Consider the following 142,180-nt stretch of genomic DNA (forward strand, 5'->3'; position numbering starts at 1 on the left):
GCCTTTTACACAAGTGATCAAAGGCGCTTTGACTCAGCTGGGAGGAGATTTGAAATACAAGTAAATATATCAGCTTCAGCAAACATACATTGGGGAATTTTTGAACAAATATGTCTTTAATGAGGAACGGAAAGAAGAAAGTGAATCACAGGATTTCACCGAGAGAGGAAGACTGTTTCGAATTCGGGGATCTGAACTCGTAAAGGCACGATCACCAAAAGTTTTTAGTCTGGTTCTTGGTAAAAATAAGTAAAAGGCCTCAGTAGGCCGTGGCGCATAAGGTGAGCAAAGACGACGCAGAAGACTCGACAGATATACAGGACCAGAGCCATTTAAACTGTGATAAGTCAACATTGCAATTTTAAACACAATACGAGATTCAATAGGTAGCCAGTGAAGAGACTTAAGGACTGCCGTAATAAAATCAACATCCTTTACACCATACACAAGACGAGCAGCAGAATTCTGGACTCGCTGAAGTTTCAAAAGCCGTTTAGCCGGAAGTCAAACCAGAAGAGACCATAGTCTAGAGTTTACGTTACAAAGGCGTGGACTAGCTGCGCAGCAGAAGACCGAGAGAGATATTTCCGTATGCCAGCAATACGACTGATATGGAAGTAGGATTTCCGATAAACATACATGATCTGATCGTTCATCGTCAGCTGAGAGTCCAAGATAACGCCCAGGTTCTTCACAGATTGAGACGGAGTAATTGCCACGGTACCAGCAATCAGCGGGAGATCAAGTGGCTTGCATTTTCCAGCATCACTATGCACCACCAACGCATCAGTCTTCTCATCGTTTCCTTTGAGACGATTCGACGTCATCCAGAGTATAGATCCGCCAATGCGATTTGAGAGTGAAGCGTACGCCAATCGCTGGTGCTGACCATCCTCAGTTGGTTTGAAAGACTTCACGTACTGAGTGTCATCCGCGTAGTAGTGGTCATTAATATCATGAAGAGTAGCGATGTCGTGCAGTGGGCTATTTTAGAGGTTGAACATGATCGGACCTAAAACTGAGTCAGAAGAGCATCCTTGAGGTCAAGCTTAACAAACCAATCCCCTTTCCTAACGAGAAACCAGACGGTCTCAAAGCTCTCCATATTAAAATGTTCGTACCTAATAAAATGGTTGATGGGCTTTAGATTGACGATGGGCCGAAATCCCCTCGTCTTCTTTGGGATACAGAAAAAATTACAAATGAATCCTACCGAATCTTTCTCAACTGCCGTCATTTCCTTCCTGGGTACAAGGTTTGCCACCTCGAAATCACAAACAGCCTGCATTTCTTCCGACATGACAACATCACGTGGGAACATACGCTGAATTGGTTGAGAAATGAAACTAATCTTAAGGCCATTGGTTACCGTATCTAGCACCCATGGATTGCTGGTGAGTGACCCCCACCGTTCAGAGAAAAGACTCAGTCTAGCACCTATCTCTCCGTTAGAAAAAATTAGGGAAGCAGGGAAAAAACTGAAGCAAGAGAAATTGATGTTCCATACCTTCCTCTGAAGACGCTACGCCCGTGGCCTCTGCCTCTGCCATGGGCTCTCGGTTGAAAATAGTCCTCATAATCACGAGGAGTGGAACTGAATTCTTAAAGAACAGTCCTTCAAAATCAGATATTACGAGTTTAATTTCGTTATTTGGACACACATTTATTTATTTACTTGTAAGTTTAAAGATGAACATGGCAAGCATATCGGGCAAACTGTTGATTCAACAACAAAGGAGACCATAAAAGGGAAGAGATGTAGTGTTGCTGAGAACTCATCAGGTTTCTAATTTAAAAGTTTTTATATTTAACATTGAAAGTAATTTTTTGTGATTATAGATGAAGTCTGTTTACCTAAAAAAAGATCTGTGACTGCCGCTGGGATGGAAATGAGTGCAATGAAAAGTGATACTATAATTCATTCTCATTGTCAGTTTACCATTAAAAGATTTTATTCTTTTAGATCCTATGGTAAGGATTCATCAATCCTTGAACAGTGATGCCAGAGACTAGGATAATGATCAACGTGACAGCCACGATGGGAGCAATGAAAAGGACAAAAAAAGTACTATGGCAGTTCTAGCAACGAAGAATCAACCGAAGAATCGAGAAAAATTAACGACTCAGAAGATGAAGAACTAGCCAAGGAGAAAAAGGCAAGCAAGAAAAAGAATTTGATAAGAATAAAAAATTTAAAAACATGGCAAAGGGAAATCAAAATTCTAAAAGGTGCTCATCTTCAACCGCTGCTCATTTCAAAGTTACCTTGAAACACAAGAAAACAAGATCAGATTTGCGACGATCTACCGTGCTACGCGTCGGTGCTTACGACCTGTATCAGTCTCTCATGTCAAATCATTTTAAAGTCGTAGAAGAAATATAATCTCTCTCTAAGAAGAATAAGAAGCTGAGCCTTAAACTAAAAAAAAATGTGATTGCCTTCAAGCAGCAACAGCTTAGTAATCCTTTTAGCGAACATGAAGAATCCGAAGTGGATACTCCTTCCCTTCTGAAGCGAATGATGAATCAAGCAATCTCGGAAACTTCTAAAAATAAAAAAAAAGGCCACCGTTACAACGAAAGCGTGCTTCTTGATTTCTCACTCAGCATTTGCAACCTCGGTGGACGACACACTTACGAAATCCTATATGATAATATGCTGGGTGTTTTCCCTTCCTCCACTCGCATTCAAGAAACCTGGGGAAATATAATCCATCATGTGTTCCAGGTATGCGTGTTCAAGCGGACATTTAATTTGGAATTTTATTAATTAATCTACTGTCCCCAATTTCTCATTTAGGCGTTATGTGTCTTCAAAAGTTATTAGATATCATGAAAGAAAACAATTACCCCAAGAAGGTGCTCGTTTCTGATGCCACAGAAATAATCCTTAAAAGAGAATACCATCCACGGTACAATTTCATCCTCGGGGAAGCTTACCAGTGAGAGAAACGGGTTTACCAGATCCTGCTGGGAGCGTCGTTAATTCGGCAATAGATATAATCCAATACTTTAAGCTCCATCCAGCTGCGCCAGTTCAATTTGTCATCATGGCACCCCCGGTTAGGATTGGAACTTTTGCGAGCAATAACAAGATGATAATGATAACATCCATCAATCTTCCTGCTTTCGCGAACAATTGCCGAACCAGTAAACATCTGGCATCATAGACTTGGTCACGTCCATAATGCTGCAATAAAAAATGATGGAAGGCTCAGGTGTGGTGGATGGTCTCAAACTCATCAAATCTTCAGACAATAACTTCTGCGAAGGCTCGGATATGGCAAGCATAATCGCCATCCATTCCCTACTATTGCATGGGGACGAGGCAAGCGGGTTGGAGACATCATTCATTCAGATTTAGTCTTCCCAATGATCCAATGATGCACGTCCAACAAATGCAACTAATGCATCTGATGCAACTTGCCTAGCTGAGTTTGGAAAACTTGTGTTGCCTGTGACTTAATATTGAGATAATACATTGTCTTGTTGGCCTTTTCTCCTGTAAGCACAAGTTGATTGTTGCTGTAGAAGAAGCATTTGTTGTCTGTGAAGAGTTCCCTTTTGCCGTAGTGGCACCAATCGAAAATAAGATGACCTCTTTTCTTCCACGTTCAAAACACCAGAAATAAGAAAATCTTGTTCTTTTCCATCGATCTGAGTAATTACAGGTACGTCTCCAACGCCGAGAACCAACATCAGAGACAATCACAAGGATTACGTCAGATAAAGAATATACCGTTATAATTATCTACGTCGACGACGGACTGGCAACAGGCTCCATGTCCTTTTGCCTTTACACTTTCATAGCGGTGTCGACTTTTGGGGCAGCAAACGGCAACAATCCACTGTGAGATGAATTGGGAATCCGATTTTGGAACAATCACCATAAACTGCGAGAACGCAAGTGCAACAAGTATAATCGAAGATCATGAAAAACATCAAAGAAGTAAACACATAGCCGTCCACTATTTTTTCGTTCGCGATCAACATCATTCATTTCTCAAACTCTATCCCGTCAAATTCCAAAATGTTCATTTGTTTCCTTGTGAGTAACTCTGATAGCTTTTGTGAATTGTACTGAAAAAAAAAAAAACGAGCAAATAAAATTAGACGAAAATCAATATACCTATGTTGTCCAGGCACTACAATTGTTCCTACTCAAATATCTCACTGGATTGAATTGAACCATGATATGTGTTCTTTGTTTTCCATCTAAAGCTCCGAATGCCGTCTCAGTCTATATTTTATACAATTAAACTATATGTTCTATAAGAGTCTGTTTTTTGGATTTGAACCATGCATAAAGTTTTAAGATTCAGATTCAGGATTCACGGCTCAAAATTCTAACACCGAAGCTACTAACGTCCAGGAAAATTATGATTCAACTATTTTTTGCTATTGCCACTGAAACAGTATAATAATAAAATAGTCAACAGTTGTTAACTGTCAGTAATGCATTACACTCATTGCCTTCGAAAGAGAAATTGTCCAGATATCGCCAGCTCCCGGTGAATTTGTCGTACACTTGCTGGAAAATGTTTCAACCGATGATATTATGGTTTGCTTGATCGATTTGATTTCTTGAGATATGTGGTTCTAGTATTGTTTCATAAAAAATACATAAAAAAATTGCCAAATGTTTGCCTGTTAAATTAAATTTGTGAATTTTTGTTTCTTTAGCAATTTTTTACTTAAATACGTTTTTATATTTTGCAATTCTCATTCTGTAGAGTATCAAATTTGTGGCAAAATCTCAAAGTTGCCATTTAATTCCATTCCAAGATTAAGTTCCATTCTTTTGGCTTACTTCCAACTTTCCTATAGCAGCATTTTTAAGTACTTCCAAAAAGCCAATAGATCTAGTACGTAGCCTGCAACATATTTAATAACTTTGTTTTTATGGGACTGGTGTAGTGGTTACCATTTTGGCTTTAAAAAATATTTTAGCATAATAAACATTTTATATTTTTTATGTCATTCCATTGTGTAGCGCGAGTTGACAACTGGAGGGAGCTAACCTGATGCGTATTTGTTTATCACATGAAAACCTTTACCGCCTGAACCACTGGATATAATACTAGTTGCTGTTCGACGGCTTATGTTCGAATTTTTATTTTGTTTTAAACTGTTCTAAAGTGTATATAAAAGTCTGCTAATGCCCCCCCCCCCCAAAAAAAAGCCCCCAAAAACAGCCGTTCTATGATAGAAGCGAATTGTTTAAAAATTAGGGATTATCTATAATAATATAAAAATATCTATACATATATAATAATCTATAACTCTGTGGGTCCAAAGATTCACATGATGAAGACATTTCTTTTTCATCTTCTACAGATAAATCCAAAACGTTTTTTAAATTTTCTTACTTGGTAGGGGATGCATTTGATTCTATTTCCTGTTCTCTCCAAGGTGAATAAATTGGTGAGCAGAAATCGTTATTGTGACTTATCCATGCTTAAGAAAATCTTTCGGTTTTTTTTGCACATATTTAGTTCTACATTTTGATTTCATAATTCAATGGAATGTAATATAATATGGAATTTTTGAAAAACTGATCCGCTAATCAATTTAAAAAATTCGATTCAATTTTCATTGTTGAATTGAAATGTTTGGTTGAATGTGACGTCAAGGACGACAAAGTAAAGCTGGTAAAATTCTCACCGAAGATTTATCTTCTACGGCGATACATAATGTGAGGCTTCTTTTTCTGAACTATCTCAGGTGAAAAAGGCAATATATCTACTTATGGAGCATTGCATTTTATAAAAGGGGAGAGGAAAAAATTTAAGCTCAACTTCTGGGCAAAAATGACAAACTATGCCTTCAATAACGGCCATAGTGTGTAAGGCTGCACTTTAAGTGACTACAACTTAAACTTAAGTTAACGAAAATATTACAAAACATGACCGCACATTTATATTACAGTTTGGGATATTTTATGTGTTAAAAAATTTACATTGTACACATACTTGTCTGATGAAAAGATTTCATCATGTCGTTCACGTCGGTGCAATTGCTGGCTTGCAATGCTGCGTCTAGGTGATCATTACTACCAATCAATAGGTGATGACTTTTTCTTCATTTTTCCTCTAGCTTCTTATTGCTTTTTTGTAAAGAAACTCATTTTTTGTTAGCAAATTAAATGTTGAGTAGCACGAGTAGTAGCACGAGACGTAGTAGCACGAGACGCCGATTGACCGTTGACAAGACCGTTGGTCTGCTGTCTGTCTGTCTGTCAGCCCCCCCCCCCCCCCCAACGCCCCCATCGACCTCCCATTGATTCGCTCCTTTCGCCGCCATTTTGTTTTGGTGTGAAAAGTAGGGGTAACGCCGTGATCTTCCACGTTTGGTTTAGGAAAAATTTATTTAGATCTTGTTTTAGACAAAAGATAACCATTTCTATAATATACTAGTTATTACTTATCAAATAGAAACTTCTTTTTGATAAGTAATAACTAGTATATTATAGAATGAGAAAACTGGCACTGTTGAAAAGAGGAAGGAAAACAGTTATAATTCTGTTACATCAGATTTGCGGCAACAGCCGCAAATGGAACTGGGCCAAACCCGAAAAGAATTAGGCTCCACCCACTTTCAAGGGTAAGGTATGGGGAAACCGGTAAAAAGCCGGAAAACGGTTTGCGTTTGATGAATTATTAGAGCAGAACAACAAAAAACACAATTTAAAAAAAAATTAGCTAACAGTTCTAAAAACGGTTTGTTTAAAAAAAAATGATAAAAATCAGTTAGCAGCTTTAATTACAATTAATTTTTAAAGTGGGCAAACATTTGAACTCTTTTTTTCACATAACTCCTCTACTTGTGAAAATATTTTAAAAATTCAAAACGCATTCGAAAGAGAATCAAATTTTCTATCGAATAGTTGTATTGCCAAATGTTTAATTAATAAGGGGACGAGGCAGAATGAAACTTAAAAAAAAACGTATTCAAAAGTGGCCCACGGGAAAGTGTCAAAAATCAAAACTAAAAGACCCGTAACTTTTTAACGGCTGCATATTTTTAAAAATCCTTTGGGGGTTGTTATGCTGTAGTTCTTGACCAACTCTGCAAATTTGAAGAAAATCGGAGGTTTCATCGAGCCACCGATTTGTGGAGTTGGCGCGGATTTACCCACCTATCGCTTTTCCAAATTTTGGCAATCATTTAATGACCCAAACGGCATCACCCACAACTATAATCTACAGGCACACATTATTCATTTTGGTGAAACGGTAGACTCTGGTAACGACGATTTCAAAATTTTTATTCTTAATTAAAATGAATTAGTTTTGAAATGCTAGAATTTCCCCAACAAAATTTGCCCTCAAACGACAACAACGTTGGTGGTCTCGTTGGCGTATTCCTCTGTCAGGTTATTGTTCACTGTCGTAAGTTTACCCTTTCATGTTATCCCTAAAAGAAGATGGAGATTATACCTTTACTGTCTTTATGCACCGTGTTTTTTGAACTCACGCCGTTAATTCTAACGTTGGACACTGCAGTTTACACAGACTACATTTTTTTCCAAACATGTCTCAAGAACATTCCGAGGCCGAGAGCGTACTCAACCCTATCTCTTCGGATCTTTCGTACTCGTCGTTGCCGTCGTTGAAGATAGAGACGAAAACGCCAACGGTTACGGAGCTGTCGATCGGCTTGTTAACCGTTTCACCTTTATGTGTCGTTTTAACGTTAAGCATCAGCCGTTGAAGCAAACTTCTACCTACGAAATCACTTCTCATCGCTCTACAAGTGCTTTGGGGTCCGTAAACTGGTTTCGACTAACTGTCTGTGCTCCAACGAACAATATAGCTGCCACTCCCAATCGCTTTCCACGTTTTGTGAACTTGAACGACGGTGACGCTAAAATGTTGGAAGTGTCACCTACGAGCGGTACATTCACGAATTGGGGAACAACTTTTAGAGCTGCAAAGAAAAACAGTATGCTTGTGGTTCACTTAAAGTTCCATGTGATACCTTTTGTTAATTTGTATCGTTTTTGGAGAGACAAGAACTTTGCGACGTGAAGTTTAAATTTCCCTGCGGCCGCTTGAACAAGGCCCACAAGGTCGTTTTGTGTCAAATTGCCAGTACTTCCAAGATTTGCTTCGCAGCAACTATAGGGAGTCGTTGAAGTCTCCGTTGTCGACATCCCCTACCAACTCTTGGTGGACGTGGTTGGCTTCCTTTACACGGAAATGATTCCCGCAAGCTATTGCACGACAAGTGGTTTTGAGTCCCTCTGTTTAATGTGCGAGATTGCCAACCATTATTCCAGTGAGAACCTGCTAACATACTGCGAGCGACTCATCATTGCTAGACTAGATTTGTGCAACGCCATGTCTTTGTAGGTTTGGTCGAAATCTGTCAATCTACCGAATTTGAAGAAAGCGTCGATGACGTTTATGACCAACAATTGGGGGCAACATGTGCAAAATGCAGGAGATGGTAGACTTTCTACGCAAAAACTGGATTAGCATTATAAGCGATTATTAGCAACATTATTAAAACATTAAAACATAAAAAAACTGATTGGTTCTTATAAAGTGAAGGAAATAGTATGTGACACCTGATAAATGTGCAACATTTTAAGACATATTACTGTACAAGAAATTAATATGCTGTATTATTTGGTTACATTTGAGATATGAATATCCCCCCTTATGACAAAAAAATTCTTCCCTATATTTTATGGGACCCATCTATTTAATCGTTAGTATTGAATATTTTATTATTTCTTCATATTTAACTTTCAACAGAACTATCTACTGCCGACGCTGTAGCCTCATGAGCTGGCGTAAAATAGTACAGCGATGCCATCGCAAAATATGAATATCAAAACATATCAGTTATATTCTCAATCGGCAACGTTGCCTTTTAAACTATAGACATTTTTAAACTTGCAGCGGTTCCCCAGAGCCAAAAGTCGTATGACATCTCCACTAATGCTCATTTGTAGCGGGGTTGTATTTTGCTTCACATTTTGCTTCATCATGGATGGATTGGTCCACACTCCAAAAGACTCAAACTAGCTCGGCAAATCAAAACTATTATATATTCATCATATAAAAAGTTGATGAACTGTATCAAATTAGAAAAGGTCTATACTGAGCGGGCTTGAATCACAATCGGTAGTTCGAACCAACCAACCTCCAGAGGTTGACCTAAAATGAAACCGTCCGATAGATGGCGCTCTTTTCTCATAGTGATTATACAGTCATCCATGAAAGTTTCTTTAGCAGGCAAATGGCTGTCTCTGCTTTAAGTTAAATTTGACGGAAGGGATACTACGGTGCCTACCGAACCCCCGGTATTTTACGCCCTTTTCTCTTTTTCTTTCTTTTCTTCTCTTCTTTTACCTACGAAAGAAAAAGAGAAAAAGGTGTAAAATACCAAGGGTAACGTGCACTGTAGTATGCCTTCCGTCAAATTTAACTTAAAGCAGAGAGAGCCATTTGCCTGCTAAAGAAACTTTCACGGATGACTGTATATATACATAGCCTACTCGATGGATTAATTTAAGCCTGGAGTATCAGACTCCCAAAGTGCCCTCGGGCGATACCCTAGTAGAACAGGATAACTTCTAGATCTTATTAAACCATGAAAGATTTAAAGAACTCCATTGAGAGTTTGTCAATATCCACGAAAATGAGGTTATATTGCCACGACAGATGTGATTTGTAAAACGTATATAATAATATTAGTTGTAATAAGATTAACGAGCAGAACATTTTTGTTTGAATTTCGTTGATCTCCGTTTTCAGAATTCAGATATTCTAAGTGCTAAGCTTCATTATTTCTAGGCGAGTTTCTTTACGCGAAAATCAATAAAAAATTTAAACCGCGAAATTTGATTTTTGAAATGTAAAAAGCATAAAGTCGAAATATCTCCTGGCAAAGATAAACGTATGATTTATTATCATTCTTGCCACAATCGTGATTGTAAAATAATCGCGATTATAATTTCGATCAAATATTAGATCGAAAAACGAACCTTTTTTAAATTATCTTAATCACGAATATAAAAAATATCATTTCTATGACATTTTTGTTTTCGATCACTTTGTGTCCCGTTTCACTTCAAAAATGAAAATTTGTTTTCCTTTCTTTTGTATTTTAGAATTTTGCAAAAATTTTCTGAAAGAATATTGCGGTATTGCCAAATCTTGCCTAGAACCCTTCTATACCTAATTAAACACAAACAAACTTTTTGATTTTTCTTATAGATGTCGTTAAATAATTGACAAAAAAATTATCTAAGTTAATCGAAAATCCAATCTTTTCTACCAAAATTTTAATTTTGATCATTTCTTTACCGATGATCAGAAATTATCGAAAGATAAATTATCGCGTAGCAAGACTGTTGTTATTGTCAAACAATTATCTGACTAACTTTTAAGGTATTCGATTGAGATAAATAATGATTGGTAGCTACATAGGTAGCGCACACGCCCCTGACGCAAAAACATAGTATACGAACCCACTCACGGGATATCTTATTATTCAAAGAAAGCCTCAAAATTTGGTCGTGCAAAAAAGTAAAAGTTGCTTGTTAGCTATCAGTTTTGGTTGTACTGGGTGTGGCGGAAAATTCAAAATAAGCGACACGCTTTATTTTTTTTCGCCATCACTGCGCTGATCTCCATTTGATCTTAAAAAAAGAGAGAGGTAGGGATTGCGTCAAAACGAAAGCACTGGTGAGATAGTGATAATGGATGGCGTGATGTGATGGATGGGAAGCTCAAGGAAAGGGGAAATGGAAGAGTCGCTTCTGGGTCAATCCACGCCAACTTTAAAGACCGAGGGCGCACTCATCTCACCGATTTAATTCAAATTTAGAGGGTAGGTTTCCCCTATTTTATGCCCTATAGAATTTTGTTTCCATTAAACAAAGGGCAAGGGATTACAGAAGATTTAGAAAAATCTCAATCGAGTGTTAAAAAACTCCCCATGGAGTTAACCTTGCCTTTTTGGTGCAAACTGTGACTGAATCCATATTCATTACGGGAAAAAGAAACAAAGACGGAACAAAGTGTCTCGTTTTCATACTGATGGGATACCAGACTACATAAATCATAAATGACAAAGACGAAGCCGTTATTTTAAACGATATGTGAGTACTTTGTTTGCATATCAATTTTTTTTTCTATTAGAATAACCATATTTTCAGTTAACTTTGGTTTTAACCATCGATTATAATTTCATAAGATAATTTCTACCGAAGTTCTCAGGAACAGTATTGATACAAATGAACGTAGGGTAGACAGATGGAACGACGAAAACGTTATAATGTATATTGAGTTAAAACATTGTGTAGTTAAAGAGTAAACCAAAAAAAGGAAACGTGAGAAATGCCGGTAAGAGAGAAAAAGTGAGGAAAACAGATTATGTTGAAACAGGAGGCCTCTTACAGAGATAGGAAAACTTAACAAAATGTTACAACATCGTTTTTCTTACTGAGAAGTGCTGGAAAAAACACGAACGAGTGTTACCACCATTTCTTCAAGATTAAATTACTTAAACTATACAAAAACAATTCAAGGTGAAAAAAATGTTTTATAATTAGGCCTATTATTTTTGTGTAAAAGAGCGGATCATATTAAAGCAAAGAAGATTTCTGACGCTGGAGCAAAGACGCTTTTTTGGTGGAAAATCAGAAAAAATTTATGTAGTTAACCTTCTTTAAGATAACTTCTTTTAAAACTAGCTACAAGTAATTTAAAAAATCTTATTCCTGTTACAAAAAGGAACACTCCTCACTTAACAAAATGTTACAACATCGTTTTTCTTACTGAGAAGTGCTGGAAAAAACACGAACAGTGTTACCACCATTTCTTCAAGATTAAATTACTTAAACTATACAAAAACAACTCAAGGAGAAAAAAATGTTTTATAATTAGGCCTACTATTTTTGTGTAAAAGAGCGGATCATATTAAAGCAAAGAAGATTTCTGTCATGGCTTACCTGCCTCCCCAGGAGTTTCTCAGGGTCCCCTTATCGATGTGTCAGAGAGAAGGAAGATATTCAACACTCGAATTTCCTCTGCCTTAAAATGGTGACATTTTGAATCATTTCCCATCGACAAGTGTTCTATCTGAGAGCAAAAACAAGAAAAAAATAATAACGTATCCCTTATTTTGATTTTAATATCAATGAAATAGATATGTAATTGTTGTTGCATGGATATTACAAAGAAAATAAGAAATTATTTCAATGGAAGACAAGATATATGAATAAGAATGAAGAATGAGCGAATTCTTAGAGTGAAAAATAATTATGACAAAGATCAAACTAGCAAAAAAGAAATCAATCAAATGACCTCCTCATTACTCAAAGACCTCAAAATGGAATACTGTGTTTCTGAATACGTCAGTAACATCATGACTGCTGTGTATCCTTTAATTTTTTTCAAAAGACCAACTGGGCGCAAAAAATGTCAAACGAGAAGTACACGAAGGAAGGACAACGAAAAAATAAGGAATATTAGTTGCTGACAAAGACGCTTTTTTGGTGGAAAATCAGAAAAAAAAATTATGTAGTTAACCTTCTTTAAGATAACTTCTTTTAAAACTAGCTACAAGTAATTTTAAAAATCTTATTCCTGTTACAAAAAGGAACACTCCACGACTGGATTTTCGGTGGTATTAATCAAGTATTTAATAGCAAAATTTTCCAGTAAAACACACTGAAACGCAGGAGGAATATTAAGTTGTACAACGATTTAATCATTTAACAATATTTTTTTTTTTTCAAATTGGAAATTTTCTCTGGAATTTTATTTTCCATTAGTACAGACAGTTATAAATTAAGCACGACCCTTTAAAGTACTGTTGCTTAATTTTTATTAGTTAAAATTTCTTTAGTTTTTCATGTGAAATACCAGAAATCACTCCATAACTTCTGTGTCACTGTCTGTGTGAGTTAAAGTCGCTGGCCTCTACCTTGCTGATTATGAATCAAATTGGGCGAAACACTGTGTGGGTAATAATCTCGATTTCAAGTACTTTTATTTTACGAGAAACGACTCATATCAAACCAAAAATATTAATATTTGAAACAATATAACAACAACTCAAGTCCAAGGCTCAAAGGGATATCAAGCCAGAGCATTTTTTAAATTTTATTTCCATGCCAAATACAGATCTTACAGAGCTCTTTTTTATGACTATTTTCTCGTCCTACTCCAATAATACCAAAAATAGAGGATTGTAGAGTAGAGATAGTATTCCCTACAGTCCCTCTTGGCCTTACCTATACTTAGGCTTCTGGTAGGTGCTGCAGGTTTTATCATGGATGCATCCATGATTTATTTTAGACGCCGTGAAAAAGTTTTCATTCTGAACGAAGAATATGGTCATGAGATTCGTAATAGATATGATGACGAATGATTATGATGAATGATGTTGCTGATTTGAATTCTCGAAGTCGAATATACCGTCCGCAAGGAAGACGAACCAAGAATTTGGTTATAGTGGATATGGTATTATTTTATGCATGAAATAAATCCTAAAGTAAAAAAAGATGTAGTCAGATGTTTCCTTTGTACCAAGAAGGTCATCTCTAAAGTGAGAATTTCTTTAATATCATGTGCAATTATTAATTACATTGCTTGGGATCTGCATCCCTTGAATTTGGTTTAAGGCACTGGATTTAAATCCCTAATGAAATTATTTCAACCTCTGTATACTAACGGCTAAAAATTCAAATCCTTCTGCTTTTCTATAAATTATTCAATGGGGAAAAAACATCTACTAATTTCACCGAAGCTTTCTTAGTTCAAGAATGGGAACTATAAAACGGAAACAAATTTTGTGTTGTGGTGCAAACATTAAAAAGGCAGTTTGATTCAAAAAAGGTTTGGATTCAAATTGTTTTTGCCGATACTTATTTTGCTGCATTGCGAAATACGGATTCTTAAACATTCCTGCCTTCATAAGCATAAATCAGAAATTCAGTGCCACCACCTTTTTTCCGTTTTCAAGGATAAAAAATTATCTCAAAAAAGAAAAAATTGGCAAAATCAAAAAATTTTATGACAAAATAATTGAAACAGACTCCTGTCAACTCAAGCTTGTAACCGATGACGACTATGTTAAACATTAAGACCTAAAAAGAACATTCAACACAATGGAATTTCACATGAACTAGTATTGAATCTGATTTTTCTGGTTTCGCCGGCAGTTCCAGTTTTGTTAACCTAATACAAAATTTAAGGTCTTGGCGAGTCTTCTAGTCTTTCGTTCACCCTCTGACATCTCTTAGACTCATCGACTCAACTGAAGAGTTGAAGATGTTAAAACTGCTGCGTTTTCTTTCTGACTGGTGCGTAACTGTTACGTCTCGAGACGTTTTAAACTCGGTATTAGGAAATGGACTAAGATATGTTATTTTATTTAAAAAATCGTGGCAGAAAAAAAAATTCAGGGAGCCCGGAAAATCTATGATCCCAACTTTACAATTTTTGAAACACCAAATTATTGCCGATATACGCTGGTTTCTTCCTATCAATTGCTTTAGTGTTAATATTTTTTTCTATGAGACTTAAAGGCAGTCTTATCTTTTTGTCGCTTGACATCTTGAATACGATATTTTAAAATTTGTTCTACCTTTTTTTAGCTTACTTTCATTACCTGAGGTGATTGAGCACGACTTTCAAGAATCCGAGAGCATAAAGGAGTAGGGATTTGGAAACGAAGGGCACGGAAAAAATTAGAGAAAAACGACAATTGACTCACGAGGTTCCTCTTAACCGCAGTACCTCACTTTTGTATCTCCAAGAGTACCTCACTTGTCGGTTCTCAGACTCCCATTTTTCTTTTAGTCTGCTTTACTACGTTTTTCTTTTTCAGAGTTACTAAGGAGTTAAATAATGGTAAGTGCCCTAGAATTAGTTAAATACTAAAAAATTAAACTTCAAACCTTTTTTTTCCTTTTAGGCTGAAGTATTTATCTCAATCATGCTAATCCCGCAGTTATTATAAACTGTATTTTGTTTGTTTGTAGTATTGCTTTATGCTGTTTCGAGAAGCTTCACGAAACACTAACAAGAAGCTATGTGTTGACCACAACAGTGTTTGACTTTGACTAACTGACGACTGACTTTTTGTTCGACTTTGACATCGTCTGTCGTACTGATAAACACTCAAATATTGCTGACATTTCAGACTTTTCCAAATATATTTTCCAAATACAATAAATTGAGTTGGAAAGTTTGAAGGTAATCTATCACCAGTAATCTTGTTACATTTTGACGTAGTGAATGCTTTGTTCTTCATTGCAGGTTGATCTTGATGGTTTTCTTGAAGAGTTGGCTAGTGGAAAAAGTTTGACAGAAGATCAGCAACGTGCCACCGAGCACTATAATAAGGTTGTTGCCAACTTGCAAGATATTTGACAAGACACTTCTTGAAAACTTTTGATCAACAGAAAGTACAGGTCCGCACAAAACTGCAGTCGAAGTAACAACCGATATGAAATATTGAGTCTTTATTAAATAAAACTTTCAGAACCCTAATTATTTTGGTCTTATTTTGCATGTCAACAACAAAGAAGGATCCTAAAGCAACTTTACCCACTATCCCCCATCCGCCCCCATCTGATATTGTGACTGAGCAAAAAGCCGAAATTCAACTGAATAAGCTGCAAGAGGAAGCTGTAAAAAAGGAGGAAGACTACCAAAACAATCCCAAGTGAAATAATTCGTCAATTAATTTGGTGAATGTTTCGAAAATTATAGATATAATGAGGACTTTAATTCCAGTAAACAAAGACTACAAGAACAATTTGATTATACTTGCTCATCTTCTAAATCTATCAATTTTGCTCTTATCCGCGGTTTCTGTCGCTCTGGTTATAATCTTGTTGTTTCTTCATTATCACTCACCTGAATCGCGTCCATGTGTAAAAAAATTTTCAATTGTTATGTTAATCTTAGCTGTTATAACTAATTAGTTCTATTACTTCAGAACCGAAGTTATGTAACACAACTAAGTTAACTAGTGTGGCCTTTAATAAACAAACAATTCCATAACTTTTCAAAGATTTTAATATGATTAACTTTCACAGACAGTCAAAATGTTAGCAAAAATTATAAAATGGTTTATTAGCAATTATAAACAATAACTACACAATAGGCACAGGGGAGATGAAGTGCGATCATAGAAACAAAAAAAATTATTTGCAAGAATGGTAAACTTTTCTCAAGGGTGAAAGACTTTCAAATGAAAAGTCAATGCATTTGGAATAAACAAATACAAAGGAATTTTACAAATATTGCCATATTTAAGCGTTGTCTATTTCATTTGCGTTAAGAGTACGTTGCAATTTTTATTTAGAAACAAGTTTGAACTTTCTGTTGCTTTTCTGTTTAAGGCTACCCTGGTCGAGGTTGTTTCTTGAGACGATAACCTCATTCTCCTTTTTTGGGAGTTCCCCCTTCTGTCCTGGCTCGGCCAAGGTTGTTACTTGAGGATAACCTCATCATCTGTCATTTTACCAACCCCATATTTATTCTCCCGTTTTTGGCTGTTCTGAGGGACGTCTATGCCCTTGGGCTGTGAATTGCAAAATTGCATTGCAAAGTTTTTTAACAAGTAATATTCCGTATAATTTCTAAATTTCTCAATTATGAAAGACAAAATTAAAGAATTTTTAGGTCGAAAGCTTGAGAATATGTTTGTGTTTTGCAGCTTTTTTACGTTATTAAGGAACTGTGAATCACAGTCTGTGATTTCCAATAATACTTGTTGGAATGCGGGGTTGACACAATTAAACATGTACACAATTTTTACGCAGACATTTCCATTATTTATAAAGTAATAAATCATCTGGAAGTTTGTTGTGAATTTTTGTAAATACCACTTCTCACTTCTGAAACATACTTGTTCATATCTTAAAATAGTCAGTAATGACTCCAGTTTCTTATACTACATACGACTTGTCTGGTTATTGGAGAAGAAAAAAACCCGGACATGAGGAATTGGCAATATCGTAAATCACATATAAGTGGTTTAAGTCATGTTAAAACGCGCGTGACAAAATTTCCCCAAATTTTTCTTCATATTAACGCTTGTGAAGAACGCGATCATAACCAGTCACAGTTTTTTCTCAAAAGCTGATTGAGCAACACATAAATTTGGGGTCAGATTAAAGCTCTTTAAAAATTTAGTTCTTCGCAAGTATAGATTCTAGAGAGCGGTGTTTCATTGGTTTCATGGAAATGGCAATATTCCATTATCTATAGAGCTCTTCGGAGTTTTCTTTTCATTTACCGATTACTTGGAAACGCAGCCTGCTGAGAGAGCCAAGACGAGAGGAGTAGGGGATTTGGAAACGGAGGCCAGGCCACGGCCAAAAATTGAGAGAAAACAACAATCGACTCATGAAATTCCGCTGAACCTCAGTACCCACTTGTGTCTATAAAGTCTATAGTCTTACTCACTTGTTTCCAAGTCCTGAATCTCAGTTATTGGTCCTCTCTTTTTTAAAACAATGGTAAGTACCCTAAAATTAGTTGAATACTAAAAAAATTCAACTTTTAACTTTTTTCCCTTTAGGCTGAACAAATTTTGCATAACTTACCAGTCACAGTTGCGGCGACAGCCACATTGCGCAATCGTTTGTTGCGCTCATGAAGGTCATTCATGACTATGTTGCTTCTGATCTATCCCGCAAAGCCTACCAGTTGACCATTTCTTACATCACGCTCTTGGGGATGGAAATTTTTCTCTGTGCAATAATCGTTTGTATAAATATTGAAAACAACAATAATGCCCCCCATTTCCGTCATCTTAAATTTTTACTCTGATTTGATTGAAATGTGCTGTGCCACTGTATAAGGGGTGATGGACATCATGGATGCTAATGGGCAATTTGATGGAATCCAGAATCGCAACAACACCTCCATCATTATCCGGATTATATGGATGAATGGATATTAATGGTGACTTGTCAGACGACGATTTTCAAAATACCAGTATCAGTGGTGGGCGTGGAAAAGAACGCAAATTTGAAAACTAAATATAAATTTTTTACGTAATTTATTTTGTTTAGTTTGAAACATTGACTGGCTTTTATTCTAGACATTATTAGCGATTAAAAAATCTGATTGGTTCTTATAAGGTGAAGGAAATAGTCTGTGATTTTGAGCGTGCTGTATGGAATTCCTTCAGACAAGTATTTCAACGATTAATGTGGCTGCGCTTTACATTGGACACAGGCAATCTTCTGTTGCCTGCGTTTAATTGGCCTGTCCACCATTTATCATTCTAATCCTACATTTCAACTTCTTGTTCGTAAACTTATGTGTCTCCAACTTTTACCCCAAACTAAAATTAAGCCTTCTTTTAAGTTAGTGGCCAAGGAACTGAAAGCCCTAGATATCCCCCTAGTCAATGCTCGGGTTGTCGACTTGAACAAATTTTTGTACACCCCAATTATACCTAACATGTGTTTTGTGAAGCAAATTTTGTATGTATGTTTTTTTTTTCATTTCTTTGTTCTTCATTGCAGATAAAACTTGGTGGATTTTATATTAGATTGATCCAATCATGTCAGAAGACTCAACCTACGATGGAACTGGCAAAGAGTCTATTGAGCTTCATAATATTGGCCAATCAACCTCAATCAATATCGGCCAATCAACCTTAGCAGGTAGCACTTATAAAGAGATAAAAAGACCTAGTTTACGGACTAATTGATGTTAAGACTGTTGACATTATGTATTGATCAGTACTCTTGACAATGGCAGCAGTATAACTTACACGTGAGAAGAGACAAGTAATGAACAAAGACAATATTCTTAGAGGTGTACAGAATCTATTCAGACGTGGTGTCAGAGTAAGAGACACGTACCAGGGCTCTGCAAACGAATATATATGGCTAGATGTCAAGGGTAAAAGAAGATGGGATGGACAAGAAAGATGGATTTGGGTTCAGCAACTGGAATCTCGGGGTTGATTATTAAAATCAACAAAGGCTCCTCCAGAAGTTGAGCCTTAACAAGATGTGGCTATGGTAAACCAATAGTTTTTAATAGTTTTTTCGTGTTCTGTTTTAATTCCCAGGGTTATATTAGATTGATCCATCAGTAGACTCTTTTCAGCTACGCAAAATTGGCTAATCAACAGCAGCGAACACAACGGTAGACATCAGGTATTGAATCTTGATTGAATAATTTTTTTATGATTATTTTTGTCTTTTTTGACAGGAATCTCGATAACATCGAAGCACAAGAAGGAACTGACGATGGGGCAATTATAATCCATGTAAGTTGAAGACTGTTATGTCAGCATTATTCTTAGAAAATTGCGAACAAAGCTATCACCCACTTTCAACACCTAATGGACGGGTGTAAAACAGAAGCAGCAGGTTCCACATATAAAGAGATTCAATTCCTGTGAATGCAGTAACAACAGAGCCGTGTGTTGATGCTGTACGACTCCGCTTTGATGATTGGGTGGAGGGACAACTGAGTAATGCATCTGATCAATCTGGGAATGAAGCCAAGTGACGATAACCTGGAGGATCCTTTTAGAGTATATATTTAGAGTAGAAACCATAGAGAAATTTGCCTGCTCAAAAAATAAACAAGCGTGACTGTATATAGAGAGGGTAAGAGAAACCGGCCAGTGAGAAAAGGTCAAAAGCTGGCAGAGAAAGGGTGACTTAAAATGCAGGACAGTCAAGATGAATTATTAGCGGATTAATTATTAAATGAAAGATTTATTTGTATGCGATGCGATGTCAAGATTTACAGAAGCTTTATCACTATATGTCGTTATTGCCCGTCTTGCCTCGATTTGATCTTCAGCTGCAAATAGTGCTGTCGGAGAATGCGTCACTAACCGGAATGGTAATGGTGCTGTTTCAGGAGGTCAGCTGTTGGCGTTTTCCTCCACGTCCGTCACGCCAAAACCGAAAATATCATGTCAAATCGAGAAGGAGTTAAACGCCGTCTTATTTGGCCTGATTTAAACAACATGTCTATGGAAACCAAGTTACGGATGAGTCGTGCATGTGCCGTTTATTGGACTGATTGACAAGAAAATCATCGAGTGTTCTCCGAGCTTCCAGTGCGTGAGGCTGCTGGAAATTTTCCGACAAGAAAACGCGTTCTCTTCTATTTAACGTCAAATACTTGCAAGGAAATGTTGAATAATGTCAATAGGGATAACGCCCTAACTTGAACCCACAAGCAGCTAGAATAGTGACAACAGCCGCTGATGTCAACGCGTCAAGGACTGTTCGTACTAAGCAACCTTACGTTTCAACCAACGCGATACGAGTCCAAACAGAACGTGTGAGGTGGAAGAGGCGGGTGAAGTAGAAGAAATGGTCTTATCCATGACCAGCTCTCGATTGCTTGGCTTCAAGTGAAAAGTAATTCTCCTGTAACAATACGGAGGCCGCTGCTTCTGACCGCTTCTAACGCCAGTCAGCAAAGCATTGGAGTTCTAATTACAATTAATTGTAATTAGACCTCCAATTACCTCTTAAGAGGTAATTCTAAATGGTTGCTTTGAAATGGATTTTTTCTACAGGATGTTTGATATACTTAAGAAAATAAAACTTTTATTAGCAGACTTGGAAGTATATGTGACTCGATATAATACCCCTCCTCATAGCCAAGGTGAGATCATTTTCATCAGACTTCTAGTAGTGAGCTTTCATTAATGTTTTTCAAATCAATATTGGACACTTAATATTTGTATTATTGAAACTTAAAAGGGATGACTCCAGATTCACAGGAGTCATCTGTGGGTTTGAATTGCCCCGGGGATGTATAGTACGCTTCAGCGATTCTCAGAATCTTGGTAATCAGCAACGTTTGAGTGAAGGTAAGCCTGTAATTGAATCAAAGCCATTGTTATGCAGGGCAGCAATTTCAGGCCATATTTAATGCTCATAGGAGAGTTTAATACAAAAATAATGTAAATTTTGTGAAGTCGAGTCGCAGCATTTTGTATATGCCATAATCGAGATATTTTGTTTGTAATACTTTGTTCACTTCAATAAACTTACTGGCTCAAATCACTTTATTCTTCGTCAGGGTCGATTGATAACATATTTTTGTCTGTCATTTACTGCAGTTAGGACAAACTATTTTGTTCATTTCTAGTAAAGTGTTGAAAAGCGGGTAATGGTAAGTGTTGCATTTGTTTTTGTTTGAAGAATTCGTCAATTTGTGGCAAACTGCAATAAATGACAGATAGACAAAACAAGTAAACAACTTCACGTACCATATATGCAATCTGGCTAAGCCATTCCTTCGATTTAATCAAATCCCATTTAAGCCCTCTTCGCGGTTTGCATTAATCTCGGTTACTTTCCTAAATGCTGGAAAACCACCTCTATCGTCATCCTTAAAAAAACTATAAACCGAACTACCTTCATCCAAACTTTTTTAGACCAATCAGCATACTCAACAGTCTCTCTAAACTGTTTGAGAAAATCATTCTTGCTTAACTCAAGGCTTTGGTTGCTACGCACTCTTGGTTCAGCCCCAGTCAGCATGGTTTCAGGGCAGGTCTATCCACAGAAACAGCCTCCCTCTCTCTTATTAAGTTAATCGAAGGCAACAAATGTCCGCTGTATAACATGAGGTCGTTCGTTCAAACTAACTTTCAACTGCTTAAATCCGTCTTCATGGTCTTCTCCTCTAAACGAACCCTGCCGTCATTGTCCTTGAAGGTTGACAACGAATGTGTTGCTCGTTCCCACTCATGCCTGTACCTTGGTCTAACCATCGATGACAAACTCAGCTGGAACACCCACATATCTAACAAATGCGCTGCGGTAAAAAAAAACTTTTGTTCCTCATTCTAAAATGCTGTCGGTTGTCTTGGGGCCTCTCGCGTAATGCGATCTCTCTTCTATATAAAACAACTGTAATTCCCACTATACTTTACAACTGTTCTGTTTGGGCTTCGGCCATCCCCAGGAAGCGAGTAATTGCAGCCCTGAAATCCGCCCAACGCCCTTTTGCGCTGACCATTGGCCGACTGTTCAAGTCCACGTCTACTGACGCGGCTCTCATTCTCGCCAACATCCTCCCTCTGCACCTCAAAATCATCGAAACGGTTCTAAAGAGATCCATCTCTGCCCTTGTTGTTCTTCTTCCACCCTCGTCGTTACAAGTTGATGGCGATACTTCTGCCAAAATTCTGGCGTCTGAAGCTCCAGCAGGAATACCCCTTGATCTGCACAGAAAAAGAGTGTTGCGCTCGGAAATGTTTTTCCTTTGGAACGCAGCCTGGCAAAACGCAAACACGGGTGACCAGACCCGCTTGTTCTTTCCCTCAGTGGAATCCGCCTTGATTTTGTCTTCCTCTAAACTACCGTTCTTTCTCTGCAGCTTTCTCTCGGGCCTCTAAACAATTTTCTTTTTAAAATCAAAAGGTCCCCGTCAACGCTTTGTCCCTGCCTGTCAGGGGAAGTGGAAGACGCAGCTCACATTTCGTTTATCTGTGTAAGCCACGTCGCACACCGAGTCAGCCTTATTGATTCTGTGGCTGAGTTAAAGCTATCTTTGCCAGTCTCACTGGACGCCTTCTCCCAATCGAAAACTCTGTGGTCTGCGTTTGTCAAATTCCTTTGTTCCATCAAAAGACTATAACCATCATTACCTTTCCCATTTATTTATATTTTGTCTCTTCTCTTAGTTGCGATTTGGCCGCTCCTTTAATTTTGCATGAGTCCCTCGTGCCCAAATTTCTGGCGCACTTGACCCTGCTGTCATCCTCTGGCTCTAGCGGGCGCCTTAACCGGACCGTGGCCGTAAGAGTCGTCCGCTTGCTTCGCGGTGCTGGTGTCATCCAAATCAGCATCTCGTCGCTCCGGACCATCCGGGGGGTCGACAGCAGTAGTTTTTTACTCAGTCTGACAGCCGGAATGCTCTCCTCTGCCTAATAATATCGCGTGCCGCTCCGCTCCACTCCTTCCAGAACGCCAGTTCTCCTATCGATCTCTCACTCCCTCTGCCTAATTTGTTCTTCTTGGTTCTCTCTCTCTTCTTCCTTCCTTCTTGCTTATCCTTATTTTATCTCTCCTTCATAATAATTTGACTTTTGTATTTTACCTTGCCACGACAATAAATTGGTAACATTCGCCATCGGCGAATATACACCTCATTTTAAAAATATATATATATGCAATCTAGTCAAGTCTGCAGCATGTTTCGGCTATCCCCCGCCACAGTGCGCAATAGTCGACTAGCCGCACGACTTTTGCAGCACGAAGCAATTGAAAATAGGTCTATACTGTTTTTTAAATTACCCATTTCCCCATAAACTCTGTGTTAAAAACGGAAACACTTTTTCGAGAGAAAAAAAAAAACAAAAGATCTGCTACATTTTTATATTTTTAAATAATTTATTTGCACAATAGAAGAGTATTTGTTAGTACAAGGTTTTAAATAACATTCAAATTGTTAAATGTCGATTTTTATATGTTTTTACGATTGTTTTTCACAAAGATTTCATATTATAAGTTCATTGCAGAGGTATATAGAAACAATGCTCATGGAAAAAAATCTACTACTATCTCAATAATTTGCTTGGGGTAAAATGGCTAAATTGTCTATATACTACATAGTAAATGGCTCTGCCGCTCTGCTTAATTTTTTTCTTTTTTTGGATAACTATAATGGCCGCTTGGTGTCTCTGCCCTCTGTACTATTATTTTGTTAAAGGGAAGTTTCTAGGTTAAATATATAGCAATCTTATGATAAAGTAGAGACAGTTAAGACTAGTAGAGTCATATACCATGGTAGAGTCTAGACTTGAGAAGTGTTGACTAGAGAAAGAGATATTATTCATATTCTAGGCATAAAGTTCTCTCTTTAATAATGGAAAGGAAAATCAAACTACGTTCTTTGAATAGCCACATAATCTGCAAAATTTGTGGTGGTTATCTCATCGATGCAACCACCGTCACCGAATGTCTACATACCTGTATTACGTGTTACCGGTTCATTCAGACGAGCCTTTTAATTCCAACTCATTTTTATTCTATTGCAGTTTGTAAAAGTTGCTTGGTTAAGCACCTTGAAGAAAACAATACATGCCCTTCCTGCAATATCATGATTCATCAGTCCCATCCACTTCAATACATCAGTTTTGATCGGACCATGCAAGACATCGTTTACAAACTTGTCCCTGATCTACAAGATAGTAATTCCTTATGTTCAAATGTGTGTTTTATTCTATTATAATCCTTTGTGTAATAGATGAAACCAAAAGAGAGAAAGACTTCTACTTCAACTGTGGAATCATTTGTCCAAAGGACATGCTGACAAATAATGAACATGTTGGTACCAACAAAGTCACAGAGGATGATGTGAATGATGCAGACTTGCACCGTCTTGATGAACAGGTATGATGGATCAAAGCAATGGATACTTTTTATGTAGTAAGTTATTTTCTCTTAGGTGAGCATATGTTTGGAATGTGGAGCACAACAGTTGTCACAATTACAACGAAGGTTTCTAAGATGCTCATCACAGGCCACTGTTACACACTTAAAGAAATTTATTGCCTTGAAACTTCTTGATAGTATTGATGCTTATCGAGATGTTGATATTCTTTGTAATGATGAGTTGCTGGGAAAGGACCACACTTTGAAATTTGTGATTTTGACAAGATGGAGATTTAAAGAAGCTCCACTCAAGCTAGTGTACAGACCACGTGTGGATTTGATGTAAAATTGAATTGATTCATTTGTAATAACTGATCTCACCTGAGAATCAAATGACTGCTTTTGTTTCATCAACTCCTTACCCTTGTATTCTTATAAATGATACTGTTGATTGGAGTTTACAGTGACATCAGTGTTACAGAATCTATTTTGTAATTTCAAAATGTTTTTCAGTGTCTTGGTTGAATCTTGAATGTTCATTTTTTTTTTTTTTCATTTCTTGGTGAAAAATTGTAAGTATGTACGTACATATAAATGTGGTGAATGTGAGGTTCAGGCTCAATAAAGAAATTATCTCAGTTCTAGATTTTTTATTTTTAAAATAGAAATGTATTAATTGTTTTCTGTGATTTTATATTTTTTCACATTCCATTCGTACCGACACACAGTAGTTAATCAAGAAGGTAGGTGGGTTATTAAGAAGAAACCATGAATCCGATGGCGACTAGATAAAAATACAACCAAGAAGCCACTGTTTTTTATTATTATTATTATTGTGGTTTTTTACTATAGATATTAAACCGCCATTATGATTTATGAAGGCTATGATGGGAGGGGGGGGGGGGGGGGGGGCGAACGCGTTCAACTAAGGGGTGACTTTGAATGTTAAATGCGTCTTGGTATTCCTCCCCGTTATAGCCCCTAAAAACTCTTCGTAGAACTTCGCAGGGAGTTTGGAATTATCGATTGAAATGAAAACTTAGTTAAGATTGATAACCCCCGTAGAAGCTAGGGGGGGGGGGGGGGTGCGAGTAGATTTTACATTTTTGTAAATTTGCCGTTCTCAAATTTCAACTGTTTCATTTTCAGTTATAATAATTTTTTATTCATTTTTCTCTAAGATTTTGAATCGATGATTGATATGCTTGCAGATCATACACAGTAACACAACATCTCTCAATTAGTGTAATAACAGTTCTTCAATAAAATTTATGCCCTTATTTCCAAAATCATGTTGACAGGTCCGTTACTCATAGGGAAAAGAATACAATTATATGCACTCACTGTAAGATTTCATTTCATAAAAATTCGATAACCAAAGCCAATACGAAGGGAAACTATGTAAACCAGCAAACCAATTCTCGGGAAGAAAATTTTGCTTTAAAGTTACAATGAACCAAGTATTGCGATTTTATAATAGCGTAAGGGGGATGGTAAATGGGGTGAATTGGACAGCTTGCTCCATACACAGCGCAGCTAGTTCAAGTAACCATTCTTCTGCAAAATGATTTAAAATAAGATATTTTCACTGAAATGTGTTTCATAAATAAAGTAATCATTTACCAAGTAGAACGGCGCACATAGCAACGTGGTTCCCAATAGGATCACTATTTTCTGAATTCTCGGACCGGAAAGACTGGCTGCAAAAAGAGTAAAACAAAGGTTTACTAATAATCGAGTCAAGCAAAATTTTTAATTTACCGGTGATTATTACTGCCAAGATGATAACGTTCAGAATCTTCTTCTTTAATTGAATCCGTCACATCTTTACGAACAAAAGAATTGAAAATTCCGGCGAATTTTGAAGGTTTGTGCTTCCTTTCTAAAATTTAACGAATACTTCAGAAGTTTTGTAAAGGTAGTTACCGGTCTGAATTATTATTGTAATTCTATCACCTTTGCTGATGGGATCTCTCGTAACCTGTAGCGCAGCACGTGACAAGCGAGCCTGTAAGGCCAACCTAGCCTCCTCCATCAGTTTTTCTTGATTTTCATGAACCTTCAGAGCACTATCGATACGCTGTTTTAATGTGGCAATACAAACAGCAAGACTTGGAATGCTAGGTTGTAAGATGAGGTACGGGTTCAGTATGAGAGATCTCAACAGCGGATGAGAATAAGTAGCAAGACGGGACAAAATAGAACACAATGCAATGTTCACTTCAATGCTATTACTAAGCCATCCGTCGATGGATTTGACTAAATTTTCCAAGAATGGCCCGATGGATGGTAAGTTTGGCTGGTATATAAATGTTTGGTCCAAACGGACCACCTAATTAACAAAAAAATATTTTAAGTTTGAACAATTAATTATACTTATTAAGTACATACAGGGGTAACAATCGGTGTAGAATCGAAATCGTCGTCCCGCATTAAAGACCAAAATTCCAGATCATCTTGGACTTCTTTGGAGAAAAAGGTGGTCTCTTCTTTCAACAAGTCATTTGGTTGCAAGTTGCAATTAATACTGTAGTATCCACTGCTTTGTCCAGGTGAAGCCGAATTCGACTTCATTTCACTCAAGCACGTTGTCAACTGTTCCATACAGTACATGTAAATGTCGGCGGGATCAACTAACGGGTACTCAGAAGAAGGGGAAGAAGCCTTTTGATCAGCTTGTTTCTCTGGCAGGTTTAGCACTTGAGAGCTTGCACCCGTACACCTAATGGGTTCTTCAAGCTCTGACGAGTTATAAAGCATGCCAATGGCTTCTTTAATCGGTGGACTTGAACCGTTGTACCGATACGTCCAACATCGAACTGCGTCTACACATGGACCAATCTGATTGAACTGATCTTTAAGATATCTTTGAAAACGGGTAAAATCCAAATCAGAGGACACGCAATCATTCGAAATGATTTGCTCACTGAGTGCTAGTTTTTTCTCACTTGTTGTAAATGATAGATGACCATAACTCCTTTCACCTATAAAGATTTTTATCAACCAATGGCAATTATAATAAATGAGATGCATAAATACGAACCCGTATCATTGTTCGTTCTTGACCAGCTACGTAATCGAGAAAGAGGTTCAGATTCATGGGAATTCCGCTCAAGGTCTGCGACTCTCTTTCTGTCTAAGGCAGGAGCATTACACGCGATTGGCACTAGGGAAAGAAATTTGGCCGCCCACAAGCAGTTTGTATCACTTTCCTACGAAGGAATATCAAATTGGTCTTAATCTCAAAGAAAAATTATTTATTAGACTTTTTACCTGTAAGATATCACCCCTCTGTGACAACATGACATGTGTACACGGTAAAAGATGTCGCATAGCTAAAACTAACATAACATCTTCGCAATTCAATTCGACTAAGGCATAGAAGAGGTTTAAGGTTGCCAGCCGAAGTTCTGTTTCTGCTGACATTCGTTTGATGAGATAGTCTATAATGGGCTGTTCTTCGTGAGTGTTAACAAAAAGAAAGCGAATGAAGATGCCGATCAGACCCCGATTACGAATCCTACGAATCATGAGAGTCAGGTAGCATGTCGCGGCAAATATTTCCTTCATGGTGTTCTAAGTTTAAATTTAAAAAATATGTATATGATTAGTTTCGTTTCAACCTAAAATGCAAAACAAGAACGACCAGTCTCCGCAAAATCATGCTCTTCACTAACTACACAAGCCAATGACCAAACTTAAGACACCCATACATTGTTAATTATTAGAAGCAACTAAATTAAAATAGTACTCATAAATCATAACATGTACGCAAAAAAAGAAAAAAAGGAGAGGATTAGTCAAGTAATTAGGGGTTTTAACTAAATTAAACGGTTTGTTAATGTTTCCAGATTCCAGCCGACTATTAAATTTTGCAAGTATAAAAGTCATGGGCTAGCATGCCGAGCTAGCAGATAAATGCTGTCTACAATATACACGTTGTTCATGTTGTTCTTGGTTCTTAGTTGTACTAACCACATTTAAAGGCGAGTCGAGTAACTTAACGCTGAGTCCTGTCGAATCCTATAAAATCGCACATGTTCATATTTACAATTATTGATAGGGTACGGTAACAAGTAATGTGCTTCTACTGGATAAGAGGGTGAATTTTAGTTATAGATTTCAACAATTTTAATATAAACTTTCTCCTTATTTGGTGAAACGAGGCCGACAAAATGTTTTAGGCATTTGATATAAATTTGGTACCTGAAAAAGTGCAGGACCAAGAACAGGAACAAGGAAGCCTTTATAGCACATGTCCAGTAATCTATTGACAATAAGCCAAGATGATGTTTCCAGGACCTGTTGAAAATATTTTAGTGAAAATGGCTGATAAATCTCTATAATAAAATTTACCGAGTCGCAAAATTCTAAAGATGTTACAAAATTTTCCACTTCTTTCAACGATTCAATATCCATGGCTGACAGCATTCCCGCTTTTTCTATGTGGCCAGGTAATGGACGGGGTAAATCAGAGAATACCGCACTTAACCCAGTTGCAACAATAGGGCATAAATCTGAATGTAAAGCTATAAATTGGGCTAACAACTGGTGTTCTTTTGCAAGTGCCATCAACAACTTTAAATTATCTCGAGAGGTTTGGCCTTGGGCTCCACATTTGTGCAAATTGCAGATTAATAAGGTCATCAAGGGAAACTTTGGCTCAACTGCAATGGTAGCAATATCATAAAACAAATCCAAGTATGATGGTTCCCTCACAATAAAGACACAGACATAGTAGGATATTGAGACAAGTAAGGCTTCAATTTTGGCAGAAACACATTTGCCAGACACTTTTTCAACTTCATATCTTTTAAATAATTGGCTGATTGGTAGATGAAAACTTGGATTTCTCAATAGTTCCAAATCTTTATCAACTTTCTTGGCTGCAGCTAATATTGCATCAATTGCCCCTGCTATAGCAATTAACAGGCCATCATGATCATTTTCAAGGCTCCAATTACAAACCTGTAAAAAGCAAACACATTTATCATCATTTTAGATTATACTGGTCAAGTTGTCAACTAACTGTTGAAATGATGTTTTTGCTGAGAAAATGATCTAGGCAAGCAGAAGGTCCTGAAATAGATCTTCTCGTTTCAACATCTTTGCCTACTAAATTCACCAAGTGTTCTAAATGACTAATAATGATGAGTTCAAAGTCATCAGCGGGGACCATTCTTCTCTGAAGAAACAATAATTTGAAACAAAAAATTGTTATAATATACATATCAAAGCCTATAACTTACATTATAGCTAGAGATAGTTTCTTCCAATTGTGTACAATGGTGCCGGTACGTTTCAAAACAAGCATCGCTATCATCTCCACGATTGATTTGAGAACTGTCTCGGTTTTCAATTACATTTTCTTGTCTTCTTCTAAAACTTCCAGTGAAATTGTTCCGAATGAAATTCATCTTCAACTCGAAACCCCGCTATCCCATTCACAGTATGTATTTATCGTGTCTACTCCTGATAAGGTTTTTTTTTATCTTTTTTTATCCACAAGTAGAAATTGACTTGACGCCATTCTGTAAACATAAAACTAATAAATATGTAAAAACATATTCGCCACCTAGTGATGAGGAATTCTATTACATTCTCTAACATTCTGGTTTATCAGAGTGACCCAGAGCCCAGACCATTGTCCTTAATTGAAATTGCTGTGCTCCCTGGATAGTTGGTAAAGATACGAACAAAGTTAATTTTGATTTTTATGTTATTTATGTTTTATTCAAATGTTATTCATGTTTGAAGTTCTGATTTCATCATTTTCATTAACCCGCTACCGCTAGAGCATAGGCATGGTGGAAGAATAAAATGGGCGTACCCTAAACGCGTAACCGTATCGCGGCATCAAATGCTGGGGGCATCCTATGATTTTTTTAAATCATTGCGCAATTTTGAAATATGCTGCTTTTTGTCAAAAGTAAAGCCTACACATTGTATTTTTGCGAACTAGAGAAACGGTGAACTGTAGAAAACAAATACAAATGATCACATTGACTAAATGCAATTTGAATCACAACAAGATTATTAATTATCTTTAAAAATCCAATGTCTTAATTAATTTAACTTGACGTACGCATTAAGGGTAAGGTATAAGCTTGTCTGTAAATTGCCAAGGTGAATTATGCTTATGCAATATGCATAGTGGTGCGCTTAGACCTTTTTTTTTACCCGTCGCTTAAGTAAATGACCGCTTCAATATGCCCTTCTAGCACTTCAGGTTTTATAAAAATATTTTTGTTTCTTTCAGTGTTTTTTTTTTTTTTTTTTTGTTTGTTTGTTTGTTTGTTTGCTTTTTTTTAGAAAATTCCGTCCTCCAGTCCAGGTCCAGGGTGTAATATGCGAAAAATGTTCGTTTCGCGCTGTGATAGCTGATACCGTTTAGGGTTTTACGCTCCAAGTTTCCACTTCCGCTTTTTAGGGACATCCGAATTAAAGAATAAAAAAAAAACATAAACCTGCTGAGCTTTGCTAGCTAAGCCTCATCTTTGAATTTACATTCGAACGATTTACCAGTCGAATTTTAAATGTCACGACACGGTCATTGACCATTTCTAATCCATTTGCGATCGAAGGCATTTATTATTGTTTTCATCAGTGTAATTTTACAATTGATTTCCAACAACTGACTGAGAAAAGTTCTAGGCACTTCGTGTATAAAATGGCATCGTATGAAGATTTTGATTCTGACACTGATGATGAATTTCTGAAAGATGTTGTTGCTGTTTCTTTACCTGGGAACCAAGAATTACCTCTGAGTATTGATAAGAACATGTGTCTGAGTATTGACTCAGTTGGGCTGGATAAGCCAGATGAGAAAACTGAAGTGATTTATGGACAAAATCACATTGGTGCTGTGAAAAATTTTAGAGATGTATCTTTCAGTTCTGATAACTTTCTCACTGATCCGTGTAGAGGACATCAATGTTCAATGATTCAAGAAGCATGGATTTCTGGTGTGTTGTGGTTACTTAATTAACAAATTAATTTGATTCTTATCAGTTGATTTTTTTATTGAAACAGGTGGAATGGGAGGTCAACAGGTGAAGCAACTTACTCACAAACTCTTCAGTTCTAGCCAAAATCCTCATCTTTCAGCTGTTTATCTTATGTATCACAGCTATGATTTCTTTAAGAATAAAACAAATTCCTTGGCTGCATTTGGTAATTTATATTATATATTATTCGCATGTATGGTAGTATGGATAAATAATTTTTGTATGTTTCTTGTTTACTTACAGTTGTGGACCAGTTTGAAGTTTGGTTGGAAGAGTTTCTTAAAGCAAACGGATACTACCCTGCAGTAGATCAGCAAACAACAAGAGAAGCTATGGTGGCAGTTTCTAGGCAGAGAAATGGAAAAATCTTAAAGAAGATTGTCACTCTGTACCATGGGGTTCATTACAAAGCACATTTAATTGAAGTTGTAAATGAATTGATTGGTTATCAAGAGTTTGCATCAGCATGTAGATTGGCTGTTGCACTTGAACTGTTCAGCCAGTTTGAAAAAGAGGATTTTGTGCTTCCTTTGATTGTCCAAGATAAACTGCCTTTAGCCGAAGAATATTTGAGAAAAAATCGTTCTATGCAACAAGATGTGGTGTCATTCTTAGACAAACATATAAAACAACCATGTGAAATGCTTCGTTTGATTTCGTAAGTTCTTCTGTTAAAAACCATACTTCCGGAGAAATTGTAACATGCGTCATATTTATTTTTTTTTTTTTTTTTTTTTTTTTTGTAGTGAAAGGAAGTCGATTCCAGATGTGAACTACGAAAAAATGAACTCCAAAAACGTTGCTAATATGGTCACTCGTTTGGCAAAACGTTTTGAATTAGACGAGGAGACACATCCAGAAACCATCCTGAGACAGAAAGTAGGATCCCTTCGCTACTTGATCCATAAAAAATACAATGAAAGATCAATCGGTAACACGTTAATTTATGTTTTACTTTATATATCGGCTTGTCTGAACGCACTAATAGAGTTCGAGAAAAATTTACATGTTCTGTTGATTACCATCACATAGATAACGAAAACTGGGAAGAACTTGTTGAAGTTGCAGTGGCAAACTCTTTGGATCTCCAAGTAGAACTGGTAGCCTGCATTTATTCCCAATTAATTAATTTTTTCTATGTAATGTTATTCTTTGTTCAGATTCAGCAGCTTCACTGTATTGACGAAGAAGCTGCTTCGAAATATGCTGAAATCTATGCTATTCCAGAAGAAAGACTTCCATACAACTTTTCTCCTTATGTTAAGTCAGATAGCAGCAGTCAAGCAGAGTAAAAAAGGAAACATTTAATATTTTAATCAAAACTGGTTTTAAGATTACATTTAATTTTTCTTAGAACTGAACCATCGAATGAAATCGCGTGTGATATTCAAGACAAAATCAACGCGGAATTCTACTCTCTAACTATGCCATTTGAAAATATTCATTGGATCTGCTCTTGGGAAGGTGTACACGAATTCCTCGGCATTGTTTCAAAAGTAAATGAATTTTGTATAAAGTTACACAGTATCGTGTTTTAAGAGATCCGTTTCTTTGTTTTTCTTAGTCAACTGTGGTCGGTGTCGATATTGAGTGGCCACCATTTGGAACTCTCGCAAAAGCAACGGTTCTTCAAATCGCTACAAACGATAAAATTTTTCTTTTGGACATTTTCTCTTTGCGAGAAGATAAAAGTTGTTCAGTAATTAACAGTCAACAATTAATTGGTGATTTATTCGGCAATCGACACATCCTAAAACTAGGATATGGCCTGAAAGAAGATCTTCACGTTCTTTCTCGATCTTTGCCTGGGATAGGTGATGTATCTAAATCTATCGTTAATTGGATAGATATTAAAAATTTGTGGTCAAACATTGAAACGAAATATCCATCATTCCTCCCTCCTGCTGGTGAGAACTATAATTTTTTAGTTTATTTTTGTGTTACTTGGTATTATCGCTAATTTTGGCATTTATACTCATCGAGTCGACGAATATGTTAAAGAATATCGATAATATTTACTCTTCTTTTTCACCATTATGAGTTGTCAAATCCATCAGGATACATTATTTTAGATTCACATAGTCTATAAAAAAATACTCTTTTAAGTGAGTACCTATTAACTATTCATTTTGATACATTTCATGATTTATTTGTAGTATTGAATGATGAAGGAGATACCTGCTGCAGTCAAGAAACTCATAAAGGATTAAGTGGATTAGTCAAGCTGTTACTAGGACTTCCGTTGGATAAAAAGGAGCAGTTTTCGGATTGGCAAAAAAGGCCTCTTCGAACGTCACAACTTATTTATGCTGGTATACTAAGTTACGATTTAAACATGCTTTCTTTTAAACAATATTTTTAATTATTTAACTTAATAGCTCTTGATGCCTTCTGCTTATTGGAAGTATACGATTATCTTCAAAAACGCTCACAATTTCTTGAAATTGACTGGAGGAGTGTACTGGAAAAGCTTGGTACTGTTCATCATTCATTTGAATTAAAACAAACTCATAACGTTTAACACATGTAACGAGTTTCACTTCATTGAAATGTACTAGTCTTAATTGTTTCTTCCACACACGTACACAATAAAAATGTATTTTCATAATTGTCGTTTAACTCCGTGCAAAATTCCTTTTTAACTAGATTAGCGTAACTGAAAGGATTCAACTTGTGTTTTAAATGCTGTATTTTGTCATTGCTAGCGTACGTCATATGCAATTGATTCCCTTAAATTATTTTTAAGTACAAAAGGTGATCCAAACAATTTAGGCCCATCATCTCGTGATAACACAAGTTACAATGATGATATTCTTTTTTTTTTCTTTTTTTTTCTTCAATTGATGATCTGTGATGTTGTATCCAAATCTTTGACGGAATAGTGTAATCATTGGAAAATTTGGATTGATACAAGATTAATATTATTTATAGTTGCTTCTTTTGATATTTTTCTTTCATTCGATGTGCAAAAAATGACTTGGAAATTTGGAGTTACATGATTTCAACGCAGTTCAAATAAAGAATAATTTTTTGAATACAAATTTCTTTTTGCAAGATCACCGTTATTTTTTTCAGGATCGATTTAAAAGAAGACGGATCCTATCTGTAGTCTGCAGTGATCGAGTTGCTGCATGGTGTTTATTGATTTCGAAGAGCCCAACAGCCGCAACAACAATGATTGCAGGAAAGGAATTGGATGCTGTCAAGTGCCATCCGTACACGGTCAATAGTCAATACGTTCGGATTGAACCTGACGTTCCATCCACACGGATTTCAAAGCTTTCACTGTGTCCTCGGTTCTAAAGTTCTTGAACCAGATAGTTCGATATTTTAGGTAAATCGAAAAATTCATACATAATGATTAATGAATTTGGCTCCGTTCTCCGAACATGTATTTTGTCAAATTTTCGACATGCGAAAATCTAGCGAAAACATAGTGCACGTTAAAAAAAATGATTAGGCCTAGAACGTATTGTAATAAATTTTAAAACAAATAAAGAAACTCGACGAATTAGCATCAAATGGCTTGTATTTTGTGTACCGGATTGCTCTGTTAACAACATAAAGTGCCCTACCATTATGCACAGAACATTATAGCAATCTGGTAATAGTAAATAATAGATAAAACAGTGGCTACGTTCTCTCATAACAGCTTGGGCAAGGACTCCACATCTAAGGTCTTATATTATTGTGATGCATCTATTTCTCCTTTGAATTATTCACCGTCGTATTACTTCCTCTTCTTGAATTTTCTCTCGCGGTGAATCATGGGGTGTCTGGTCGATAATCAATACACTCTCGCTACATTTGCAGCAGACATGATTTTCATCTGTGTTAAGTTTGCAGACAAAACTAAGATATCTAAACAATTTTTTTCGGTTTACAAACTATATGGTGGAAAAGATGAGAGTAAATGAAAGGAAGATGGATGAAAAATTTAATCCCAAATGGGATTCACTTTGAAACATTCACCCACAGTCGAAACCGAAACAGACTAACAGAGTTGCTCTTCAATCCCACGTATATAAAGATATACACGTCGTAAAAGGTAAAACCAAGGCAAAGTTAAAAAACTTGTCAATCAGTAAAACGAACCATTTTTCTTGGAGTTCAAGCAATCGGCAATTTATCAGTTAAATTATCTAACGAACAGTATATCGGTGCGAGAAAGAATAAAGGCTGCTATATTTATTGTACATTTCACTAGGAATAAAAAAGATACAAGGGGGAGGGAAACTATTGGCTATTGGGATATTCACGGACCAGTCAAATTTTAAAGTCCCTATGAATTGCTTGATCCACCTCTCGTCCGTCGCTATTGATTTCGTTGTCGCCGTAAAAATCACGACGTGCAAAACCATTGCTTTTTCAACAATGAACAAAATGAAGCTCGCTTCAGATCAAACAAAGTTAATCACCTTACCAACTTTTGCGCAATACTGTCGTACATAGAGATATTGTTGAAACCAAACGATTCAAATTTTTCGTAAACTGAACAAAATCGCCAAAGCTTAATTCAACAACGCTCAACTGTCTGTATGTAGCTCTTCGCAGTTTACATACCAGATGCGTCCTTGAAAAAGCATTTTTTAAATTGTGTTTTTTTTTGTGTGGAAATAGTAGCAAAACAGTGCTCTGAACAACAACGAGATTAATTCAACACAGAAACTTGTGTTTTTTTCTTGGAATTTGAGGATCTGGCCATTCGGTAAAAATCTAAAGATTTAGATGAACTATAGAATTTTGAACGAAATGAAGCAACTAAGATGTAAGAATGGATGAATATTCTACTTCGTTCGACAGTCTTTGAAAGTTGGCAAGTTTTCATTCCTCAAAGGAAAAAAAAACGGAATTCAAATAAGATAATTTAGTGAGATGGGAAAGACGAAAAAAAAAGAAATTGTTTGGGCTGTCAAGAATTGTCATTCCTTATCGCGAACCAAACATATATTTGACATTTTTATCGTAACTTTGCGCGATGACTAATATCACGGAGATTCTCCGTGTGAAATAGTAGTTTTTTTGTTATAAATAATTTCAGTCGTGCAATGTGCGCGACTGAGGTTAACTGCAATATTTAACGTTCATAAAATCACCAACGAGAGGGAGTGGGCGACGTGAAACATTTTGGTGTTGAATTTGAAAGAAGTAAAGAGAGAGAGAGAGAGAGAGACTTGAACACAGATTTTTTTTTTTTTTACACGAAACACACTCATTTGATAGTCTATGTGAAATACTGGATAACCGACGGAAGAATGGCGAAAGGAAGCACTAATGTTCGCCACTGCCATCCAAAATGCAAATGATTCGTCCACCCACTACTAGACAGTCGACCAGTCAAAGGTGGATCTTTGTCCGAGAATGGAGTGCATTGGTCATCACTGACGTCCAAGTCGCCCAGCAATTCTGAATCCGCGACGATTCCGCCAACCGAAGCTGTATCATTCTTATATGTTTGTTGACAGTCTTCCCTGTCGGTGGTAACATCAGCGTCTTCTTCAACGAAGCCGGATATGTCACCCAAGCTGGCCACACAGAGTGACGGGTCGATGTCTGGCTCTAGATTGTACTCCAGAGTGCATGGCCGGTAACAAGACCGTTCACTGTAAGCTGAATTTGTCGACTGATTGGTGGTTTCCCGTACGTCAGGATCTGTGTAAGACCAACCAAAAACAAGAAAAGACTGATAAGAAACTCAACAACATTCCGTTGTAACTAGGACAGTTGCAATAAAAGGACCGTGTTGGCGTTAGTGCCTATTTCATTTTCATGTTTTAGGAATTAAACTTATACAAACAATTTAAATATTAACGTTCAAACATATTTACAATTAGTTTTTTTTTTACAAAAATGCAAAAGAATTTTTCTCTTTAAATTTTTTTATATGTTTCATAAATGGATCGAATTACGCAATATAGAATTCAAATTAAAAATATGTTGTATAGCACAATTTACCGATGCAAAGAAACGAAGGCTCTCCAGCATACTGACTACCGGGTCCCGATTTTTCAGCCGGCAAGAAATATGGGCACAAGCGCTCTACTTCGTGACAAAAGGTCCGACACGGCTTGATGCGATCTCCGTCTAGCCACATTGGCAAAACCATGGAACACACCCATTGGCGATAAGCAATCTAATAAAGAAAAAGAACAAATAATATGTTAATCGCAATTCTGTTATACGACTTGTGTAATTGTCTATGGTACCGTACATCATAAAGAAACAGTACGTATATTAGGCCTTAATGACTAACGTGGAAAAACAGAAGTCATAAGAATAGCTTATTTTGTTAGTTTTTGTTATTATCTAAATAGAATAAAATCGAATGTTTTATTCTCTTTTTTATGCGTTGATGTGACGGCCTAGACTTTTAAAACGTACTAGATAGTCCTTTTTAGATCCATCTTTCTATTTTCTTTAACAAATAAAGTAAAAAAAAATCAAAATCAAAGCAATTGCAAATTGAGGTCCGAACAGTCAGACTGGACATTACGATTATTGATTTTATCCTCTAGGTTTATGCTACTAAATTCGATCTCTCACAGTGGAACAATAAAATACCGTCTATGTTCAACTGATTCAGTTTAAATGTAATTTACACTTCATTTGAAAAATAATATAGCCTATAGAAGAATGATGCGATAAGTTGCTAGGGCAATAGACAACGGGGGTATTTAGAACGTACTGACACGTTTACCTTTTTGCGTTTTGCTAACGAACTTATCTGAAACGGGAACAGGTTGTACAGTGTTTTAAGACTTAGAAGCCGTATCGGTAAGTAAGCTCCCTTAGGTATTTTTCTTTTGAAATTTTTGCAGAGGCGTTTATCATATTCGATAGTTGTCTCTTATTTATAAAATTCAAAGGAGAATTCAACAAAAGCTAATGGCAGAAAGAGAGAGGCTAGGATACAATATTGGTCATGTATTCTCCCTTAGTAATTATTGAATTGAAACTAATAAGCGCTAAAAAGGTCGATAGATTCGGGGCCGAATCCGGCTTAATCGAAACCAATTGAACCAGGAAACATTATATACACTATTATATTATATCCCCATTTCGTGGATTGAGCCAAAGTCAAAGGACAAAAAAATGTTGGAAAACAACAATAAAAACGTTAAATAAAATATTGAAAGCTGAATCATGGTCGCCCAATTTTAGAACAAATTCGGAAGAGAACCAACTTGCAGACCAATATGTTGTTCTGCTTGCTGAATGTAAATGTCTTTGCCATGTATGCATAAAGTAGCGACGCATCCGTATTTCAAAATTAGTTGACGCCATTAAATCTTCGATATGGACATAAAATAGTATCACAAAAAACCTTGCAAAAAACGCAGCTGTTGGTCCTCGATCTACGAAATAAATCTCTACATGGATATCTCAAAATCTGTCTACGTTATATGTAAGATAAAACAAGAATCAAGAAGGCAGGATCATCTAGGCTATAACTCTCGAAGTCCTGAAAATATATGTGACATATTGTGGTCACGTTACGATTTTATTACCTTCTCTTCATATCTTTTTCTTGTCTGATAGTACGTCATCACTTTATAACATAAAGATTTTAAAGATTTCAATTACCGTTAGCAATCTCTTGTCCTTAAACGATCTTATATCTTATACAAATAGACAACAGTACTATATTTTTCTGGACTAAAATAAAAAAACAAACAAAAATCGGTACTTTATCGTTTTATTGTAGACCAGATCAAATAATGTCCCTACCAGTACGTACTGCATTTTAGAAAATTGATGTAGAACTGCGGAGAATAAATGCGCGTGCATTGTTCCACACGTTTACCCAATTAGTGTTTTACACTAAACTGCCTGCTTTATGTTTCTTTTTTTCTTCTTTTTAAATTTAACCGCTGCTGCTGCTGGCCTGGTGACCCGCGACTATTGGCTTATTACCTAATTTTCTGTTGCCCTTTGTTTGCCTTGTTTTTAATTTCGTTCATTTATTTGATTTCATGCTTGTTTGTTTGCGTTTGTTTGTCAATAGACGTGTTATTTACTTGATTTGATTTTTTCCATCGTTCATTCATTTCTGTAGGCCTTTAATCCACACCCCACACGATGTGAATGAGTGATTGCTTGTTTATTATAATTTTTCACAAAGGGATGCGTACAGACGCACAGAACTTCTCACCGTCATGTGAGTAAAACGTGGTAGACTCTTGGACTGGCAGGAATCAGCACATTATAATGCAAGATTGTGAGTGACTTACGATAAAACATGCTAGAAACAATTCCTATTCAATCAGCGTTTTAAGCATTAATTATTATCGAACATTTTAGTTTGATCGATCAAAGTGATCAAGAAAATCGAACGTCTAACAATGCTTCATTTGTCCCGGAACACTTGCGACGTGATCTTATATTTTTATAGGGAGCGCTTGTCAAGTCTAAAATTTTGATTTACATCCTGACTATTTCCGAAAATAATAAAGAATATCGATTGTTGGTGTGATGAGGGGCGGGATGTGTTGATGCTGGGCGGGATAGCAAGAGAAGATTTCTTTGTATTTCGCACGGCGCAGCAGCGACGGCGAGGCACGTGACTCGAGCTAATCGATACAAGTCAAGTGGTACGGCTACCTCTTTATGGTGGGTAGTCGTCAGCTCTGCTAACGGCTCCGTGGTCCATCTATTCATTTCCCTCATCTACTGAGTTCTCAGCTCATCTCTGACTTTAATAGCTCTTGTTTCTACACACTTTTTTAGACCCTTTTTTTCAAATTTGTTTCCATTTCTTTCCTAAATCCCCCCTCCTCCTCCTTCACGATAGGTATCTTTTTCTTTTGTTGCTGTAGCTCTTGTCTTCCTCTTTTCACAAAATTCTAAAGCAAAAAAGGTACTATACTGGATGATGAAAAAGATAGGCTATATAACAAAGACTATCTACGCAGAATTGCTGGTGCAGCCGAGAGATCGACATCCTACTATAAGCTGCAAACACCAGAAGACAACAGAAGAAAAGTCCCCTCCCCCCCCCCCCCCAAAAAAAAAAAAAAAAAAAGAAAAGAAAAAATATTGATCTGCTTTTTCCTGTTGTATCAAACTGTCTTATTAATTTCCTTGTGGAATGGTGACAATTCTTTTTGTATAGAAACTAATACAAAACGAGTTATTTTGACAACTAAAAACGCGTAATAAGTTGATAAACTTCATTAAAATGCCATCCCAGTTTGTTTGTTTTCATTCGCAAACGATGGCACCCAAAACTTGTTGATGAAAAAAATTCACGCGTGCAAAACATTTTTTTATGATCAATATACTCATCTTGCCTATTAGGATTGCTGATTAAACCAACATTGTCTACTTGAGAAACCAAGAAAAACGTTTGTATTAGAAATGATATCATTAATTCCATGTGTGTTACAACTGGTTGTGGTTTCTGCTGTTCCTTTGAAAAATAAAAGTTTGCGGAACAGCCAAATTGAATTTTACCCTAAGAAGGCACGCGGTTTCATGCAAAACATGAGAGTAACATGTTGATTTGTAAAAAAAAAAAGCCTTACTGACTACCAAATAAACCAGTTTAGTTGCCCCATATAGTAATGACATTTTCGAATTTTTAATTAAGATGGAGCGAAACGGCTTTTGCTTCTTTGCCTCTCAGTGCAGCTTTTTTCCGAAGTTAAAAAGAATGAAAGCCCCAGCGGTAGCAGTTTCATCCGACATTTTTGTATTTTTATTTTCTCTGTGTGTGTATTTATCTAATGAATGGAGTACAAAAGCTTTCCGTTTCCTTCCGATGTGCCATTCTTCCATCCTATTGTTGCAAATAAAGAGACTGAACAATCTTCACTATAGTCACGCTCAAGTCTAGCCTACCTTCTTTGCCGGACTTGTACAAAAGCTCAAAGCTTATTATGGAAGCAGAGCTTTGCTTCATTCGGGGAAAAAAAGAGCCAGGCCAGAGAAATTCATGTATTTACTATACACGAAACTATACGGCCGTCACATAAATCATCAGATTAAAATGGAACGAGTGACGAAAAGAGGAAGAACAGAAAAATATATGTCGAGAGAAATAAGGGTAACGAAACACGGCAGTTCGATCACTACTCGGCTGTTAACGGAATTTGTCACCTCCCATTTGGGCTGCTGGATCAGCTGGAACATGACAAGAAAATCCATAACATACATGCGGGATGTAACCGCGTAATAATAAGAAAACAAAGGGAATGGTCCGTGACTTGCGACTAGAGAGAGAGAGAAAATACAAACTTTAAATGAGTTTCAAGCCGCCTAATTCGATTACGCCCAACCACTAATGAAATTTTGACCGCGTACGCAGAAGTAGTATGGGGTACAGTCTGAGTAAAAAACATCGATTGGAAAAAACAAACTAAGTTGAAAAACAGACTCTAGCGATCACTAGCGATTCTTCGACGTACGGTCTTGCTGCTTATAGTTATTTGTCTCAATTTCTACTTGTAGCCTCAAAGAACCGGAAAAGGTAGGCGGTTGTCTATGCCCCCTCCCAAAAAGTCAGTCTCCGTTTTTTCTGTCGGCTGAACCTGGTTCTTCATCATATCACTGAATTGATTAAGGTGCTGCTGCATGTTATCTACTCCGTGCGGGGCATGTTATAGACCACCTACACAGCACGCGCTGCTGCGGCGTGACAAGGAGTATTCTTATTCGCCCAGATAGCGCAGGCTGCTGGGCATCTGTCCCAAATTCCTTGCTATTGTGTCTATGTATCGGTGGAAGTTGTGCGCGGGCGCAGGGCGGATAGGAGCCTGCTCATATAGGACTCTGTGTGTGTGTGTGTGTCGAAACCTTAAGTTTGTTCTTCGGATCTCGTTCTCTCTCTCTCTCTCTCTCTCTCACTCTCTTTTGGTCGGACACTTTATTGATCGAGTTCTACCGAAAATGGGAGGTGGAAGAGAAGAAGAAGAAGAAGAAGAAGAAGGAGGAGGAGAAGGAGGAGAAGGAGAAGAAGAAAGAGATAAGGAGGGCGAAAGAGAAACGAAGATGAGAGGGACCGAAAAGGGAACGATGAGAGAGAAAGAAATAGATGGGCAGAAGAAGTATGAAGTTATCCGCGAAAAAAGGCGACGGCCATCCTCTTCAAAGTCAAACTGGGTAAAAGTAAAAAGAAAAAGAAAAAGAAAAAGAAAAAAGAAATACCTATCGAAAAGAAATAAAATAAATGCCCAAGATTCTACAATCCTCTGTGCATTCGATGTCACAATCTCAATTTTTCTCCGTTTTGCAATCATCATCCCGTTTTCTCGCTGCTGGCTTGCAATCATTGGCATACAGCACGTACTTTTCAATATCGGACACCAATACGTGGATATAGTTGCCAATGCTTTGAAATGCTTATTCCTAGCCAGACAATGTCCAATTTCATTCATTAATGGCAGAAATTAGCAATTGACTGCCATTTCAAATTTCAATTTCGAACTTGTTTGGAGGGGTTCGCAGTTCGTACTGTGCCGTCGAGCGGTTGCTGTTGTGCTTATACAAGGTCGTGGTTACCTGCATCAGCGCCGTACTTAAAAAAAAAAACAAGAAAAAATTTCATCTAGCCTATAAGATGTTAGCTTAAAGTCAGCTTAAAGTTGATTTGGATTCACCGACTTACGGAGATGAGCATCTATAAATAATAATACAAAATAAAAATACTTTGCATCTCGTCAATTACAACTGCTTATTACGATTTCGGGATTCACGTTGGATTGAAAAAATAAGGTACAGCCTCAGCCCCAACCTCTCAGCAGCCAGCAGTCAACAGAGTTATAGGCTATGTTTGACATGTTGTGATTTCTCTGAGCTTGAAGAAAAAGACCAGTCAACTACACCCAAGGAAATATAGCGAAGGGAGTGGGGGAGGCTTTCGGCTTTCAGATGTTGGTGAGTGTGATGGCGTCCCGAGTGAACTCAAACAAACATGAACAACCAGCATGACCCATAAAGGAGCTACTGTTGGCTATCACCCGCCGGCAATCTCCTTTAACCCGAGCAGCTAACGCACCTAGCCTAAAATGTCCCAGTTAAAATTATAGGCTATGTCTGTTATGCACGTAGCCAGAAAGAAAAAAAGTTGCTAAACCCCCCTTGACAACCCAAATAAAGCTCGTCAAAAGCTGACGATGACGACAGAACGCGCTAATGTCTCTGTGGTCGTCGTGTGGATGTATCGAACCAGACACGATGCTGGACGGCATTGTATGAACATCACCAAAGACAATATGTTTCCACTTGATAGGCCTACTGAGATTTGGTAACAATTGGGGATGATTTGTTGTGATGACTGCCGATGGATGGGAAAGAAAAAGATCGAAAAGGGAAGTCTTGTAACATGTTTTTGAATGCGAGAAAACGCTTGATGAACGGCTGAGGCATGATAATAATCGGAGAAAAATATAGTACGAAAGTCATTTGTATGGCGCTTTTGCGCTCACGACGGCGATCATGAAGCGGATAGCGAATTGACGGAAGAGCGAGAATAGGAGTTGGATGACGAAATGAGGAGATGAGTTTTAGTCTGGCCCTACTGCCCTGCGGATAGCATACCCGCATATGCACCCGACGGAGCTCTTTACTCTCTCCATATGCGAGCAAAGTATCGATTTCCAGTCGCCTTTTTGTGTACTTCTCCATCTTTTTCATTGGCTCTCTCCTCTCTCTCTCCACCCGTATACCCGCCGTATGATTCTCTCGCACGTTTTTTTTTTTCATTTCTCTTTCGGCCTCCTCACCAGCACCACACGGTCAATTATTTGATTTTTAACTTTCCCACAGTTCATGCGAATAAATTTTGTTCTTTCTATTTCTATCAATTTTCTAATAATAAAATTGATTTCAGCTAGGTTGAAAAAGTTTTTATATAGAGAGTAAATTTTTAAATCTTCGGTAAGTTAGTGAATCACCTTGTGCCTGTGTATAAAAAAAATAAATTTACGTTGGTGTCTACATCAAATTCCGGTTAATTCTATGAAATGCTGTTCATGCAGGCACGTTCTCACTCGGTGCGTTCTTGTGTATTGGCGTTTTTACTTGCGTTTTGTTTCTCTATCAGTTAACAATTGTTTTTTACAAGGTTATTTACTGAATTGTGCAACGAATTCTGTGTGGATATTCAGCGGGAATCAGTTGATTCGTTATCAAACGCATTTTCGCATTTTTCTGAAATATCAAATATCAGCACAGCATCTAGATTTCAAGGAAATAAAATGGTTGCACCGCTTAATGACGCAGCAGTAGCTGATCATTTCATTACTCAATTAGGAGTTATATTTTTTGGCGCAATTTTTGAGTGGTACATAAACATCACTAGCTCGAAACAGGTACAATTCCGCATTTAGGATTCCGCCAGAAAGATTAAGAAAAGAAAATCAATAAAGCTGGTATGTAATTCTGGAAACATTGTACAAAGTGACGTGATAATCCTAATGCTAAATTAGTATTGAGTAAACCCAATATAAATTATCAGTTCAAAAGTTTATCGATAAGATTTTGCATGTTCAACTATTTATAAGTAACCATAAATACCTATTACCTAATATGAGTAAATAATATCATATAAATTTAAGGTATAGGCTATTGAGCAATTGTTTTATAGGCAAATGGACGATTTTATTTACAATGTTCATTTTTTCTATCGAAACACAGCTTTTGTGACATGTTGTTTGAGAAAACTTTTGAATCAACAAAGAAACCCCTGTCATGACAAACAATTGCACAAAAGAGCGCGAATTCCGTCGGACAGAATAATAAAAAAAGGAAAAAAAAAAGAAAAAAAAAAGAATTTAATGAATTTCCAATACAAGTTCGTTGCGGTTACGAAACATGCTGGTGGTATACAAAGGCGGAGTTGTATAGTTTCTACTGTGGGCGCGTCGCACGTTCGTTATTTTGGCTTCGTCTGATTCATCAGTGCGACGCGTGCATAAGACAATGCTTCATCCCTCTACCACTCGATGATCCTATACGAGAGAGAAGGACGACGAGGAGCGAGAGTACAAGCCAGCAATCGCCGGCAACCTGCATATCGACTAACCTTTGACTGTTCTTCACATCACGTCCGTGCTCACAACTCCGCATTTAGTACTTAAGTACGAAGCCTAAATATACTGTGCTCTTTTGCGAGGGGTCGTGACTTTCACACTGATGTTTATACTCTCTCGGCCCCAAATTAATTTCCAGTTCCTTACCACAGGCTTTGTTGGGTCATGTTTTATCTTCCAAGAAAACTATAATCTTTGGCTACTGATTGCGACGAGCCCTACTACTGCTGATTGATTTGATCATTACGTCATGTATGAAGTAGCCTTATGTCTGGACCAGTCTGAATTCGGAGAATTTTTATAATACATTTAACATAACAGTATAGCATACCGGTATCTAGTAATTCACTATATAACGTGTTGTTCGATCGGGAAACAAATGAATAATTTTTACCGTTCTGAAATCAGGTAAGTATATGGAATAGTTTCGTTATCTTGGTTTACTTGGTTCTGAGTTTATAACTATATCAGGCTGATATTCATTACGTATAGTTAATATATGTTTTCTGTCGTTCAATCGTTTCATCGACTAATCTAAACATGAAAGAGACACGCAGCAATAATATAATGCTAGTGTTCAATTCATTTGTCGATGAATTACCTGATGTAAAGCTATTTCGTGTTGACTAATATAATATTGCATCACGTAAGTAAGATTTCTGGACTTTTCTTCCAAAGGTATACGCACTACATTTCCGTTTTCCCCGTTGATCGAAAGAATAACGGAGAAAGAGAGGGGAAGCTTCACCCATTCAATAGATGGCGTGCGAAAATTTTCCGCCGCAGTGACCGGCTAGTGATATGTAAGACTTGTCTACTATAGTATGTCTTAATGTCCGATTAAGGTGAAATGCATTCTAACATATGATGAATATTCCTTTCAGAAAATTAACTAAGCAAAGTACGTACTGGAAGTTATACTATAGTGTTGATTGTCATTTCGTTGCGTCCTCGGCATGTCTAGGGATTTCTTATCAGAATCAAACCAGACCCCCCTCCCCCCTAAAAGGAGGAAAAAAAATCAATACTACCGGTACTCTTCTACTCTGTAATGGTACGTATACAAGTTATATAAGGAATGAAAAAAACTTTGTAGCCTAGTTTTATTTTCTCATGAAAGCGTTCGTAGTTATCAAAAAAAATTTTAAAAGTGCCTATCACTGTATGACCGTAACGAAAAATGTTTAAAAAATCCGCGGGCGAAATGCCACAGGACAAACTTCAATCATGATTTTTTTAAAACGAACAAACAAAAAAAAACAAAACAAAAAAACAAAAAAACAAAAAACAAAAAAAAATAATCAAATGACGAGCGAGAAGTATTTTGCGAATAGAATCATTACAGCCATCTGTTTTTGCGAATGAATAAATTATGAAATCAAGATGATAATTCCCGCAGTGAATGACGCCCAACTTTACCTCGACTGTACGCCGCGACTGCTATTTTTTTTCTCCGTAAAAGTGTACTCAATACTACTTCAAAGATATAATAAAACCACCGCGGTCGAAGATTGAGACGAGTTTAAGTTTGTAAATATGAAATTAACGTGGACCAAGATGTCTTCTGAATCAAATAAGTTATAATGCTACTCCCTTCGTCGTCGTCAGCGTCAGCGTCATCTTTCCTTCAGATCAGCCTATAGAGAACGAAATCGAAATGAAATTGACAAGTCATGAAATTGACAAAATTTCATTTCGTTTTTTCTCAACTGCTGTACATCGTAAATGAAAGGCAAGTAGGGAAATGGCATGAACAAAGCGAAACTCCCAGCAAGTCCTAATCACACTTTGATCAATAGAACTGCATTGTCAGCAACAGCAGCAAACCAGCCATCGCGTGGTTCTGCCGACATGCATATTCTGTTTTTCTCTTTGATTTCCCATCGAACGGAAGTAGTATGAGGCATCGGGGAAAATAGCATCACAAAAAAGCGTACCCTAAGGCACATTGCAGCCGCTTTTGACACTGCGCTATTCACTAATCACCAGGTCTCCAAAGACGTCTTCTCTTTTGGCTTGTATCACGGTAAATAGGTCCTTGTTAAGCTAATTTACTGAATAAGATTAGACCCGAAGAAAAAAAAGGAAAAAAATGATGAGAAATCACAAAATTCGATCGTGAAAAATTGTAATCTTCTGCCGCAATGGCAAATCGATGACGAATAATGGATATTACGGGTGGGAATTCCCATCGAAAACTTTTTTTCCTATGTACTGCGTTCATACAAAAGCGATCTTCTATTATAAATACGTAATAGTTATCACAATTGAAATAGTACAATTGAAATTGTAAAATTTTGTCATTTACCATACGTCAACTACATTTCCCTTATTGGCCATGTGTGATAAAGGGATTCTCGATACGAATCCAAAATTAAATTTTGAAAACTATTGTGAAAATGTACAGTCGCGTCAAGCCGTCAACAACAAGTATAAAAGTAATACCGCAAAAACACGGCAACTTATTTTGTTTCGATTGCGCTGTTTGTTTTCTAAGTGACCAATCTAAAAAACGTGTTTTGAGTTGCGACTATGGATGAAAACAAGCGAGGTCACGCTTGTTATACGCTTTACACACGGTGAATTAGTTACCTGATCCGGCAGAGGTAACCCTAAGCTCTCCCCGACTCTTCCGAATTCATTGTACTTTTTCCATTTCCATTAGTGTTCCTGTCCATCGGTTCTGTAACCACCAAGAGGGAGGGGGGGGGGGGGACTATCTGTTCAGGTGACACTTATGGTCAACAGTGACGTGCCAGTGGACGGCCTCACGTCTCCTATGCGCTAACGATTCGGCAAATAGGTTCAGTCTCTTTTACGCTAATGGATGCAGGAACGTAGAAGATGAAATCTAAATAATGAGCCATGATGGTGCACTTATGTTATTATCAACAACGGGAACAAACGAGTGTCCCGATAGTATACTATACTATGGCGGCGGCGGAATCAAGATAGAAGCAGCACAGTAGGGGAGATATAAGCGGGTAGGACACAACGATTTTTTTAAACAAGCGCACGCAGGCATTCATCATACTGTACAGAATCAAGGAAGTTAGAATTTACATTGTTAAGCAATTAACTTCGTCTAACTACTCCACCCTACGAAAGTTGAATGCTGTTCCGACAATTCGTGGTAGTTCAACGCATTTATATAGAAGCTAGCAGCAAGAAAGATCTATATAATGCTTCATTCCGATGGTTGAGTCAATATATGTATACTGTAGCCCACTGCAGTCTAGAGGATTTCAAAATAAATTTCCTCAGACTTTTCGTATAACAATACAGAAAGTAACGAATAGCCAAAAAAAAGCTCACAATTGCTGGAGGGAAAAAAAAAGAAAACGAAAAAACAGTGACAACACCCAGAGTTGGTTTATTAGTCCATGAAACCCAAGGTAGCAATAGTGCATATAGGAGAGGCAGGAGGAGGATGTGTGTGAAGAGGGAACGACGGAAGGTGTCATCGGAGAATGGTAGGAAGCCGGGAAGCTGCTGCTGTGCGCGTTCATATATAATTATATATGGAGCAGGACGGAAAGACAGGATATACACAGCAAAGTGAAAAAGGAAATCGGTAAGAATGTGGGGGAAATGAGTGAAAGAGAAAAGGCAGGCGAAAGAGAGAGGGGCAAATCCCTTTCCTTTGACACCGCATATAAGATCCTCGACAAACTTAGCGCGTTGTGATGAAGTGGCCTCGGCGGCAAGCGCTCGCTTGACGACAATCAAGGAGCCTTAAGAGTTTCGAGGCAAAAGTCTAGGCAGCAGGCAGCAGGCAGCAGGCTGCAAAAGGGGAAGACACTGTCGAGACAATGGGCCAAGAAACTATAGTGGGAGGAAGAACGATGGAAACATGCGAGTCTGGAAGAGTCCAAGGTGAAGATTGTGAGGGCGGTTAGTAAGAGAAAAAAAGGGAGAAAGAAGCTATAGATGCACCCAACGGCAGCCGAAGGAAAAATGAGTAGGCTAGAAAAAATAGGGTGGACGCGTACACACGAGCAAACTGCACGATATAGTGTGTAGGAGAGAGCTATTGACACGTCAGCAGCCGGCAATCAAACAAGAACATCCTTCTCCCTGGGTTCTGTTCCTATTTTCGTATAGACTTATTCTCTCTGCTCTGCTCTGCTCTGCTCTCTCGGTTTTTATATGTCGATCTCTTATAGGCCCAGCTACTATCTCTCTCCTTTTGTCTTGCTGCGTCAATGCACTACCTCTTTGCCTTTCTTTCTTTTTCTTCCTTTTCTTCCTTTTCGTCCTTTTCTTTCTTTCTTTCTTTCTTATTTTCTTTCTTTTCTTTTTCTCTCTCGTTTGTTTCTCCGTCACAGGACTAACAGGAGAATAAGCAGAAGCAATTCGGCCATTTGTCTATTTTCCAAGTCTACCAACTCAGCAGTCAGCATCCATTGTTTCTACGGAATCCGCCACTCCGCACCATTCGACGGATGGCTCCTTTCGGCTCCCGCCCCGCTAGTCATCTCGTCCACCGTCGTCTCTAACCCGCTGCCCATTGGCAGAATACAAAGTGTGTGTGTCTGCGTCTAGAGGTGGACCAGCTAGGGCTCGAAAAAAAAAAAAAAAGAGAGAAAAGGTTGGAAAAAGAATAAGAAAACGTATAAAGGATAAAAGAAAATAGATAAGAAGACCGGGGCGGAAGTGTCGCCAACAATGACGTTCTCTCTACCCTCTATCGGCGAGATCTGATTTTCAAGTAGGAATCCGCAGCTAGCGGAGAGGGATGTATAGAAGCCAGAAGGATCGGCCTGTATCTGCCTGCCTGCTGGTTGCCTGCAGCAGCAGCAGCTAGGGGTGCGGGAATATACTATATAAGGCTCTTTCATCCCGCTGTACACAAAGCCACACAAATGAATCGAATCGTCTTGCATGGCATCGACTCGACTCGTCGAACCACGTCGAATATACACCGACCATGCGCTTATATTAATAGATCGATAGAGCACGTCCATCTCTGGCTCTCAAACAGTCGAGTTCTTCAACTTTCCCAGATTTTCACTGCGGGTCAAGAATCGAAGAGATTCGTCCGATGGGGTGGTGGGTTGGTGGGGGGGGGGGGCATATTCAAGAGTGTTTTTGACTATAAGGGATAATATAATGTGGTCTGTGCGCTGTGTAGGATATCTGACATGCGGCGGCCGTCCCTATTTCCATTGCTGGATTCTCGGCTCCCCCCACCCCTTTAGAGTCGCATGACAATCTAAACAAAGGCGGGCCAACACAAAAAAAAAGAAGAGTCTTCAACTTTTTTTTCGGTGAGCCCCTCGTCTCGGGTCAGGGGCCCTGACAGTCGCGGGACTCGCGGGCGCGTATTTAGTCAATACCGGCAAGCCAGTCAGTCGGATTTTTTTTTCTTCTTTTTTTTTTCTTTTCGTTTGAAACTTGAAACTTTTATCTCTCTTGTTTCATCCGCCCCTGCTGTTCTCTGAGCCGAACATTGGAGAGAAAGACTGTTGAAAGGAGGGATATATAGACTGAAAGGAAACAAGCAGCAGAGGAAAAAGAGAAAAAAGGAACGCGTGAGCGAAAGCAATGGAGGAAAGAGAGGAGACGAGATGAGAGAACGAATCTGCTCCGTTGATATGAGCGGGACACGGACACTCTATCTTTTCCCCTAGTTTCTCTTCTTCTTCTTCTTCTTCTTCTTCTTCTTCTTCTTCTTCTTCTTCTTCCATTTCTTCTTTCTCCCTTTTCTTATTCGTTGCTTCGCTCTCTCTTTCATCTTTCCTTTCGGTCTCCCTCCCTCCCTCCCCCCTACCCCCCGCTTTTCCATCCATCCATCCGCCCTCTCTCTCGTCTACTCTTTCGAGTTTCGACTCTCTTCCGTCGTCTCCTTCCATCGCCTTTTGAGCCAGTCAAGGGAAAGATGTTGAGATTGCTGGCGGGAATCAATAAAGTTGCAGCCGAATACAGGTTCGGCTAGAACCGTGTCTGCAACCTACTTACTAACCTTCTCTCCCTCTCTGTCCCTCTTTCTCTGCCTGTATCTCTATGTTCATGCGTTCGTGTGTTTCGACCGTGGTCCTTATCCTTCCCCATAACTCACAGGCTTCATTGAACACATTCATCAACAACTGCCACACAACTCAAGAGTGTCGTCTACAAGGGTGAAACATTGAGCAAGGAGAGCCAAACCCATTGATGACGATGGAAGTTTGGATTGAGAATAGATCACACGGGGAGGGCGTTTGTGGCAAAAGCGGATGCAGAGGTGATAATATGCAAAGGCAGAATACATTGGCTAGACGGACATGACATCACTTTCGATCGAATTGGGGTATCTGAAAGAATCCTGCTGAGACTGTACGTTGCATAAGAGAAGCAACGATACTCGTCACAATCAAGTTGTTCATTTCATTTCATTCGTTTTTTTCCCTTCTCATTTCAAATGAACTAAGGAATGCAAATTTCCCGTTAACTAATTGGCTTGATTAATGACATGCATCAAAGGCGTGTAATTTGTTTGGCATTTGATTGATTATATAACTACCAAAGTCACAACAAGCAACGCCAACATCGCCAAAATGTCAACTTGTAACTTGAAAGCCAGAAAAACAGAAATCTGCAAATGAAATGAGACCGAAAAAGTTTGTTTCGCAGGAACGAGAAAAGGTGGAGCGTCAGTATAGGATTATCGATCGGATCAACCGAATAATGCCGGGACCCGTAGAATCGCAATAAATAACAAACTTATAGCCAATAAGCCTATGGCATAGGTAGCTCGCACGCTTCGGCATTTATGTTGTGGTATAATGCCCCTCATGGAGCAAACTATGGCTACTAGACCTGATTTGTTTTAATGCAGCTTTACGATACACCCTAAAACGCAAGTTAAACACAGGCATCTAGGCCAAAACTCCAGCACGGAAAAATTCAATATCGTAACCGTGAAAAAACATTAGCTTATATATGAACAATTAGTCGATAAACTCAGCTAATCGATCACAGTACTATAATCTATCATTTCAAATTTTAGAAAAAAAAAAAAAAAAAAATCCATCGTAGTAGCCCATCAAAGAAGTCAAGTCAAGTGACACACTGACCTTGCATTTCTGGCACGACGACTTGCTGGAGAAAGTCTGGCCACAATCGTAACGTCGAATGATATCCTCAAATTGGCACACAAAGTGGGCGGCAAGGTTGTCCAGTCGCTCGACGGCCTCAAGGTAAGCATAGCACTGCGACCGGCTGATGGCGATGCCCTCTCGCATGGTGTCGCTGAGGACGTGCCACAAGCTGTAGTGGTAGCAGTGGTGCAGGTGGTACTTGCGCAAGGTGTCGACCCGTTTGGCGCCGTCGGCATGGCCGCAGATGCACTCGGCTGACGACGGTCCCTCATCTCGATCCCCATCGTTCGTCTCCTGGCTCCTACTGCTGGGCTTCAAGTAAGGAAGGCACTGACTAACTTTGGCTACGGCTGCGTCCGCGTTCCTCGAGCCGCCGTCGTCAGCCGTCACTCCGCGTCCGCTCCATCTCTCAACCTCTTCTTCGCCACCTTCTCTTCTTGCATTGTTGCCTTTGGCGGGGTCGAGCGAGGGCGGCCCGTTTTGGACGTCGTCTTTGCTGCCGCCGCTAGTATTGAGACTATTCGTCGGTAGACTGCTACTTCGATGGCCAAATGTGACTGGAAATGGACGCCCGTTGACGGCAAAGCTTCCCACCGTTTCGGGCAGACGGCAATAACGGTCGGACGGACAGGCCGGAATAGTCGGCTGAGGAGTGCATGACCCGGGATTGGGCCTAATCCAGTTGAGAGGCGAAGAATTTGGAGTGTTCCCGTTAGCCGCCCGCAGGATGAGCCCACCATCGGCAGCCAGCCATGGATTGAGGGAGTCGGTCATCGGCAAACGGTCGCCGGCCAGTGAGGATGACGGCGACTCCGGCACTGATTGAAATGCCGGCCCTGGCGTGCTAGACGAAACGGCAAAGGAACTGAAACTACTCAAAAGGAGCACTACCACCAGGCAACTCGAAGAAAGTGTCGACGAAGCTTTCCAAACTGATCTCCTTCGGCCGAGAGAAGTGAACAGCGGGTGCTCGATGGTGATGGTGAGCCGGCTCGTCTGCTCTTGATTCGCTACTAACATAGGGGGCGAAGCTGTCGGAAGACGTCGCCCCAACCGACGATTCACGAAACGATCGTTTGCAGTGCCGTTATCGGCACCGGTGCGGTTTGATCGCCGCTGCCACTGAGAAATTGCACAAATCCACTGAAGGCAACCTCGTCGGTCCGTCCGTCGACGGTGCGACTGAGCTAAAAGATCGGGCCGACCAAGACCGGGGCTTTCGTTCCGCGCTGGCCACAGCCAACTCCACCAGTCGCACCACGTCACGTGACACTTGTCGCCGTTGCGTCGGATGCGGTTGTGATCACGGTGAAGGAGGGAACGATGATTAGCGTTAATCCGGACGTTAATAATGTCCCGGCTTCCGGTGCGGTCACCATTGAATTGACCTTCACCACCGTCACCGACACATTTGGAAAAGGAATTCGATTTCGAACGGGCGTCACCGGCAAGGGAATTGGATCGGTGATCGAATTTGGATTTGGGTCGCCGCAACCAGACGGATGATGTCCGAATGAGCCGGCACAGGACGGCGCAGCAGAGCAGTGCGCTGTCCAGTATCCAAATCGAGATCAGTGTTCCATCGCTGGGTGAAGCCGACAGGAAGAGCGGGTGTAAGCACTGCAAACCGTAAGTTTCACTCTCATCCGGAGCCAGGGGGTGAGCTACCTGATCGCAAGGTGGGAGGGAGGAGAGAATCAAAGCGTCCACTGAAACCGGAGAGGGTGCGATCAAAGGGGCTGGCAACAAGGAAACCGGCGAAGATTCAACCAAATGGAAGACCAAGGCTAGAAGGACCAGGAGATCGGAAATAACGAAGACAAATGCAACTAACAAAGGAATGCTATTCGGCCAATACCAGGCTTCTCGAAGCGGATCAATTGTGGCAAATCGCTCGTCTGGGTTGGGCGAAAGCAAGGGCGGCGGCGACCAAGTCGACGGCCGGTGCTGGCGTGCGTTCCACTGGGACTGGTGCAGAATCAACCGAGCTGGTTGGACTGGGCAATGGGCCGGCGACCCGCAGCAGTCGAAACGCCGACTGCTGCTCCAGTGCTGGTGATGGGAGCCACGATTGGAAAGAGAGAGCAATCTCTTCGGTCGAATCGGCTGCATCGTTTCGGGTGGGAAACGTGTGGCCGGGCTCCACCAGCACCACCTGCAGGTTTTGCGACTCTTGTCCGGACTTCTTATCATCATCAACATGCTGTCGATTCGGGTTCGCCTCCTTCCTCTGGCTGGGCTCCTGCTGCTCATTGAGAGGTGACAGCAGCGGCGGTGGAAGTAGATTGACATGACCGAGGCCTATAAGGTCCGCATCCGCTACTGCTCCGCCCGGCCCAGGCATTGCAGTAGCTGGGCTGCAATCCAGTACCGGCGATCAAAGCAAGACGCAATCGCCGGCGGCTGGCCGGTGCCACGATGCTGTCTTCTCAGCAGCGACACGCTGCTGTCCTGAACCCTACAGGAGAGACGGCGCTGCCAGCTTGTTCCGTCAGCTCTACTGGATCTTCGAACCGCCACCGTGTATAAATGTTAGGGGAAATTTTCCAGAGGATCGACGGCACTTTTCTATGCCTCCCACTCACGCTTGGAGTTCCGAGTCAACCTCGCATTTACTGTGTGTTCTTAAATCTTAAGTGGAAGATACCATCGATCTACCGAAGACTGTTAGATTAAATGTTATTAAATGGTTTTATAAAAATAAAAAATGGGTAAACGACTGGGAAATAAAATAGAAAGTAGATAAATTATTGAAAAGGTGAAACTAAACACAATAAAAAAATGGCGTTAAATAGAAAAACGTATAACGGAGTTAATGCCAGCTTTGGTCAATTGAGATAAAGGAATTCCGATAGGGGGGGGGGGATCACTTGGACTTGTTAAAGATGTAACAGTTTGTTGGACTGAAATGAAGTATGAAAACGGAAGAGCGAGAACAAACGCGTTTGGTCTCAAATCGACGATAGATGGAGCAAACAACCTTCGATTCCTTTTACTTTGTGTGATCGGAGATTGAAGTTCTCACTGCACTGCACCACAAATCAAACGCTTTCTCTTTCTCATTCACACTAATTCACCCGCAGTAACTATTTACACCAAACAAGGTGAGTTTTTCTTTATGAAATAGTAAAACATTCTACCATAGCGGAAAAATGAGGAAGCCAACTCAACTTTCTAGTTTATCGCACCGCTCCTCCTGATACACTGTACTATTCTCAACGCGCCGCTCTTTGCTTCTGTTCCACTTCATTCTTCTCTTTCCCTCAACCCTGACGACTCTTCGCTCACGCCAGCGCAAAGCCGATGCGTTTGACCCACCATCTATGAAAAGACGTATTGACTAAAAGAGAAATAATCTACATACAAAAAGGTTTTTCGAAGTAACGTAACAAGAAACAGGAAAAGCATTGTATAAATAGAATACAAAAAAAAGACAGTTAGTTAATTAATTAAAAATTATGATAACAATAAATTATAAAATGGGCCTACTGTCCATGCTCGCGATTCCCAGCAAGAAAGTTCGAAGACCTTCATAAAGTTTTATCATTAATTTGGAAATCCCAAAGTTAAAAGTAATGATAAAACGAAGATCCCAAAAGATCCCAAATTGGGATCTTTTCTTCGTTTTTAATGAAAGGTTTTTAATAGGTTAGCTTGAATTTGCCTGTAGGTGTACGGAAAATTTTGCGTCACCACAAGTCGCATTTTTTTGTCGAAAATGACAATTATGGACTCCGTCTTATCCCTGAGGAATTTAGTTTACTAAATTACCGAAGGTTTAGGGGCCTTTAATGCAGCACAAGTTACAGTAGTCTGCTGAGAGAGGCACCCCGAAAGTCTTTATTGGGAATTTTCTCGACCAATCAGAATCGAGGAAATCCGAAAAACACGATTTAGGGTATTTTAAAGGTTTAGTTTTTAACTATAAGGCATGACGAAGTTAGGTATAGAGCTTATTAGATACTTCTAGCAGAAGAATTTCGTTCGTAGCGTGGTCGATTCTGTCTAGAAACGTCTAGAAACGTCTGCTACAGGAGACGAACAAAAAAACCAGTCACAAACAAAAATTAATTAAAAATTAACCAGATGGAATTGGGGACAGAAATAAAAATTAGGTAATAGAGAAATGAATAAAGTATTCACTGTTAGGAAGAAAAGGGGGGAAATCAAAGTTATAGGTAGGAAAACAACTTTTTTAACGGGAAGAAGTTGGTTTTCCCATAAGACGCTGTAGGTGACACACACCAGCTTGGACACAAATGAGATTTTCGCATTTGCGGAGAATGCGCAACGCAGGATGTGTAACTGCTCCATTGTAATGTACCTCCCATATTTTTTTTATAATTTTATAATTAACCATTTCCCCATAAAAGACCTTTAATGTTTACTCAGATTTATGGGAGGAGCCTATTTTTGGGGGTAAGTGAGGACACTGGGGTGGGTGGTAAGGGACGTCCTCCGTTTTCGCCTTAAAATTCATTAATAAAATTTAAAAAAATTTAAAAAGTGTTCCACTGCATAGACTCTTTGAGTTTATAAATGTTTCAATTTTATTATTTTGTTAATAAACCTTTTTTCTTATATAACAAAATTCCTTATGGAGCAGTAGGATATCCTGCGTAGCCAGGTCAGGAAATCAAGCCTCTTTAAAATGCTGTACGCTGATTGGCCCGTAACTGTCCCATTTTTGGCAAAAACAGCTGTCCCGATTTCCCGATTATGACTCTTTTTTTAAAAAGTTCATACTGTCTAAATGAATTGATCTAAAATTCTAATTTTTGTTTTAAACGATCAAGAAATGAATCAGCTTCATTTCCATATTAAATTTAGATGCCATTAGCGTTTATTTCTTTCTATAAACATAAAATGGCGGAGACGAAAATTTCAAAAAAAAAACCGTTTTTTTAGTTTTGTCAATAACTCATGCAGTTATTGACAAAAATCAACCAAATTTCATGCTAAAGTAGATTATACAGATTTACATAACATACTAAAAAATTTCAAAGTTTTATAAACATCTACTATTTTTCCCCCCACTGTCCCTTTTGACCCGGTGTCCCGTTTTACTCCAGTCTCCCCTACATCTAAAATTTAACTAACTCTAAATTCCGAAGGCGCCCAAGGGGCTTTATTAGTCTAAGCACATCAGGAGCTGACTTAAAATACCTGAAAGTAGTGTCGTATTTTAGTATATTCAACAGTCATTTCAATTCATGCGGTTTTTTATTTTAATAATTACCAAAAATGTGAGATAATTATCATAAAAAACTCCTTATTTAGGGACTGAGGAATATGGGTAACATTATGCAAATAAATGATTAAATGGATATCGAATTTACAGCGAATTTAAGCAGACTTGTTACGTTGCCCAAATTTAAATTTTTTAAAATAAAATTTACTAAATTGCAAGCCAAAACTTTGGATTTAAGAAACACAATATTTTTAATGAATATCACTTAGAGGAGTTTAAATTGGTGTTTGCAAGCCCACTTAAAGGAAATATTTCAACCTTTTAATTTTAAAATTATTATTTTTCAAATTTTAGCGTCCTTTTCACCTTCTCCTAATCTTCTTTAAAAAAAAGCCTAAAGTAATAAAAGTAATATCGCTATCGCGTTTTCTATCGCACGATGAAAATGCGATAAAAACGATCGAAACTTCAATTTTTCAACAGCGAATTCCGGACAGCGATCCGACTTATGGCGTTTGTGCGTAAACGCGAAACGCGAATTTCCGATTCTAATGATCAAAACTGATTCTAATGATATTTTTTTCAAAGGAATCCCTTGTTCATGCACCAACCCTATTCTGGACAGCAGACGAAAAAAAAATGACTAACTCTTCATTACCCTTTTATCCATCGTATCTATATCAACATAGCACATGTCATCATGCATATCAATATCAGCCTACCATGTGGAAGGACTGATGTTCGATACCAGCAAAGGGTAAATCTGCAGTTAAAAAATTAGCAAAATCTTATAGTCGAACATTCAATTAGAACTGCAAAGCAAGCAAAAGACATATTGAAAAAAAGGATACTTTTCCAAACTTATAAAGATCGATTACAGAGCGGACAGTGTAGTCTGTCCAGAATTCGCATCATAGCTCCTTATGGGAGCAAGACTGAAGTAACATATAAGTGATTTTGAAAAAGAAATAAAAATTAAAGAATTAACTGATAACTAAGGAATTTTGTAATCCAATTGGTAACGGAACTGACGAAAATTTCAATGGAAAAAATTGAAACTAAAATTGAAACGGGCGAAACTCTGTAAGCCGCCATGAAAAAACTGTTACTAATTCACTTCCAATTTTTTTTCACAATTTCAGTGAACTGGAAACTTCGGACGTTAGCCAAATCTATTCGTTGTTTTACCTAGTTTTAAAATCCAACGCGTATAATCACAAGACATAAAAAGAATTTTCGATGATGATTCGATCATTGATCATCGCAGCGATATTAAAAAGCCTGATACAGTACCAATCCTGTATTAATCTGAGCTTTTTAAACTATATTGCTGATGTTTTGTTTCACATAGTATGGTGATCCATTTAAACCTAGTAAACCCCTCTACAGTCCATGGAGAACATGCGACAAGCGAAAAGCAATGGCTCAATCTCGAAGAAAAAAATATGCATGTACCATGTCGGATTGATTGGATATCACGGATTGTACCTGAGCTCTTGAGAACTGATAAATATGCTACACAGTAATGAGTTTGTAGCCAACAGACGAAGATCGCTGGACAATCGCAAATGTGCAAAAATACTAGCTTAGTTGGGAATTGAAAATGTAAAGGTCCCTAGTTAGATTCCTGGTTTCGGCAAGTTCTTCGTTCAGATTCCCTTGCGTCTCTAAGCGAGAATCATACGAATGGACAAATGAGCCGTGTGCAAATAAGGAAAAAATGTATCAATTATTTGTATATGTCGAAATAGCTCAGTTGGGAGAGCGTTATATTGAAGAGTTAAACGTCCCTGATTCGATCCCGTGTTTCGGCAGAAATCTTTGTTCAAAATCCCATATCGTCTATATCGCCCAAGAGGCTCGGTGGACGTGTTTTCGCGAGATCCCCCGCATGGTGAATCTGCCTGCATCAGTTTATCATAGGAACTTTTCAAGTGAATCGTGCCTAGATTGCTTTATTATTACACTAGGAAGTGATTTAGTTCGTTTTAGAATTTATTGGTCTTATTAGTCAGCGACTTTATTGCCCCTCCTCTCCCTCCCGGCTTGAGGCGATGCTTCGCCATGAGGTATGAAGACACTTTTGAAATTGGGTTTGGTAACCCACAGCCCCGTCTCCAGTTGTGAACAGTGCACCGTTTTGTGACTGGTCTCGGCCTCCAAGAATCACAAATCTTGGCGATCGTTCCAGTCCTGTTGGTCGGTGATCAGGTCGTGCGAGTCACCCTTTTCAAGTCTGCAGACGTAACGGCGATTTTGGACAAACATGGCGGTCCTCAGCAACATGTCCTTGAAAGCCGGACGGTTCAAGTTCTCATCAAAGACCCCAACGTGGACGAGAAATTTGAGCGGATTTTGGACTACCCACCCAACGCCAATATGGAAGTCCTCAAAGTTGGACTACGGGAATTTGGTTCTGTGCTGGACCTGCGGGAAGATCGTTACGCAAGGGCCATAGCTGGCATGATTCCCTGCCTCACTGGCGAAATTACGGTTCGGATGCCCTTGAGTGCCACCATTCCCTCTTACCTTCAAGTTGGGGACTACAAAGTTTATAAGCGTTACTCCAAACAGCCAATAACGTGCGGGGAATGTAACCTGACTGGTCATATGGCAACGGCCTGCCCGCAGAAATTGATTAAGATCCCGCCGGCAGCGTCCAAACCTAGCTCCAGGAAGGGTCCTATGGCCCCCAAGGTGGTCACAAAAACTCTGGCGAGAGAAATTGTGCCGGTTCTATCTACCAAAATCCCCCCCCCCCCCGCTTTTGTCGTCAGAGACGGATCAATGGCGCCAGGTCACGGGCCGTAATAAATCCACAGCCGTGTTGGAGAGACTACTCTTTCCTGATTCAGGAGATCCCATCGTCTGAAGCGGAGCCGATTGTTGTAGATCTGACCACTAGAGGTCGTCCGGTCAAGGCAGACCCCTCAGATGGAGAGCACGAATACACTTAGTCTTCTACACACACTTGATGTTGTAACATGGTGTCAGAAGTTCTGACGTCTGCACAGTCCTGCACGTGGTTTTTCTAGACTGTGTACTGAACTCTCGTGTATCCAGCTTCATCTGGTGCATCCTGCTACTTCCTAATCTTAATTTAGGATGTCGTCATCTCTCAAGACCCCTGAACCTTTTTCGTTCGATGCCAGTGATTTGGTGTCACAGTGAAAACTTTGACGTCGACAATTCGAGTGGTACCTGATCGCCATTCACACTGATCCTGACGAAGATGTCGATGAAGAAAAACAGGTGGGCATGCTGATCACTCTTCTCGGTAGTGAGGGCCTCAAAATTTACGACACGTTCATATTCTCTCGAGCACTAGACGACGATGCCAAGAAGATACAGCCGGTGTTAGACAAATTTCAAGCACACTTTGAGCCCAGACGTAGTGAGGTATTTGAACGTTTCAAGTTTCTAAGACGCCATCAGCTTCCAGGAGAAACTTTGGACACGTGGTTAATTCAACTAAAAAGCCTGATACAGTCGTGTGGTTATCCAGCTGATGCCATTGAGTCGGTGTTACGTGATCAACTCATGCTAGGTGTGGCGGATTCTCTTGTGAGGGAAAAGCTTCTCTACGAAAACGATTTGAAACTGGCTAAAGGGTTGTGTTGTCTTACGCGCATGTGAAACGTCCAGGAATCAACTCACGATCATCAATACTCCGTCTGCAACTGAGTCAACACACGCGGATCGAAGCTTCGACCGGAGGCCCTCCAGTATGCCAGATTATTGCCCGTCTACAAGGCGGCAGCAGCCCACATCGACAAATCAAACCTTGCCGTCAACTCAACCTCATCCAGACAATCAGCAAGGGAGATGCAGTAAGTGTAATCGTTATCATAATAAAAATTAGTGTCGTGTGGGTAATGTGCGCTGTCATGGTTGCGGAGTGCTTGGACATGCCGTCAGTTGCTGTCCTAATCAGAATGATCAACACCAGAGGCCACCGCAGCAGCCAGCACGTCAAACGCCGCCAGCAACAACAGGCAGGGTGCATGCGTTGGAAGAAGAGTATCAGTGGATTGGCAACGTTGAACAAGGAGGTACCGCAATGTCTCTTCCGAGGTCTGTTGATGATGATTATTTTGTGAATCACATGTTGCGTTCGTCCAGTGGTGGGACCGAGTGGCACCAACAGCTGTCGCTAGATGGCGTCGACGTAAACTTCAAACTTGACTCTGGCGCCACCTGCAATTTTTTTCCTCATGAATTCTTTCTCGGTATGCCCCGTCAACATCTTCGTCCAGGGCCTATTGTTCGAAACTATGGCCCACAAAACGGTCTGTTAAAAGTTCTAGGCCGACACACCGCTCAAATAGTTCATCGTGGTACTAAAGTGGTGGTTGACTTTGTGGTTGTTGACGAGCCTGGGCAGCCACCTAACCAAGGCCTGCCATCTTGTGAAAAACTTAATCGCATTCGCCGAGTTGATGCCCTTCAGTCGATTCCCGTCACCCAACCTCATCCAATAGTGGTGAAGTACATGGATGTATTTACTGGTCTAGGTAAATTACCAGTAGAACACGATATAAAATTGTTATCTGGCACTAATTGTGTTGATCCAGTTATATGTGCGGCCAGCCGCCTGCCTTTTTGCCTCGAAGATCGTGTGAACTTGATGAAATGAAGGATGCGGGCATCACACCTGTTCACGAACCCATTGAGTGGGCCAGCCGGATTATGGTGGTGGGAAAGCCGGATGGTGACGTGCGTATTTGTCTGGACCCGTCGGAATTGAACAAAGCAGTCCAGCGACAACACTTCTCAGTACCTACCATCGAACAACTCTTTGCAAAAATCGGTAAGGCCCGATACTCCTGCAGCCTTCATGCCGCCTCAGGCTTTTACCAAATACCATTGTCTACTGCAGCGTCCTACCTCTGTACGATGGCGACACCTAGGGGCCGGTACCGGTACCTTCGCCTGCCGTTTGGACTGAAGTCAGCCCCGGAAGTCTACCTTCAAACCATGTTTGATCTATTTGGAGATCTGCCAGGTGTTCTCATTTACTTTGATGACTTCCTCATCACCGGAGAAACACAGGAGAAGCTGCACGCAAATCTCGAAAAAGTATTCCTATGTTGCCGTCTTCACAACTTCAAACTTCAGTTAAAGAAATGTCGGTTCTTCCTCCAGGAACTTCCGTGGCTTGGTCACGTCATAGGACAGGGGACTCTCACACTGGATCCCAACAAAGTCAGCGCAATGCTAGAAATGCCAGATCCCGACACTCCTGCTGACCTTGTACGTATTCTCGGAATGGTCACCTATCTGTAAAATTTTGTCGGGACCTAGTTGAACTCACCAGACCACTTCGTGACCTACTAAAAGCCGACGCCGCGTGGATCTGGGAGGAGCCTCAAAAGTTGGCATTCGCCACACTGAAAAATGCCCTAGCGTCTATACCTGTCTTACGTCTCTTTGATCATTCTCAGGATGTTGTCGTTTCGGTGGATGCGTCCCCCATTGGCATTAGAGCCGTGTTGCTGCAGAACGGTCAGCCCGTCGCATATTCATCAACATCACCCACGTAGACTCAAAAACGCTACTTTCAAATTGAAAAGGAGCTCTTGCGATTCAATTTGGTCTACTGCAATTTAAACAGTACGTGTACGGCCAGACAGTGGTGGCTGAAACGGACCACAAGCCGCTGGTTGGCCTCTTGGAAAAACTAATCGCATCTTTTTCGCCCAGAATCCAGCGGATGCGTCTCCAGTTGCAACAGTTCGACTTCAAGTTGGTTTACAAGCCGGGCAAGGATCTCTTCATTGCTGACACACTCAGTAGGGGGCCGTCACCCAACTTATTTAATGATAACGTCACTCAGGGGTGTGAAGAGCAAGTTCATGCAGTGCTCGACCTAGTCATCCCGAAAGCATCCACTAGAGAAAAATTTGCAGCTGCAAAGATTGCGGATCCTACGCTTTGTCTCGTCAAAGAGATCCTGTCAAAAGGTTGGACTGACCACAAGTCTCATTGTCCAATAGCAGCAAAACCGTCATGCCCTTTCTGAAGTAGACGGACTACTTCTGTATGGCAATCGACTAGTAGTTCCAGTATCTCTCCGTCCCGAAGTCATGGAGGGGACTCACGATGGACACTTTGGTGAACTGAAATGCATTCTGAGAGCCAAATCAGCTGTGTATTGGCCAGGATGCGATGACCAAATCCGAAACATGGTTGCTGGCTGCATCACATGCCAAACACATCGCCATCGAAATCCTTCACCGCCGCTTCGTCCTGTGCCGCTGCCTTCACACGCATTCCAATATGTGTCGGGAGACATATTCACCTTTGAAAGTGTCAACTATCTGCTCGTTGTTGACGCATACAGCAAGTGGCCGTCTTGTGTGCCTCTCCGTTCGCTGACATCCTCCTCCATCATCGCGGAGGTTGCGCGTGTGTTCTCTGATTTCGGCACCCCGGAAGTGTTCATGTCAGATAACGGTTCTCAATTTGACTGTGCAGAGTTTCGTGCTTTCTGTGATCGGCGCAACATCCGTGCGGTGTCATCCAGCCCCACTTACGTTCAATCCAATGGGCTCGTCGAGCTTCATATCCAGACTGTAAAGCGTACCATCCTCAAAATGTTTGCATCCGGCAAAACGCTTTGGGAAGCTTTAGCAACCATTCGGTCCACTCCAGTATCAAATAGTCTTCCGTCGCCGTCAGTCCTCTTGCAAGGTCGTCATCTGCGTGGAAATCTTGCGTTTTTACCCGATCAACTTACTCCGCAGCATGTCCCAGCGTCTTGCGTTCAAGCTCAGCTACAACGTAGACAGGAAATGGCCTGCTTTCAACACGGAGGCCGCCTTGATGTCCGGGGATCAGCACTCAGAGTCGGACAGAGCGTCAGAGTACTCATCAGTGGTTTGTGGATACCTGGAACCATCGAATCCGTCTGTACAGTGCCGGGCTCTTATGTTGTTCGTTTGGCTGATGGTCGTGTATTTCGTCGCACACGCCGTGATATAAATATCGAAAATTCGTCCAGCACATCAAGCACAGCCCGTGCAGTGGTTGCCGGTCCCATCAATTCGTTCAGCGCATCAAGCACAGCCCGTGCAGTGGCTGCCGGTCCCATCCATTCGTCCAGCGCATCAAGCAAAGCCCGTGCAGTGGCTGCCGGTCCCATCCTTTCAAAATTAGTGTGGCATCCGCCCCTCACTCAACCGATCCGCCCGGAGGTTCCTCTCATCATTCCGTCAACATCACAAGCGACAGAACCAACCCTTCCAAATCCTACAACAGGGCCGAATCATCGTGGTCAGCCGTCCAAAACTACACCACCTACGCTTTCCCAGCAGCAGGTGATTCCTCCGGAAGCAGTGGTTATTCGGCAAGGATCTACTCGTTCCGGTCGCCCATACTTGAAGTCATAAATTTGATCTTTCTTATAATTTAATGTGTGTGATAGCTTGTGTTCTGTTGTGTTGGTTCAATCACCTCAATTATGTCACATGCTCCTTACTATCATATGCATTAGTTGGTGTATGCAAGGCTACTCGTGTTAACTAAGAATTGTTGTGTGTCATTGTAGGCTACTCGTATTAACTAAGAATTGTTGTCTGTCATTGTCCTGGCAATCAATGTATTAACTTGTCAACTAAGAAGGGGGAGATGTTGTAGATCTGACCACTAGAGGTCGTCCGGTAAAGGCAGACCCCTCAGATGCAGAGCCCGAATACACGAGAATACACTCTTCTACACACACTTGATGTTGTAACACCGATTCCGTCTGTCAACCCGTCGATTATACCGGAAACCCCGGAGGCCACACCGCGTGATGCTCCATCACTACCCGAGAGCTCCCCCGGTGGAGGTGCAAGCGATCAACATCGGCCTTCCGACTCCGCGTCGGAGGTGGACGACCACATTTCGGAGCCACACTCAGGATCCGGCCACACCCTGACCGTCCACCATTTTGTTTGTGACCCGAACGGCCGCCTTATATCGGTCCAACTGCACAATGCCTCCTTTGTTTCCCTCTACCGGACGGGGCGTACGGAAGAGTTTTTCGTGAGGAGCGGAGCGCTTTCTTCCAGGTCGTCGTCCCTGCCTTTCTGTCTACTGTCAAGCGCCCTCTCATCCTTGTCGGGGACTTCAACTCTGTAAACGGCCCTCAGGATAGGCTCCGATTAGCTGGAACAACCCCTTCTACCAAGGTTGATCATGCCTTGGTTACGTTGGTGTCCAGTTTGGAGCTAGTAGACATGTGGAAGGCCCTCCGGCCTCGGGACTTGGGAAACACCTATACTCACCAAGGGGGATCTGCTAGAATCGACTGGATTTATTTTTCCCTCCCCATCAGTTATTTCATTTCTGCAATCCATTTGGATGCTACCTACGTCACGGATCACTCCGTTCTTCATGCTCAATGTTCCCTACTTTCCGATCCAGAACTGGAGGTTCAACCACGACCTTCTATCTGGAAAATTAACATGTCTTTTTTGTCAGAAGACGCGTTTGGAAATCTGTTTACCAAGTTCCTCGCCACTGCATCGGCTCTTCCCCTCCGCCGAACAAACGTGACCGAATGGTGGGATACGGTATTCAAACTCGGGGTGAAAAGAATTGCCCAAAGCTACTGCCGTCGCCGTGCTCTTCTCCGCAAGGAGATTGGTCGATAGTGACTTTCAAAAATGACGGCCTCAGGCCGTGAGCTCAACTAGGTAGATTTTCAAGCAATCCGCGAGGAAGCTCGCAACTGGAATGTACGAACGCTCCATGGAGCAAAAATCCGCTCCTGTAGCACGTCCGAGGTCGATACCGACACCCCGTCACTTTTCCATGAGCGGAAGGAATCTTCTCGGGGCCAACTTTACCCGACCCGATCTTTGCTGGATGACAACCCTGGTAGCACGCCTCTATCCATAAGATGTACGTAGCCCATCTAATCAGCCGAGTGAGATATCTTAACCCGACGTCAATAGGATTGCATATGTCTATACTAATGTCGCGCTGTAAGACATTCAAATGGGTACGGCTTACAGCCGTCTTCAAAATACTTAAATTTAAGCAAAAAGAAAAGAAAAGAAACTTTCCTCGGTGGCACGAAACCATGTTCTTAGGAGTGGTACTCCAGTGCTCTACACACTACACCACTTGTTATTACTTTCTAACTGTATTTGGTTCAACGGATCTAAATTAATATTAGCAGTTAAAATGATGAAAATTTAGTCCATGTTTAAGTCCTTTTCGTTACGTCTGTCTGTTAAGCGTCTGATTTCTAGTCACAAATGGATGTCCGTGAACGTAGATCTATAGGACATCTATACGAAGATAGCATAAGGTCGTAGTAAATTGAGTATCCATTTGATATCCAATTTAGGTTGTAGCTAGATGAGATTCGATTTAGACATGAAGACATCCATATGATAGACGATGGATGTGAGTGTGCTACCAGGGAACGGAGATACCATATCGGACATCGCCGCGGTCAATAAATCCTTTACCTACAGCTTTTGCAAGGTATTCAGTGTCAAAAATTGCGGAAGTAACCTTGAAAGCCGCCTTTCTTGGTAGAATCCAGCGTTAATCTTTCCCATCTGATCTGTATCGTCCACCGGAACTGGCGGAATTATCCGCGACACTCCACAAGATGCCACTAAACGGCAGCCCAGGTGAAGACGGCATCCCCTACGACTTTTACAAACAATTTTGGAACGACAATTTTGGTCTTCCTCGAAATGTTCAATGCGGTTCTGCGACAAAAGCGGGTGACGGAATCTCAGGCGATCGGCTTGGTCATCCTTGTCCCGAAATCTGACAAGCCCAGCAAAGTATGGGATTAGCGTCCCATAAAACTGTTGAACTGTGACTACAATATCATAGCCGGAACGATAGTCAATCGCTTGAAGAAAACGCTTCCCGACGTAGTCGAGTCCTCTCAATGTGGCGGGATCCCTTGGCGAAAGATTTACGATAACTTATAGCTGTATCGCGATATTATTGCATTTATCGAAGAGAGAAACGTGCCTTGCGTCGATAGTATTTCAGGCACAGCGATTCCGGGCCTCGTCATTGGTGTCGACTTCACGAAGGCCTATGATCTAGTTCAACGTCACACTCTTTGGAAAATTTTGGACGCTTTTGGTTACCCCGAAATTTTCATCTAATGGATTCAAGCTCTCTACTCGGGAGCCCGTATGGCCATACTGAATGGCAGTACCGTCGCTGGTACCAACCAATGCCTCTCGTCCTTGAGGCAAAGATGTCTGCTTTCGATTCATCTATACGCGCTGTTTCTCGAGCCGCTGCTATGCCGCCTCCACCGCGATCTAAAAGGAATATCCATGTTTAACCGGACAGTGACTACCCGCGCCTTCGTTGATGACCTCGCCACTTTTACTGGCTCGGATACTGATATTTTACGTGGTGTCCAAGTCCTGCAAGATTTCTGTTCTTCTTCTTCTCAACAAGGTTAAATCCAAAGCCCTTGGCCTCGGTAGCTGGACTCAACGAAAGATCTGGCCAGTGCCTTGGCTGGCAGCCGACTCAACGCTCACGCTCTTCGGGATCCCGTTTTCTTCCTCCGTCATGGAAACGACGGCCCGAGTTTGGGATGCGGCCTTTGGACACCTACAGGGACTCGTCCGAACCAACGTTGGTCGCTGCTTGTCCCTTCACCAGAAGGTTCATTTTCTAAAATACGAAGCCTACTCCAGAATAGTTTATATCGGCCAGATTCTACCTCCCCGGCAATTGGTGTAAAGATCCAAAGTGGTGATACAAAGTTCCTGTGGGGTGGTCGGCTGGAACGACCCCCACCCGGTGCCATTTATCGCCCAACGAATGACGGCGGATTGGCCATGTTCCACACGGACCTGTTCTTGAAGGCCCTTTTCCTACGGCCCATTGCGATGGCACTATTGGGCCAGGACAGCAGTGCTCGCTTCCTGCTCTGGAACTGGCTTGTCTTCCCGACGCGCCACTTCCTTCATCTTTACAAGGTCACACCGGCGACGGCGGCCCTTTTCCAACGGCCGGCACACATGGAGACGGCCCTCCAGCACCTACGGATGATTCTGGCTAACGGATCTCCCCTCCCTCAACCTCTTACTCACCGTAGGATTTATACTCGGCTCTTGGTTTCAAAGTTTACTTCAGGCCACATTGAACTTGCCCAGCCGGAATTGGATCTGGAGGCTATCTGGCGCTCAGCAAAGTTCCTCCCTCCGGCCACCCGAGAGTCCCAGTTCCTATTCAACCAGCGGCTTCTTTTCACCAGAGACCGTTGCAACGAAATTGACCCTAGGGTAGACCCAGTTAGTGATCGCTGCCACATCGAGATTGAAACGGCCGTCCATCTCATGACAGGTTGTTTCGCTTGACGGGACCTCACTTCTTGACTGCAGTCAACTCTCCAGTCGCTTGGATGTGTTGGAAATCTCTCGTCATGGATCCGGGGTGACATTGGCCAACTGCCTTATCGATCCCCTGCCCGTCTTCTGGTAGCAGTCTATGTAGACCTCACCTGGAGAACCCGTGAAAGACGCCGGATGCTAACAATCACCAAGATTCAGCACAACTGGCGGTCCCATTGCCCATCTTAACTGATCCGAAATATTTTTTCTCGTCGTCCCTCTTGCTCTCCTGTTTTGCTTTTTGTCGCGCCTATGGTTGTATAAATAGTTCCACCTCCCACCCACCCCCACCCTGTGATATCCGTTTCGCTAGTATCGTCATCATAAAGTCATCTGAACCCCACATTGTCTACTTACATCGTCTAACCTAATCAGTCCTTTCAAAAAAGAAACGTTTCTTAATTTAAAAAAAAAAATCCCGGTATGGGAATGGAGGGCATAACAGTAGAAAAGTGAGAATATATCAATTTGGGATTATCTTCTGACGACAAGGATCTAGCTCAGGCCCCACACAACCAGTTCAGCAGATCAATCCTATTCCCACTGTTGTAATGGCAGCCCAGCATAAGTTCATTCCACCCCCATGTTTTAGTGCGAGAGTTGGAGAAAACGCCTTATATTGGTTGGAGCGGTATTTATTGACGGGTAGATACAATCATTGGGGAAACCAGGAAATGAGGGCCAATTTTGTGATAAATACTTGGAAGGAACGGCCATAAAATGGTATTTATTCTCCAATCTACCTGGTGACTGGGAAGATCAAGCAGCTGTCCCAGCAGTGGCAGGTGTGGTGGTAGTTCCGTTTGCGGCAGGGTTGCGAACCATCTTTCTTCAGGAATTTAAGTAAGATAACTTTTTACTCATTCAAGAGGCTAAATTACGTCAGTGGGTTCAAAGGGAGGAGGAGGATGTGGCGTCTTATTAATACGATTTTCTCAAGATGTGTCATACGGTAAATCCTAACATGCTACAAACTCAACAGCTTGATTTTTTATTTGGCAGGTTACATAAGTCGTTAGTGAAAAAAATTTATCCCTTCACACCGAGTCGTCTTTGCTACTGGATAGACGTGCATGGACGGAAAAAAATGGTTTTGGCTCATCTGCACCAGTGGTCCGTCAGGAACAGTCCGCAGGGAAAGATAATCTCGATCTATGAATGGTTTTGGCAGGCCTTCAAGATTCCCTTAATGAATTAAAAAACGCTTCTACACAAAAGAAAGTTACTTCTGATATTGCACCTTTGACTCAAAGAGCGGCAGATGGCCGATCTGTATGTTATTATTGTTCCCGTAGTGGTCACTATGCTCTTAATTGCTTCAGCAACCCCCGATCCCAATTATTTAGGGGTGGACGACAAGGTGTGCCGTATCGTCCATCGAATGGGGGCCCTCCACAGGGTAGGCTTCCCGTCAATTACTTAGACAATGGATCGTTTCAAGATAAGAATAGCCCTCAGAAACCATCACCAATCCTTCCGTCGGAATTTCAACAACAACCTGCTCAGCTGCCGGAATAAGATCAACGGCAATGGCGTGTCATAACTTGTATTTCCATTACGAGGCTTTGATTACTAACATTTCGTTATGTATGCTAAATTCCTCGAAGCTCATTACTGAAACGGTGCATTGTGGAAGAAGGGTTGTTAAGGCGGTGGTTGAAACTGGGATTGTCATCACAATCATTTCTCCTAAATTACTGAACTGTACACAATTTACGTTGGAGTCATGCATGGCCCGAATATTGTCAAGGCGAATGGAGCGACGATCTCTCCGATAGGGGCTGCCTATATGATGGTTACAATTCATAATAAATTGCCCATGGGAACAGCACTCGTTATGCAGATGGAGGGCATTGATCTTTTGTTAGGTAACGATTTCCTGAAGCAATTTGGAAACGTACACATAGATTATCAGGCGTCAAAAACGTTAATAACGACGGGATATTGCCGTTAAATTTTATAGAACCTCAGAAAATTGAATTGGCGAAATCACGCAAGATTAAAACAAAGGAAGGAGTGAATATTCCGGCATTTTCCATTCGACATGTTGGAACCGAGACGGCAATAGTATCGCCGTCTGGGGTGGCCCAGCTGTTTACTCTGTCTCGGCGATTGATGTTGAATAAAGCTCTGACAGTAGGCCACGCTTTACTTCCTGCTCGTGCAAACACTGTGCCAATTGCCAAAATTTCTGGTCAAGAAGTCTGGCTTAACAAGGAGTCTACGCTGGTTAAGACTCAAAATTATAATAAACAAGTAATTTTGTGTGATTTAGACGAGGCGGTGCCACTACCAACTGTTCTGGATTCGACAGACGATAATCAGCTACTTATATTTGAAGATTTAGAACAAGCTATTAATGCAGATTTAAGCGAAGACGATAGGAGTACGTTGAAATATATGTTAAAACATCATAAGGCTTGTTTCGCTTCAAACTCCAAGGAGATAGGACGTTGTCCGGTCGCCGAACATGCTATTCAAGGACTCAAGGAAGGGGCGAAACAGTTCAACGAGGACCTTATCCCAGCGCTTGGAAGGCAAGACAAATTATACAAACCCAGGTAGGGGACATGTTAGACGCAGACATTATTGAGATTTATCAAAGTGCCTGGTCTGCACCAGTGGTACTTATTCTCAAACCAGATGTTACATGGAGGTTTTGTGTTGACTATAGGGGACTGAACGAGGTGACGGTAAGGAACGTGTACCCATTACCTCGAATGAGTGATATCCTCAGTAAGATACAAAGAGCGGAGTTATTTTCCATCATGGATCTGCAATCCGGTTATCACCAATTACCGTTACGAAAAGAAGATAGGGAGAAAACAGCATTCGTCACCCCCGATGGACTTATTACCTTTAAATTAATTTAATTTAAATTTCTGCCTTTCAGCCAGGCAAATGATCCTAGTACCTTTCAAGGTACCATGGATATTATCCTTGGAGGGTTACGTTGGACTTCCTAACTAGCTAGTTTACCTTGATTACATTATTGTTTACGCCTCTACTTTTTCTTCCTTTACAGCACCTCAATCTAGTATTATCATGTTTGTCAAAAGCCGGATTGAAGTTGAAAATGGCCAAATGTTAATTTGCTATGACGACGTTGAAGCATCTTTTTGTTTCGTCATAGACAAGGTACTTTGTATTCTTGGCCAGCTTTGAAACTACAAACAAGTTGTCTTCAAGGGCAAAACTATACTCAGGTTAAAGGGTGTCAAGGTGTGGGATTTTGACACTCCATTGCAAGCAGATGCCTATCAAGACACTGCCATTGAGGTATGTTTATCACATAAGTCCAGAAAAATCATCAATTAAATTTTCTTTGTCTTGTAATCGGGTACTAAGTTCCTCAGATGACTGCTTACCTGTACCATTCAAGGAATGATTGGAGGATAGATGGGAGAGGGGGAGGGAAAGAGAAAGAGCTGGAAGGAAAAGAGGATGAGCTGGAAGAGAAGGAAGAGAAACCTCAACATGGAAATAAAGAGGAGCTGCAAGGTAGAGAGAGAGATAAAAACTGGAAAAAGATGTAACTTCTTCTTCTTCTTCTTCTTCTTCTTCTTCTTCTTCTTCTTCTTCTTCTTCTTCTTCTTCTTCTTCTTCTCCTTCAGAGCTGTGATGAATTGATTGGGAAAATTGTCCTTCTACCCTCCCCTTCATCCACTCCTTTGACCAAAGTTATGCGCTGTTGAGCTCACGACGTCGCCAATGGGTGTTGAGAACGAACACGGCACCTCATTAGACGCATCCGATCCGCTCCCGCTCCTCCTCATTGTGCAGCAGCTCCGCAGCATGCTTCTCTCCAGACTCTCGTGCTCCATCGCTCTTATTCTTTCATTCTCCTCGCATAATGAGCGATTGAAACACGAATAAAGAAATACGAGGAGAAATACAAACCCCAGCCAACCGAACAGTCTGTTAGATAATAAGGTTGCAAAAATTCAATATTCGTGACACTAGAATAAATACCCAATGAAAATCATTTTGTTGTATTTGCCATAAATTTTTATTTATTGGTAATATTTGTCGTGTATTTTATTTTGTAAAATTGAAATCGATAAAATTGAATTAAAATTGTAAATTTATATTTACACCCTAACCCTTCGGATACCTTGGGGCGTACAGTATCCTAAAAAATCCGAATGCGATTTTTTTGAGGAAAACCATCTAGCGGCTGGTGAAAACAAGCTCTTTCTGAAAATAGGAGTGATTGTAGAATTTTTCTGGACAAGGTCACAAGTTGACCAAGGACAAAGCCTCGCAGGAACAACAACTCACGTAATCTTCGGCAAGTTGTTATTCCTTCTTCTACGTTGTCAAATGAATCCAAATAATTGTCAACATAAAATTATCAAGAAATTTTTTTGGCGACCTCAGCGTAATCCGGATTGTCTTTCACTATATTGCGCAATACGTAGGTGGCGGAAGTTGGAGATGAGCTGGCTCCGAATATAAGCACCATCATCCGATACGTGATCGGTGGCCCAGGATTACCAGGTCGTCGCCAGAAGAATCTGAACACTGATTGGTCTTCTGGCCGGATGCGTACTTATAAAAACATTTTGTTGATATCCATGCTGACTGCGTACGGATTTTCTGAAATGAAATAAGGCGTCCAGCATGTCCGTCATCAGCAGTTGACCGTTGTGAAGGGCGTCGTTTAAACAAACGTTCTTAAATTTGCTAGCTGCGTTAAAAACTAAGCGCGGTTTATCCGGTTTTAGAATATTTCCCACTAATCCGTGAGGGACGTACCATACTTTCCCTGTCGGGCCTATCAGCTAATCCATTCTAATGCGTCTTGCGAATCAAAGGTCCATATACGCTTCGATAGCTTTGGTGTAACGATTCGTGTAGAGAGGGTCCACTCTGAAGCGGCTTTCTACGGCGTAGAGTCGTTGGAGTGAACTGGATCTGTTGTTTGGTAAAACAACTTTTGGTGTGAAGAAGGGTAGTCCAATTTCGTATCTCGATTGTGCGTCTGTCCCAATCCATTTAATCCTTGAATCTAGTGTGGCTAATGCTGTTTCATCTTGCATCTTGTTTTTATTCTTTTGCGGTCCATCGACCCACAAAATTCATGCGTCCAGAACTGTGCAGTACGTCGTTGTTTTCCTCTTCTTGTATGCTGTTACATGTGGCCGTAGTTGACTCGCAAATTTCTTTGAGCACGTTGCCCTGAACAGTCCAACCAAAGGTCGTTTTTACACCATGAGGGCCACTTCGTATTGGAGCGCGGGTTTCCAGTTGTTTTAGATCGTCGATGACATTCGCTCCAATAAATATTCCTACTTCTCTCCAATCAAAATTCTTTAGGTCGAGATACTGCAGATGAGCCTACTGGTGCTGATGTTGACTCCATTTTATGCATCTTCTGTTTACTCTTAAGTCTGGGACGACAAGAAGAGGCTCAACATCTATTTCCCTGTTGCTGTTAGTCGTGGGGAAAATTTGGCATCTCGTTTTAATCACAGCTAGTTTTGGGTCTCTTCCATGGAAGGTCGCCAATTTCATGTTCGTTCGTTTTCCGTTGAGTTTTAGAATGTCGGCGAGATCTTTGGAGATGAGTGAGGTCTCACATCCTGGATCCAGTAAATCGGTTGCTGTAGCGTTGTAATCACGATTGTGCACTAAAAGGCTGACAAACGGCGAAACGGCCACCTGAAGGGCTCCAGTTCCTTCCATTGGGGCCGTCACGGAATTCATCTGGCGTCATTGTTTGTGTGGACGTCTGCTAAGTCCTGCCATGTTTGCCCGGTTGCTTTCCGTTGAAATTCGATCTGCGTCGTGGGTCATGGTGTGATGTGTGGAGCTGTTTCAAATTTTCTTTTTTGCAATCACGGCATAGTTGGTTGCGACCCAGGCATCGGAAGCAATTCTCTAGGTCCTACACCGTCTGGGCTCGTTGGTTGACTGTCATCTCTATAAATCGCGTACAACGTTCCAATGCATGGCCCGGTTCTTCGTTGCACACTTTCCATTTGCTTGTGTATGATTGATCCGCGTTGATGCCTTAAACGTTGACAACAGGGCCGCTTGATTCTGTTGGGTAGTCGAATGGTGAGATGCCTGTTTCTCTTGCCGATTCCAATACGACGATGACCTCTCTTGTTGATTTCTGTTAGAATATTGTGATAGAGGGTTTACAGCTGGAGTCTCCGGGACAGTAGACCTTGCGCTCTGGACGTTCTTCATTCCCATGAGATCCAAATCAAGCCACAGGTCTAAGTCTCGCAATGTCGGATTACTTGTGAATAATCGTGTAACTTTTCTTCCCCATCTTGACAGAAGACTATCTGGTAGTTTTTTTGCTAAGCCTTCGAGTGCGGCGCTGGATTCCAGTTCATTCATGTCAATAGCTGGCGGTGTCCAGAGTGGCGACTGCTCCATACAGCTACGACGAGAAAGTTTCTAGCTCATTTCCTCCTCGGCATAATTGGATTGCCATAAGATGTCGGATATAGGAGCGTACCACAAAGTGGGGGTGTCCATGCTTTCTATACAGTTCTATTAACGCTGCACGTTAAGCTTGTGGCGTTACAAAGATTTGACTCATTCCTTCTTTAAGATGTGGGTAAAGCATCGTCGACAGCATCGTCAATCATTGTACGTCCAATGAAAAACGTCGTGAACCATGATTTTTACTCTTTGTATGAAGACCGGCAAGTCTCGTGGTTCTCCTCCAAACGGTTTCATTATGGCCTTGTCTTCAGCCAATCTTTTTCTCGCTATTTTTTCATCTTCTATCTCGTGACGTCTCTTAAGCGAGTCTTTTTGTTTTTGAGCTGCTGTGGCCGTTTGAACATCGGTGAGCGCTTTTTGAGCGTTTAGGAATTACTGGGTGTCGTTATCCTCTTGTATCTCCAATAGCTGTAGAGCGGCCAACGTAGCTTCAGCATTCTTCATTTTCACGTAGAAATAAATCTCTCCAAAGATTTTTTAAATAACTCTAATGAAGGGCCATGGCCCAGTTTTCCGCTCTCTCCTTGTCTGGGCCGTCTTCACCAGCAATTATTGCTGAAGAATTGCTGTGTAGCCGCATGCATTCTTCATATAGTTCGATTAACGTTTCTTTCTGTTCCACCAACACTGCGACGTTTTTGGAGGCGGCAATTCCTGCTTCGATTGCCGTGCAAAGTTTCGTAAACTTTGATCGACACAGTTTACGTAAGGATTTGGCCAATTCTGGGGATAAGCTTGATTCGTCATGTTCACTATCTGACATTTTTGGTGATTATCGTTCCTTGATTGTTGTCACTCAATATCTGTAAGAAAAATGTATGCCTTTAGGCCACAAACTCGTAAACTTTTTTTAATTTTTACCTAATGGTCTTAAGAGCCAAGTTCTGCCTTGAGGCTGCCTTGTGGCTTCGTATTGGATCAACTCGGGTACTATCTAGTCCTTTGGGCTTCGTCTTTGAATAATCCTGATATTATCTAGTCAAGCATTTATAATTAGTGCCTTGAGGACATTTCACGCGTCTTTTAAACTTAGTTTTTCTCATTTTTTTCACAACTTCATTTGTCACGAAACGGGTTTCGGCACCATTATGTTGACTTTCGCAAGAAAACACTTGAAAATTACGTTCTCTCTTCTTCTCATACCTCTATAGTATGAAAATTATGCTACCTGTTAATGAAATTGCATTTAATTCAGCTTCGGTACTTTATTCAATGACAGAAAAAACTTCTTCCTTCTTACAGCAAAACTGCCATAAGGCATCAAAAATTGTCTGCTCTTTTCCCATCCCACGAACCAAAAAAAGCGTTGCCGGATAATATCTTCCATCAGGAACAAAGTTGAAATAATTCAAGAATGCAAAAATGGTAAAAGGAAGCTCATCAATTTGGTATTAAGGTTTTAGTGGTAGGGTCAAGGAATCAAAATGTTAACTAATTTATAATTTCCAGATTGGTGAAGTCTGAAGTGTGACATGAAATCGTCAGCTTAGTGACAAAGGAACCACCAGCCCTGCCTAGCCTCTTAGAGTTAGCGTGAAGGAGGAATGGAGGAGGGCCCACTTCGGCTGAAAAGTGACGCTATGCTGTTATTGCCTTTGGCAAAAGATTGATTCCCTTTTTTGTCACTAGGTGCGGAAGGGTAGCCTTCCATGTACTTTTTATTGTGATGCTAATAAAACGCGCGAGTTCAAACAAACTAAAAATTTATTCTCTCAGGGGTTAGACTAGTAATAAACAAGGTACATGAGGGTCTACAATTTTGAAAGTTTTGAATGAGCATGTTTTTTGGTGTGAATCAATCAGCACAAATCATCGCTCATTTGTTTAGTTACGTATTTATAACGAATCACTAAAAAATCATAAATAATATTGCTCATTAATTTCAAAAAGTGAGTAGGACAGCGCACTTTTGGAAGCTTATCGACGCAAAGAGTATAGAGAATATCACGAAAAGAATCGAAATGAATGATATCTCCAACAGCGCAAAAGTCTAACACATAAAATTCCACTCGTTTCAACAATTCAAACAGTTTCGGGCAAGAGTATCTCAATTTCCCCCTGCTTTTTGTTTTCGTGAGAAAATGAGCCGTAAAATCCGCAGGTAAATTTTATAATTTAACTTCCATCGTTTGGTGGCATTCATGGCAATAATTGCCATTTTTAACAAAACGATGTATCAAATAGCCACTGATTTGAAATACGACATTTTGATTTTTGGCCGACACATCTACGTCAAAATCGCTGTTGTTATCATGGTCTACCTTCATGTTGGTTAGCAGAAGGTCCTTCATGTAGTCCTTGAGCGATTATTTAGCCTAACTTTCACGTTATCTTTAAATCGCCGGATCAGCCAATCCATGTATGATGTCAGCATTTCTATTTTCTCCTCGCCATCGACGTTGCATCCTCGGAGAATGGTCTTGGTCGGGTAATATAAGCTGAGCATTCTGAATAGTTGGAGGAATGAGGATGCGGTTGGTTTGTTTTGGGCTCCACCCGCTGAGCGAATGATCCCAAAAAACCTCTGTATAAAAAAAAATGAAATATATCCTTGTCATCAAATCAGTTATTAACGTGCGCCATTGCACAACTATATAACTTACCTCCAAACAATCTTGATTAAATTTTGCTGTGAGGACATAGATCAAGTTGAACGAAGGGCCCAATAAAGCTCAATCAGGTCTATTATTGATTTGATAGTTATTCGTAGAGCCTTTATTGTGTCTTTAGAGACAAAAGGTGGAGGTAATTCCGGACGTGCCACCCCTTCATAAAAAGACTGCGTACGATCTTTCGGCTTAGGAACAACTGGGAGCTTCATCTTGATGAAAACTGTAGTTTCACGTAAGTTTTCATCCAATTTGAGCAGCTTCTATTAACATCGAACGTAACGTCAGCATTCATCAGGCTTACATATATAGCTTTCATCAAACAAAATAATGAAGAAATGTTTACCTCTTTTTTTTCCTTCCATTTCTGCTTTTTAATGCCGTCGCGTGGCCTACGGGCATTCATGGTGTCGAAGCAGTCGTTCAGTAATTGTAGTAATTCTTCTACTGGTTTGCTTTTGACAAACTTTCCCCGGTTCTTCTTCAATTTGATGACAAGTGTGGTAGTATTCCAGCCCCTTGGCAACTGAAGAAGAAAGAACCTGATAAAAGGTATAAATGTTATATTACACTGATACTGCGGATAACACTTGTTTGAAGCGATACCTGCATAGCTAAGCTGACATTCATTTTCTGAAATGAGGTGGGGTTTATATGCATCTTTCTCAGCTTTGGACAGGCCGCTCCTTCACCAAATACTGCATCGGTATCATATAACTCAGCTATTAGCTGATGGGGAGTCATCAATTCCCCTTGACACTGTTCATTGAAAGAAAATGTAATACAGTAATGTAATCGCTCTAAATATTCAATTGACGAACCTGCACTGTTTCGTGATTGTAAAGTTGGTTCCGCATGCATTTGAATGCATGGGGTGGGTCTTGGAGTACATGAATTTTTCGATCAGGATTTATGGGGTGAGGAAATGAATTCGTGACTGTTTCTTCATCACCTTTCTTTTCAACGCCGGCTCCTGTGAGCTTCCAAAATTTCATGTTAGTAGATGCGCCATCACTTACAGTTGCCAATACCCGGACACCGCGAGCTTCAAGCCGTATAATCGCAGCAATAACTAAGCGATGCAAATCATCGCCGGAAGCAGCTCTAGCAGAAGCAAACACTCCAAACGGTTGAACCCAATTACTCAGTAGCGGTCGAACCATAAAAACCAGAGCATGATCTACTAGCACTGGAGTCTCGCTTATATTAGGCTCTGGTCGCGACGCGTCTACCTCATCATGATGCTCAATTTCATCTCTGTTGTAAACGGGATCAATACTAAGGTTCACAAAACCGTCTATAGCAAACGATTCTTGGTTGAAATTCGGTTGCGGAGTAAGGGCTATTTTGTCAAAAGTGAGGATGACTGAAAGATCTTTTCCTGATTTCCCTTCCACAATTTTTTCTACGGCCTTTAGGGCTGCCGTGTTGAAATCGAAATGGCAACTAACACCGCTAAGAAGTCGTCGCAAAGTGCTACAGCTAGGTAGGGGAGGGAGCTTAAGTCTTCTTATATGTTCGTATGCCGAAACAGTTTTGATTCTAAGAAGAAGACATTCGAGCAACCACTCTGCCTCGTAGTGCATCCCGTGTTTGCTTTGTACTTGGGCCCGGGCTAAAATTGTTTGTAGAGTTAACTTGGCCTGAAATACACCGAGCAGATATGAATCGTTTATCACAACCAAATACTAACAATAATTGTGTGCAAATAACAATAGATAATAGTGTAGTAGGTGGAGTGGGACGAAGTGCTTACAAAATATATAACATGCATGAATGGGTTTAGTTATTAAATCACTAAAGTGTGTAAATAAATGTGTTTTTAGATGAAGTGTGCAATCTACAGGGAGACAGTTGTTCAAAATGTGATACGTGGAGGCTAGAGGGATTCATAAAAGACGATTAACAGGACAAATATGCATCCTGCCGTCACAAATTCATTTTTTTTATGTAATTAAGGGAGCATGGTATATGTGTAGTTGATGAATAACGGGTGGTGTAGACTTAAGTGATGTGTGGACGCTTGAAGGTATCGTTATTCAGGTGAAGTGCATGACGGAGCGTGATAAGTTTTTACCTTGGGGTCCATGGGTGTCTTCATATTCTTCATGAGGTGTTGTAATGTGGTTGTTTAAGCAGCTTAAGCCAGTTTTAAGCGAATGTTGCATACCTCTGCCTGCAGGGTCTAGTAAGTCGGAACAAAAGTTGTAAATTAATAGAATCCACCATGATAATAAACGATATTTTCCCATACCTTTAATCGTGCAATCGCGCGTTTCTTCCACCTTTCCAGCACTTTAATTTTTCTTGTTGCCTGATTAAGTGCATACTGTAGTTCTTTTTTAGTTTTGTATGCGTGAATCACCTTATTCGCAGCACTTTTTCCTGTTTTGGTGGCACGGTAGCGGCTCATGACCAATGCAAGCAGAAGCAATTTGCATTCAACACATATGGCGCTATCTGTCGCCGCAAGCAAGTGACAACTGAATTGAAGATTCAAATGTTTTAAAATTAAGCAGAAAAGAAAATGTGTAGCAAGGTGTCTTACTTTTTAGCTCTCCAAATTTTTGTATCGTCCTCAGGCTCATGTAGATGTGATGCAGTTGCAACGCGGACTACATCTTTGAATGCAGGATCGCTGATTCCAACACACCTATCTTGTGTTGCAAAATCTCGCAACATTTTGTTTGCTTCGGCGATAGTTGAAAATGTTTGGGGATTGGCTATTCCAGTATTAGCTTGGTCGCATAATTTGCCTAGCATGTATTTTGTAACCGTAGCTTGAAGAAAATCCAAACCGTAGGACATCCATCAACAACTATTGCTTCCACTAAATGTAATCTGTGATCAGGTCTGTTACAAACTCCTAGCTTGAGTTCGGTCCACACCTCTGTCGGTGGGAAAATTTCAGGGTCATCGACCCTGGGGCAGTTTGTAGGCAGGTTTTCGGTTTCGACGCAGATTGATTCTTCTTGTGTGTCGTTGGTCTCCATTTCACAACAAAAAATTTTTTTGTTATTTAAAACCCGATGTAACATTATTTACTAAAGATAACCGTTACCTTGTTCCTGTCTGAGAATTATAAGCCTCAAATATGGTAGCCTGGTAGGTGAATTTACAACTTGTTGTTCGTCATAGTTTACGTTTCTGTGGCCAATTTCATTAACACAGTAGTCAATCCCCTCTGCCAAAGAGAGAGATCGAGTTAAAGTTGCTACTGGTTGCGATGTTTGTCTGTCTGGCATTGTGAGATGGCATTTGTTGCTTTCATATGTTTTTCTTTTCACAGGCATTGATGTAGCTGAACAGATAACAGAATCCTCTAACATTTTTCTTTTCCTAATTGTTTGTAACCTTGGTTGACTCTCTTACATATAGCAAAGGATAGAGAATTAGAACTAATAACTAACAGCTCTAGAAAAAAGTTAGATGTATACAAACAATTATCGATGAACAACTTATACCTTCTTGTGGTGTAAGGTTTACAGATGGGATGGCTGTTGGCAAAAGACGTTTACGAAAACTGTCAAATAAATTCACTGATTCATCTGCAATAATTCTGTTATCTTCGCGACAGTCACTGGAAAGAAAATGTCGTGCACAAACTACACTTCTGCAAGTTGGATTCCAATGTGATCGCCCAACAGCAGCAATCCATTTTGCCCTCAATTCCACGTCTTTAGGGAAGGTAAAAACATAATGTTTCAAAGGATTCGGATATTTTTTGGTCGGCTTATATCCTGTTCTACATCCTAAAACACAACAAGACGTTTTCACGTTTGATTTGCTTTCTGTTTTTGGCTGACAGCAGACTAAACTTTCGTAACGATGGCAACCGACATCTAAATTTCAACATGTAAGGCTACCCTTCCGCACCTAGTGAGAAATTGAGAACTAATTTACTGCCAACGGCAATAACAGCATAGCGTCACTTTTCTTTGCAGGGCCTTATGCGAGTAGCGCCTCCTCCTTTCCTCCTTCATGGAGTTAGTCTCTAAGTTCTAAAAATAATTTACGCGCAGCACGCCTGGGATGAATATTCTTTTTTTAAAGAACACTTATGATTGTGTTTGTTGACACATCAACATTGCCGATATCTACGACATTTAAATCATTTTAATTATATTTAATTCGATATTTTAACATTAAACTTGCCTGCGATTTCTTGCGCTGTTGTGATTGTTTGGCAGCGACCACCTGAACGAATTTTTCTTCATCCACAGGTGTCAATTTTTGGTCTACTGAAACCCCTTCGCCTCATTATTTCACCAGTTTCGTGATAACGTGTTTGCGACGTTGTTGCATAAAGATACGGTACTACATGATGTTCCCAAACGCTCATTAATGAAAGAAACTGTTCTCCCACATTCTAAAAATGTAATAATACTTGCGCGTTCTTGATCGTTTAAAGGTTTTCGGCCGAGATCAGCACGAAACACGATGAAGAATGAAATACCTGTAAAATACTAACTTAAGCAGATATTTTTCTATCGACTGAACCTTGCTCCATCTCTATTTGACCTTGATGCGAGTAATATTGGGATAGGGAAAACTCAGGTTATTTTACGAGGTGTGGTTGAGTAAACTCTTTTCTAGCTATATGTATGACCTTAATGTGTTAGGAGTATAAAATTATTTAGATTGAGTGGCCTTGACCACATCCGATGAAAAAATATACCTAGAAACTATGTCATTCCTGTGTTGTATATACATATTACTTCATTTTCCCTTTTTAACCCCCATACCCTTGGTGAGTCGGTGGCGGGTAGAAAAAGGGTGTGAGAACACGGTAGACTATAAAAAGGCGATACTCGTCCTGAGTCCCATCACCATTTCGCCTTTCATTCTAGAACATGACACAACAACAATTGTTCGCCGTGCAATTTTCGTCCTCATCTTTCTGGAAAAATTGTATTTTCGTCGATGACTATAGATATGGGTATTTATATATTTGATTTGTGTGATTCATTTATTTATTTGATTTTATAGTATCCTTTTTTTAAAATTTCAGATTGAATAAAGCAGGGGATTTAATCTCAGTTTCAATGCACTGTTCCCGTCAGAGATCGTTGCTGGATCGTTTCATACAATTTCACAAGAGAGATCCACCGCATTGAAGAACCTCGCAGCATCAACCAATATTTTGGTGTTTTTCAAAACGTTGCTGCTGTCGGGAGAACCATTGTCCATTTGAGAGTATCCTGGTATTTCGTGTCCGTGGAACGTGCACCGTTGATTCGTGGAAAAAACGTTGTGGAAAGCCTAACTCCGCCCCCAAATGGGGGGAGCCAACTCCCAATATTTCACGATTTATTTCTATGTTTTAGCCCTTGGCACCGGTATTTTGTGTAAATTTCCGTGTATCGTGAACTTAAAATAAAATTTTGCAAGGTGGCTGTAATATTTTTTTTTTTACTTTAAATCGGTGCCTACCTAAGAAATATAAAAAAAATCGATCCCAACATTTTGCACAGTAGAAGCAGGTGGCCCTCCCATGAACACTATTTGGTTGGTAATAAGTGTTTTAAAGTAACAAGTATTTTGCGACGCAACTAGCCAACTTACCCGCAGATGTCGCAAAGGGATTAAAATTCATTACTGATGAGACAGTTGAGAAACTAGCATTGCGATCTTTCACACGGAGGAGGGAGGAGAGAGTGGGTAAAATTGTTCAGATTTTGAAAAACTTGCAACAAACGGAAAGTATTTAGTCAATTTTCAACTATGACATGTGTAGAGTTGTTGTATTCTTTATGTCTTGGCCCATTATTCGGTTTGTTCATCATGGCTGAACACAGTAAGTGCAGCAAAGAAGTTTTGCTAGTTGATAATATCTCAATACTAAGGTATGAAATTGAGGACACAAAGAAAAGGCCGAAGGAGGCTTACCTTCCAAAACAGACAATATTTTTTAAATGTAATTTTGTCTCCCGTCCACTAATCGCAAATCGCTTTCCGCACGTAAATGAACGGAAGAATACGAATAAGCGGATGATTTGTAAGAAACGAAAAAGGTCGCTAATTTAATTTGATGAAATCGCACTGCATTAGGCGTCTGCGACGGAGTCACGGGAGTCACGTTTTTTTCAAAAATTGTGTTCTCTTGCTCTGCTGGTCTCTTTTCGGCTTTTTTCTAATGATAAGACAAATTTGTGATTTCGATTTATGTTTTTTTGGGGGGGGGGGGGTTTGCGGTTGTACATTGTTCCCGTTAATCACGTTTCTGATCCTACACAAGTACCTCACTATAACAGTTTTCACGTAATTTTTTTACCATTTTCATTGATAACATAATTGTGTTTCGTGCATAACACGGCGTTCCGCATATAATTTTATTTGGACATTGATTTTACGTGTCTAGCTCGAATTTACTAGGTTCTAAATTTATTGTGAAATGGACCGATCCCAAATATTTCAATGACTGGCGAACGGACGAATACTTGTGGAGCCAAGGATCAGGGAAGAAAAAAATGATAACCCTTCACAATGGAAAACTCTTTTTCAAGTTTTATTTCAAATTACGGATTAATCAAGGAGAGGAGACCGAGGCGTTTACGAGTGAATTCAACAAACGTGGCTACATGCACGAGGATTACCCAAATCAAGTGCTTGTTATTTATGATGGTGACGAAAAGGCGGTGAACAAAAACTATTTTCACGGGAATTCAACCCGTAAAGAAAAAACAGACAAGCCGTATTTTTGAAGGGCACCATCTGTGTTAGAGACTGCGAAAGCGAGGCCAAACGAACCCCCTTAAAAAGTTCACGGGGATATTATGGATGCTACATCCATAGCAATGAAAATTCAAGCTTTTGATGCATCTCGCGACATAGAGCAATTGAGAAATTGCCAAAGATTAGCCCGTGAAAGAACATTTATTAGTCATGATGCCCAGTATAATGCCTATGAAGTTTGAATCGACCCAAACTTCCTCAGAAAATATGAAATATTTCCACATCTTTACATAGCTTGTTTACAGTTTGGTAAGCTAAACATTTTTTTTTTAAATAAATATTGTTGGTAGCTACTGTCACGCGAGGGCGTGCTAATGAGAATTTGTTTAAATAGATATAATAATCATAATATTTATTATCCATGAATGTTTTGTTGATAATGCCCCGCGGATCCACTTGCCTCGCAGAACTCACTTGCCCCGCATAGCCGAATTTCCCCACGGAGCCTATTAGCCCCCCCCCCCCCTATAGCGATGGCAACCACAACCGTCGACGTCACAGCCCTGAAGTCAACATCAGCAGCGTAGTCACACCCGAGACGTCACATCGGAACGCCATCCAGCCAACATGCCGACGCTGCACGCTGACTTGGCAAGCGGAATCAAGATACTGGTTCAGCTCAACCAGCTCACAGGTCCAGCTCAACCAGCCCGCTGGTTCATCTCAACCAATAACACGTTCCAGCGGGATCATTTATCCTCTAATTAACCCACATTATACAAACTGTAAATTTCTTCATGTGACTCTCTCTGCTATACTCCCTCTTGACCGACACACGTAAATACAAGTAGTTCCTTCGTACTCAACATCGTTGTATTCTCTGTAAGGAATCCTCTCCTTACATGTTCATATGTAAGGAGAGGAGCCATCTAAAAATGGCTCACGAGTTTAAAAAACTTTTGAATCGAAATGATCTGCCGGCCATGATAGTGGAAATTGACACAACCTTCGATATTGGGTATTACTATGTAACTTGGATTAGATTCAGAGTCACGGATTTTTATGAGTTGGAAACAAGTCGATAGCTGGACTAGCGTGTTTCATTCATTTGAATAAGTTACAGGCTTTACACGAGTATTTTTTAATTATGGTGAACGAAGAGGCACCTGATTTTAAATCAGCGAAGAACGTATTATTTTGTTCGGATGATGAGGCAGCAATTGTGAACGCTCTAGAAAATATATACCAATTCTTAATGGAAAATAATGTGTTTAGTTTAATGGAATATTATTCTTATTCTATAATAGGTATTTCCGAACATTTCTTGTTCAAGATGCAATATCCACACATGGAAGAATATTAAGCTGAAATTACGTAGTCTTGGTGTTACCAGAAAATCCTCTTTAAAGGTGGTTAAGGATTGATCAGTTTTATCAGCTGATCAATCAGATCAGCTACGTTGAATTTCGCGCTGTTCTTCGCACCTTTTCGATAAACAACTGGTCTGCTCTAATTTCCATTTCAAACCTGAATCTTAATGTGAAAGGCAAATTTGCTATGTGGTTGGTACAAAAATTTCTTTATATTGTATACATGGATGGCGTATAACTAAGAAATATTTCTGTTTAGGATTTCTCAAAGTATTTTAAAACCAACATAGAACCAGCTATTAATAACATGGGTGTGTGGTCGCTTCAGAAATATGGCGTGAATTTCCATCGACCAATAGAGAAGAATCGTTTAATCGAGCCGAAATAGCTCATTTGGGAGAGCGTTAGACTGAAGATCTAAAGGTCCCTGGTTCGATCCCGGGTTTCGGCATTGTGAATCTTCGTTCAAAATCCCATATGGTCTAGTGGCTAGGATACCTGGCTTTCACCCAGGAGGCTCGGGTTCGTTTCCCGGTATGGGAACGGAGAGGTACGTTTTATTCAGGAATTCTATTGTTTCAATTCTTTTCGTTTATTTGCGGATATTTCCGGTGTTACAGTAACAAGTTGGAAATCAGCAAAGATAATCCCAATTTGATGTTGGTCCGTGTGGGGTGCGGAAGTTCCTCTGAAGTTGGTCCCGGTAGGGTGGAAGGCAACAGACGGCGTGGCAGTTTTCGTACCTGCCATCTAGTAGTATTTGGGAGAGTCAAAATCAATATTTCGAAAAAGATTGCATTATTGGAAAAGATCAAAGCGTCGGTATCGATGATTTCCCGTAATGTCCCAGGCAAAAACGGTCACATCTGATCATTATGAGGCGTAAAGAGTCTGCAATTGTGCAATGTTAGGCAAAACATGTGGTACTGGAGATGCAGGGTATCGATCCCCGTACTTCTCGCATGCTAAGCGAGCGCTCTACCATCTGAGCTCAAAATCCATTCGAAACGGCGGCCAGAAAGGAGCCTTACCAGGAGCTCCTCGTAGAACGAAGTTTTGAAACGAATAGGAACCGACACTTCAGTTTTATTCTTCTATCCTTCGATCTAACTTTCTACCGCTTCGGATTTCTTTTGGCCACTATTTCGTTCTCCTGTCGTTCTAACTAGCGCCTCGACGACTTCAAAATCAACGCATAAGAACCGTTGGACGGGAAGCAGCTTTGCCACAGAGGAAATGAAACTACCAACGCCGAACCGGACCCTTCCAATTCTTTGTCTTCGCTCCATTCCACAAAGCTCCCCGTAGAATGAAGTTTTCCGTCGAAACTACTGAGAAATTTCACGCTTTCTTTTCGTCTTTTTCGATTCTTCGATCTATTCATCCGCCGCTTCGAATTCATTTCTTTCGGCCTTCATGGACCGGAATTTTAAAAAATCTATTATCGTTGGGTGGTATTGAGTTTTACCACGCTGCAAAAAAAAACTACTTAGAACTGGACACTTCCCATTCTGTTTTCGCTATGAATTCCCAAGGGAATGCATTCCAACCACCACTTCGATTTTTTTTCATCCGTTTGTTCCATTATATTTCTGACATCTCTAACTGGCCAGTCTTCTCTGGCTCAATCGAATTTGCACCCGCCTGTAGGATAAATTAGGGGCCAAACTAGGGGATTTGATGATTTTATTCCACCTGGGAGGACATATCTAGCGGAGACTTAAAAGTCCCGAAGGTTCCCGATCAAAGGTCCCCGTGTAGACTTCGATCGGAGCCGCCTGACGTGCCAGAAATGTCCCTATACCAAAAACTCGTAAAACACGAGAATGGCTCGCACCAATCGTTTGAAACTCTAACCCTCAATAAACCAATGGACAATTGGCATATGGTGAAAAGGTTATTCAATTGTGTAGGTAGATCATTGAGAAAACAGCTTAAGTGTGAGGCACTTTGTCTGATTTTTTTCTCTCGTGTCTGCGAGCTTGCGCCCGCCACACCCTACTGAAAAGCCGTAATTTTTTTTTGTCCCGACGGTAGATAAAGGGTTGTATAATTTCGGTCTGTCCTTTTTCCAATTGTAAGTCATTTGCTTTGTTTGTTTTTGTTTGTTATTTTGTTGTTGTTGTTGTTTATGATTTGGTTCTGTATTTTTTTGCCTTTTTGTTGAAGTGGGGTCATTCCCCACCTTTTCTGTTTGGCTAGGGAGATATACCTATTTTTTGAAGGGATAATGTCTGCCTTGTGGCCAAACTCTGTTGATTTGGATTTCGGGAATATGTTCCCGAAATTGCACATGCGAACTGTACATGGGTTCGTTCGTACGCTTAGAGTAGATCCTGAGGAATTTTTAGGTTTGGTGGCTGTATTGGACAGTCGAAACCAGGTTCCTAGAGCTACTTTTAAAACTGAAGCTCGTACTAGAGAATTTTTGAATGAGTTCGAGGGCACTGCCAAAGGCATATTGGAGGGAAGGGAATTAACAGTAGTAATTCGAGACAGTAATGTTGAGCAGAAATTTGTCAGAATCGCCGGAATTCCACAGAATCTTGACTTGGGGGTCGTTCAGACCCGTATTAGGTAATTTGGAACCGTAATTGATTTCCGTTGGGAACGCTATCGTGCCTTCGAGGGAGACGACGTTATGTACCCTGTCCTTGCTAATTGGATGATCGTTCACATGACAGTGACTAAGAACATTCTCTCATATTTCAACATTGGAAGTTACCGTGCCATTGTGAAGTATGAGGGTCAACGTCCGAATTACAGACTTGGTGACGACGAATCCCACTTTAGTAATAATACCTGTCCCAAGATCAGGCGAAACAGAGAGGCTGTGGTAGAAAAGACTGTCGTTTCACTAAGTAAAAAAGACGTGACAATTCCAAAAGAACAACCAACGAACATCCCCGAGAAAGTTCAAGAAAACCAAACTATTTCTCCAGAGGCTGTTTTGAAAGATATGCCATCTGGAGAAAATTACACAATTGAGATTGACTCTGAGACTAACGATAAAGAAACGACAGAAACAGAAAATGAACGACCAATAATTTCACCAGAAATTCCACCCGGACAAATTCCACCTTTGCACTCTTCCCCGACAGTAATCCCAGAAATATAGTTTGAACAGGCATTACCTCCTGTTGACACGTTGGATTCTTTGGATCCCATTCCTGGGACCTTTGAATCCATGGACACGGACATAAACCCACAGGACTATCATCAATCTACAAACAATTCAACTGAACAAGAATCGTGGCAGACAGTTATAAGTCATAGAAGACCAGTTTTTAAACCAACTGTGACTAGTAGAAACTCACGACCTTCTAGAATACCAATGGCATCCCCTCCAAAAAGCAACAATTAACAAATCCAAATGACAAATCTTAGAGTCGCTCCAATAAATACCGGGGGTTTGAAGTCGGTGAAGCGTTGAAAACTTCTATTTAATTTTTGCAGGGACGGTGATTTTGACATTGTAGGACTTCAAGAGGTGCCATTTCATAGTTGTCCAATTATTGAAAGTCTTTACCACTTGTTTTCTAACATGGGTCCTAACAAAAATTGAACGGCCATTCTTCTAAAACATGGCTTGAACCATTCGCGTCTTTTGATAGATCCTGATGGAAGGCTTGTCTCAATTGAATTGCAATCTTTTACATTTATAAACATCCATGCTCCATCGGGTCAAAACGCAAAGGAAGAGTGAAACAATTTTCTTATACGTACCGCCCCTGCTTATGCTTTGACCTTCCGTCTGCCCCTTGTGTTGGTTGGTGACTTTAATTGTGTGGACGACATCCAAGATAGATATAAAACCAAATCACATTGCCGTCCATCCCAAATTATAAGCATTGTTTTAAAAGAGATGATTGCTCGATTAGAACTAGTAAACATCTGGAAAAAGCTAAAAAGCAATGAACCTGACCACACTTTCCATCATCATGCTGGTTCATCACGACTAGATACAATTGATGCTAGTCAGATGTTTGCAGATAATTTTACATGTATCTGCTTACAACCTGTGCTGATTAGTGATCACCAGTCGATACAGTCCAGTTTTAAATGCAATCTTGATCTTTGTCGAGGAGCAAGGTCCAGTGCTAGTATATGGAAATTAAATAACTTGATATTGTCAGAAGAAGTGTTTCAGAATCAAATCAGTTCATTTTACAATCCTCAAGGCATCCTCTTAGGGAAAAGAATGTAGAAAATTGGTAAGAGAGTGTCCTGAAACCAGGTATCAAGCGCATTTCGATTGGTTATTGCAGGCAAAGAGCAAGAATAATCAGGGAGACAAGGTCTTTCTATCAAACTTGCATTCAGTAGATTTCACAAACAGATCCTTTTGACTGGGTTGCCTTCCAAGAGTTGAGGAAATACTCAAACTCGTGGGAGGAGAGCACACTCAGAGGTTTTGGAATCCGTTCTCGCTGTTTTGATGGCCCAGAAACAGAAGAAGCAAACATATTCCATGTTAACCGTGCCAAAGATAACTTTCGTAAGTTTAGCTTTGAGAAGATCATTACCCCCGATGGCAGAGTTCTTACCTCCAAAGAGGATGTTTCAAGAGAGATGATTTCATATTTTACGTCAATCTTCAAGAACCAACCTTCTTCTGACATGCCAGCAAGGACTGAGTTTCTTGATGGAGTAAGATATTGCTGTAAACCTGCTCCAAACCTTACCGCACCAATTTCCATCCTTGAAATTAAATCTGCCCTTTTCGAAACAAAAAAGAACAAGTCACCTGGTATCGATGACATTCCCTACGAATTTTACTTGACTTTTTGGGACGCAATTGCCCCTCATTTCCTGGATATGTTTAAGCCTGTTCTGGAAAGGGATTCCCTTACACCGTCACAGGGACAAGCGGCAATTAGACTGATCCCCAATTCTTCTGATACTTGTAGAGTTTCGGAATTTTGACCAATTTCTCTTCTGAACTGTGATTACAAAATCATGGCATCTATCTTAGCAAGACGGATGAGGCAGTCCCTGCCAGCTACTATAGGGCCTCATCAAAAAGGTGGGGTACCTGGTAGACTTATTTTTGATAATCTTTGCTTATTCAGGGACGTCATTCAATTCGCTGATAACCGATGTCATGATTCCGACCTTCCAACTACGGGGTTGGGGGGGGGGGTGCTATAGTAGCAGTCGATTTTGAAAAAGCCTACGACCTTGTTAATAGGGATGTCCACTGGAAGATCCTGGATGTCATCGGTTATCCTGCTATCTTCGTCCGTTGGCTACAAATTATGTACTACTCGGTAGCAGATATTTCAATTATCAACGGCTCGGAGGTGGCGGGTACAATCTGTGAGATTAAGTCAATCCGACAGGGATGTCCCCTGTCCATGCATCTTTTTGTTTTGTACATCGTGCCTTTGCTTGTTCGCTTGTTGCATGTTCTCCAGGGAATAAGGGTATTTAATAAAAAAACTTACTGTCAGAGCCTTTGTCGATGACGTTACATTGTTTTTGTCTTGTGATGATGACGTTTGAAAGGCTAGAGAGGTCTTAGTCCCTTGTCAATGGACAAGGGCAAGGATGAACAAAAAGAAAACGAAAGTACTTGGGAACTGGAAACACCGATCACAGTGGCCATCACTGCCATGGCTTGAATCACCATCGACATTGTCCCTGTTAGGTATCAAGTTTTCTCCGTCCATTGTAGAAACTGCTGATAGGGTTTGGAAGGATGCCTTTGGTCATCTTCATGGCATTCTGCGAAAGAGTGCTTCTCTTCGATTTACTCTCTACCAGAGGGTGAATTTTATTAAGACGAAGGCTCTCTTCAGAACTGTATACATAGCCCAAATTCTTCAGTGTAATAGCCAGATGGCTGACCGAATCTTGTCACTGGACATGAACTACATTTGGATGGGGAAAGTAGAAAGACAACAAAGGTCGGTGGTATATCGACCTGTCAATCAGGGGGGTTTAGAAATGATACATTTTGGTCTATTTTATCGTTCCTTGTTTCTTTGCCCCATATACAAAGTTTTAATTGGTTCCGAAAGCCCAGAATGTTCTCTTCTTCGATTCTGGATGTCATTTCCTCTCCGTATCATTCTACCGTCCGTTTTTTGACGCAACACCCAGCCTTTTGCAGTCATGAAGAGACCACCTTACCTCCAGGAACCCCTGCATCACATCAAGAGTCTTCTGTTCTCATCTATCTTGGTGCAGGGGAGACCAATGGTTCATCGAAACAACTATCGCAATTGGATCAAGGAGGTGAGCAGTTCGGGGAAAATTGAAATCCTGTGGCCCAATCTGGATTGGAAGAAAATCTGGGTAGAAACTGCAGTCCTGTCAACTAACATCAGAGAAGCTTTGTTGCTGTTCAACCAGCGACTACTACCTACGAAGACCAGATGCCATCGGTTAGATTCCACTATGGATCAAAATTGCCAATTCTGTCAAAAGGATCCAGAAATCGATGAGCATCTGATGATTCACTGCCATCTTCGACAACCACCACAAGGAACAGCCCGACGCCTCGGCTGGAGAACTAACCCAGATGAAATAATCCGAGGTCACATTGGGCCAAAAGGAAATCTCCGGACAATCTTCACTCTCGTGGCTGCATACATCTTCACAACATGGAAGGAGAGGAGCCATCAACGAATCCCCAGAAAAGAAGAGGTAGAGAAATTATGGGTTTCCCTTTGTCCTCCTGTCCCAAACCAGTAAAATTTGAATTTTTGTCTTTCATTTTGTTTATTATTTTATTTTAGCATTTTCATTCCCTACATTTCTTGTATAATTTGTTTATTTTTGTTTTGTTTTATGTCGTCTGCATCTTAAAAATGAAATTTGTTTTTGTTTATTCTTCTCTCACTTCCCTGACATCGTCTGAGTGCTTTTCCTGATTCCAGGTTTGCCTCAAGTGAAGAATCCGGATTCGGATTCGTCACGGATTCGTCGGATTCGTCACTTGACGGTTTGGATGCAGAAAAGGGATTCAGTGTGCGTTCTGAAAAAAAAACGTTCTACGCTGACAGGAGGTGAATACGGGACATCATGCGGCGAGATTAATTACTTGCAACATCAATTCTAATTATTTCTTTCGAAAGTTGACAGTGACATTTTATAATTGTAGACATCGTAATAAAAATGGACGAGTTGCCAGTTATGCTTGCGGCAGTTCTTGAAATAATACATGACGACGACATCGAAATGGATTTAATAGACAAATACATATATGGAGGTAGAATGGCTGGTCTCATAGTTAACCAGCAATTACGATTCGGTCCTTCGTCTTTTGTTGGTATCAGAAACTAAATCCAAGACACAGTTTGGAGGTATCCAGACGATTTATTCAAACAACATTTCAGGATGTCTAGACATGCTTAAGATGTACTGTAATCCTATTGAGTTAAAAAATTATTATTCCTGTATTCAATCTCATATTATTTCATGCAGGTATTGCTGCAGAGATTTACGGTGTACTTGACAGAGCTAATTAACACAATAATCCATAATACAGCCCTTCCGCCCTATGTGAAACTTCTATTATTTTTATGGACTATAGGCAACCAAGAAAGTTTCAGAGCAATTGGAGATTGCTTCGGAATGTTAAAAGGTGATAAATGATAATGGAGAGGTTCACCACAAATTTATTTTGGAAGGAAATATGCTTGATTTTTTGTGGTGAACCACTTACTGTTAGATATCATTGCTTTCTTCTACTTGTTATGTAATTACATAATTAACATCATTCCAGGTGATGCCCATTACATTTTCATTTGAACATGCCAAATAATAATGGCTCACGGTATGGGTTTCATTTGTTGGCTCGAAGAGAATGAATATCGTAGTATCAGCGAAGATTTTCGTCTTCCATACACCATAGGTAGTGTTTTCCAAGAAACCACATAATCTTAGTAAACAACAGTTATTAACATGTTGTTTTTCATGTGTTCATTCTAGGCGTACTGAACGGCACTATACTTGTCGGAAAAATTATTGTTCAGTAACCCTGCAAGCGACCTGTAGAAAAAATCTTTCATTTACATCGGTAAGCACTGGCTGGCCAGCATCTATGCATGACGCCCGTGTATATGTGAATGGCGAGCTAGGGCAAATGCTTCCTAAAAAACTTGACGGAACCGATTATCATTTAATCGCAGATCTTGCCTGTCCTCTTTCAAGCTATTTGCTGAAATCATACCCGCGGGAAGGCGCAACTGAGGTCAACATTGCGTTGCAAAGTATGCTGCAAAATCATCCCTTAATAAGTTAATCTTTTCCAGGAACAACTGAAGTTCAACCGCACGCTAAATGGTGACATATCAACAATAGAGTGTGCATTTGCCCGCCTAAAAAATTCGTCGTTTAAAATTTCTCTACATGTTAAGACTAGAGTTGATACCAAGTGTCATTATTGCTTGCTACTAACTGCACAATTTCATAATACAAGTTGCCCGCCTTGACGAAGATGACAACGATTATTTTGACGGAAGCAACGAAGACGAAAAGGAAGACGATAAATTTTCCATGGATCTCGAGTCTCATATCGGACGTATCAAGAGAAACCGCATTGCATCTACGTTGTAACCATCATAACTTTGTAAAGTCGAAATTTTCACTCTAAATGGTATGTCGGTAATAATTGGTCTGAAGGTAATAATAACCAAAGGAGGTAATTCAAATTTTGTATTTTTGATGAATACTAAGTGATGTTTCGTTAACGATAACAAATAACGTGAAAAGTCCGTCAACGGACCTTTTTGGGTGTTCGTTAACTTAACGGATAACGCAAACGTTTGGCCTTTTTCAGACGTTATTTTGGACGCTATTTTTTGTTAATGCAGCGTTGCTAAATATCTAATTTTTTGCATTTAAAAAAAAATTTCGCGCTTCCAACATTTTACTGTAGCCTTTTTAGTTTTCCTATGCTTTTTTAATACAAGCTTGTTTCTTTTTCGAAAAGTTTTTTCAAAAAAAGTTTTTTTTAATTGAATTACAAACATAAAAATAGCGTAGAATTTTGCGTTGACGGATACATTTTATAACGGCGTTAATTAACGCGTTAACGTGACGTGAAAAAATCAGACATCGTTAACTTAACGGATAACGCTAACGTTGGGAAAAACACTAACGAAACATCACTGAATAGGCAATATTTTTACCGTGATTGGGTGAACATTTTAATGAGATTTTGATAAATATGGCGGGGTAGCCAGTAAAATGCCTTTGCTTGCTAGTTTATTTATGATCGCTAATTCGACTATTTTCATAATAAACTTAGGATAATTAAACCATATAATTCGCTGATAAAATTCGCTGATAACCCAATTAACAAGAAGTTTAGGATGGTAATCAAAGTATGAATATTGGTTCTATGGTAGACATGGGTTTTTATACTATATGTTATAAAATTTATATGCTTCTTTCTTGCTGAAAAGAGCTTTACAACCCTAAGGACAGTTCAGATATAGTTAATGAAATTAAAGGAGTATGGAACTTAGAAGATACAAAGGTAATCATAAATACATGTCCTTATTTCAATTTCGGTTACATTAGCTTTTATTATAAGAACTAGGTTACTGTGAAGCGGACTTGACTTTTCACCAAAATTACCTAATAATTCTGTGGTAGTGACGGACAAATTTATAGCAAAAATTGCCAAAATAACTAATTTCTCAGTTGATTCGTTAAGATATCAAAGAAAAACCATTCGAGTTAAATTTTGTTGAAACTTTGCTCCTACTGTCTCATCCATGGAGCTTGACTACCTTGAATGATACGACATATTCATACTAACCAAGCTGGGCATGAAGCTTTTTCTGAGATGAGGACTAGAGGAGAAAAAGTAACCAAGGGTCCTAGAAATTTCTGCGCAAAATATTGCCACTTACGAAAGCCATGCCAATTACTAAACAAAAAGATCTTGAGAAGTTTGCTGACATATTATAAGTCGGTTTCAATTGCTTTGAGCAATAAAAGGTGCTAAAATTAACCATTATCAAAATATTTATTGAAATGGACCAATAACCCACATTGCAGTTAAATGCTACCTTAGCAGTTTTATTGGAACCTGTAGTACAATTCTGTAAAGTTAAAATTAAGGAGAGTCCGGGACAATACCGTCGTTTTTCTTTTCTGGTGTATCCAGCTATACACCAACCCAAACACCGGAAGCAAAGTCCACCGTTCCGCAATTTCTGCAATGACCATTGCAAACTTTAACTTTTGTATCAAATGAAATTACAACTTAATTATTACCTTAGTGTACTTCCTTTGGCTATATCCACCAATATTCGATCGGAAAGGTTAAGCCACATAGTTTTTAGCATAGCTCTTCAGGCCATACTCTCGGCTGCTTTCTTGCAGTTATTTCTTCCCGGCGACTCGTTACCGCACTTGCTTTCCATAGACAGAATGTCCTGCATCCCGATGATCTGTTCTGTGTGTGGAATGTGCTCGTACTTTGATCCACCAGGAATTCATTCTGAAATCGTTTGACGTAAAAAATAAAAGAATTAACATCATCCTTTATGTGAATGCTACATGGCTGGGTTTTCCAAGCCGGCAAATGGAAAAGGAAAGAAAATCGCAGGTAGGGTTACCAATTTGGTCAAGGGCAACTGTTTGGTTTGATAATAGGAGGGTAAGGGTAATGAACGCTTGAAAGGCAAAATACCACAATTAAATACCACACGCAAACGTTCCAAAGGTCAGTTCACAGTAGCCTTTCAAAGCGAAAGCACGGCCATGTCTTATCCAACCAAATTCAGAGTCAAGCCTGGAAACGTCGTCTGAAATTTGAATTTCCATGTGAGGGAAGTTTGTGTAAACAGGTGACACCTGAATATGAGGAGAAATTCTTGACAGGTAAAATTTAAAAAAAGTTAGTACTAGTGAATATCATAATCATAAAATGTTGTTTCATCCTAATGTGCCCAGATCCTGATTTTAAGGCAGCTGTTATCGCGAAAGCAACAGCCTATTTTGAAAAAGCCAAAGCAGCAGGATCACTTGTAGCCACTCATTCCACCGCAGGGTAACAAGCATTGAGTAGAGATGAAGACAGAGATCGTGAAGTCAGAGATCGTAAAGCCAGAGATCGTGAAGAGAGAGAGCACGAAGAGAGAGATCGTGAAGAGAGAGAGCGTGAAGAGAGAGAGCGAGAAGAGAGAGATCGTGAAGAGAGAGAGAGAGAGAAAATGGGCCGAGAAGGAGAAGGAATTGGCCGACAAGGCGAAGGAATGGGCCGAGCAGGAAAAAGAATGGGCCAAAAATGAGCGGCATTCGGCAGACTGGGATGCGAATGACGACGATGTTGGTCGGCAGCAACGAAGAGACTCAAACAGAAGTTGAAATTTCCGACAGTGATTCTTCTGGCCGTTCGATATGCAGCATGCAAATCGGAGCAGCTTCGCGAGTTGCAGTCTGAGGAGGAGAGATTGTCGTTGAACCAAAACATATGGCGAAGAGGGGACTAAAAAGGAAGCGGCAGGCTGGTACAAGCCATTCAGATATGAAGAGGCCAACTGCAACAGATGCTGCTGACGAGGAGGCAAAAGTGGGCACACTAGAAAATTTGTCCAAGAAAAAAAATGTTAAGAAGCTAATCACACTGAGTTAGGACAATTACGTAATTGGACTGAAGCGGAGACAGAGTGATTCATTTCCATCATGGAAATATTCAATGATGACTTTGAAAAAGCAACCGCACCGAAAAAACAGCTTTGGAAAAAGGTAATGTCACAGATCTTCTAACTTTTCATGAAAAGCAATAACAGTTTGCTATCAAAAAGGTTTAAAAGTAGCTGAAGAAATTGGGATTCAGCAGTCGGTCCGACAGCGATTGCTCGGTGAAATTAAAAAACCTCAAACGACACTTTTTGAAATTGTGAAGGGAAAAACCGGATTCCTTGATGGAAAAGGAGGAAAATGAGTGGCCATACATGGAAAGTATGACCCAAGTTCTTAAAGATAATCCTACGGTGACCCTAGAAAATATCATTGAGGTGGTGGACTCAGTAAATAAGAAGGTAACTCATATTCCAACTTACTAAATCCCCAAAGTATTAACCTTTCATACTAGGGCAAATGTAATGTCGCAAATCAATCGGAAGGGAAAAAAGGGGATTTCAACGACAGGATGCTTGACATTGAAGAGAAACGAGCGCAGTCTCTTGCAATCATTGCAGAATTTCAGCGTGGGAAGAACGAGGTAATTAACAAGATAGCAATGTTTATCGCATCTTTGGCTGACCGAAAATAAAACGTTATGTTCTACAACACTTGGAACAAATAAAACAACGTGTGGGGTGCGGAAGTTCCTCTGGAGTTGGTCCCGGTAGGGTGGAAGGCAACAGACGGCGTGGCAGTTTTCGTACCTGCCATCTAGTAGTATTTGGGAGAGTCAAAATCAGTATTTCGAAAAAGATTGCATTATTGGAAAAGATCAAAGCGTCGTTATCGATGATTTCCCGTAATGTCCCAGGCAAAAACGGTCACATCTGATCATTATGAGGCGTAAAGAGTCTGCAATTGTGCAATGCTAGGCAAAACATGTGATACTGGAGATGCAGGGTATCGATCCCCGTACTTCTCGCATGCTAAGCGAGCGCTCTACCATCTGAGCTACATCCCCATGAAATGCAACACTTGAAGTGATTATAACCAACAATAATAAAATCAGAATGGGTCTTCGAGGTCTCATCCGGGAATCGAACCCGGGACCTCTCGCACCCTAAGCGAGAATCATACGACTAGACCAATGGGCCGTGTTCATAGAGTGTCAAAATGTGTTTCGAGCGTCTATGTCCAAAGTGAATTGCTTGTCTTTTGAGTTATGCGATTGGGTTCACTTTGTAGCTGTGACGAAAAAGATTGGCCGTCTCCGGACTATTCTTGTTTGATTTACATTTTGAATGTGCCAAAATAGCTCAGTTGGGAGAGCGTTAGACTGAAAATCTAAAGGTCCCTGGTTCGATCCCGGGTTTCGGCAGGAATCTTCGTTCAAAATCCCATATGGTCTAGTGGCTAGGATACCTGGCTTTCACCAAGGAGGCTCGGGTTCGATTCCCGGTATGGGAACGGAGAGATACGTTTTATTCAGGAATTCTATTGTTTCAATTCTTTTCGTTTATTTGCGGATATTTCCGGTGTTACAGTAACAAGTTGGAAATCAGCAAAGATAATCCCAATTTGATGTTGGTCCGTGTGGGGTGCGGAAGTTCCTCTGGAGTTGGTCCCGGAAGGCAACAGACGGTGTGGCAGTTTTCGTACCTGCCATCTAGTAGTATTTGGGAGAGTCAAAATCAGTATTTCGAAAAAGATTGCATTATTGGAAAAGATCAAAGCGTCGGTATCGATGATTTCCCGTAATGTCCCAGGCAAAAACGGTCACATCTGATCATTATGAGGAGTAAAGAGTCTGCAATTGTGCAATGCTAGGCAAAACATGTGGTACTGGAGATGCAGGGTATCGATCCCCGTACTTCTCGCATGCTAAGCGAGCGCTCTACCATCTGAGCTACATCCCCATGAAATGCAACACTTGAAGTGATTATAGACAACAATAATAAAATCAGAATGAATCTTCTAGGGGTCATTCGGGAATCGAACCCGGGACCTCTCGCACCCTAAGCGAGAATCATACGACTAGACCAATGAGCCATGTTCAAAGAGTGTCAAAATGTGTTTCGAGCGTCTATGTCCAAAGTGAATTGCTTGTCTTTTGAGTTATGCGATTGGGTTCACTTTGTAGCTGTGACGAAAAAGATTGGCCGTCTCCGGACTATTCTTGTTTGATTTACATTTTGAATGTGCCGAAATAGCTCAGTTGGGAGAGCGTTAGACTGAAGATGTAAAGGTCCCTGGTTCGATCCCGTGTTTCGGCAGGAATCTTCGTTCAAAATCCCATATGGTCTAGTGGCTAGGATATCTGGCTTTCACCCAGGAGGCTCGGGTTCGATTCCCGGTATGGGAATGGAGAGATACGTTTTATTCAGGAATTCTATTGTTTCAATTCTTTTCGTTTATTTGCGGATATTTTCGGTGTTACAGTAACAAGTTGGAAATCAGCAAAGATAATCCCAATTTGATGTTGGTCCGTGTGGGGTGCGGAAGTTCCTCTGGAGTTGGTCCCGGTAGGCAACAGACGGCGTGGCAGTTTTCGTACCTGCCATCTAGTAGTATTTGGGAGAGTCAAAATCAGTATTTCGAAAAAGATTGCATTATTGGAAAAGATCAAAGCGTCGTTATCGATGATTTCCCGTAATGTCCCAGGCAAAAACGGTCACATCTGATCATTATGAGGCGTAAAGAGTCTGCAATTGTGCAATGCTAGGCAAAACATGTGGTACTGGAGATGCAGGGTATCGATCCCCGTACCTCTCGCATGCTAAGCGAGCGCTCTACCATCTGAGCTACATCCCCATGAAATGCAACCTTGAAGTGATTATAGTCGACAATAATAAAATCAGAACGGGCTCTTCGAGGGCTCATCCGGGAATCGAACCCGGGACCTCTCGCACCCTAAGCGAGAATCATACGACTAGACCAATGAGCCGTGTTTAAAGAGTGTCAAAATGTGTTTCGAGCGTCTATGTCCAAAGTGAATTGCTTGTGTTTTGAGTTATGCGTTTGGGTTCACTTTGTAGCTGTGACAAAAAAGATTGGCCGTCTCCGGAATATTCTTGTTTGATTTACATATCGAATGCGCCGAAATAGTTCAGTTGGGAGAGCGTCAGACTGAAGATGTAAAGGTCCCTGGTTCGATCCCGGGTTTCGGCAGGAATCTTCGTTTAAAATCCCATATGGTCTAGTGGCTAGGATACCTGGCTTTCACCCAGGAGGCTCGGGTTCGATTCCCGGTATGGGAACGGAGAGATACGTTTTATTCAGGAATTCTATTGTTTCAATTCTTTTCGTTTATTTGCGGATATTTCCGGCGTTACAGTAACAAGTTGGAAATCAGCAAAGATAATCCCAATTTGATGTTGGTCCGTGTGGGGTGCGGAAGTTCCTCTGGAGTTGGTCCCGGTAGGGTGGAAGGCAACAGACGGCGTGGCAGTTTTCGTACCTGCCATCTAGTAGTATTTGGGAGAGTCAAAATCAGTATTTCGAAAAAGATTGCTGGAATGACTTGGCAATGTCGCTCCCCTCCCCTTGCAGCATTGAGACGGCAGTTGGACCTAGTACGTTGACGAGCGAATACATCCTGTTTCTCTCCTCTCAATTCTCTCATCGTTTCACTTCATTCCATGGCGCAGTTGGTATATTCTTAGTGAATTCCCGAACTTATTCCCTGACTCTCATTCAGTTCCGGTAGTGTGTGACTGTGAGGACATTTTCAACTCGTTTCTTGTGAATTTTCCCCCTGGCTTTGTCCCGGCGTGGTCTTGTTGAGGCCGCCATTTTGGTTTTGAGTGTGTTTCTCCCTTACACCGATCCATTTTCTATCGTTCTTTATCGCCGGCATCCCTTGCCATAGTTTCATCCTCGTTCGAATTCATTGATGTCATTTTCCCCCATTTTTTTTTCGCGTTTTCGTGCATCTATTGTCCGTTAAATTCACACCCCATTTCATTCTTGAAGAGGGCCCACATGTTGCGTGCCCGCCATTCTTTCTTTCACCGTCAACGTTCGGCACATTTGTTTCATTTTCGTCATTTCATTTTCACATTCACATCTTTCATTTTTTTGTTTTCCTTTCGCCCATCAGTCGGATACCCTACGTTTCCGTCGATTTCATTTTCAACGTTTCCCTTCCGTCATTTCATTTTCACATTTCAATATTTCATTTTTTTTGTTCTCTCTCGCCCACCAGTCATTTACATTCAATTCTTTCATTCAGCCCCGTTCAAATACTTCATTCAATTCAATTCACTTTGTTCATTCAATTCAATTCGCTTAGTTCATTCTTTTTCATCCGGTCTCCCTCGTTTGTCATTGCCCCCCCATCTTGTTGGTGATTCATTTCCCGTGGTGTCGCGATGCCTCCCAAACCATTCAAACCATATGGCACGCCGCCCCATCTTGATTTAGAAGAATTCAAAGACAACTTTGAGATATGACATCAGCAGTGGAAGATATTTCTCTCCCTCTCCACCATCAACACGGCGCTGCCTCAGGGTGAACGCCCGGAATACATCGCAAACATTCTCCTGTCCTGTCTCTCGAATGCGACACTGAAGGCGGTGTTGACAATGGGTCTATCCGCGACCGACTTGGTGGATGCTGACGTCATTATCAAGAAACTGCAGGAGCGGTGCAACGCTGGCCGAAATTGTCATGTTTGGCGCCAGCAGTTTGCGTCTCGTGTTCAGCGTGATTCCGAATCAGTCAAAAATTGGCTCGGCGACCTTCGAGATATTGCTCGCAAGTGCGAGTTCGAAAAGGATTGCTGTGCTGCCTGCCAGAACACACGTCTGTTGGGACAAATCGTTTTCGGTGTTTCTGACGACGAAGTGCGTCGTAAGCTTTTGGAGCTCGGCGCTAAGCTGACACTGGATAAAGCCATCAACATTATCCGCACGGCAGAGGCTACGCGTCTACAGTCGTCCAACATGAAGCAGGGCACCACAGCACCGGTGAATCAAATCAAGTCTACTACAGGAAAGCGCCTCAACGACAAACAGGCTCCGTCTCCGAAAAGTCAGTACCGCGGTAAACCATCTGTTCGTTGGCATCCGCCCGGTTGTCATCCGTATGGTTGCTGGAACTGCGGATCAGCTTCACGTCATGCTAAAGAGGAGTGCCCTGCGTTCGGGAAGGAATGCCATTCGTGCCACAAGTCGGGTCATTTCCAGTCCGTGTGCACTCAAGCTAATTCGTCCCCGAAACCTGAGACGGCCGGCAGTATTTTGATTCAGTCCATCCTTCACAACGACATGGTCCGGCTCAGTGTCACCCCTGCCTGCAGCGTTGAAGAGTCGTTCATTCAGATGCTTCCGGATACTGGAGCGTCCATCGATGCCATTCCGGCTTGTTTATACCGGTGTCAGTTCAAAGACATTCCGTTATCTTCTCATGGACCCAAGGCAATCACTGCTACAGGAGCTCCAATAGTGTCACTAGGCCAGTTTCCGGCATCGTTTGTTTGGGCCGCCAGTTCCGGTGGTCCGGTTGTCACTTCAATCCACGTTCTTCAAGATCTACAGCAACCGGTCATCTCGAAAGCGACGCAGAAAAAACTTGGAATGCTCCCCGCCCAATACCCTCACGCTTGTGTATTGGCGGCTATTACCACTTCCCCATCGGATGTTCCAAAGTTGCCAGATATCCAATCGACATTGAGTGAGTTGATGAAGGAGGTGCCTTCAATATTCGACGGTGTTTGCCGGCCCATGCGCGGCGCACCCTGCCAATTCCAGCTCAAGGACGATGCTGTCCCCTCATCCATCCGTGGTTCGCGCCCTATTTCCGTTCCGCTGATGCCGAAGGTCAAACGCGAGTTAGATTCATTGGAGAACCAGCAGGTCATCGCCAAAGTATCTGAACCGACGGCGTGGGTCCATCCCATAGTGATTGTTCCAAAAGCGGACGACGAAATCAGGATCTGCGGTGATTTCACTTCTCTCAACCGATGCATCATCCGTCCGGTTTTCGAGGCCCCGACACCCTTTCAGGCGGTCCGCACGATCCCTCCGGGAATGAAATTCTTCACTGTCATCGACGCTCTCAAAGGCTATCATCAAGTGGAACTTGACGCCGAGTCCAGCCTCATGACGACCATTTCAACTCCGTATGGCCGCTACAAATACCTTCGCCTGCCTTTTGGTGTATCTCTCGCCGGTGATGACTACGGTCGGCGTCTTGCCGATATTTTTGATGATTTCCCGAACTGCCGGCGTGTAGTCGAAGACGTTCTGGTCTTTTCTGCCACTTGGGACGAACACGTTAGTCTCGTACGGCGTTTATTTCATCTCGCGGCGGAACATCAAATAGCCATCAACGTGAAAAAAATTGTTTTTGCTCAACCCTCCGTGTTGTTTGGCGGCTACGTCGTCAGTGAGAGTGGTTTCCTGCCCAATCCGGATCTTCTCAAGGCCATTCGTGAGTTCCCGAAGCCAACATGCGTTTCAGAGATGCGGGCCTTTCACGGCCTCTGTCAACAAGTTGGTAACTTTTCAGACGAATTGGCAACCCTTCTTCGCCCCCTGGCTCCCCTCTTACGAAAGGATTTTGTATGGGAATGGACTCAACAACACGAAACGGACTTTCAGGCTGTCCGGGCCGCCTTATCTTCGTCGTCCGTTTCCAAATTGGCGTTTTACAACCCGGCTCATCCGACGTCCCTCCATGTTGATGCTTCTCGTCTGCGCGGATTAGGCTTCATCCTCCGTCAGCAGCAGACCAATGGCAGTTGGAATGTCGTCCAAGCTGGATCCCGCTTCCTGTCGGATGCCGAGTCCCGCTACGCCATGATTGAACTGGAGTGTTTGGCTGCGGCATGGGCGATGCGGAAATGCCGGCAATTTCTTGAGGGACTTCCATCGTTTAATCTCTTTACGGATCACCGCCCCTTGATCCCCATTCTAAACGATTACTTTCTAGACAAGCTAGACAATCCCCGGATTTTGCGCCTTCGCCTTTCCATGCAGCGATATTCTTTCGTCGCGTCGTGGGTTCCTGGAAGAAATAATGTAATGGCCGACGCGTTATCCCTTTCTCCTGTTGATCAGCCTTCTCCAACAGATGAAATTGCAGAAGGCCCCCATTCTGCTTCCGAGCATGTTCACCTGATGGATGTGATGGAAGGTTCAAGCTCCAGCAATCCTGATATTTTGCTATCATCAGTATCTGCTGCATCGGCCGTCGATCCTGTGCTGATTTCTCTCCGTCACACCATTCTACAAGGTTTTCCTAACGATAAATGCAACCTTCCTTTAGATCTCCGTCCGTTCTGGCAGGTCCGCAGTCAACTTTATATTGATGGGGACCTCATCCTTGTCGGCCCTCGTGTTGTCATCCCGGTTTCCTTACGTCAAGAAGTTCTCCGGCGGCTCCTTCAGATGCACCAGGGAGCGACGAAGATTCGTCAGCGCGCACGTCAATCGGTGTATTGGCCGTCCATCGACAATGACATCGTTATGGCCGTCAAGTCTTGCCCAACATGCTCCGAGCTTCTCCCTTCCAACCCGTCGGAGCCCCTTCTTCCACACGAACCGGCATCCCGTCCGTTCGAATTTATCTTTGCCGACCTTGGCACTTTTCGCGGTCGCGATTTTTTTATTGTTGCCGACCAGTTCAGTGGTTGGCCCCAGGTGTACCCCTTTCCAGACACCAACACATCTACACGGCGAATCATCGACGCCCTCCGCTCCTTCTTCACTTGCGGAGCAGGCGCTCCTGTCAAGCTTTGGTCAGACGGTGGCCCGCAGTTCAAGTCGGATGAGTACCTAACTTTCCTTCGAGAATGGGACATCTCTCACGGCCGGTCTTCTCCTCATCATCCCAAGTCTAACGGTTATGCGGAAGCTGCCGTGAAATCAATGAAAAAACTCATTGCTGGATCCTGGACCTCAGGCTCCTTTGACCTGGACAAGTTTGGAAAGGGCCTCCTCCTCTTCCGTAATGCTCCCATTGCTGGAGGCGCATCCCCTTCTCAGGTGGTCTTTAACCGACCCACCCGTGACCTAATCCCGGCTCATCGTCGTTCGTTTGCGCCTGAATGGCAGAAGGCTGCCGGAATTCTCGAAAAACGCGCACCCCGCGCCAAAGAACTCCGTACACTCCATTACAACCGCACCACACGCCCACTTCCTGCCCTTCGCGTCGGTGATAACGTCGTAATTCAGCATCACCGTTCCAAACGCTGGACAACTCCGGGAATCATCGTGGAAGTTGGCGCATTCAGGGACTATTTGGTAAAGACCCCTGCTGGTCGGCTTTTCCGTCGTAATCGACGTTTTCTTCGTTTGCATTCCCCTACGGCCGTGCCTCATAGCCCGTCTCCGGCGCCAAATAGTGTCCTTCCTCCGGTTTCATCTTCTTCTCCGACGACAGCAGCCCCTCCTGTTCCCGCGGCTCCCGCTGACGCATCACCGGCCGGTCCTCGTCGCTCGACGCGTCTTGCGGCCAAGAAACCGTAATTTCCATACGCTGGTGAACTAGTGTTCTTAACGGAATGTTGTTTCATTCATTCATTTCGTGTTCATTAGTCCCCTGATTTGGCTGATTATTCGTCCATTCATTTTTTTATTGTTCCTTTCTCTTTCCATCACTTCCCATTCAGCCGTCTTCTGCTTTTGTGTCATCACATGTTTCCTTTTTGGTTTTCGTTTTTTCCCCCCTGATCATCTCTTGTAACTTCATTGTTTGTTTGTCTGTTTCGTGATTTGTCCCTTGGAGAAAAAGACATGGAATGACTTGGCAATGTCGCTCCCCTCCCCTTGCAGCATAGAGATGGCAGTTTGACCTAGTACGTTGACGAGCGAATACATCCTGTTTCTCTCCTCTCAATTCTCTCATCGTTTCACTTCATTCCAATTGCATTATTGGAAAAGATCAAAGCGTCGGTATCGATGATTTCCCGTAATGTCCCAGGCAAAAACGGTCACATCTGATCATTATGAGGCGTAAAGAGTCTGCAATTGTGCAATGCTAGGCAAAACATGTAGTACTGGAGATGCAGGGTATCGATCCCCGTACTTCTCGCAGTCTAAGCGAGCGCTCTACCATCTGAGCTACATCCCCATGAAATGCAACACTTGAAGTGATTATAGTCAACAATAATAAAATCAGAATGGGTCTTCGAGGGCTCATCCGGGAATCGAACCAGGGACCTCTCGCACCCTAAGCGAGAATCATACGACTAGACCAATGGGCCGTGTTCATAGAGTGTCAAAATGTGTTTCGAGCGTCTATGTCCAAAGTGAATTGCTTGTCTTTCCCCATGAAATGCAATACTTGAAGTGATTATAGACAACAATAATAAAATCAGAATGGGTCTTCGAGGGCTCATCCGGGAATCGAACCAGGGACCTCTCGCGCCCTAAGCGAGAATCATACGACTAGACCAATGAGCCGTGTTCAAAGCGTGTCAAAATGTGTTTCGAGCGTCTATGTCCAAAGTGAATTGCTTGTCTTTTGAGTTATGCGATTGGGTTCACTTTGTAGCTGTGACGAAAAAGATTGGCCGTCTCCGGACTATTTTTGTTTGATTTACATTTTAAATGTGCCGAAATAGCTCAGTTGGGAGAGCGTTAGACTGAAGATGTAAAGTTCCCGGGTTTCGGCAGGAATCTTCGTTCAAAATCCCATATGGTCTAGTGGCTAGGATACCTGGCTTTCACCCAGGAGGCTCGTGTTCGATTCCCGGTATGGGAACGGAGAGATACGTTTTATTCAGGAATTCTATTGTTTCAATTCTTTTCGTTTATTTGCGGATATTTCCGGTGTTACAGTAACAAGTTGGAAATCAGCAAAGATAATCCCAATTTGATGTTGGTCCGTGTGGGGTGCGGAAGTTCCTCTGGAGTTGGTCCCGGTAGGGTGGAAGGCAACAGACGGCGTGGCAGTTTTCGTACCTGCCATCTAGTAGTATTTGGGAGAGTCAAAATCAGTATTTCGAAAAAGATTGCATTATTGGAAAAGATCAAAGCGTCGTTATCGATGATTATTATCATTCAGTCACTTCGACCTTAACGGTGTAGAACTGATTTATTAGCTCCTCCAAAGACAAAAAATAATCTGGCAACGCCCGACCGTATGCACAGTGGGCGTGCCAGATCCCCCACATCCTCAGAACCTTTTCAGCTCCGTCCAAACTTAGTCATGGGTGATATTCCGTCCTCGACTTCGTCAAGTGAATCTACTAAACGTCGTCGTGCCTTACGTAGCATGTCTGGTGACACGCTTACTGTAGATTTAGGTGAAAATAGTGTTAATACGCCTGAGTTACCACCTGGTATTCCGAACTCCACAGATTCGCATGGTGCGAAGAAAAACAAGAAGAAGCGTCGTCGTTCTCGCGATAGCTCCCCTTCTGATTCAGGCTCAGGATCATCGTCTTCTTCTAGATCTCCCGATCGTAAAAAATCCCGCAAGGATGGCACGGATTCAGGCGGATTCGACGAGCCATCCAACGTCGCCATGCTGCCTCGATCACGTGTTCGTGACCTACGTCGATGGATGAAAGAAGGTATTGAATCCAAAACCGAGGGAAACACCCTCCGATCTGCTTATGTTCCCAAATTTGAGGGTGACTTTGAACTTATGGCTCCTTTATTGGACCCATCAATGGCTCGCAAATGGCTGCGCAATCTTGGTGAATCGTCTGATCGAGCTAAGCTGAAAGACTTTTGGGAAAAACAGCTCTTATTATTGCAGAGAGAAGTGAAAGATGCCTTTCAGCCTCTTGCCTACATGTTGGGCGTCATGCCCGAAAATTCCGATGCTGAGATGCCCGTTCAAACTGCTATACGCCTGCTGGGCCACCTGTTTTCTCGCATCACCAAGATGAGACGTCCCAACGCCATGCGTCACTGTGCGCCCAAATTCTCTACGATGTTGATCGATAATCGTCTGTTCTCATCTCGTGATTACCGTAATTTGTTTGGCAACAAATTTATTGACGCTTTGGAGAAAGAAGCGATTGCTGATGCCAAAATGGATCAGATCGGACGCTACGGTGGTACTTCCAACAGCCGTGGAGGCAATACTCATCTCCGCAGAGGCGGATCCAACTCTGGTTTTGGCGCCAATTTCAAATCCAACGGTAACTGGAACTTCAACAAACCACACTCGTCTAACCGCAACAAGTCTTGCGGACAACAATTTACCGGCGCTTCTAATAATAACAAGTATGTATCAAATTTTCTCCCCCCTGTCTTTTCTGTCAATAGCTCGATTGTAGGCGGTCGCCTCTCTCTTTTCTCTGATGCCTGGCATGCTTTCACTGATGATCCTTGGATCTTAAACATTATTGAATATGGGTATTCTATTGAATTTACTCATCCCCCCGTCCAGAAGCTTATTCCACCAGAAGTAATTATGGACAAAGAGAAAACCTCTATTTGCAACTCAGAAGTCGAGTCCCTTAAAAAGAAAGGAGCCATCGTCGTGGCCCCCTCTCCCGTTGATAGTTTTATCAGTAATCAATTTGTCGTCCCCAAAAAAACCGAAAACCGGGAAGTTTCGCCCTATTTTTAATCTCAAAGCGCTTAACCAATTTATTCGCTATGAGCACTTCAAAATGGAATGCTTAGATAATGTAAAATATTTGATTTGCAGAAACGATTGGCTTGTCAAACTCGACTTACAAGATGCTTATTTTGTAGTGCCTGTGACCAGTCAACATCGCAAATTTTTGCGTTTCATATGGGATGGCGTCGTATACGAATATGTATGCTTGCCGTTCGGTTTGAGTAGCGCCCCACGGATATTTACTAAGCTCATGAAACCAATAATCGCTCATTCACGTAAACTTGGTATTCGTCTACTAATTTATCTTGATGATCTGTTAATCTTGGGCAGTTCCCCTAATGGCGTTCTACAACATTTGCGCTCAGTAGTGAATTTACTTGTGTCCCTTGGTTTCCTAATAAATTGGGAAAAATCGGTCGTAACCCCGTCTCAGTCCATCGAATTTCTAGGTCTCGAAATCGACTCGCGCATGTTGTCATTTTCTCTTCCCAAAAGTAAAGTTGATAACATTGTCTCCCTCTGCCAATCTATTTTGCAAAAAGATCGAGTAAAGCTTCACGAGCTCGCCGCAGTACTCGGAAATTTCTCTTGGTCGATAACATCAGTTCCTTACGCCCCAAGTCACTACCGGTCCTTACAGAGATTTTATATTCAGGCTGTCGGAGATTTTAGTAATTTGAACAAACTCGTTACCCTCACGCAAGAAGCGCGAATTGATATTCAATGGTGGGTTCATAATCTTAAACTTTCAAATGACAAATCAATAATTCCACCATGTCCCGACTTATCGATTTATTCTGATGCCTCATTAAAAGGATGGGGATCGGTTTGCGATGGCGTTACTGCAAGAGGCCCCTGGCCTCTTGAAGACCAATCACGTCATATTAACGAGCTCGAATTACTAGGCTCCCTTTACGCCCTGCAAATTTTTACCCAAAATTCATCCGATATATCTGTTTCTCTCCTTTTGGACAATTCTACAGCTGTAGCTTACGTAAATAATTGCGGTGGTACCAAGTCCCATTCCCTCTCCGCCATCTCTTCTCAATTGACTTCCTGGTGTGAAACACGCAACATCTCTTTGTCGGCTTCCCATTTACCCGGAATGTTTAATTCCATTGCAGACCGGGAGTCACGGTCGACATTGGACCCAAGCGATTGGATGCTATTCACAGGGGCATTCAAACGTCTTCAGGATGTGTGGCCCATGGAGGTGGATCTTTTTTCGGCGGCGTGGAACAAACAATTGCCGAAGTTTGTTTCCTGGCTTCCCCAGCCGAACGCGATAGCCGTGAACGCCTTCTCCCTCAATTGGTCACGCCTGAATTGTTACGCATTCCCCCCATTCGCAATGATTCCGAGATGTCTGACAAAGATAAAGAAGGAGAAAGCTGTTCTCATTTTGGTTTGCCCACTTTGGCCGTCTCAGCCGTGGTACCCTCTCCTGTTGGAAATGGCATCGGACATTCCGAGAGTGTTCAGCTCACACCCGATCCTCATTCATTCGAACTCCCTCGAGCCACACCCACTCATTCAATCGAAAAAATTCCTCCTAGCCGCATGGAAATTATCAGGGGACGCCTTGAAAAGCGAGGCCTTCCGCCATCAGTTGTTAGATTATTGCTGGCCAGCTCCCGTGGATCTACGTTATCTACCTACCAGTCAGCCTGGAACGGTTGGTACCGTTGGTGCATGGCAGGGAACCAAGATCCCTTGTCAAACGATCTAAATACTATCCTGCAGTATCTCACTCACTTGTTTGATTCCGGTCTTGCGTCGGAAACGATAAATTTACATCGATCTATGTAATCAATGACCTTGGAGCCCGTAAACGGCATAAATATCGGGGAACACCCGTTGGTGGTCCAGCTTTTAAAAGGATGCTACAATTCATTACCCCCTCGCCCTCGATATAACAACATGTGGAATCCAGATGACGTTTTAAAATTCATATCGTCGTTACCTGATAATTCTGATCTCTCCCTTTCAGTCATCTCTTATAAACTCGTTACCCTGACGGCTCTGTCATCTCTTCTTCGAGTGTCCGAAATCGCGTCTATTTCGAGAACCTCAATTCATTGCTCCGCGTCTGCAGCGACCTTTTCTCTTTCTCGCCCGCGCAAAACCCAAAATGATGGGCCGTTACAATCTATTTCTTTGCCCCGCCTCTCCGGTCGTATTTGTCCAGTTGATTGCCTTGAAAATTATCTAGGACGCTCCAAATCATTGTGTCCATCATCAGATTCTCTGTTTATCTCGCTTAAGAAACCTTATCGAGCGGTGGGCTCTTCCACTATCGCCAGATGGATTAAGAAGTGTCTGTCAGACGCTGGAATAGATGAATCATTTTCTGCGCATTCCACAAGAGGCTCTGGTGCATCTAAAGCAGCCAAAATTGGCATTCCCATTGAAAAAATTTTGAAAGCCGCTAGTTGGAGTAATGAGTCAACATTTAATCGATTTTACAATCGCCCTTTGACTTCCGCGTCTGTTGCGAGTTCAATTCTCTCACAAACAGATTGAAATCATCTTTAAAATCACCGTTAAGGTCGAAGTGGCTGAATGATAATAATTGTGGATTACTCTAGAGTCGCGTAGCGACCCGAAGAGTAATCTAGATTATTAGAAATGAATGAACGAGACCTTAACGGTCTCGTTATTCCCTCCCTCACCTCCCTGTTTAATTATCATGTTCTTTTTCTTTTACAGAGGTAAACGCTTCGTTAACTCCAAGAACGGCTACGGCAATTAACGTATCCTTGGGAAGATTTTGTTCGCGTTCCTCATCAACACAGAATTTCTCATTTTTGGAAGTCAATCGTGTTTGTGTTTATTTGTGTCTGTGAAAAGTTCTTAGGATGTGGGGATCTGGCACGCCCACTGTGCATACGGTCGGGCATTGCCAGATTATTTTTTGTCTTTGGAGGAGCTAATAAATCAGTTCTACACCGTTAAGGTCTCGTTCTTTCATTTCTAATAATCTAGATTACTCTTCGGGTCGCTACGCGACTCTAGAGTAATCCACAATTTCCAGTAATGTCCCAGGCAAAAACGGTCACATCTGATCATTATGAGGCGTAAAGAGTCTGCAATTGTGCAATGCTAGGCAAAATATGTGGTACTGGAGATGCAGGGTATCGATCCCTGTACTTCTCGCATGCTAAGCGAGCGCTCTACCATCTGAGCTACATCCCCATGAAATGCAACATTTGAAGTGATTATAGACAACAATAATAAAATCAGAATGGGTCTTCGAGGGCTCATCCGGGAATCGAACCCGGGACCTCTCGCACCCTAAGCGAGAATCATACGACTAGACCAATGAGCCGTGTTCAAAGCGTGTCAAAATGTGTTTCGAGCGTCTATGTCCAAAGTGAATTGCTTGTCTTTTGAGTTATGCGATTGGGTTCACTTTGTAGCTGTGACGAAAAAGATTGGCCGTCTACCGGAATATTATTGTTTGATTTACATTTTTACATGTGCCGAAATAGCCCAGTTGGGAGAGCGTTAGACTGAAGATCTAAAGGTCCATGGTTCGATACCTGGTTTCGGCAGGAATCTTCGTTCAAAATCCCATATGGTCTAGTGGCTAGGATACCTGGCTTTCACCCAGGAGGCTCGTGTTCGATTCCCGGTATGGGAACGGAGAGATACGTTTTATTCAGGAATTCTATTGTTTCAATTCTTTTCGTTTATTTGCGGATATTTCCTGTGTTACAGTAACAAGTTGGAAATCAGCAAAGATAATCCCAATTTGATGTTGGTCCGTGTGGGGTGCGGAAGTTCCTCTGGAGTTGGTCCCGGTAGGGTGGAAGGCAACAGACGGCGTGGCAGTTTTCGTACCTGCCATCTAGTAGTATTTGGGAGAGTCAAAATCAGTATTTCGAAAAAGATTGCATTATTGGAAAAGATCAAAGCGTCGGTATCGATGATTTCCCGTAATGTCCCAGGCAAAAACGGTCACATCTGATCATTATGAGGCGTAAAGAGTCTGCAATTGTGCAATGCTAGGCAAAACATGTGGTACTGGAGATGCAGGGTATCGATCCCCGTACTTCTCGCATGCTAAGCGAGCGCTCTACCATCTGAGCTACATCCCCATGAAATGCAACACTTTAAGTGATTATAGACAACAATAATAAAATCAGAATGGATCTTCTAGGGCTCATCCGGGAATCGAACCCGGGACATCTCGCACCCTAAGCGAGAATCATACGACTAGACCAATGAGCCGTGTTCAAAGAGTGTCAAAATGTGTTTCGATCGTCTATGTCCAAAGTGAATTGCTTGTCTTTTGAGTTATGCGATTGGGTTCACTTTGTAGCTGTGACGAAAAAGATTGGCCGTCTACCGGACTATTCTTGTTTGATTTACATTTTGAATGTGCCGAAATAGCTCAGTTGGGAGAGCGTTAGGCAATTGGCTAGCGCGTTTGGCTGTGACTAGACGTGTCTAACTGAGCTCCCAAGTGTGACATCTTGCTGTGAGTAAAAAAACTATTTGTTCTTTTTTTGTTTCTCTTTTGTTGTATTGTTGCTTGTGTGTCCTGTTTCCCTTGTTGTTTGTTTGAGCGCCATTTTGGTTTTGTTCCCTCTTTTTGCATTTTTTTCCCCGTCCTTTTGCCCCTGTTATTGTGGGTAAAATGGGATCGGAATCCCCAGACGTCTGGCCACGTACTGCCGAAATCTCTTTTGGTAATACTGAAGTGACCAGGCATGAGTTCTACGAATGTTTCGAGCACGATAGTAATGAATCTGATAGCATCTTTGATGCAGTTTCTCGCCTACCAGGACGAGCTATTTGCGTTTTCCGAATTGGGTTCAAGACCGTCAATGACCATATTGAATTCTTGAATAAATTTAGTGCTAAAGAATCAGTAGTCATTAGTGGCAAGGAGGTCAAAATTAGAGTGAGAGATAGGTCAGTTAACCTTGTACGCGTTAGAATTCAACATTTCAAATTCGATGATGACCTTAGCCTGCTAAACAAGAGATTGCGTGAGTATGGAGTGATTTCTCGGATTTTTTGGGACACGTATCAGGATAGATCGCTCCCAAGGTGGACCGGGATAAAGACTGGAATTGTCAACGTGGATATGGAAATCCACAAGAGCATTCCGTCTTATATCACCTTTGGAAGCTACAAGGAACCAATAATGGTGTCTTATGCAGGGCAAATGCACACATGCCGCATGTGTGATTCTCCCACCCATGTATTAGCTAATTGCCCCAAGCAACCCCGTAGTTTAACCAACCCCAGCACCATTTCAAAAGGCCCCATTGGAACACGTAGCTATAGTAGTGTATTACTAACAAATCGTGGCCCAGTTAGGACAACTGTTAGGAAGCCCCAGGAGACAGGCCCGATTGGTGGCGGGCAAATGCCAATTGCTCCAACTGTTGACGCTGATACATTCCCCGAGTTAGCCCAGAGGCCAACGACGTCGACTGTTGTCGTTCTTGATGGAGCTTTAGAGGATCCAATTTCGAAACCCGATGGAACTGAATCTTCTTCTGACACCGATGCTGACGCTGAAGACACCAACTGTGTAGGTTCGTCTATTGCGTCCAAATCGGTCAAGAAAAAGAAAATGAAACAGACGAGGGAATTCCGTGACCAACAAAAACAATCAAAAAAGAGGAGTCGTACAGCCTCTTCCTGTTGCTCGGGCGAGGTAGCTGAGGAAATTGAATCTGGTGTAGCTCAGTTGGTTGAACTCGGGTCTCCGACTCGAGAGGTTCCAGTTTCGATACCGGGTGTGGACAATAATTCTTTTCCCGACCTTTCTGGGGGGGAACGATGTTCCACCCGCTCCAATCTCACCTGGAGTACCATTTATTCCATCCACGATAGATCAGATGGATAACGAGGCGGTTGAAGAGATGGATGCAACCGAGGTGGTTTCGGTTTCAAATCCAGAGGAAGACACTTCTTTTTCTAGTCGGAGTATTCAGCTAGGACAGCGCCCACTTGATAGCCAGGAGGCTAGTCATGTGAGTGAGACTCAGGAGTCCTTGGGCGTCCCCCTCGGCACTCCATCAACCCCCATAGAAGATAAAACTCTCAAAGCAATGGAAGCCGTTAGAAGAAAAAAAGCCCATGATAACAAGACCCAACCCTCTAAACCCAAATTTAAATATTAATCATGACTAACATCGCGACATATAATATCAACAGAATATCGTCACCTGACAAACTTCAAATAATACTCAATTTCTTTTTACATCATAAACTTGATATTATATGTTTGCAAGAAGTAGTATTTCACTCTAGCACCGTATTTACTAAACATTACCAGATGCACACAAATCTCGGCCCTAGAAAACATGGGACAGCCATCCTAGTACGACACGGGCTGAGCGCCAAAAACATTTTGTTTGAACCGGAGGGGAGGCTGATAGCCATGGAAGTAAAGGGTTTTGCTTTCGTGTGTATTTACGCCCCATCTGGTGACCAAAATAAAAATTATAGAGATTCTTTCCTCCGGCAAACTATTACGGCTTATGTTGCCCAGTATAAGGCACCAGCAATTATATTGGGAGATTTTAATGCCGTTGACGAGATCGATGACCGTAAAAGTAGCAAGACAACACCACCTAAAATTAGACTAGGTTTACTAGAACCCCTCCGAGATTTAGTAAAAGCCCTTTCATTAACAGATGTCTGGAGAGAAATTCGGAAAAATGAAACTTGTTGGACGTACAATTGTGCGACTAGCCAGGCTAGATTAGACCGAATTTATTACCATCATCACGTACAATTTTCTGATATCCTTTTGCACGACTTACCACTCGGGGATCACAGACCAATCGTAGGGTATATAAACAGCACCAGCCCTCCTGGTATAGTGAGAAACAAGTCAAGGAATATATGGAAACTTAACACATCAATTCTTGAGGAAGAAGAATATATAAACTTGGTGCATGTCTTTATTGAAGAAATGTCCCAACACCCATCCCGTATTGAAAATGTAGACCATTGGTGGGAGATTATTTTCAAACCTAGCCTCAGGCGATTATCAATTAACTATTGTAAAAAGAGAATCTGTGATCAGAGAGTCAAAAGGAAATTACTCCAACATCAACTAAAAGAAACCGTGAACAATGTAAATTTCAATCATGCGCGTTACATGGAGTTGAAACGTGAGTTTCTAGCCTGGGAGCGAGAAGCATTGAGGGGATTTGCAATACGTTCACGCGTTCAAAGTATAGCCGAAGAAGAGCCATCTACCTTTCATATGAACAAGTCAACGAGCAATTTCCAGAAGTCTCTGATCACTCAGCTCAAAACTAATGATAACTGTAAAATTACCCAACCTGAGCAGATTAACCAAGAAATAATTGAACACTTTAGTAGAATTTTTCAGAACCAGCCCTCCCCCAATACCCAATTAGCTGGAAAATTTCTAGAAGGGATTAGAGGTGCACTTACCCGTACAAAACCCACTAAAAACGATTCGGGTGTATCAGTGGTAGCTCAGTCGTTAAACGCTCAAGCGTTGAATCGAGGAGTACTAGGTTCGATCTCGGAGAGTGACAACTTTCTTGTAGATCCGTTCACAATAGATGAAATTAACAACGCCCTTAAGGCAACTAAAAAGAACAAGGCCCCGGGTACAGATGGCATTCCTTTTGAGTTTTATATAAAATTTTGGGATGTTATTGGTGTTCATTTTCTGGAAATGATGAATTGCGTCTTCGAAAAAAGAAAACTCCAGCCGTCGCAGGGAAGGGCAGCTATAAGATTAGTCCCAAAAATCCCAACACCGAGTAAAATCACCGATTACCGACCAATCTCCTTGTTAAATACCGATTACAAGTTAATCGCGTCAGTATTGGCTTTTCGTCTGAGAAAATCTCTTCAAAACTCTCTAGACTCACATCAAAAAGGTGGTGTACCCGGCCGCTATATCTTTGACAGCTTGTGTTTAATCCGAGATGTCATTGATAATACAGGTCGTAAATCAAAAGAGGTATCTTCTCTCAAACCGGCCGCCATTATCGCGTACGATTTAGAGAAAGCATATGACCTTGTCAATCGAGACGTTCTGTGGGAAGTAATGACAGCCATGGGCTATCCCCCCCTCTTTGTTGATTGGTTGAAAACGCTGTACAGTATAACTGAACTATGCCCATTGAACGGTAATGACATAGTCGGTACTGTGGACAATGCACAATCCGTGCGACAGGGGTGCCCTCTGTCAGTCCATCTGTTTGCCCTCTATATTGAACCGCTTTTAGTTTGCTTGTCTAGGGGTATTGACGGAATTGAACACTACGGAAAACGCATCAAAGTTCGTGCATATGTAGATGATCTAGTAGTTTTTGTCTCATCAATGAAAGATGTACGTCGTGCATGCGAGATTATTCTAGAATTTTGTGCCTGAACAAATGCACGTATTAACAAAGGGAAGACAAAATTACTTGGTCTAGGCACTTGGACTTTAAATCAATGTCCACAGGCCGTAGTAGCGCAGACGTTAGCTGCGTCGGCTGGGATTCCTAAGGTTGGAGTTTGGATCCCACGTAGAAACATTTTCAATCAAACTCATCCTAAACGTACTTGGCCACATGATTGGATAACTCAAGTAGACAATTTGAAAATTCTTGGAATTAATTTTTCTTCTGAAATAAAAACAACAGCAAGAGACAATTGGCAAAGACAATTCAACATCATACAAAATATTCTTATCACAAACACACACCGTCATTTCACTTTTTATGGTCGCGTCCTATTCATCAAACAACATGTCTTATCACAACTTGTTCATATAGCTCATGTACTCCCTTGCAACAAAACCCAAGCCCTTCTCCTCCAACAAAAATGCTACAAATTTCTTTGGGCACAACGAAGAGAGCACCCACCCCTAAATGTTTTGATCCGCCCCCGACTCCAAGGTGGACTTGGAGTCACCTTACTTTTTCAATTCTTCCAATCCCTTTTCACCCGTCAAATCTTTAAATCTTTAATCCATCCCGAGGCTATTGAGAGAGCTGCAGCCGTTTATTGGTTGGGTCCACACCTCAAGAATCTCCTTCAACAAATCATCCAGCCCAGATTTAATGCAACCCATTCATCACATCCATACTTCACCACCGCACTATCAACCATCACCGATCTACTTAAAGCTGGCATCTTCACATCGTCAACCGTATCCAATCACCGCGCCACCTACAATCACCTGATCGCTAACCTTGGGCAACCAAGGAGAACCGAGGTTGCGAAACCGGACCTTGACTGGGCTTGCATCTGGCGTTGGGTGGCCAAAATGAAAGGAAGAAACGCTGAACTGGTCTGGGATTTCAACCATAATCAGCTCCCTACCAAAATGCGCCTCACAAGCCTCAGACTTTCTAGAAATGACCAATGTCCTCTATGCAATGGCGGCCAAGAAACTGACGACCATCTTATGTTACTCTGTTCTGAGAAAGTTCACATCAGTTTATGGCTCCGAATTCAACTAACGAAACTTGGATGTCAAAAACCACTTAAATCAACAATAAATGGAGACATTGGAAATGGCCCCAATAAAGAGAAAATACTGGCACTCATCCAATCCTACATCATTACCGTCTGGACCGCCCGCAGCCAAAACCTCACCCCAGCCATAAATGAAATACAGTCTCTCTGGTCAAGCCTCCTTCATTCAAAAAATTCTCCCCAGATGTCACCTTCTAATTCATAAATATTCCCTCTCAAAATTCTCAACAGATTTTTTCTTATCTTTATACAAAATTGTTCTTTCATTACAATTAATATTTCTTGGATCCCCCACAGATGATAAATCGTTTAAATAAAAAAAAAAAAAAAAAAAAAAGACTGCAGATCTAAAGGTCCCTGGTTCGATCCAGGGTTTCGGCAGGAATCTTCGTTCAAAATCCCATATGGTCTAGTGGCTAGGATACCTGGCTTTCACCCAGGAGGCTCGGGTTCGATTCCCGGTATGGGAACGGAGAGATATGTTTTATTCAGGAATTCTATTGTTTTAATTCATTTCGTTTATTTGCGGATATTTCCGGTGTTACAGTAACAAGTTGGAAATCAGCAAAGATAATCCCAATTTGATGTTGGTCCGTGTGGGGTGCGGAAGTTCCTCTGGAGTTGGTCCCGGTAGGGTGGAAGGCAACAGACGGCGTGGCAGTTTTCGTACCTGCCATCTAGTAGTATTTGGGAGAGTCAAAATCAGTATTTCGAAAAAGATTGCATTATTGGAAAAGATCAAAGCGTCGGTATCGATGATTTCCCGTAATGTCCCAGGCAAAAACGGTCACATCTGATCATTATGAGGCGTAAAGAGTCTGCAATTGTGCAATGCTAGGCAAAACATGTGGTACTGGAGATGCAGGGTATGCGCATGCCTCTGGCCTCTCGCATGCTAAGCGAGCGCTCTACCATCTGAGCTACATCCCCATGAAATGCAACACTTGAAGTGATTATAGACAACAATAATAAAATAAGAATGGATCTTCTAGGGCTCATCCGGGAATCGAACCCGGGACCTCTCGCACCCTAAGCGAGAATCATACGACTAGACCAATGAGCCGTGTTCAAAGGGTGTCAAAATGTGTTTCGAGTTTCTATGTCCAAAGTGAATTGCTTGTCTTTTGAGTTATGCGATTGGGTTCACTTTGTAGCTGTGACGAAAAAGATTGGCCGTCTACCGGAGTATTCTTGTTTGATTTACATTTTGAATGTGCCGAAATAGCTCAGTTGGGAGAGCGTTAGACTGAAGATCTAAAGGTCCCTGGTTCGATCCCGGGTTTCGGCAGGAATCTTCGTTCAAAATCCCATATGGTCTAGTGGCTAGGATACCTGGCTTTCACCCAGGAGGCTCGGGTTCGATTCCCGGTATGGGAACGGAGAGATATGTTTTATTCAGGAATTCTATTGTTTCAATTCTTTTCGTTTATTTGCGGATATTTCCGGTGTTACAGTAACAAGTTGGAAATCAGCAAAGATAATCCCAATTTGATGTTGGTCCGTGTGGGGTGCGGAAGTTCCTCTGGAGTTGGTCCCGGTAGGGTGGAAGGCAACAGACGGCGTGGCAGTTTTCGTACCTGCCATCTAGTAGTATTTGGGAGAGTCAAAATCAGTATTTCGAAAAAGATTGCATTATTGGAAAAGATCAAAGCGTCGGTATCGATGATTTCCCGTAATGTCCCAGGCAAAAACGGTCACATCTGATCATTATGAGGCGTAAAGAGTTTGCTATTGTGCAATGCTAGGCGAAACATGTGGTACTGGAGATGCAGGGTATCGATCCCCGTACTTCTCGCATGCTAAGCGAGCGCTCTACCATCTGAGCTACATCCCCATGCAATTCATCACTTGAAGTGATTATAGACAACAATAATAAAATCAGAATGGATCTTCTAGGGCTCATCCGGGAATCGAACCCGGGACCTCTCGCACCCTAAGCGAGAATCATACGACTAGACCAATGAGCCGTGTTCAAAGAGTGTCAAAATGTGTTTCGATCGTCTATGTCCAAAGTGAATTGCTTGTCTTTTGAGTTATGCGATTGGGTTCACATTGTAGCTGTGACGAAAAAGATTGGCCGTCTACCGGACTATTCTTGTTTGATTTACATTTTGAATGTGCCGAAATAGCTCAGTTGGGAGAGCGTTAGACTGAAGATCTAAAGGTCCCTGGTTCGATCCCGGGTTTCGGCAGGAATCTTCGTTCAAAATCCCATATGGTCTAGTGGCTAGGATACCTGGCTTTCACCCAGGAGGCTCGGGTTCGATTCCCGGTATGGGAACGGAAAGATACGTTTTAGTCAGGAATTCTATTGTTTCAATTCTTTTCGTTTATTTGCGGATATTTCCGGTGTTACAGTAACAAGTTGGAAATCAGCAAAGATAATCCCAATTTGATGTTGGTCCGTGTGGGGTGCGGAAGTTCCTCTGGAGTTAGTCCCGGTAGGGTGGAAGGCAACAGACGGCGTGGAAGTTTTCGTACCTGCCATCTAGTAGTATTTGGGAGAGTCAAAATCAGTATTTCGAAAAAGATTGCATTATTGGAAAAGATCAAAGCGTCGGTATCGATGATTTTCCGTATTGTCCCAGGCAAAAACGGTCACATCTGATCATTATGAGGCGTAAAGAGTCTGCAATTGTGCAATGCTAGGCAAAACATGTGGTACTGGAAATGCAGGGTATCGATCCCCGTACTTCTCGCATGCTAAGCGAGCGCTCTACCATCTGAGCTACATCCCCATGAAATGCAATACTTGAAGTGATTATAGAAAACAATAATAAAATCAGAATGGATCTTCTAGGGCTCATCCGGGAATCGAACCCGGGACCTCTCGCACCTTACGCGAGAATCATACGACTAGACAAATGAGCCGTGTTCAAAGAGTGTCAAAATGTGTTTCGAGCGTCTATGTCCAAAGTGAATTGCTTGTCTTTTGAGTTATGCGATTGGGTTCACTTTGTAGCTGTGACGAAAAATATTGGCCGTCTACCGGACTATTCTTGTTTGATTTACAATTTGAATGTGTCGAAATAGCTCAGTTGGGAGAGCGTTAGGCTGAAGATCTAAAGGTCCCTGGTTCGATCCCGGGTTTCGGCAGGAATCTTCGTTCAAAATCCCATATGGTCTAGTGGCTAGGATACCTGGCTTTCACCCAAGAGGCTCGTCGGACGTGTTTTGGGTGAGCTCCTCAAGCCGCCAGGTGGCCCAGCCACTAGACCAGTTATTTGGACCTTCTCAACCGTGCCCTGTGCCACTACGTGGTTTATTGTGCTTCTACTAACTTAGTGCACAGTTTTAGTGCAGGTGGAGTGTGTAATTTGTGTTTATTTCCCCACCCCCCTCCCGACGCTAGGCTTGAGGCTCTTCTTCGCCATGCGGTACGAGGACACCTTTGAGATCGGGTTCGGCAACCCTTTCCCCAGGCTTCAATTGTTATCCGTACACCGTTTCATCACCGGTCTGGGACTCAGCGAAAGCCAGATTCTGGCAATTGCACCAGTCCTTTTGGTTGGCGACCAGGTCGTCCGAGTCACTCTGTTCAAAACGGCGGACGTAACGGCCATCCTAAACCAACATGGCGGCGCCCGACAGCATTGTATTGAAGGTCGTCAGATCAACGTTCTCATCAAGGACCCAAATGTGGAGGAGCGTTTTGTGAGGGTTTCTGATTACCCAGCAAATGCCAACATGGAAGTAATGAAAGTCCGGTTGCGTGAATTTGGTACTGTCCTTGACCTTCGCCGGGACCGATATGCTGGAGCCACAGCCGGAATGATTCCATGTCTTACCGGTCAACTCACGGTTCGGATGACGCTTAACTCTCCGATACCCTCCTATCTTCAAGTTGGTGAACATAAAGTGTACATTCGATACGCCAACCAGCCGGTAACGTGTCGTGAGTGCAACCTCCCCGGTCATATGGCTCTGGACTGCCCTGCACGGAAAAACCGCCTATTACCGGCACCACCGAAGATTGCACCACAGAAACCCAATGGGGGAAAGGAAAAGTCGATGGCGGCAGCTCTTCAATCGGCTTCAAGGCCGCCGAGCACCCCGACTGAATTCCCGCCTCTCCCGGATAGATCTTGGACGGAGGTCTCAAGACGGAAGAAGACCCAAAACAAGACTGAGAGTGATGAGACGATTTTAGTACCAGAAACACCGCCGATCAGCGTCTTACCCTCGGCAGAGTCATCGACGGACATAGTGGGCGACTCCCAAGAAATGGAGACTCTCTCGGCGGAACCGACGCCAACAGGCGAAGTGCTCCTCGACCTAGCACGGGAGCACGGCCACACAGACATGTCACCGTCCGAATTTGAGGAGGACATGTCCACCAAAGAAACATCAAGTTCCAGCGTGCCTGCATCGCCAAAGAGAAGACGGACGCGATCGAGAAAACAGACGAAAACGCAAAACTAATCATGAAGGTCGCATCTATAAATATTGCTAGAATCAGCACACCGGAACGTCTTCAACTACTCCTCAACTATTGTGTTTCAAATGAGTTTGATGTCATCTGCCTACAAGAAGTAGCATTCTCATCGTGCCCCATTCTCGAAAGTCGATTTCAAGTTTTTGCTTCACCCGGCCCCAACAAGGCGGGTACTGCCGTGTTAGTTTCCAAAACCCTGAAAGTGCAATCTCATATGTGTAACCCTGATGGTCGTATCCTCTGTGTTAATTTTGGTCAAGTGTCATTTGTGTCTCTCTATGCCCCCTCGGGTAGAATTTTCCGTGATGAAAGAAGTACCTTTTTCCGAGTGATTGTGCCTGCCTTTTTGTCCTGTGTAAAAGAGCCAATAGTACTCATGGGGGATTTTAACGCGGTTGATGATCGGGGCGACAGACTCCGGAAGGCTGGAACGACCCCTTCCACCCCAGTCGATCATGCGTTAGTAGCTTTAGTTGGGGGATTAGAGCTGGTGGATGTATGGAAGGCCTTACGACCCCGTGACTCAGGTCACACCTATTTCCACTAGGGTGGATCAGCGCGGATCGACCGCTTTTACTGCTCCAGATCCATCCGCCAGGAGTTCACACTGATTACAACCGATACTACGTACGTGACGGACCATGCGGTGCTTCACGCCGCTTGTTCGATCCTGCCGGTACTCCCAACGCCTAGACCCCCCCCCCCCCGACCGTCTATTTGGAAACTCAATACGACAATTTTGTCGGAAGATGCTTTTCGTCGACAGCTGACGACGTTTATTCGACACGCCACAGCTCTCCCACTCAAAGCCGTCAACGTCGTGACTTGGTGGGACTCCGTTTTCAAACCGGGTGTCAAGCGGATTGCTCAAAGCTATTGCAGACGACGAGCCTCTTTAGTCAAGGAAATGGGCCAATTTTACCAAAACTGCCTGGCTGAAATTACGGACCCTACGACTGAGCTCGATTGGCCCACCTTCCAAGCCTTGCGCGAGGAAGCACGGGAGTGGCACCTCCGCGCCCTCATGGGGGCGAAAATCAGATCCCGAAGTGTGACGGATAGCGACATCGACAGCGCTTCCCTCTTTCATGTCAGGAAAGAAAAGAGCAACGGCCGGAACGTCAACATCGTGGAACTACACACCGACACTGAAGGACAACTATTGGATCTGGGAGCAATCAACGCCGCCCTCACTAACGGATTCCAATCGGTTTTTGGTCAGAACCACGCCGGCGACTCTCAATCGGGGACGTCCTTCTTGAACAGCATCGGTAGCCGCCCCCAAATTCCGGACTTAACATCGCCGCCGACCTTGATCGACCTAAGTGCAGTTGTCACACGGCTGCCCTCAAACAAAAGTCCAGGAGAAGATGGCATCCCCTACGACTTCTACAAACAATTTTGGGATGTCATTGGGCCCGTGTTTCTGGAAATGTTCACATCAGTTTTACACGACGGACGGGTATCCGGATCCCAGTCGGTCGGCCTCGTCCGCCTCATCCCGAAGTGCGAGAGCCCGTCAAAAGCCACGGATTACCGGCCCATAACACTGCTCAACTGTGATTATAAAATCATGGCGGGAGTAATGGCGGCACGACTGAAGAAAACGCTTCCACAGGTGATCGGCGACGCCCAACGTGGCGGCATTCCGGGCCGAAGAATTAGTGACAACTTGTCCCTCTACCGCGACATCCTCGCCTTCGTTGGAGAGCGTAACATCGATTTAGGGATGGGCCCGAATATTACATCTGTGCCAGGAGTGGTGATTGGGATTGATTTCACCAAGGCGTACGACCTAGTACAGCGCGATATTCTTTGGGACATCATGGGAAAATTTGGATATCCCCCTACTTTCGTGACGTGGATTAAAACCCTCTACACCGACGCCAAAATGTTCTTGCTGAACGGCCAGTCGATTGCTGGAAAGGTGGACTGCTTGTCATCTTTACGGCAAGGATGCCCCCTTTCCATACACCTTTATGTGTTATTCCTGGAACCACTGCTGCTCCGATTATCAACAGAAATGAAAGGCATCTCCTTTTTTGGAAGGAAGGTGGCCGTGCGTGCATTTGTCGACGACGTGGCAGTTTTTACTGACAACGACGAAGATATCATCTTAAGTGACCAAGTGATCGGCGATTTTTGCAAATGGACGTCCAGCCGTCTCAACAAAACGAAATCTAAAGCACTAGGACTAGGTGGCTGGAGCCGCCGCACATCTTGGCCATTACAATGGTTGGAAGCAGTCGATCAGTTAACCCTTCTTGGAATCCCCTTCTCTCATTCCGTCGAGGAAACAACCTCCAGAACGTGGGAAAAGGCGTTCGGCCATTTCCAGGGCATGCTACGTTCAAATATCGGTCGCTGCTTCACCCTCTTTCAACGAGTAAGATTCCTGAAAGTGGAGGCCTTCTCAAGAATCATTTACGTCGGCCAGATCCTTCCCTGTCCACCGCTGCTGATCGAGAAAATTAATCGAGCGGCCCTGAAATTTCTGTGGGCCGGCCGGCTGGAACGGCCCCCTCCTGGAACCATCTATCGGAGCGTCGATGAAGGTGGCCTAGCGATGATTCACACCGAATTTTTCCTCGGCTCCCTTTTCTTACGCCAAATCCTGTCTTCTGTACTGGGGCCTGACACGGTGGATCGTTTCCTCCTACGGTATTGGCTGGCCTTCCCCACGCGTGGCCTGCTGGGACTTTATGCTGTAACGGCTGCCCCAGTCGCCTTCCGGAACACCATCTGGAAGACTATCCCGCGCCTACCTTTCTCCGTTCGAGACTCCTTTTTCCTCTTCAATCACCGGCTCCTCTATACCCGTGAGAGGGCCAATCGTATAGATGGTACGATAAATCCCGAGTGTGATAGGTGCAAAGGTGACATTGAATCAGCGGAGCACCTAATGATTGGATGCCCGTCGCGTGCAACGGCTATCAACTGGCTCAAAAACAAACTACAGTCCCTAGGCTGCTCCGGCACCTGGACGAATTGGATCAACGGCGATATAGGACAACTCCCACTCGACGCCCCGGCTCGCCTCCTTGTCGCAGTCTTCGTGGATATCACATGGCGAACAAGACAGAGAAAACGGCTTCCTTCGATCGCAGAATACGAGTCCAAATGGACGCAGTTAGTCCAACGTTTCTAAATCGGAGTCTTTAGCACAGCTGAATTGTCCCCCCCCCCCCTCCCCGCAAGTCATTATGGTGATCTCCAGTTTCAAAATCAGGTCTCATTGTCTATCTCAGTTTCATTGTACACTTCCACGCGACGGCTTTTTGTATAATGTAAAATGTTAATCTAGTTTTAGCACAGTAAATACAGGAACGTTTCCAACTCAAAAAAAATTCCCGGTATGGGAACGGAGAGATACGTTTTATTGAGGAATTCTATTGTTTCAATTCTTTTCGTTTATTTGCGGATATTTCCGGTGTTACAGTAACAAGTTGGAAATCAGCAAAGATCATCCCAATTTGATGTTGGTCCGTGTGGGGTGCGGAAGTTCCTCTGGAGTTGGTCCCGGTAGGGTGGAAGGCAACAGACGGCGTGGCAGTTTTCGTACCTGCCATCTAGTAGTATTTGGGAGAGTCAAAATCAGTATTTCGAAAAAGATTGCATTATTGGAAAAGATCAAAGCGTCGGTATCGATGATTTCCCGTCATGTCCCAGGCAAAAACGGTCACATCTGATCATTATGAGGCGTAAAGAGTCTGCAATTGTGCAATGCTAGGCAAAACATGTGGTACTGGAGATGCAGGGTATCGATCCCCGTACTTCTCGCATGATAAACGAGTGCTCTACCATCTGAGCTACATCCCCATGAAATGCAACACTTGAAGTGATTATAGACGACAATAATAAAATCAGAATGGATCTTCTAGGGCTCATCCGGGAATCGAACCCGGGACCTCTCGCACCCTAAGCGAGAATCATACGACTAGACCAATGAGCCGTGTTCAAAGTGTGTCAAAATGTGTTTCGAGCGTCTATGTCCAAAGTGAATTGCTTGTCTTTTGAGTTATGCGATTGGGTTCACTTTGTAGCTGTGACGAAAAAGATTGGCCGTCTACCGGACTATTCTTGTTTGATTTACATTTTTAATGTGCCGAAATAGCTCAGTTGGGAGAGCGTTAGACTGAAGATCTAAAGGTCCCTGATTCGATCCCGGGTTTCGGCAGGAATCTTCGTTCAAAATCCCATATGGTCTAGTGGCTAGGATACCTGGCTTTCACCCAAGAGGCTCGTCGGACGTGTTTTGGGTGAGCTCCTCAAGCCGCCAGGTGGCCCAGCCACTAGACCAGTTATTTGGACCTTCTCAACCGTGCCCTGTGCCACTACGTGGTTTATTGTGCTTCTACTAACTTAGTGCACAGTTTTAGTGCAGGTGGAGTGTGTAATTTGTGTTTATTTCCCCACCCCCCTCCCGACGCTAGGCTTGAGGCTCTGCTTCGCCATGCGGTACGAGGACACCTTTGAGATCGGGTTCGGCAACCCTTTCCCCAGGCTTCAATTGTTATCCGTACACCGTTTCATCACCGGTCTGGGACTCAGCGAAAGCCAGATTCTGGCAATTGCACCAGTCCTTTTGGTTGGCGACCAGGTCGTCCGAGTCACTCTGTTCAAAACGGCGGACGTAACGGCCATCCTAAACCAACATGGCGGCGCCCGACAGCATTGTATTGAAGGTCGTCAGATCAACGTTCTCATCAAGGACCCAAATGTGGAGGAGCGTTTTGTGAGGGTTTCTGATTACCCAGCAAATGCCAACATGGAAGTAATGAAAGTCCGGTTGCGTGAATTTGGTACTGTCCTTGACCTTCGCCGGGACCGATATGCTGGAGCCACAGCCGGAATGATTCCATGTCTTACCGGTCAACTCACGGTTCGGATGACGCTTAACTCTCCGATACCCTCCTATCTTCAAGTTGGTGAACATAAAGTGTACATTCGATACGCCAACCAGCCGGTAACGTGTCGTGAGTGCAACCTCCCCGGTCATATGGCTCTGGACTGCCCTGCACGGAAAAACCGCCTATTACCGGCACCACCGAAGATTGCACCACAGAAACCCAATGGGGGAAAGGAAAAGTCGATGGCGGCAGCTCTTCAATCGGCTTCAAGGCCGCCGAGCACCCCGACTGAATTCCCGCCTCTCCCGGATAGATCTTGGACGGAGGTCTCAAGACGGAAGAAGACCCAAAACAAGACTGAGAGTGATGAGACGATTTTAGTACCAGAAACACCGCCGATCAGCGTCTTACCCTCGGCAGAGTCATCGACGGACATAGTGGGCGACTCCCAAGAAATGGAGACTCTCTCGGCGGAACCGACGCCAACAGGCGAAGTGCTCCTCGACCTAGCACGGGAGCACGGCCACACAGACATGTCACCGTCCGAATTTGAGGAGGACATGTCCACCAAAGAAACATCAAGTTCCAGCGTGCCTGCATCGCCAAAGAGAAGACGGACGCGATCGAGAAAACAGACGAAAACGCAAAACTAATCATGAAGGTCGCATCTATAAATATTGCTAGAATCAGCACACCGGAACGTCTTCAACTACTCCTCAACTATTGTGTTTCAAATGAGTTTGATGTCATCTGCCTACAAGAAGTAGCATTCTCATCGTGCCCCATTCTCGAAAGTCGATTTCAAGTTTTTGCTTCACCCGGCCCCAACAAGGCGGGTACTGCCGTGTTAGTTTCCAAAACCCTGAAAGTGCAATCTCATATGTGTGACCCTGATGGTCGTATCCTCTGTGTTAATTTTGGTCAAGTGTCATTTGTGTCTCTCTATGCACCCTCGGGTAGAATTTTCCGTGATGAAAGAAGTACCTTTTTCCGAGTGATTGTGCCTGCCTTTTTGTCCTGTGTAAAAGAGCCAATAGTACTCATGGGGGATTTTAACGCGGTTGATGATCGGGGCGACAGACTCCGGAAGGCTGGAACGACCCCTTCCACCCCAGTCGATCATGCGTTAGTAGCTTTAGTTGGGGGATTAGAGCTGGTGGATGTATGGAAGGCCTTACGACCCCGTGACTCAGGTCACACCTATTTCCACCAGGGTGGATCAGCGCGGATCGACCGCATTTACTGCTCCAGATCCATCCGCCAGGAGTTCACACTGATTACAACCGATACTACGTACGTGACGGACCATGCGGTGCTTCACGCCGCTTGTTCGATCCTGCCGGTACTCCCAACGCCTAGACCCCCCCGACCGTCTATTTGGAAACTCAATACGACAATTTTGTCGGAAGATGCTTTTCGTCGACAGCTGACGACGTTTATTCGACACGCCACAGCTCTCCCACTCAAAGCCGTCAACGTCGTGACTTGGTGGGACTCCGTTTTCAAACCGGGTGTCAAGCGGATTGCTCAAAGCTATTGCAGACGACGAGCCTCTTTAGTCAAGGAAATGGGCCAATTTTACCAAAACTGCCTGGCTGAAATTACGGACCCTACGACTGAGCTCGATTGGCCCACCTTCCAAGCCTTGCGCGAGGAAGCACGGGAGTGGCACCTCCGCGCCCTCATGGGGGCGAAAATCAGATCCCGAAGTGTGACGGATAGCGACATCGACAGCGCTTCCCTCTTTCATGTCAGGAAAGAAAAGAGCAACGGCCGGAACGTCAACATCGTGGAACTACACACCGACACTGAAGGACAACTATTGGATCTGGGAGCAATCAACGCCGCCCTCACTAACGGATTCCAATCGGTTTTTGGTCAGAACCACGCCGGCGACTCTCAATCGGGGACGTCCTTCTTGAACAGCATCGGTAGCCGCCCCCAAATTCCGGACTTAACATCGCCGCCGACCTTGATCGACCTAAGTGCAGTTGTCACACGGCTGCCCTCAAACAAAAGTCCAGGAGAAGATGGCATCCCCTACGACTTCTACAAACAATTTTGGGATGTCATTGGGCCCGTGTTTCTGGAAATGTTCACATCAGTTTTACACGACGGACGGGTATCCGGATCCCAGTCGGTCGGCCTCGTCCGCCTCATCCCGAAGTGCGAGAGCCCGTCAAAAGCCACGGATTACCGGCCCATAACACTGCTCAACTGTGATTATAAAATCATGGCGGGAGTAATGGCGGCACGACTGAAGAAAACGCTTCCACAGGTGATCGGCGACGCCCAACGTGGCGGCATTCCGGGCCGAAGAATTAGTGACAACTTGTCCCTCTACCGCGACATCCTCGCCTTCGTTGGAGAGCGTAACATCGATTTAGGGATGGGCCCGAATATTACATCTGTGCCAGGATGGTGATTGGGATTGATTTCGCCAAGGCGTACGACCTAGTACAGCGCGATATTCTTTGGGACATCATGGGAAAATTTGGATATCCCCCTACTTTCGTGACGTGGATTAAAACCCTCTACACCGACGCCAAAATGTTCTTGCTGAACGGCCAGTCGATTGCTGGAAAGGTGGACTGCTTGTCATCTTTACGGCAAGGATGCCCCCTTTCCATACACCTTTATGTGTTATTCCTGGAACCACTGCTGCTCCGATTATCAACAGAAATGAAAGGCATCTCCTTTTTTGGAAGGAAGGTGGCCGTGCGTGCATTTGTCGACGACGTGGCAGTTTTTACTGACAACGACGAAGATATCATCTTAAGTGACCAAGTGATCGGCGATTTTTGCAAATGGACGTCCAGCCGTCTCAACAAAACGAAATCTAAAGCACTAGGACTAGGTGGCTGGAGCCGCCGCACATCTTAGCCATTACAATGGTTGGAAGCAGTCGATCAGTTAACCCTTCTTGGAATCCCCTTCTCTCATTCCGTCGAGGAAACAACCTCCAGAACGTGGGAAAAGGCGTTCGGCCATTTCCAGGGCATGCTACGTTCAAATATCGGTCGCTGCTTCACCCTCTTTCAACGAGTAAGATTCCTGAAAGTGGAGGCCTTCTCAAGAATCATTTACGTCGGCCAGATCCTTCCCTGTCCACCGCTGCTGATCGAGAAAATTAATCGAGCGGCCCTGAAATTTCTGTGGGCCGGCCGGCTGGAACGGCCCCCTCCTGGAACCATCTATCGGAGCGTCGATGAAGGTGGCCTAGCGATGATTCACACCGAATTTTTCCTCGGCTCCCTTTTCTTACGCCAAATCCTGTCTTCTGTACTGGGGCCTGACACGGTGGATCGTTTCCTCCTACGGTATTGGCTGGCCTTCCCCACGCGTGGCCTGCTGGGACTTTATGCTGTAACGGCTGCCCCAGTCGCCTTCCGGAACACCATCTGGAAGACTATCCCGCGCCTACCTTTCTCCGTTCGAGACTCCTTTTTCCTCTTCAATCACCGGCTCCTCTATACCCGTGAGAGGGCCAATCGTATAGATGGTACGATAAATCCCGAGTGTGATAGGTGCAAAGGTGACATTGAATCAGCGGAGCACCTAATGATTGGATGCCCGTCGCGTGCAACGGCTATCAACTGGCTCAAAAACAAACTACAGTCCCTAGGCTGCTCCGGCACCTGGACGAATTGGATCAACGGCGATATAGGACAACTCCCACTCGACGCCCCGGCTCGCCTCCTTGTCGCAGTCTTCGTGGATATCACATGGCGAACAAGACAGAGAAAACGGCTTCCTTCGATCGCAGAATACGAGTCCAAATGGACGCAGTTAGTCCAACGTTTCTAAATCGGAGTCTTTAGCACAGCTGAATTGTCCCCCCCCCTCCCCGCAAGTCATTATGGTGATCTCCAGTTTCAAAATCAGGTCTCATTGTCTATCTCAGTTTCATTGTACACTTCCACGCGACGGCTTTTTGTATAATGTAAAATGTTAATCTAGTTTTGGCACAGTAAATACAGGAACGTTTCCAACTCAAAAAAAATTCCCGGTATGGGAACGGAGAGATACGTTTTATTGAGGAATTCTATTGTTTCAATTCTTTTCGTTTATTTGCGGATATTTCCGGTGTTACAGTAACAAGTTGGAAATCAGCAAAGATAATCCCAATTTGATGTTGGTCCGTGTGGGGTGCGGAAGTTCCTCTGGAGTTGGTCCCGGTAGGGTGGAAGGCAACAGACGGCGTGGCAGTTTTCGTACCTGCCATCTAGTAGTATTTGGGAGAGTCAAAATCAGTATTTCGAAAAAGATTGCATTATTGGAAAAGATCAAAGCGTCGGTATCGATGATTTCCCGTAATGTCCCAGGCAAAAACGGTCACATCTGATCATTATGAGGCGTAAAGAGTCTGCAATTGTGCAATGCTAGGCAAAACATGTGGTACTGGAGATGCAGAGTATCGATCCCCGTACTTCTAGCATGCTAAGCGAGCGCTATTCCATCTGAGCTACATCCCCATGAAATGCCACACTTGAAGTGATTATAGACAACAATAATAAAATCAGAATGGATCTTCTAGGGCTCATCCGGGAATCGAACCCGGGACCTCTCGCACCCTAAGCGAGAATCATACGACTAGACCAATGAGCCGTGTTCAAAGTGTGTCAAAATGTGTTTCGAGCGTCTATGTCCAAAGTGAATTGCTTGTCTTTTGAGTTATGCGATTGGGTTCACTTTGTAGCTGTGACGAAAAAGATTGGCCGTCTACCGGACTATTCTTGTTTGATTTACATTTTTAATGTGCCGAAATAGCTCAGTTGGGAGAGCGTTAGACTGAAGATCTAAAGGTCCCTGATTCGATCCCGGGTTTCGGCAGGAATCTTCGTTCAAAATCCCATATGGTCTAGTGGCTAGGATACCTGGCTTTCACCCAAGAGGCTCGTCGGACGTGTTTTGGGTGAGCTCCTCAAGCCGCCAGGTGGCCCAGCCACTAGACCAGTTATTTGGACCTTCTCAACCGTGCCCTGTGCCACTACGTGGTTTATTGTGCTTCTACTAACTTAGTGCACAGTTTTAGTGCAGGTGGAGTGTGTAATTTGTGTTTATTTCCCCACCCCCCTCCCGACGCTAGGCTTGAGGCTCTGCTTCGCCATGCGGTACGAGGACACCTTTGAGATCGGGTTCGGCAACCCTTTCCCCAGGCTTCAATTGTTATCCGTACACCGTTTCATCACCGGTCTGGGACTCAGCGAAAGCCAGATTCTGGCAATTGCACCAGTCCTTTTGGTTGGCGACCAGGTCGTCCGAGTCACTCTGTTCAAAACGGCGGACGTAACGGCCATCCTAAACCAACATGGCGGCGCCCGACAGCATTGTATTGAAGGTCGTCAGATCAACGTTCTCATCAAGGACCCAAATGTGGAGGAGCGTTTTGTGAGGGTTTCTGATTACCCAGCAAATGCCAACATGGAAGTAATGAAAGTCCGGTTGCGTGAATTTGGTACTGTCCTTGACCTTCGCCGGGACCGATATGCTGGAGCCACAGCCGGAATGATTCCATGTCTTACCGGTCAACTCACGGTTCGGATGACGCTTAACTCTCCGATACCCTCCTATCTTCAAGTTGGTGAACATAAAGTGTACATTCGATACGCCAACCAGCCGGTAACGTGTCGTGAGTGCAACCTCCCCGGTCATATGGCTCTGGACTGCCCTGCACGGAAAAACCGCCTATTACCGGCACCACCGAAGATTGCACCACAGAAACCCAATGGGGGAAAGGAAAAGTCGATGGCGGCAGCTCTTCAATCGGCTTCAAGGCCGCCGAGCACCCCGACTGAATTTCCGCCTCTCCCGGATAGATCTTGGACGGAGGTCTCAAGACGGAAGAAGACCCAAAACAAGACTGAGAGTGATGAGACGATTTTAGTACCAGAAACACCGCCGATCAGCGTCTTACCCTCGGCAGAGTCATCGACGGACATAGTGGGCGACTCCCAAGAAATGGAGACTCTCTCGGCGGAACCGACGCCAACAGGCGAAGTGCTCCTCGACCTAGCACGGGAGCACGGCCACACAGACATGTCACCGTCCGAATTTGAGGAGGACATGTCCACCAAAGAAACATCAAGTTCCAGCGTGCCTGCATCGCCAAAGAGAAGACGGACGCGATCGAGAAAACAGACGAAAACGCAAAACTAATCATGAAGGTCGCATCTATAAATATTGCTAGAATCAGCACACCGGAACGTCTTCAACTACTCCTCAACTATTGTGTTTCAAATGAGTTTGATGTCATCTGCCTACAAGAAGTAGCATTCTCATCGTGCCCCATTCTCGAAAGTCGATTTCAAGTTTTTGCTTCACCCGGCCCCAACAAGGCGGGTACTGCCGTGTTAGTTTCCAAAACCCTGAAAGTGCAATCTCATATGTGTGACCCTGATGGTCGTATCCTCTGTGTTAATTTTGGTCAAGTGTCATTTGTGTCTCTCTATGCACCCTCGGGTAGAATTTTCCGTGATGAAAGAAGTACCTTTTTCCGAGTGATTGTGCCTGCCTTTTTGTCCTGTGTAAAAGAGCCAATAGTACTCATGGGGGATTTTAACGCGGTTGATGATCGGGGCGACAGACTCCGGAAGGCTGGAACGACCCCTTCCACCCCAGTCGATCATGCGTTAGTAGCTTTAGTTGGGGGATTAGAGCTGGTGGATGTATGGAAGGCCTTACGACCCCGTGACTCAGGTCACACCTATTTCCACCAGGGTGGATCAGCGCGGATCGACCGCATTTACTGCTCCAGATCCATCCGCCAGGAGTTCACACTGATTACAACCGATACTACGTACGTGACGGACCATGCGGTGCTTCACGCCGCTTGTTCGATCCTGCCGGTACTCCCAACGCCTAGACCCCCCCGACCGTCTATTTGGAAACTCAATACGACAATTTTGTCGGAAGATGCTTTTCGTCGACAGCTGACGACGTTTATTCGACACGCCACAGCTCTCCCACTCAAAGCCGTCAACGTCGTGACTTGGTGGGACTCCGTTTTCAAACCGGGTGTCAAGCGGATTGCTCAAAGCTATTGCAGACGACGAGCCTCTTTAGTCAAGGAAATGGGCCAATTTTACCAAAACTGCCTGGCTGAAATTACGGACCCTACGACTGAGCTCGATTGGCCCACCTTCCAAGCCTTGCGCGAGGAAGCACGGGAGTGGCACCTCCGCGCCCTCATGGGGGCGAAAATCAGATCCCGAAGTGTGACGGATAGCGACATCGACAGCCCTTCCCTCTTTCATGTCAGGAAAGAAAAGAGCAACGGCCGGAACGTCAACATCGTGGAACTACACACCGACACTGAAGGACAACTATTGGATCTGGGAGCAATCAACGCCGCCCTCACTAACGGATTCCAATCGGTTTTTGGTCAGAACCACGCCGGCGACTCTCAATCGGGGACGTCCTTCTTGAACAGCATCGGTAGCCGCCCCCAAATTCCGGACTTAACATCGCCGCCGACCTTGATCGACCTAACTGCAGTTGTCACACGGCTGCCCTCAAACAAAAGTCCAGGAGAAGATGGCATCCCCTACGACTTCTACAAACAATTTTGGGATGTCATTGGGCCCGTGTTTCTGGAAATGTTCACATCAGTTTTACACGACGGACGGGTATCCGGATCCCAGTCGGTCGGCCTCGTCCGCCTCATCCCGAAGTGCGAGAGCCCGTCAAAAGCCACGGATTACCGGCCCATAACACTGCTCAACTGTGATTATAAAATCATGGCGGGAGTAATGGCGGCACGACTGAAGAAAACGCTTCCACAGGTGATCGGCGACGCCCAACGTGGCGGCATTCCGGGCCGAAGAATTAGTGACAACTTGTCCCTCTACCGCGACATCCTCGCCTTCGTTGGAGAGCGTAACATCGATTTAGGGATGGGCCCGAATATTACATCTGTGCCAGGATGGTGATTGGGATTGATTTCGCCAAGGCGTACGACCTAGTACAGCGCGATATTCTTTGGGACATCATGGGAAAATTTGGATATCCCCCTACTTTCGTGACGTGGATTAAAACCCTCTACACCGACGCCAAAATGTTCTTGCTGAACGGCCAGTCGATTGCTGGAAAGGTGGACTGCTTGTCATCTTTACGGCAAGGATGCCCCCTTTCCATACACCTTTATGTGTTATTCCTGGAACCACTGCTGCTCCGATTATCAACAGAAATGAAAGGCATCTCCTTTTTTGGAAGGAAGGTGGCCGTGCGTGCATTTGTCGACGACGTGGCAGTTTTTACTGACAACGACGAAGATATCATCTTAAGTGACCAAGTGATCGGCGATTTTTGCAAATGGACGTCCAGCCGTCTCAACAAAACGAAATCTAAAGCACTAGGACTAGGTGGCTGGAGCCGCCGCACATCTTAGCCATTACAATGGTTGGAAGCAGTCGATCAGTTAACCCTTCTTGGAATCCCCTTCTCTCATTCCGTCGAGGAAACAACCTCCAGAACGTGGGAAAAGGCGTTCGGCCATTTCCAGGGCATGCTACGTTCAAATATCGGTCGCTGCTTCACCCTCTTTCAACGAGTAAGATTCCTGAAAGTGGAGGCCTTCTCAAGAATCATTTACGTCGGCCAGATCCTTCCCTGTCCACCGCTGCTGATCGAGAAAATTAATCGAGCGGCCCTGAAATTTCTGTGGGCCGGCCGGCTGGAACGGCCCCCTCCTGGAACCATCTATCGGAGCGTCGATGAAGGTGGCCTAGCGATGATTCACACCGAATTTTTCCTCGGCTCCCTTTTCTTACGCCAAATCCTGTCTTCTGTACTGGGGCCTGACACGGTGGATCGTTTCCTCCTACGGTATTGGCTGGCCTTCCCCACGCGTGGCCTGCTGGGACTTTATGCTGTAACGGCTGCCCCAGTCGCCTTCCGGAACACCATCTGGAAGACTATCCCGCGCCTACCTTTCTCCGTTCGAGACTCCTTTTTCCTCTTCAATCACCGGCTCCTCTATACCCGTGAGAGGGCCAATCGTATAGATGGTACGATAAATCCCGAGTGTGATAGGTGCAAAGGTGACATTGAATCAGCGGAGCACCTAATGATTGGATGCCCGTCGCGTGCAACGGCTATCAACTGGCTCAAAAACAAACTACAGTCCCTAGGCTGCTCCGGCACCTGGACGAATTGGATCAACGGCGATATAGGACAACTCCCACTCGACGCCCCGGCTCGCCTCCTTGTCGCAGTCTTCGTGGATATCACATGGCGAACAAGACAGAGAAAACGGCTTCCTTCGATCGCAGAATACGAGTCCAAATGGACGCAGTTAGTCCAACGTTTCTAAATCGGAGTCTTTAGCACAGCTGAATTGTCCCCCCCCCTCCCCGCAAGTCATTATGGTGATCTCCAGTTTCAAAATCAGGTCTCATTGTCTATCTCAGTTTCATTGTACACTTCCACGCGACGGCTTTTTGTATAATGTAAAATGTTAATCTAGTTTTAGCACAGTAAATACAGGAACGTTTCCAACTCAAAAAAAATTCCCGGTATGGGAACGGAGAGATACGTTTTATTGAGGAATTCTATTGTTTCAATTCTTTTCGTTTATTTGCGGATATTTCCGGTGTTACAGTAACAAGTTGGAAATCAGCAAAGATCATCCCAATTTGATGTTGGTCCGTGTGGGGTGCGGAAGTTCCTCTGGAGTTGGTCCCGGTAGGGTGGAAGGCAACAGACGGCGTGGCAGTTTTCGTACCTGCCATCTAGTAGTATTTGGGAGAGTCAAAATCAGTATTTCGAAAAAGATTGCATTATTGGAAAAGATCAAAGCGTCGGTATCGATGATTTCCCGTCATGTCCCAGGCAAAAACGGTCACATCTGATCATTATGAGGCGTAAAGAGTCTGCAATTGTGCAATGCTAGGCAAAACATGTGGTACTGGAGATGCAGGGTATCGATCCCCGTACTTCTCGCATGCTAAGCGAGTGCTCTACCATCTGAGCTACATCCCCATGAAATACAACACTTGAAGTGATTATAGACGACAATAATAAAATCAGAATGGATCTTCTAGGGCTCATCCGGGAATCGAACCCGGGACCTCTCGCACCCTAAGCGAGAATCATACGACTAGACCAATGAGCCGTGTTCAAAGTGTGTCAAAATGTGTTTCGAGCGTCTATGTCCAAAGTGAATTGCTTGTCTTTTGAGTTATGCGATTGGGTTCACTTTGTAGCTGTGACGAAAAAGATTGGCCGTCTACCGGACTATTCTTGTTTGATTTACATTTTTAATGTGCCGAAATAGCTCAGTTGGGAGAGCGTTAGACTGAAGATCTAAAGGTCCCTGATTCGATCCCGGGTTTCGGCAGGAATCTTCGTTCAAAATCCCATATGGTCTAGTGGCTAGGATACCTGGCTTTCACCCAAGAGGCTCGTCGGACGTGTTTTGGGTGAGCTCCTCAAGCCGCCAGGTGGCCCAGCCACTAGACCAGTTATTTGGACCTTCTCAACCGTGCCCTGTGCCACTACGTGGTTTATTGTGCTTCTACTAACTTAGTGCACAGTTTTAGTGCAGGTGGAGTGTGTAATTTGTGTTTATTTCCCCACCCCCCTCCCGACGCTAGGCTTGAGGCTCTGCTTCGCCATGCGGTACGAGGACACCTTTGAGATCGGGTTCGGCAACCCTTTCCCCAGGCTTCAATTGTTATCCGTACACCGTTTCATCACCGGTCTGGGACTCAGCGAAAGCCAGATTCTGGCAATTGCATCAGTCCTTTTGGTTGGCGACCAGGTCGTCCGAGTCACTCTGTTCAAAACGGCGGACGTAACGGCCATCCTAAACCAACATGGCGGCGCCCGACAGCATTGTATTGAAGGTCGTCAGATCAACGTTCTCATCAAGGACCCAAATGTGGAGGAGCGTTTTGTGAGGGTTTCTGATTACCCAGCAAATGCCAACATGGAAGTAATGAAAGTCCGGTTGCGTGAATTTGGTACTGTCCTTGACCTTCGCCGGGACCGATATGCTGGAGCCACAGCCGGAATGATTCCATGTCTTACCGGTCAACTCACGGTTCGGATGACGCTTAACTCTCCGATACCCTCCTATCTTCAAGTTGGTGAACATAAAGTGTACATTCGATACGCCAACCAGCCGGTAACGTGTCGTGAGTGCAACCTCCCCGGTCATATGGCTCTGGACTGCCCTGCACGGAAAAACCGCCTATTACCGGCACCACCGAAGATTGCACCACAGAAACCCAATGGGGGAAAGGAAAAGTCGATGGCGGCAGCTCTTCAATCGGCTTCAAGGCCGCCGAGCACCCCGACTGAATTCCCGCCTCTCCCGGATAGATCTTGGACGGAGGTCTCAAGACGGAAGAAGACCCAAAACAAGACTGAGAGTGATGAGACGATTTTAGTACCAGAAACACCGCCGATCAGCGTCTTACCCTCGGCAGAGTCATCGACGGACATAGTGGGCGACTCCCAAGAAATGGAGACTCTCTCGGCGGAACCGACGCCAACAGGCGAAGTGCTCCTCGACCTAGCACGGGAGCACGGCCACACAGACATGTCACCGTCCGAATTTGAGGAGGACATGTCCACCAAAGAAACATCAAGTTCCAGCGTGCCTGCATCGCCAAAGAGAAGACGGACGCGATCGAGAAAACAGACGAAAACGCAAAACTAATCATGAAGGTCGCATCTATAAATATTGCTAGAATCAGCACACCGGAACGTCTTCAACTACTCCTCAACTATTGTGTTTCAAATGAGTTTGATGTCATCTGCCTACAAGAAGTAGCATTCTCATCGTGCCCCATTCTCGAAAGTCGATTTCAAGTTTTTGCTTCACCCGGCCCCAACAAGGCGGGTACTGCCGTGTTAGTTTCCAAAACCCTGAAAGTGCAATCTCATATGTGTGACCCTGATGGTCGTATCCTCTGTGTTAATTTTGGTCAAGTGTCATTTGTGTCTCTCTATGCACCCTCGGGTAGAATTTTCCGTGATGAAAGAAGTACCTTTTTCCGAGTGATTGTGCCTGCCTTTTTGTCCTGTGTAAAAGAGCCAATAGTACTCATGGGGGATTTTAACGCGGTTGATGATCGGGGCGACAGACTCCGGAAGGCTGGAACGACCCCTTCCACCCCAGTCAATCATGCGTTAGTAGCTTTAGTTGGGGGATTAGAGCTGGTGGATGTATGGAAGGCCTTACGACCCCGTGACTCAGGTCACACCTATTTCCACCAGGGTGGATCAGCGCGGATCGACCGCATTTACTGCTCCAGATCCATCCGCCAGGAGTTCACACTGATTACAACCGATACTACGTACGTGACGGACCATGCGGTGCTTCACGCCGCTTGTTCGATCCTGCCGGTACTCCCAACGCCTAGACCCCCCCGACCGTCTATTTGGAAACTCAATACGACAATTTTGTCGGAAGATGCTTTTCGTCGACAGCTGACGACGTTTATTCGACACGCCACAGCTCTCCCACTCAAAGCCGTCAACGTCGTGACTTGGTGGGACTCCGTTTTCAAACCGGGTGTCAAGCGGATTGCTCAAAGCTATTGCAGACGACGAGCCTCTTTAGTCAAGGAAATGGGCCAATTTTACCAAAACTGCCTGGCTGAAATTACGGACCCTACGACTGAGCTCGATTGGCCCACCTTCCAAGCCTTGCGCGAGGAAGCACGGGAGTGGCACCTCCGCGCCCTCATGGGGGCGAAAATCAGATCCCGAAGTGTGACGGATAGCGACATCGACAGCCCTTCCCTCTTTCATGTCAGGAAAGAAAAGAGCAACGGCCGGAACGTCAACATCGTGGAACTACACACCGACACTGAAGGACAACTATTGGATCTGGGAGCAATCAACGCCGCCCTCACTAACGGATTCCAATCGGTTTTTGGTCAGAACCACGCCGGCGACTCTCAATCGGGGACGTCCTTCTTGAACAGCATCGGTAGCCGCCCCCAAATTCCGGACTTAACATCGCCGCCGACCTTGATCGACCTAACTGCAGTTGTCACACGGCTGCCCTCAAACAAAAGTCCAGGAGAAGATGGCATCCCCTACGACTTCTACAAACAATTTTGGGATGTCATTGGGCCCGTGTTTCTGGAAATGTTCACATCAGTTTTACACGACGGACGGGTATCCGGATCCCAGTCGGTCGGCCTCGTCCGCCTCATCCCGAAGTGCGAGAGCCCGTCAAAAGCCACGGATTACCGGCCCATAACACTGCTCAACTGTGATTATAAAATCATGGCGGGAGTAATGGCGGCACGACTGAAGAAAACGCTTCCACAGGTGATCGGCGACGCCCAACGTGGCGGCATTCCGGGCCGAAGAATTAGTGACAACTTGTCCCTCTACCGCGACATCCTCGCCTTCGTTGGAGAGCGTAACATCGATTTAGGGATGGGCCCGAATATTACATCTGTGCCAGGATGGTGATTGGGATTGATTTCGCCAAGGCGTACGACCTAGTACAGCGCGATATTCTTTGGGACATCATGGGAAAATTTGGATATCCCCCTACTTTCGTGACGTGGATTAAAACCCTCTACACCGACGCCAAAATGTTCTTGCTGAACGGCCAGTCGATTGCTGGAAAGGTGGACTGCTTGTCATCTTTACGGCAAGGATGCCCCCTTTCCATACACCTTTATGTGTTATTCCTGGAACCACTGCTGCTCCGATTATCAACAGAAATGAAAGGCATCTCCTTTTTTGGAAGGAAGGTGGCCGTGCGTGCATTTGTCGACGACGTGGCAGTTTTTACTGACAACGACGAAGATATCATCTTAAGTGACCAAGTGATCGGCGATTTTTGCAAATGGACGTCCAGCCGTCTCAACAAAACGAAATCTAAAGCACTAGGACTAGGTGGCTGGAGCCGCCGCACATCTTAGCCATTACAATGGTTGGAAGCAGTCGATCAGTTAACCCTTCTTGGAATCCCCTTCTCTCATTCCGTCGAGGAAACAACCTCCAGAACGTGGGAAAAGGCGTTCGGCCATTTCCAGGGCATGCTACGTTCAAATATCGGTCGCTGCTTCACCCTCTTTCAACGAGTAAGATTCCTGAAAGTGGAGGCCTTCTCAAGAATCATTTACGTCGGCCAGATCCTTCCCTGTCCACCGCTGCTGATC

General features: G+C 42.5%; 7 protein-coding genes and 15 non-coding genes across 24 annotated transcripts; 11 read left to right on the plus strand and 11 right to left on the minus strand.

Annotated features, from left to right (window-relative positions):
* Positions 1–23,734: 23,734 nt before the first annotated feature.
* Positions 23,735–25,000, plus strand: LOC124349343 (polycomb group RING finger protein 3-like). The gene is made up of 4 exons (XM_046799829.1): positions 23,735–23,955; positions 24,022–24,174; positions 24,231–24,376; positions 24,432–25,000. The coding sequence occupies exons 1-4, from the start codon at positions 23,850–23,852 to the stop codon at positions 24,702–24,704; spliced, it is 678 nt and encodes a 225-aa protein (XP_046655785.1). The 5' UTR covers positions 23,735–23,849; the 3' UTR covers positions 24,705–25,000.
* Positions 25,001–25,589: 589 nt separating this feature from the next.
* LOC124349341 (FHIP family protein v1g243165-like) lies at positions 25,590–29,902 on the minus strand. 3 transcript variants are annotated; one of them, XM_046799824.1, is made up of 12 exons: positions 29,608–29,902; positions 29,388–29,543; positions 28,715–29,326; positions 28,565–28,660; positions 28,334–28,381; positions 27,632–27,934; positions 27,402–27,570; positions 26,750–27,342; positions 26,315–26,690; positions 26,120–26,240; positions 25,982–26,058; positions 25,590–25,915 (listed from the first exon to the last, which is right to left on the minus strand). In XM_046799824.1, the coding sequence occupies exons 1-12, from the start codon at positions 29,773–29,775 to the stop codon at positions 25,830–25,832; spliced, it is 2,805 nt and encodes a 934-aa protein (XP_046655780.1). In that variant the 5' UTR covers positions 29,776–29,902; the 3' UTR covers positions 25,590–25,829. The 3 variants fall into 3 exon arrangements, with proteins under 3 accessions (XP_046655780.1, XP_046655782.1, XP_046655781.1); XM_046799826.1 differs by having other exon boundaries at positions 29,388–29,538; positions 29,608–29,748; XM_046799825.1 differs by lacking the exon at positions 28,334–28,381.
* An 886-nt stretch (positions 29,903–30,788) lies between these two features.
* Positions 30,789–34,289, plus strand: LOC124349342 (exonuclease mut-7 homolog). The gene is made up of 10 exons (XM_046799827.1): positions 30,789–31,323; positions 31,391–31,531; positions 31,609–32,023; positions 32,112–32,296; positions 32,398–32,465; positions 32,526–32,653; positions 32,720–32,861; positions 32,930–33,272; positions 33,522–33,677; positions 33,744–34,289. Exons 1-10 carry the CDS (start codon positions 31,029–31,031, stop codon positions 33,884–33,886), a joined length of 2,016 nt encoding a protein of 671 aa, XP_046655783.1. The 5' UTR covers positions 30,789–31,028; the 3' UTR covers positions 33,887–34,289.
* Positions 34,290–34,876: 587 nt separating this feature from the next.
* LOC124348399 lies at positions 34,877–55,698 on the minus strand. Its single transcript, XM_046798601.1, has 3 exons — positions 52,454–55,698; positions 37,321–37,498; positions 34,877–37,017 (listed from the first exon to the last, which is right to left on the minus strand). Exons 1-3 carry the CDS (start codon positions 54,767–54,769, stop codon positions 36,590–36,592), a joined length of 2,922 nt encoding a protein of 973 aa, XP_046654557.1. The 5' UTR covers positions 54,770–55,698; the 3' UTR covers positions 34,877–36,589.
* Positions 55,699–59,732: 4,034 nt separating this feature from the next.
* LOC124348705 lies at positions 59,733–65,059 on the plus strand. Its single transcript, XM_046798979.1, has 9 exons — positions 59,733–59,766; positions 59,833–60,401; positions 60,864–61,215; positions 61,314–61,498; positions 61,618–62,156; positions 62,243–62,925; positions 62,973–63,173; positions 63,242–63,631; positions 63,696–65,059. Exons 1-9 carry the CDS (start codon positions 59,733–59,735, stop codon positions 65,057–65,059), a joined length of 4,317 nt encoding a protein of 1,438 aa, XP_046654935.1.
* Positions 65,060–100,492: 35,433 nt separating this feature from the next.
* Positions 100,493–100,565, minus strand: Trnaa-agc. Its single transcript has one exon. It is a non-coding gene; the product is annotated as a tRNA-Ala (tRNA).
* Positions 100,566–100,626: 61 nt separating this feature from the next.
* Positions 100,627–100,698, minus strand: Trnap-agg. Its single transcript has one exon. It is a non-coding gene; the product is annotated as a tRNA-Pro (tRNA).
* A 241-nt stretch (positions 100,699–100,939) lies between these two features.
* Positions 100,940–101,011, plus strand: Trnae-uuc. The gene has a single exon. It is a non-coding gene; the product is annotated as a tRNA-Glu (tRNA).
* A 1,326-nt stretch (positions 101,012–102,337) lies between these two features.
* On the plus strand, positions 102,338–106,225 carry LOC124348706 (uncharacterized protein K02A2.6-like). Its single transcript, XM_046798980.1, has one exon. The coding sequence runs from the start codon at positions 102,338–102,340 to the stop codon at positions 106,223–106,225; it is 3,888 nt and encodes a 1,295-aa protein (XP_046654936.1).
* A 1,557-nt stretch (positions 106,226–107,782) lies between these two features.
* On the plus strand, positions 107,783–108,619 carry LOC124351175. Its single transcript, XM_046801927.1, has 2 exons — positions 107,783–108,276; positions 108,450–108,619. Exons 1-2 carry the CDS (start codon positions 107,844–107,846, stop codon positions 108,533–108,535), a joined length of 519 nt encoding a protein of 172 aa, XP_046657883.1. The 5' UTR covers positions 107,783–107,843; the 3' UTR covers positions 108,536–108,619.
* A 3,783-nt stretch (positions 108,620–112,402) lies between these two features.
* On the minus strand, positions 112,403–112,475 carry Trnaa-agc. Its single transcript has one exon. It is a non-coding gene; the product is annotated as a tRNA-Ala (tRNA).
* Positions 112,476–112,536: 61 nt separating this feature from the next.
* Trnap-agg lies at positions 112,537–112,608 on the minus strand. Its single transcript has one exon. It is a non-coding gene; the product is annotated as a tRNA-Pro (tRNA).
* A 6,550-nt stretch (positions 112,609–119,158) lies between these two features.
* Positions 119,159–119,230, plus strand: Trnae-uuc. The gene has a single exon. It is a non-coding gene; the product is annotated as a tRNA-Glu (tRNA).
* A 521-nt stretch (positions 119,231–119,751) lies between these two features.
* On the minus strand, positions 119,752–119,823 carry Trnap-agg. Its single transcript has one exon. It is a non-coding gene; the product is annotated as a tRNA-Pro (tRNA).
* A 152-nt stretch (positions 119,824–119,975) lies between these two features.
* On the plus strand, positions 119,976–120,048 carry Trnaf-gaa. The gene has a single exon. It is a non-coding gene; the product is annotated as a tRNA-Phe (tRNA).
* Positions 120,049–120,065: 17 nt separating this feature from the next.
* Trnae-uuc lies at positions 120,066–120,137 on the plus strand. The gene has a single exon. It is a non-coding gene; the product is annotated as a tRNA-Glu (tRNA).
* A 518-nt stretch (positions 120,138–120,655) lies between these two features.
* On the minus strand, positions 120,656–120,727 carry Trnap-agg. Its single transcript has one exon. It is a non-coding gene; the product is annotated as a tRNA-Pro (tRNA).
* A 152-nt stretch (positions 120,728–120,879) lies between these two features.
* Positions 120,880–120,952, plus strand: Trnaf-gaa. The gene has a single exon. It is a non-coding gene; the product is annotated as a tRNA-Phe (tRNA).
* A 17-nt stretch (positions 120,953–120,969) lies between these two features.
* On the plus strand, positions 120,970–121,041 carry Trnae-uuc. Its single transcript has one exon. It is a non-coding gene; the product is annotated as a tRNA-Glu (tRNA).
* Positions 121,042–127,075: 6,034 nt separating this feature from the next.
* On the minus strand, positions 127,076–127,147 carry Trnap-agg. The gene has a single exon. It is a non-coding gene; the product is annotated as a tRNA-Pro (tRNA).
* A 5,434-nt stretch (positions 127,148–132,581) lies between these two features.
* Positions 132,582–132,653, minus strand: Trnap-agg. Its single transcript has one exon. It is a non-coding gene; the product is annotated as a tRNA-Pro (tRNA).
* Positions 132,654–138,087: 5,434 nt separating this feature from the next.
* On the minus strand, positions 138,088–138,159 carry Trnap-agg. Its single transcript has one exon. It is a non-coding gene; the product is annotated as a tRNA-Pro (tRNA).
* Between the last annotated feature and the right edge of the window lie 4,021 nt (positions 138,160–142,180).

The sequence above is a fragment of the Daphnia pulicaria genome, chromosome 7 (genome assembly GCF_021234035.1).
Source record: "Daphnia pulicaria isolate SC F1-1A chromosome 7, SC_F0-13Bv2, whole genome shotgun sequence".
Lineage (NCBI taxonomy): Eukaryota > Metazoa > Arthropoda > Branchiopoda > Diplostraca > Daphniidae > Daphnia > Daphnia pulicaria.

What these genes read in the sequence shown, in the direction of transcription:
- LOC124349343 (XM_046799829.1), top strand. Translation starts at nt 23,850, where the DNA reads ATGGAAAGGAAAATCAAACTACGTTCTTTGAATAGCCACATAATCTGC. An exon ending in TGTCCCTGATCTACAAGATA is followed by an intron (nt 24,175 to 24,230) that starts GTAATTCCTTAT and finishes TTTGTGTAATAG; the next exon opens with ATGAAACCAAAAGAGAGAAA. An exon ending in TGCACCGTCTTGATGAACAG is followed by an intron (nt 24,377 to 24,431) that starts GTATGATGGATC and finishes ATTTTCTCTTAG; the next exon opens with GTGAGCATATGTTTGGAATG.
- LOC124348399 (XM_046798601.1), bottom strand. Translation starts at nt 54,769, where the DNA reads ATGTCAATCTACTTCCACCGCCGCTGCTGTCACCTCTCAATGAGCAGC. An exon ending in CGTCGTGCCAGAAATGCAAG is followed by an intron (nt 37,499 to 52,453) that starts GTCAGTGTGTCA and finishes TTTCTTTATTAG; the next exon opens with ATTGCTTATCGCCAATGGGT. An exon ending in GCCTTCGTTTCTTTGCATCG is followed by an intron (nt 37,018 to 37,320) that starts GTAAATTGTGCT and finishes GGTCTTACACAG; the next exon opens with ATCCTGACGTACGGGAAACC.
- LOC124349342 (XM_046799827.1), top strand. Translation starts at nt 31,029, where the DNA reads ATGGCATCGTATGAAGATTTTGATTCTGACACTGATGATGAATTTCTG. An exon ending in GAAATGCTTCGTTTGATTTC is followed by an intron (nt 32,024 to 32,111) that starts GTAAGTTCTTCT and finishes TTTTTTTTGTAG; the next exon opens with TGAAAGGAAGTCGATTCCAG. An exon ending in ATCATTCCTCCCTCCTGCTG is followed by an intron (nt 33,273 to 33,521) that starts GTGAGAACTATA and finishes ATTTATTTGTAG; the next exon opens with TATTGAATGATGAAGGAGAT.
- LOC124349341 (XM_046799824.1), bottom strand. Translation starts at nt 29,775, where the DNA reads ATGAATTTCATTCGGAACAATTTCACTGGAAGTTTTAGAAGAAGACAA. An exon ending in CTTGGCAGTAATAATCACCG is followed by an intron (nt 26,059 to 26,119) that starts GTAAATTAAAAA and finishes CTCTTTTTGCAG; the next exon opens with CCAGTCTTTCCGGTCCGAGA. An exon ending in TATGTGCGCCGTTCTACTTG is followed by an intron (nt 25,916 to 25,981) that starts GTAAATGATTAC and finishes ATCATTTTGCAG; the next exon opens with AAGAATGGTTACTTGAACTA.
- LOC124348706 (XM_046798980.1), top strand. Translation starts at nt 102,338, where the DNA reads ATGGGTCTATCCGCGACCGACTTGGTGGATGCTGACGTCATTATCAAG.
- LOC124351175 (XM_046801927.1), top strand. Translation starts at nt 107,844, where the DNA reads ATGCACAGTGGGCGTGCCAGATCCCCCACATCCTCAGAACCTTTTCAG. An exon ending in ACGTCGATGGATGAAAGAAG is followed by an intron (nt 108,277 to 108,449) that starts GTATTGAATCCA and finishes TGGGAAAAACAG; the next exon opens with CTCTTATTATTGCAGAGAGA.
- LOC124348705 (XM_046798979.1), top strand. Translation starts at nt 59,733, where the DNA reads ATGAGGTATGAAGACACTTTTGAAATTGGGTTTG. An exon ending in CACTTTTGAAATTGGGTTTG is followed by an intron (nt 59,767 to 59,832) that starts GTAACCCACAGC and finishes TCGGCCTCCAAG; the next exon opens with AATCACAAATCTTGGCGATC. An exon ending in CAATCAGCAAGGGAGATGCA is followed by an intron (nt 61,499 to 61,617) that starts GTAAGTGTAATC and finishes GATCAACACCAG; the next exon opens with AGGCCACCGCAGCAGCCAGC.